This window comes from Humulus lupulus, chromosome 3 (assembly GCF_963169125.1).
Source record: "Humulus lupulus chromosome 3, drHumLupu1.1, whole genome shotgun sequence".
Classification (NCBI taxonomy): Eukaryota; Viridiplantae; Streptophyta; class Magnoliopsida; order Rosales; family Cannabaceae; genus Humulus; species Humulus lupulus.
Window position 1 is genome coordinate 28,742,181 of NC_084795.1, and position 144,179 is coordinate 28,886,359.

Here is a 144,179-nt window from a genome sequence, read left to right on the forward strand (position 1 = left end):
CCCAAAACGGGTATGTTTTTAAAATTTATAACTCGCAAGCGACGAATCGTATTTATAGAATAGTTTTAGTGTAAGCACGAGGTCGAACCCAAAGGAGTTGTCTAAAATCGAAAAGGAAACTATTTTAAATCAAAATTTATAAATTCTAACCTAGCTCCAAAGATTGATGCAAATTTGTAACAATAAAAATAAAATAAAAGACAATAATAAAGATATTAAAGACAATATATATAACATAAATTAATAATAGAAATGAAGATGGTAAAAGAAAGATTATTAAGATAATAGAATCCACAAAATGTAAGTTTAATAATTTTTATTAGTATATTGATTCCCAAGTTTTAGTGATAGTTAAAATAATTTAAACTATCATTTTCTAAATAGATTTATAACTTTAAGCACAAATTATTTCTAAAAAGATATGATTTTTCTTCACTTTTCAAAATTATAATTTCAAAGCATTTAATGTAAATCAATCTAATGAAATAACAAATAAATCAATGAATATTATTTATAAGGCAAAACATAATATTTTTGTTCTAAGCATGGATGTGTACAATTTAATGACACATCTTACACAAAGAATATTATGTATTTGCACTAATGAAGAACAAAGTTTAAATATGTGCTAACAATCCAAAATACATGATATTTAAGATGAAAGAAGATATTTGAAGAAGAAAATTCCATGAACTTTATTGCACAAAATGGGAAATCAACATACAAAATAAACACTATCTAGTTACAAATTATTTCATCATCACCTTAATAATCTTAAAAAGATTAGAAACTCATAACTAGAATATCAAATACACACTAAAAATTACAAACATAAATAGGAAAATTTGGAGGAGAAATCCCCAAATCTTTCCTATAAAAATACATAGAAAAAAAATAAAAAGAAGAAGAAGATGAAGAGAATGGAGAGGTTTTGAAATGTGTAGAGTTTTTGGTATGGTAACCTCCCTCTCAAATGGACACCCTAACTCCCTTATTTATAGCCAAAAAATGGGAATTAAAATAATCAATTTAAAATAATTAAATTGATTAAATTAATTTAATTAATTATAATATGGCAAATAGAGCTAAATTATAAGGTATAATTATGATGTTTTTGGGTAAATATGTAGAAAGTGCGGTAAAAAATTGGCATTTTGAGACAAAAGGGACAATGTTTGGCTCAAGAAAATTGGGCATGCATGGTGGCAGGCCTAGGGGCTGCTGGGGCGTGTTGGAGGCTCACGAGCCTATGGCTGGCAGGCGTGGGACTCTGAAGAGGCTGCTGATTGCTTCAGGTTGGTGCTGGATGTGGAGAGAAGTTGGGACATGGTTGATCTTGTGATGCCAGGCGGATTGGCACTTGGCTTCTGCGTGAGGGGCATGTGTAGGTGTGATTGATGAAGGAATGGGCATGGGCTTGCTACTTGGGCCTGGGCAGGTGGGCCTGAATTGCTTGGAAAAATGCCAATTCCCTTTGCTATTCTTCACAAAAATGCCATCTTTTTTCATCATTTTCATTGCTTTTCAAGAGCATAAATTCCCTACAAAATAAATATAAAATAAATCATAATACAATATTTTCAATTATAAAATAAATCAATTTAATTCTTTGAAAATATTAATTATAACTTAATTATATTTTACATTTAAGTTTAATAATACAACATTTTTTTACCACTAATAATTCAAATAATTAACTACAACATTTTACAACAAAATAATTGTAAAAACACACAAAAGTATATAAAATCATGATAAGACTAATAAATTCAAAATTACTTAAAAACTTAATAAATCAATTAAAAACTCAAGAATTAAGCAACAAATAGCAAATAAAAAGTGGTAAAATAACTCTATTTTGTAGAGTTATCACCTAGCTTTGAGTTCAACTATCGAGCCAAGTTAGTGGGCTTGACTAACCCTTACAACTGGGAATTTTTCACCAAGGTATTTCCAAACCTCTTACAATAGTTTTCCACCACCAAGGACTATCAACCTCTTTTTCGGATTGTTGAAGTGCCAATCTCACTCTAACCGGGTTGTTTACAAAACCGGTGCCAACCTCACCTCAATCTCAATATGGGAATGGGTTTGATATTACAAGCAAAAATCACTCTAGAAGTATGATAATACAATGAGAAACCTAGAGTGATTAGCAAGCACACTTAGAAGAAATAAATACAAATTTTGGCTCAAGTGTGTGAATATGTGTTTGTATGAGTTAAACTTTGAGAGCTCTTTGAAATCAATGGATTAGGTTTGGTATATGTAATAAATGCTCAGCTAACCTCCAACTTTGAGTGAAAAACGAGTTTATATAGAGTTTGGGAAAAAACTAGCCGTTAGGGGTTAATTTTCGAAGCCGTCTGCCGCGAACCGGAAGTCCGGATGGGGAACCGGAATTCCGGTCTGGAAGCAACCGGAATTCCGGTTGCCAATCCGGAATTCTGGATGGCAAACAGAGAGCAAAATCCGAATTATGCCTATTTTCCCGTTTTTCAATTCTTTATAACTTTTAGCTCGTTTATCCGATTTCAAAAATTCCAATTGCGTTACGACCGTATTGAGATGTATTTTCTTAAAAGTGAATTTAGGATATTTATTTCTCATTTTTAAAAAATCACCATTTTTAGTACGTGAGTGAGCCAAATTTTATACTTATGACTTAAAGTATACTTGCAATCACTTTACAAGACTAAGAAATGAAATTAAACCTTTATCTTGAGTTTCTTGAGTCTTGAAATCCATTTCGGGTCATTTCCGAAAAATTTGGTAAAATAACCATTTTGCCCTTGGTCATAAGTTTGACTTTGAAATGCTAATTCACTTTGGTTTTTGCTACTAAATCAACAAATCATTAGTAACAAATAATAATCAAATATTTGTTAATCATCAAAACAAGGAGACTTAAGAGTTTGGGTCAACAATCTCCCCTTTTTTGATGATATCAAATATTTGATTATTTTAAAAGGGAAAGGAAATATTTTTAAATATTAATATTAGATTAACTCCCCCTTAATGTATGCAAGGGTTTAAAACAAATTGAAACTTTACCTTTGATTTTTACCTTGCATGATTTTGTAAACTCCCCCTCAATTTATTACTCATAGTGAAATAAACGTTAGTCCAAAAATTGAGGTTTTTGCCAAAGTTAAAATAATCTTAATTAGTTCTCCCCCTTTTGATTCATCAAAAAGGGTGGCAAAGGAATTCACAAAATAAATCATAAACAAACATAGATTAAATTGTTTAAACATTCATACATAAGGCATAAATCCATGCAAATACACAAGTACACAAGAAGAAGAAAAATAAAATAAAATATGAAAGAATGCAAAACAAAAACATGCAAATGCCTAAGGTGGTGGCGCCCCAAAACGCCTCATGTAGGCCTTCATTTCCTCCATTTCGTTACGAACATTTTGGAAGCCTTGTTCCATGTCACTCCGCAAGTTGGTAAATTGAGTGTTCATGTCGGTGTGAAGACGAGCAAAGGCCTCCTCAAGGTTGAATTGAGATGCTTGAGGCATTGGAAGGCTTGAGGGTTGAGCTTCTTCTTCTTCATTTGCTTGCTCCACTTCTTCACTTTCATTAGCGGGTAACCCAAAGCTCTCCTCTTCCTCTTCTTCTTCTCCTACTTCAAGGTCCTCTTGCTTTCTTTGGCCTCTTTTGGGAGTGAAAACCCACTTATTGTTGATAAGGGCATACCCCAAGCTTGTGAAAGTTTTAGAACCTAGCTTATCTCCTTCAGTAGGTTCAACCTTCTTTTCATCCGAGATGGGAATTCCTAAGAGAGGTAGGATGTAGCTAAGGAGAAAGCCAAAAGGGAGTGACTTGACCATGTTCGGTTTATACACATCAACGATAAAGCGAAGAATAAGATGGCCTAGGTTGATTCGTGCCTTTTTGGTTAGGATAAGATATAAAATGAGTATATCTATGTTGTTCACCTCATCCTTATGACCACTTCTAGGAGCAAGGTTATTGATGATAAATAGTTGGAGAATTTTGGCTTCCAAAGTGAGATTGTGAAACTTTGGTTTTATGAAAATAGGGCCTTCTCCACAAAGGACTCTAGAACACTCATTCATGGCAAAATGTTCATCATTCTTAAGAGTGGTTTTTGGCTCTAGCAAAAGTCCCTCATTTGGTGCTCCTAGCAAGTTATTTAGAGATTCTACATCAAGTTCAAAGGGGACATCTCTAAGAGTGCCTCTAACTCCTAGGGGTGCATGGCTAGGTTTGATGCAAGCATAGAAAGCTATAACCAACCTAGGGTATATGGGTGTCTTAATATTGATAAAGGATTTCCACCCTAACATTTCAAAATGATAGCTGAATTTGACACAAGCTAGGCTTGGAAGGGCACAAAATTTACCTTTGATAATAGGCCTAGAGGAGATAGCATCATGGAAACGATTGAAGTCCTCTTGGTTGTAGAAAAGAGTAGGTTCATTTCTACCTTTAGCCCTCTTCTCCCTGATTTGTTCAGCAGTGGCAACCCTCTTGCTCTTCCTTGGGTTGGATGATGAAGCCATTGAAGTGAAAACAAGAAGAGAATGAGATTTTTGTAAAAAAAGTGAGGATGAAGTGAGGGTTTGAGGGAGTGATTTTTGAGAGGGAAGAGAGTGGTGGCTAGTATTTTAGGTTGTAGAGTTAGAATGGGGGAATGAAACTCGTGGGTAGGGTTTTTATGGGGAAAAATTGCATTTTAAAAGGCCAAAAAAAAACTTAAGTGGCTGCTGTCAAGCGCCAACCGGAATTCCGGTTGGTCTGTGCACAGCCAACCGGAATTCCGGTTGGTGCACCAGCCCAGCCCCTTTTTCAAAAACGTGCCAAAAATCTTCGTTTTTAACCCAATTGACCCCAAACTTTTTCTAACACCTAAAATATGAGAAAATGAATATGCTCAAACAAGAAAATCTGAAAAATGTTGAAAAATGACGATTTACGGTAAGCTTTTCAAAAAAGTTTAAGAAAGCTAAAAACTTACCAAAAATGAAATCTGTTCAACCAAATTGCAAAATTCTTTTTCCAGCAGTTCAAGAATATTAAATATGAGGTGTGTGAAGTGATGGAATCAAAAAATATTGAAAATTGAGAATTTAGGGTAGATTTTTCGAAAAATGCCTTAAAAGGCCTTGAAAAGTAGAAATCTACCCAAAATGAGTTTTATGCAACCAAATCAAAAAATTCTTTTTGCAATAGTTCAAATGTGTTAAATTTGAGGTGCTCAAACTGACGGAATTGAAAAATGTTAAAAATTGAGTAAGTTTGGCGAAAAACACTCATTTAGGCAAAAAACTAACAAATTTTCAATACTTAGCATACCTAAAACTTGTTCAAAGAGTAATTCAAGCATAGAAAACCTATAGGCATACTAGATAGACTTATTTAGACATGTTCAAACACATAAACACATATACTAAACACATATGCAAAAATTCACATATTTACTCAATCAAAAATGAGTTCAAAGTTCACCAAAAATTCATACCATGACCTATAATTTGTTATTCTCAAAGACATATATCTAATAGGTCAAGTATTAAAAGACTTTGCTTATTTATGCATTAGAATCATATTATAGTGAGAGTATACATGCATAAGTAAGTAAGGAGAGATATGATATTCAAGTAGCTAGTAAACCTTAAATTTCATTTATGTTGGTCATTCCTAGCTCTCTTCTAATAAAACTAAATCTCTCATCACTAAGAGGCTTGGTGAAAATATCCGCTAGTTGGAAATTGGTGCTCACAAAATCTAGCATAATGTCACCTCTTTGGATATGGTCTCTAAGGAAGTGGTGCCTTATATCAATATGCTTGGCTCTAGAATGCAAGATTGGATTCTTAGAGAGGTTAATGGCACTAGTATTGTCACACTTTATGGGTGTACATTCAAAATCAACATCAAAATCCTTAAGAGTTTGTTTCATCCAAAGTATTTGAGCACAACAACTACCGGCGGAAATGTATTCGGCTTTGGTTGTGGATAGGGCTACCGAGTTTTGTTTCTTGCTAAACCATGACACTAAAGAGTTTCCTAGAAAGTGACATGTTCCACTAGTACTTTTCCTATCCGACTTACAACCGGCAAAGTCGGCATCCGAGTAACTAATGATTTCAAAGTTTGAGTTCTTGGGATACCAAAGTCCTAGATTCATTGTGCCTATCAAGTATCTAAAGATTCTCTTAACGACACTTAAGTGGGATTCCTTAGGACATGATTGGTACCTAGCACATAGACCAACACTAAACAAAATATCGGGTCTACTAGCGGTTAAATATAATAATGAACCAATCATACCTCGATACTTGGTGATGTCAACATCATTACCACTTTCATCCTTGTCCATCTTTATGGAGGTGCTCATAGGAGTTTTCATGGACTTTGCATTGGCCAAGTCAAAATTTTGAAGTAGATCCTTGATGTACTTGGATTGACTTATGAATATTCCATTCTTTTGTTTCTTTATTTGAAGTCCAAGGAAAAAGTTGAGCTCTCCCATCATGCTCATCTCGAATTTACTATGCATACACTTTGAAAATTCTTCACAAAGAGCATCATTAGTAGCACCAAAAATAATATCATCAACATAGATTTGTACTATAATAATGTTTTTTGATTTTCTTTTAATAAAAAGTGTATTATCCGCTTTTCCCATTGAAAAACCATTTGAGATAAGAAAAGTGCTTAAACGATCATACCAAGCTCTAGGAGCTTGCTTTAAACCATTTAATGCTTTCTTTAATTTATAAACATGGTTAGGGTGTTTGTGATCTTGAAAACCGGGGGGTTGAGAGACATAAACCTCTTCCATAATGTATCCATTTAAGAAAGCACTTTTAACATCCATTTGATACAAGACAAAATTCTTGTGGCATGCAAAAGCTAATAACATTCTTATGGACTCAAGTCTTGCTACCGGGGCAAAGGTCTCCTCATAATCAATTCCTTCTTCTTGATTGTAACCTTGGGCCACTAATCTAGCCTTGTTACGCACAATGACCCCATGCTCATCTACCTTATTTCTATAGACCCATTTTGTTCCAATCACCGATTGGTGTGACGGTCTTGGAACTAACTCCCAAACATCATTTCTAATAAATTGATTTATTTATTCTTGCATAGCTAGAAGCCAAGATTCATCGAACTCGGCCTCTTTAAAATTCTTTGGTTCAATTTGAGAAATAAAAGCAATGAAATTACACAAGTTTCTAAGGGAGCTTCTAGTTGTGACTCCTTGTGCAGGATCACCTAGAATTTGGTCTATAGGATGAGCACTTTTGAACTTCCACTCATGAGGAAGGTTAGAATCCATACCTTTGCTTTCATTTACCTTTTCCTCGGGTGGTTCCTCTTTGGGAGTTTGTGATGGAGCGTTAGATGATTCTCCAATGTCAAGCTTTTGAACCTCTTCTCCCAAACCTACAACATCATCATCTACACTTTTGCTTGTAGGAGGGTTAGACTCATCAAATGCAACATGAATAGATTCTTCAACAACATTAGTTCTTTTGTTATAAATTCTATAAGCTTTACTATGTGTTGAATAACCTATAAAAATTCCAACATCGGATTTTGCATCAAATTTTCCAAGGTTGTCCTTGGTGTTCAAAATATAGCATTTACATTCAAAAACTCTAAAATATCCAATGTTGGGTTTTCTCCCTTTCCAAAGCTCATAAGGGGTTTTATTCATGTTAGGCCTAATGAAAACACAGTTCAAAATATAACAAGAAGTATTAACGGCCTCGGCCCAAAAATATTTAGGTAATGAGATTTCATTGAGCATTGACCTAGCCATTTCTTGAATTGTTCTATTCTTCCTTTCGACAACTCCATTTTGTTGTGGAGTTCTTGGAGCCGAAAAGTTATGGTTAAAACCATGTTCATCACAAAACAATTCTAAGGCATCATTGCCAAACTCTCCACCATGATCACTCCTAATGGAGGTGATTGAATACCCTTTTTCATTTTGCACACTCTTACAAAATTTAACTAGATTTTCTAAAACATCATTTTTTAGTTTCAAAAATATAACCCATGTAAATCTATAAAAATCATCAACAATCACAAATGCATAGTATTTACCACCTAGACTAGCAATTCTTGAAGGACCAAATAAATCGATATGAAGCAATTGTAAAGGTCTAGAGGTTGAAATCTCTTTCTTGGAATGAAAAGATGTTTTAATTTGTTTTCCAAATTGGCATGCATCACAAAGTTTATCTTTAACAAAAGGAATAGATGGCAAACCAACAACAAGATCTTTTCTAACCAACTTTGAAATAGAATCCATACTAGCATGTCCTAATCTTCTATGCCACAACCAAGAATTATCATTCATAATGGTTAAACATTTATTTTTGCTATCAAAGGAATCAACATCAATAACATAAACATTATCCTTCCTTTCTCCAACAAAAATAACTTCATTGGTTGAAGCATTTTCAATGGAGCATTTTGAGGATTAAAAAACAACACGAAAATCTTTATCACATAGTTGACTAATACTAAGTAAATTATGTTTAAGGTTATCAACAAGAAGCACATTTTTAATACATGGAGAGTATATGTTACCGATATCACCAATGCCCAAGATTTTTCCTTTTGAATTGACTCCAAAAGTGACAAAGCCACTTTCCTTGCTCTTAAAACTCGAAAATCTTGATGGGTCACCGGTCATATGCTTGGAACAACCACTATCTAAGAACCACAAGCTTTTGCTCTTCCTTGTTGATTCCTACAAAAATAAAATCATTTGTTGGCCTTTGGTACCCAAATAACTTTGGGTCCTTTCTTGTTAGTTTTGGAACCCTTTGGTACCCATTTGGTCTTGCCTAGATATGCATATCTCTTTACATGACAATATGAAATAGTATGACCATTTTGGTTACAATATGTGCATGTAAAGTGTGGTAGGCTAGTTGGTTTTACAAAGAAGTTTCTCAAAAAAATTTGTTTCCTACTAGGATCATATCCAATACCACTTTTTCCAAAACCACAAGATTGACTCCCTAGCATAAGTTCATAGCCTTCTTTAACTTTTGTAAAAGTATATATGTCATTCTTAAGGCTTTTTACATTAGCATGCAACTCAACAATTTCTTTCTTATATGAGGAACAAGTAGCACATTGAGATTTAGCCAAAAGTTTCTTTTCATTTAATTTCAAAATCTCAATTTCCTTTAATAGCATGTTGGTCTTTTCTCTAAGGGTTTGATTTTTAGCAAGCAATTTTCCAAAATCATCAAATAGTTCCTTAAATGAATTTGACAACTCATCATATGACATTTCTAAGTTATCATCATCATTTTCACTATCACAATCACTTTGGTTAGAAATGCTTACCCCATCATCAAGTGCCATCATGCAAATGTTAGCTACTTCATTCTTCTCCTCATTGTCGGAGTCCTCCTCATCACTATTGAGCCAATCCGCCAACATTGCCCTTCCTTTGTATTTATTCTTCTTCCTCATTGGGCAATCCATTTTCATGTGACCGGGCTTCTTGCATTCGAAGCAAATTGGTGGATCATCTTTGCTCTTTCTTTCTTTTTCTTTTGAGTCACTTCCTCTTTGTGGCTTCTTCCCAAAGTTCTTCTTGAATTTCATGAACTTTTTGTATTTCTTTGAGAAGAGTGCCAAGTCCTCCATGTCACTACATATGCTATCCTCATCATCTTCACTAATGGCACGGGAGGAGGAAGACTTGAATGCAATAGTCTTCTTTTTCTTCTCAACTTCCTCTTCATCTTGTGCGCTCATGAAAATTTCATGGTTCATGAGTGAACCAATTAGTTCTTCCAAGGGAAGTGTTGAGAGATCCTTGGCTTCTTGAATGGCTATCACTTTGCCTTGATAGGCTTTGGTGAGACTTCTCAAAATCTTGGTCACCATCTCCTTTTGTGAAAGTACCTTGCCAAGAGAATTCAAACCATTAGTGATAGTAGTGAAACGAGTATACATGTTAGCAATAGTTCCATTCGCTTTCATCTTAAAGTTCTCATATTGAGTAGAATAAATTTGAATTTTAGTTTCCTTCATAGCATTTGTTCCTTGATGAGTGACTTCAAGCATTTTCCACATATCATGAGCGGTAGAGGCTTGTTCAATATTTTTGAACACATCTCTATCCAAACCACATATAAGTGCATATTTAGCTTTAGCATTCTTAGAAAGCATTTTCTTATCTTCTTCGTCATATGCCCCATATGTCTTAATAACTTCTACACCATTAATGACATGTTTAGGAATGTAAGGACCATTAGACACTATATGCCACAAATCATAATCAATAGATTGAAGATAAATTTCCATCCTAATTTTCCAATAGGGAAAGTCTACACCATTGAAGAATGGTGCTATAGTTGTGCTTAAACCTTCTAACATGTTATTTTGTGAATTACTTGGAAACGCCATGCTCTAGATTGTGAAATCTAATCAAATAAATGAGCCCTTGCTCTGATACCAATTGTTAACCCAAGATATGTTTCCAAGAGGGGGGGTGAATTGGAAATTTAAACTAATTTCAGAAATTTAAAACTTAATATGCCAAATTATGCAATAAATTAAATTTATCAAGTAAAAGCAAATAATATGGCAATCAAATAGATATAGCAAATAATCAAACTTGTAATGTAAAGAGTTGAAGGTTAAGAAATTGCAAACTCTCGAATTTTACAAGGTTTGGTAGAACTAAGCCACCTACGTCCTTGGTCTTCAAAGCTATGGACCTAGCTTTGAGTTCAACTATCGAGCCAAGTTAACGGGCTTGACTAACCCTTACAACCGGGAATTTTTCACCAAGGTATTTCCAAACCTCTTACAATAGTTTTCCACCACCAAGGATTATCAACCTCTTTTTCGGATTGTTGAAGTGCCAATCTCACTCTAACCGGGTTGTTTACAAAACCGGTGCCAACCTCACCTCAATCTCAATATGGGAATGTGTTTGGTATTACAAGCAAAAAACACTTTAGAAGTATGATAATACAATGAGAAACCTAGAGTGATTAGCAAGCACACTTAGAAGAAATAAATACAAATTTTGGCTCAAGTGTGTGAATATGTGTTTGGATGAGTTAAACTTTGAGAGCTCTTTGAAATCAATGGATTAGGTTTGGTATATGTAATAAATGCTCAGCCAACCTCCAACTTTGAGTGAAAAACGAGTTTATATAGAGTTTGGGAAAAAAACTAGCCGTTTATAGCCGTTAGGGGTTAATTTTCGAAGCCGTCTGCCGCGAACCGGAAGTCCGGATGGGGAACCAGAATTCCGGTCTGGAAGCAACCGGAATTCCGGTTGCCAATCCGGAATTCTGGATGGCAAACAGAGAGCAAAATCCGAATTATGCCTATTTTCCCCTTTTTCAATTCTTTATAACTTTTAGCTCGTTTATCCGATTTCAAAAATTCCAATTGCGTTACGACCGTATTGAGATGTATTTTCTTAAAAGTGAATTTAGGATATTTATTTCTCATTTTAAAAAAATCACCATTTTTAGTACGTGAGTGAGCCAAATTTTATACTTATGACTTAAAGTATACTTGCAATCACTTTACAAGACTAAGAAATGAAATTAAACCTTTATCTTGAGTTTCTTGAGTCTTGAAATCCATTTCAGGTCATTTCCGGAAAATTTGGTAAAATAACCATTTTGCCCTTGGTCATAAGTTTGACTTTGAAATGCTAATTCACTTTGGTTTTTGCTACTAAATCAAAAAATCATTAGTAACAAATAATAATCAAATATTTGTTAATCATCAAAACAAGGAGACTTAAGAGTTTGGGTCAACATTAAGCACTAGAATGTTTCAGGGGAAAACAGAACACTGAGGAAAACACATTCTCAGCTTCTTCTTCTCTCTCTCTCTCTAACACTTGGGGGTTTTGCTAAATTTTGAGGAGGAGAGGCTCAAAACATGGAGGATTGAAGCTAGGGTTGAAGTGGAACAACATAAAGGTCGTGATTCTTCTTTAAGGCAAGGTATTGCTCTGTTTTCTTGGTAAATCGCAGCTGTGGTTTAAGTTTTTGCAGAGTTTTAAACAAATGATTGGGTTTTGATTTGGGTTAGAGATTGAGTTTGGTATTTTAGGTGTTTGTACTACTTATAATGTGTTGTTTGGGGTTTTAAACTCATTTGGGACTTTAAGGCAAGTTTGGGACGAGATTTGGGAGCTTTGGCTCGGGGAAAAATGGTGGAAAAACCCAGTTTTTCTGGGTTCACTTAGGGGCATCGCGACCCTGTTCTTCCGAGCTGCGGCGCTGGGATGATCCAGGGCAGGGGGCCTTGGCTGCGTGCCGCGGCGTCTGTAAGGTTGTGCCGCGGCGCTAGGCCATTTTCAGGGCCCATGATTTTTGTATTTTCAGGGCATAGGCCCAGGGTCTCGGGGGACGATTTCACCACCCCGTGTGGGGGAATTAGAGGTCCCGAGAGCACGGGATTGGTCCCGGGGTTCTATTATTGAATTGAATAGTAATTAGAATGCTATTTATGGGTTATGACTAGGTTACCGCTAGGGCTCGGGAGAGGATCATTCTCGGGGTTGTGCTTGCTTGCTTATTTACTTGTGCTTGGAACAAAGGTAAGAAAATTGCACCCGATGCGTGAGATATGTGATTAGGGATCGACCTTGTTATTGAATGTATTATGATTAGGGCTCGACCTTGTTGTTGAGTATATTATGATTAGGGCTTGGCCCCATTGTTGAATGTATTATGATTAGGGCTCGGCCCTGCTGTCAAATGTATTATGATTGGGGCTTTGCCCAACTATTAAATGTACTATGACTGAGGCTTGGCCTAAATATTAAATGTAATATGATTGGGTTTTGGCATAGCTGTTAAATGTGATATGAATGGGGCTTGGCCCAACTGTTAGATGTAAACATGATTAGGGCTCAAGTCTAGCTAATGAATATAATTATAATTATGCATGTGTATATTTGTGTAAGTACGTTGCAATGCATTGTATTTGTGCATGATAAAAGTAGTATATGTATGTCTGTTCCCGATTGGGAAGCTTGGTTGATAAGTCAGAGGCCTATCTATTGTACCTAACCAAAAGCTTGGCCTGCTAGTTGAGGGCATACTTGAATAAAAAAGGGCTTGGCTTATAAGCCGAAGGATTAAAAAGGGCTCGACTTATGAGTCGAGGGTTTACAAAGCTCGACTTATGGGTCAAGGGGTTTACAAGGCTCGACTTATAAGTCGAGGATTTACAAGGCCGACTTATAAGTCGAGGGATTACAAGGTCCGGCTTATAAGTCGAGGGTTTACAAGGTCGACTTATAAGTCAAAGGATTACAAGGCCCGACTTATAAGTCGAGGGTTTACAAGGCCGGCTTATAGTCGAGGGTCCACAAGGCTTCACAAGGATCGACTTATGAGTCGAGGGTTTGCAAGGCTCAGCTTATGAGTCGTGATCGGCATTATGCGCGTTGAGCGCAAGCCGTTATGGCTTGGGCACCCTGGGAGTGCATTATGCACTTGACTGGTTCGAATGCCATAGGAATGAACAGGAGTATGACACACACTTGCGTGACTCTATGGTCACTTACTTGTATAGTGTGTATGCACGGTTTCGGTTATTACTGTTAAGCATGCTGTTATATTCTGTGGACTATCTGGATTTGTTAATGTGTTTTCTTGCTGATTCTTTTGGCTCACGGCTGCTTTATGGTGTAGGTAAGGGTGAGGACAACCTTGGCTAACCATAAGATGGAGAGGGTTAAGGGTGATGTGGGCATATGCAATCTGCTCGACCGCCACGACCGAGGTACCACAGGGGAACCAGGGTTGGACACTATTTTGCCGCTTAGGTCGGCTTACTTTGTAATCCCTGAGTTGTAAACAAATTTTCAAACTTGTATTTTTGGGATCCCATGTAAAGACTAAAGTTTTCTTTTATTGGAAATATTTATTCGTTGACCAAGATTTTTAATACATGAACCCTTAGTGGCTTTATCACATGTTTTTGTCCAAAGGACTCGTTTAGCGAGTCCCGCACTAATTTAAACACACATAGTAAAGGACCCTAATTAGCAGGGCGTTACATAGATCATGGCCCCACCAAAGAAAAATGTTGCGAGCTCCTCCACCCAGAACACGAATAAAGATAAGCAGATCGCGTTTGAATCTCCAATTCCTCACTTCGGCCCAGTGGTGGAGAGGGAGATTGTTGTCGACCCTGACGCTTTTATCGAGACCAAGCACATTGTGTCCCAAATAGCGTTGTAGGGGAAAGTGAAAAAAATACTGCTGAGCCACAAGATCGAGATGGGATGGCCTCCTCGCCCGACCTCCGTTTGAAGGAGAGCGGAGCTACGCCCCCCTTCAGGATGACTTTGGGGCTTGGATTGATGAGCACCTGAAGATGTGTGCTTTCCTCCCATTAGACCAGTACTTCATGGATTTTATCAACATATGTCAGACTGGCTCCATTCTAGCTCCCCCCGAACTCGTATCGACTTTTGGCGGGGTTGAAATATCTGTTTCTGAGGCACGAGTGGGAGGTCCCCACCCCGATAGATATTTAGTACTTCTTTCGCCTCAAGGCCAATCCTGATAAGAAGGGGCGAGGTGACGGCTTTAACTACCTTACTCGCTTCCCAAACTTGGCATCCGTCATTGACCTCCCTAGCCACCCAAATGATTTAAATACCAGTTCATTATTGCAAATGGGTTCAAGAACTGCGATCACCAAAACTTTAACCACCCTTGTAAGTCTCTTAACTTTATGAATTCTGTACGCGAACTCTTTTATCATTTTCACAATTTTTTTTTGTTTAATCCTTCTAATTGAGTTCGTTCCTTGTCAGATATATTCATGAGGAAAAATGGTCTGAGACCCTTGGGTGTAACGCCCCAACTCCAGGGACCGTTACGGTGTGCCTTGTAAACAGTGCTAAACTCGCTAATCGAGTCATTTGGCCAAAATCGTGAACTAAGTATGATTAGCGGTTTAGGGATTAAACATTTTGGATAAGTTGTAACGTTTCACCAGAACGTTTAATATATATACATTGGGATCCCGAGAATAAAGTTTCAGAGTTTGTTACAGAAAATATATACAATAAGTCGTCCTAGGCGGCAAAACAGGGTTCAACCCTAGTTCCACTTTAAACCTCGGCCGTAGCGGACGAGCAGCTGCATATGTACACGTCATCACCTAAGCTCTCCAACTCAAGGACGGTCCAGCTTCCTCTTGCATTTACCTGCACCACGTAGCACCCGTGAGCCGAAGCCCAGCAAGAAAACCCAATAAAGTATGCTATAATGTCAACAACGATCATAGTAACCTTTCAAGACTATCAGTCCAAACAAATAGGTGACAATAGCCAAAAGTCACAATACTGAGCATCGCTCCTTCTAGCCATGTGACGATAGGGTCACCAGGGCTTAACTGACAAGTGATCCTTTCATAAGTTTGATTAGGACAGGTGCATGGTGAATGGTCACCAACATAACCTTCCTCCCGACCCTAGAGTCGTGCAATGGACAGCGTCCCTTGGCCATGTGACAAACAGTCACCGGGGTCATATACCTTGGCCATAAACATCTGGTCGTAGACCAGGCAAGCGCTTAATAGTTCTACGACCTTAGGGTCGGTCTGGCATTAATGCCATAGAGCCATTCAATGCATGATTCTCGACTTAAGCTTGATTAGGACAGGTGCAAGGTGATTAGTCACCAACATAACCTTCCTCACGACTCTAGAGTCGAAACTATGGACAACGTCCCTTAGCCATGTGACAAACGGTCACCGGGGTCATATACCTTGGCTATAGTCATCTGGTCGTAACCAGGCAAGCGCTTATAAGTTCTTCGACCTTAGGGTCGGTCCCGCATTAATGCTATAGAGCTATTCAATGCATGATCATCAACTTTAGAGTCGGTCCCTGACTAGTCAGTGTCGTTCACGAGTAAGACATGCCACCAATCATATATCACATGTTCAATATCCATAAACAAGGTATCTAGCATGCTCACTAACAGATACCAGTACAATTAGGACCATGCACAACCACAGAGGCTCAAGCTCTGAACAATCTCATACCCAGTATACAAAGCATGTCCTAATCACATGTTCCTCATGCACCGTATGCAATATATCCAACAATCCATCATGCACCTATAACAGCCATGCATGTCACGTTTAATAGTCAACCAACACACATCAAGAATAGCCATGCGTGTCATACATAATAATCAACTGACATGCATCAATGATAACCACACATGTCATACTCATTAATCAACTAACATGCATCATAATAGCCATGCATGTCACATATACACAGGGTGCAGTTTTCTTACCTCAAAGCCGAGCTAGAACGATTAAAAGAACGACCCTTGAGAACGATCAACTTTTAGTCCTTTAGCGGTCACCTTGAAACCTGTTTTGAATCCCCTTTAATGGTTGAAACAAGTCTCCTAGCTGCCACCTTTGATTTCCAAGCTTAACTTCTTGATTTGGGCTCTCAAAATTCAAAGAAAAGAGAAGGGAAAATCTTGTACGGGAGAGGAAGGAAGAGAGGATGAGGATGGCTCTGTTTTTACTCTGTTTTCCACAGCCCTTTATGCCATATATATCCTTAGGGCCAAAAGACCAAAATACCCCTAAGCCAAATAAACCCCTCTAAAGTCTTCCGAGGGTAAAACCGTCCTTTCTCGCCTAACTCGTTAATTATAATTAACGCTTCCCAATTCCCGCTAATCTCAAAATCCTCAAACACCAATAAATCATATCCCATTACCCTTTAATTCTCGGTAATGCTCTAATCATTAAATTCACCCCGAGACTCACTCCGAGCCCCGAACTTAAACCCGTTATGACTAGACTGAACACTTACACCTCATGATCGTCTCATGTCGATAGCTCGAGCCAATCCACCTTATAATGTGACTATACTAATTAATCACAATCACGCACCCAAAATAAACAAGTACGCCCACAATGGCCAAATTACCAAAATGCCCTTGCATTATAAATATGAGCCCATATGCATGCATTCACCATCATATAATAATATAATTCACATAAACATGCATATAATCATTAAATATCATAATAAATCATTTATGGCCCTCCCGGCCTCCTAATCAAGGTCTTAAACCTTATTAGGCAATTTGGGGCATTACATTGGGGGTCAATACGAGACGCTGTCTCGTCTTCCTTCGAAGGAGAAAGACTTTCGTCAGGTAGTGAATGATGCTACCATGGTGGCTTGCAACCTGATCAGTAAAGGCCAGACGCTGGCTATCAGGACCTGAGGTCCACCTCCTGTTCTTTTTGAGCTCCCCCTCCTCAAGAAGTCTTGCCCGCCATTGAAGACATTGAGGAAGAAGAAGATGTGGCATCGCTAGTGTGCAAGAGGAGAGTTCCTAAAGATGTGTAATGCCCAGACTAATTCTAAGACCTCGAGCCATTAAAAACTACTAACATAGCTACTAATTTGAAATACATACGTAAGAAATAACATATTTTTATTTAAAACCCAAAATATTGTGCAAAATACAAAGTAAAGTATGGGTACCCATTGTTATGAAACATAAAACATAACTTTAAATTAAATGTTTTAAATACTAAGAGCGGAAATACATAAGAACATAATTTAAAAGACTTTAAACAACGTCATCCTCGATCTTCCAGCAGTCCATTCATCCTCAACACACATGCCAAGCTGCCACGAATATTTCCCGCCTTCCATGTTCATTTTCCTACATCAAGCTAAAAAGAAAGGAATGAGCCTAATGCCCAGTAAGGAAAATCTACTAACAACATATATCATAAATCATAAACATAAGACTATATCATAAAAATATACTATAAAACATATGACTATAAAAATGTATATCATATAGGACTACAATGTTAATGGCCATTAACTCATTAACATGGTATGTGATAAAACCATTTAGGTCCTTTGTCTACTAATTGAGATAGGTTAGATCACAACTATAGTATATGATAACCCATCTAGGTCCTCTGTCTACTAATCGAGGTAGGGAAAATCATAACTCTAAACCATGAAAATGATAAAAATTCTTGGGGCTTGCTATCTAAGCAAGCCATATGCCCAAGCGACTACAAAACATATTTATACATATACATATCATAGCATAAAACATATCATAACATAAACATATAAACACATATAATCTAATCTATTTTCCTTACCAAAAATCGGGATATGGAGACAAGAACGGGATTTGGAACACTTCTAAAACCAACAGTAAGAATCATGAGTTTCTAAAGAAAGGAGAAAAAAGAGAACTAAACCATCAAAGAAGAAACTTACCGAAAACCTTAAGTTTCAAGAAACTTAAACACCTAACCAAGAATCATAAACAAGAGTTAGGATCTGAAAGAAAATAAAAGAAAATAAAGAGCTATGAAAAACTGAACTTAAGGATAAGAATACTTTGAATAACTATGACTTGACCTACACCTCGAAATAACACTATATCTCACTTTCCAAGTGTTTAGAAAAGCTTAGATTGGAAAAGCTTTTATCCCAAAACCCAAGTGTTTCTCCTATAGTAAACTTAGCAACTTGGATGCTCTGAACAATGCTTGAATGATGAATGAAATGGCTGAGTACTAGGTCCTATTTATAGAATTCAGGGAGTGAAACTAACCCCTTTTAATCCGAATAAGTAAATGAATATAAAATGAAAAAGATTTGAATTGTTGTTCAACAGATGCCCAGAACTCGGTCAAAATCGTTCAAGGGCAGGTCCGAGTGGTTAAGGCTATTTTTAAAATTAAATCCTCAAGTTTCAAAAATTCACTCCCAGGGGCGATATAGCCTACCCTGGGCGATATATCGCCTAGACCTATATCTTGAGCCCCGTTCGTTCGTTCATCCGAAGTCGACGTATTTTCTGTATCTCTTGTAGGTGATATATCGGCCCCTATAGCTGCAATATATCGGCATACGTTGATATATCAAACATGTATTTGCACTTTTTTGGCATATTTTTAATTGATTAAACAGGTTTGACTGAGTCAAAACGTAATCCTAACAGCTGCTAAAAGGTTCTAGAGCTTCTAGATCTTTCTTTTATTTAATCTATTCATAAAAAATACTTAAATCCTTAATTAACATTATTATGACAAGTGTCACATTCATAATAATTCTATCTAAACCTTTGGTTATAATAAATAATATTTCTAGGACCAACAATATTAATCAAACCTTATGTTATAATTAATATTTCTAAACTATAGGTTAAACTTATAAAATCCATAATTGTTGCTATGAGTTTCCAACTAAGTCCCGGCTTGAACCAAAATCCACGGAAACTAACATATTATAAACTACTACTAGCTACTACTACTACTATCTAGCTAAGTAAAATTATGAGACACTACAAGATGATCAGGGTCCTGATCCTGAGCGAGTTGCGTCCGGGGCAGCAGCCGACACTTCCGGCCAAGGTAACCCATATAGAGAAATAGATCGGGTTGCTGCCAGTTTTAGGTTAATTTGCTTCAACCCCCATCAGCTCGTTAGTCGACATCCTACTAACCCAGACCTGAACACAACACTCATCTAGTGTGTGGATCATCTGGTGTTACGCTATAGTCATAGCTACCCCAGATGCACCATTGTGGTTGACAACACCCTCCACTTTAGGTCCTCCATATTTTAGGAATATGGGTCAAATCGTATGACATGGCCTTCCTTACATCAGGGTGTATTCTCCCCCAGCTTTAGGCAGTATGTAGATGAGTCCGGCTTAGAAGAAGAGCCTGAAACCCTTAGGACCTAGGATGTAATAGTTCTAGACTCTCCCCCACCTCCGGTAGTCCAGAAGTTAGAGGTTATACCTAGCCCAGTTTATAACCCGAGCTGATCATAGTAGATTCCTCCCCTAACTTGGAGGCTAGGGTTCTTTCTCTTGTTCTTGTCTTTTGCATTACTTTGACTAACTATCCCTTGTATATGAATCTTCTGCTCATTCATTTTCAGGTGAAGAGATGGACTTGCCAGATGCCTCGGATTTAAGGGGTACCTTTAAGGCTGGCGAGGCTGGAGCTAGGCCCGTGGTGAAGAGGCCTAGATTGCCAAAGAAACACACCTCCAAGACTGGAACTTCCATTGAGTCTCCATTCAAAGACAAAGGTGCCAGGTCCAACCGAGAACAGCAACAATAGACTCAACCCCCAGATCTTGTGACAACAGTCATAGTTCTTGAGGCTCCTCCTCCTCTCCCTCAACATGTACCTCCTTCGGCTCCTCAAGTGATCCAAGGAGAAGCTCCCTCCGTTCAGATCCAGGTCCAGCCACTCGAGCTGGAAAGGATCCTCGAAGTGTTTTGGGGGACTGTATACGAGATGGCGAGCCATATGGGGGGCCACACTTATAGAGCCAATGTCAAGGATTTGAGGGCCATGGAGGAGCGCACTTCTGAAGAAGTTTTCGAGTCCGCTATGGGGATGAACCTCACTATGATCCCCTTTCATTCTTCTAGCATTTCTTTTTCTTTTCCTCTCTTTTTTTACTACCCTTGACTTGCCTCTCCCTTTTGCAGTCTGTCCTGGCTCAACTCCACAGCATTGCTCGGGTTCGTACTAGGAATGATGAGCTCCAAGCCGCCCTGAGCGCTGCCGAAGAGGGCGAGCATTCTGCAAAGATTGCATTAACTGCTTCCCAAGAAGGCAAGAGGATTGCTAAGAATAAGGTCATGGAAATGAGCCGTCGATTGGAGAAGTTGCAGGCTAAGAATGAGGGCCTCAAAAAGGAGCTTGCAGAGTCGTCAAACTCAATGGAGGAGATACTTTATAGGTGCTAGGTTTTTAATGAGGACATGAATTTTTCTTTCATGCAACCAAGGTTTTGGGAGCCTTTTCCTGCCAAATTCAAGATTCGATTCTCACAAGAACCCTCTGAAACCGTCGAGGCTTCCGATGTTACTGAAGGGGATGGCGAGGAAGTGACATCCTCCGAGCGAGTCTACGGACCTTAGTGATTTCTTTCATTTATTTTATATTTTGTAGCTAAGTCCCTAGGGACTAAAACAATCACCTTCGGGCTCAAATCGAGGTTTTTTCCTCCTCGAGATCACTATATGTTTTTTAATACATATTTAATTTATGATCTTTTCGTGTTCCCCTTTGTCTATTGTTTTCTCATGTTTTTGAATTCTTGGATTCTTGTACACTCGAAAACTTAGGGGTTGTCTTTGGATCGAGATAGATTTTTGATGGCTCGACTAACTAATTTTAGTTGATATCTTAGTTTTATCCAAGATTTTGCCTGCCTAATTACGTTATACCTGTTAGGATTCAAGCCTCGTACCTGGTCGTTTCCAGGGGTTTTAGTCTGCTTAATAACATTGTACATGTTAGGAATCAGGCCTCGAACTTGGTCGTATCCATGGGTTTTAGTTTGCTTAATAGCATTGTACCTGTTAGGAATCAGGCCTCAGACCTGGTCGTATCCAGGGGTTTTGTTTTAGAAAGTTCTCAATCTTAGTCTGTGTTTGGAATTTGAAAATCCGAGCTTTAAAAAGCCCTTGAATAATCAATTCTTCCAAACTCTAAGTTTCAGATTCCATCCAAATACGCTGAACTCTTTAAAAAGTTATAATCGGTTATGTTCCCCCCCAAGCAACGAGAACTTATAAATGTTATAGGTTGCTTTTACAAAGTGAGCCCGCGATAATAAACAAAAAAATTGAATACGTAATAATCCCATTATTATTAAAATGAAATGGCTTTTATAGATAAGCCTTACATAAACAATAATTCCAAAAAAGACAACAAAATCATTGATAATACTTTTTGAGGTGTAGGGCATTCTAGGTCCGTGGAACTATTTCTCCACTTAACCAAGCTAGCTAGATCGTCCCTTCACGCAAGACCTCCATAATCTGGTATGGTCCTTCCTAGTTCGGCCCTAACACACCGTCCTTGAGATCTTTACTAGACAAAAACACCCTTCGGAGAACCAAATCACATAATCTGAGTCTGCGTCCTTTTACCTTCGAGTTGAAGTAACGAGTGATTTTCTGCTGATAATGGGTGAGCTATAATTGTGAAGCTTTTCGTTTTTCCTCGATTAAATCAAGGGATGCACTTAGTAGCTCATGGTTTTGATCTTGACCAAAGGTCTTTTGTCTGTGGGTCGCCACCAGCACCTCAATCGGGAGCATAACCTCGCTTCCAAAGGTCACATAAAATGGGTATGTCCCGTGGAGGTTCGATGTGAGGTTCTATAGGCCCAGAGTACTTGCGGGAGATACTCGAGCTATAGTCCCTTGGCCTCATCTAATTGTTTCTTTATGCTCGCCTTTAGGGTCTTGTTTTACGACCTCAACCTGCCCATTAGCCTGAGGGTATGCTACCGACAAAAAACTCTTGGTTATGCCATATTTTTCACAAAAGTTTGTGATGAGATTGGTATCGAACTGAGCTTTGTTGTTAGACACGATCTTTTTAAGGAGCCCAAATCGACATATGATATTTTTTATGAAAAAATCCAGGACTCTCTTTGAGGTGATGGTTGCCAGAGGTTCGGCCTCCACCCACTTCGTGAAGTAATCGATGACGACAATAGCATAACAAACTACTCATTTTCCTATTGGCAAAGAACCAATCAAGTCGATTCCCCATACTGAAAATGGCAAGGGGATGAGATCATGGTTAGCTTGATGGGAGCAGCACGGGTAACTATGGCGAAGCATTGGCATTTGTCACATTTATACACATATGAGATTGAGTCCTTTGTCAGCGTGGGCCAAAAATTTCCCAATCTCAGTACCTTCAGAGCCAGGGTTTTCCCCCCAACATGGTCTCCGCAGAAGCCTTTGTGTATTTCTTGCAAGATAGTCTATGCTTCCTCAGGCAGAACACACCGTAAGAGAGGTAGCGAATGTCCTCTTTGATATAGAATCCCTCCAACCATAACAATCGCGGAGCATGATACAACAACTTTCTTGCACCCTTTTGATTGTCAGGTAACTTTTCAGTTGTGAGATACTCCACCATGGGGGTCATCCAGATCGATTTTATGTCAATCATTCCAACCTCAACCATTTCTGCTACTATGCTCGAGCTTTCCAAGAATTCCACCGGAACTACATTCAGTGTTTTCGCCTCTTTTGCGGTAGCAAGTCGAGCCAAAGAATCAACATTGGAATTCAGCTCGCGGGATACTTGTTCAACGAAGCTAAAATCGAATTCAAACAACTCACCCTGAACCTTGGCTAAGTAGGTCGCCATCTTGATACTGCGAGCTTGGTATTCTCCCAATATATGATTGACTACGAACTGGGAATCACTATAACATTGGATTGCCTTTGCTTTTAGCTTTTTCGCCCTACCAATAAGGCCTCATATTCGGCTTCATTATTAGAAGCTTTGAATCCGAACCTGAGAGCTGTATGGAATCGATGCCCTTCAGGTGAGATTAAAATTATCCCAGCCCCCAATTTGTTTTCATTAGAGGATCCATCAATGAAGATTTTCCACAATTCCTGCACTGGTTCTCTTGTCGGCTCGTTCTAAAAACCTGTGCAATCCACCACAAAGTCAGCGAGGACTTGACTCTTGATTGTTGCGTGTGGCATATATAATATTTCAAACTAGCTGAGTTTGATGGCCCGCTTTAGTAGACATCCCGATGTTTCAGGTTTTTGCAAAACCTGCCTTAAAGGTTGGTTTGTTAAAATGTAGATAGTGTGGGACTGAAGATATCGTCTGAGCTTCCTTGAAGCCAAAATAAGACAAAACGTGAGCTTTTCTATTAATGGATATCGGGACTCAGCTCTGAGAAGTCTCTTACTTACATAATATACTGGTTTTTGCTCCCGATTTTCCTCTAAAACTAGCACAGCACTGACAGCATTCCGTCACGGCCAGATACAGAAACAAACATTCCCCAGACGCTAGTTTTGATAGTACGGGTGGTTCAACCAGATGAACTTTCAGGTTGTGAAATGCGTGTTCGCATTCTTCGGTCCACTCGAACTTCTTGTTTCCTCTGAGCAAGTTGTAAAATGGGAGACACTTGTTAGTGGATTTTGAAACGAAGCGATTTATGGCCACCACCTTTCTAGTTAAACTTTGTACTTCCTTGTGCGACCTAGGCGATGGCATTTCCAACAACGATATGATTCTCTCTGGATTTTCCTTTATCCCTCTTGTGTTGACTATAAACCCTAGAAAATTTCCCGACGAAACTTCAAAAATGCACTTCTAGGGATTTAACTTCATGGCATACCTTCTTAGTACGCCAAAACATTCTTCCAGGTCAGATACATGGTTATTAGCAGTATTTGATTTAACGAGCATATCATCGACATACACCTCCATGTTTCTTGGCGAACATTTTGTTGACTAATCGTTGGTACGTAGCACCGGCATTCTTCAGCCCGAATGGCATAACTTTGTTGCAGTATACGTTATGCTCAGTCATGAAGCTGGTATGTATTGGTCTACAGAGTTCAGTGCGATCTGATTATCCAGAATACGCATCCATGAAATACATGAGCTCGTGACCGACTGTGGCGTCTACCAACTGATCAATACTAGGTAATGGGAAATAGTCTTTAGGACAGACATTGTTGAGATCAAAGAAATCAATGCAAGTTCTCCACTTCTTGTTCGGCTTCGGGACCAGAATGGGGTTTGCAACCCAGATCGGGTATTTTGCTTCACTGATAAATCCGCATTTAAGTAGGCAAGCTACTTATTCTTCCAATGCTTCCGCCGTACTTGCTCCAAAAGCCTTCGTTTTTGGGACTTCGTAGGCACATTCTTGTCCAAGTTCAATGCATGCATTATTATACTCAGACTGATTCCCACCATATCTTCATGCGACCAGGCAAAGATGTCCATGTTCTTCCTCAAGAATTCGACCAGCTCCTTCTTCCTTTCAGCTCCAAGATTTTTCCCAACTTTTACAACTCTTGAAGGCATTTTTGGATCAATACTGATTTCATCGAGCTTCTCTACAACTTTGAGCTTAGATCTATCTTCGCCTATTCGTGGGTCAATGTCTTCCTATTGGGCGACCTCGTTATCCCCTTCTCGAGGTTCTTCCGTCCCATGGGTAACTTCCATTACCCGGGACTCCTCACCTTCTTCGTCTATGACCATTGCCTGCTGCTCGGGTTATGATTATCCTTTCATGGCTACACTGCAGCATTCTCGGGTGGCGAGCTGGTCTCCATGTACCGCGCATATGGTATCAACAAAACTTTGCTCCTAATCATTCAGTTGTCAACAATCATCAGTATTATGACCGATGTCATTATGGTATCGACAAAACTTTGAGGGATCTCTCTTCTCCCTCTGATGCCTTAATGTCTCTGGTTTCTTCCATGGAAGGTGTTATCCAAAAAACTGGCATAGATGACGTGGCAAGTGATTCCTGGACACGTGGCTGACACTTGGAGGAACTCTGCTAAGATATCGACCAGAAGACACATTATAAGCAGTAGGCGGCCTAGTCTTACTTGCGACCAGTCTGGTCGATGGTTCCGCATGCAACATGGTGTTTCTATAAAGATCTTTGTAAATCCCAAAATTGACTCCCACAATCTCCTGAGTATCCGATTATTTAGGAGAGAATATCTGTAACAAATTCATGTAATCCCCCTTGAGCCTATAAATAGAGAAAGATAGCTCAAGGAAGGGACTTTTGGCTTTCGAATTATTTGAGACTAGAGTAATTCTATCTGAAATATTGTATTGTTCTTCAGAGGTTAGTGAAACTCATTGAACCCTAGTTCTTTGATCACTCCTTTGACTCTCACATCAATAACAATCTAAGTGGACGTAGGTTATTACCAGATCCTGGGGTCGAACCACTATAAAATATCGTGTTCTTATTATTTTCGTCATCACGTTCTTTTCAACGCATTCATCCACGTCAAGCGTATTTTGACAACGTGTCAGTTGACCAAAATCAGGGTCAACAGAAGGCGATTAGAGTTTGCCAGGAAAATATGTTCCTGTGTACCCATTAGGTCAGTGTAGGTGGCATAAATGGGTTTGAATTTTTCCCCAGACTTGTTTTTCTCTGAACCGTTCTAGTCGCCCTCACCATTCTCTTTCCTCTTATTGTTTCCCGCTTGGTTATTATGGGTAACAGGTTGAGCCGTAGCTGCGCCGCCTGCCACCGCTTCAGCGGGCTAAATAGGGACCTGGCTGGTTCCTGTGACAGCAGATTGCGCCTCTTCAAAGTTTATCCACTCCTGAGCTCGGGCCAAGAACTCATCTACACTTTTAACCTCTTTTCGCTGGAGCTCCTGCCATAGATCGCCTCCCACCAGGATTCTTGTTCTCATTGCCATGAGCTTGGAGCCATCATCAACGTCTTGGCGAATCTACTCAGATATGCTTTCAAGGACTTGACAAGTTGTTGTTTTATGTTGGCCAATGAGTCGACCTTTACGCAAGTTTCTACACTCTCTTGAACTCGGAAGACAACTTCTTCCAAGAGCTTATTAAATGTTTTTTGTACTTTTTGAACCACTTTCTGGGATAAATTGAGAGATTCCCGTGTATGCCAAGACTGATTCTTGTTGAAGTCATTTCTGGGAATCTTGGCGTAGTCCTCCTCTATCTGGTTGAACACACCTTCACTGGGCAGTCACGCACTTGGCTGGGCAGTCAGGCACTTGACTGGGCAGACATGCACTTAGCTGGGCAGACATGCACTTGACTGATCGGACATGGTCATGACCAATCGGCCAAGTTCACGTCGGACAAAGTCATGCCTGGGCAGGCAAGGTCATGCCTGGATAGGCAAGGTCATTCCAGGGTAAACAAGGTCATTCCTGGGCAGACAAGGTCATTCCTGGGCAAACAAGGTCATGCCTAGGCAGACAAGGTCATGTCTGGGCAGACAACCATATGACTGGTCGGACAAGGTCATGCCTGGTCGGTCATAACACTTGACTGGCCAGTCAAAATTCTTCATTGGTCCACCGGGCCACTCCTAAGCCAGATCACTTTATCACAACTCTAAGGAGCCAATATATTTATTGACTATTAATGTGCTGTTTACGGACTATGCACTGCCAATTGTCACCTCTATTGCCACGTCATCGATCTCCAATTTTTGGGGATAACAGGTAACATGTGCTTAAATATGGTATACATTTAATATAGATAATTCCCATTTACATAGGGATATGATTGCCTAACAGAATATACTCCTGTTATCTCAGACAATAAATGTGCAATACAGCCTGGGCATTAATGAGCGTATAGAGTGCCTCCGAGTCTCTTGGGATCCTTCAAAATGCATCATGACCAGGTTCATGAGCTGAACATATTCAGAACACCCAAAAGAGGATATGGCCGCTACATGTCTCAAGCTGGACCGTCATCATAAGAGGCGACCTGCTAATTATTTGCCTGTCGTGCTGCCAAGCCCTTAACTCAAGCTGCTCACATCATCATTAACTAGATGTTCTACTTGTCTGCTTTTTCCATATATTCATCTTCCAAATGTACCCCTAGCTAAGTGATTAAACTCGTGCTAATTTTTAGGGTACAACAGTAACCTATCTTAATACTAGTTACTTAACTAGTATTAGGTTCAATAGGTAATAACAAGTCAATCAAGTGAATATTAGAAGTGCTCAAATTATGTCTCATCTGAGAAATGAGGACAAGTCTGTTACTAAAACGAGGGTTAAAATTGAAAATGTTTTTTAATAGAATTCAGTCTTGAGAAGACAAATATTTTAGGGTAACAAAATATTGTAAGAGTTCCACCTATATAGACCTAGGGGTGGTGCCACCTCTCGTGAGAATTAGGAGTTTTTCTCAAGAAATTCTATGAATCATTAGTGCACATGGCCATTAACTGTGCAAAGCGAGACATTGAGGTCTCAAGTGAACATAGCAAAGGTGTGTGTGTTACCACCGGTTCGTTATTAAGGAAAGTTGATTCAATGGCTAGTGCAACCAAATTTTCAACAAACTTTGAGGTAATTACACTATGTTAAAGTTCAAGTTGAAAAATATTTTACTTTATGCACTAATACAATGGCGTAATATTGATTGATTAAATAAGTGTAACAAAATATTTGTTACTATGGAGAGAATATTTAATCAAGTGGAGGAGTGGAGGAATGTTATATTATTAAAATATAATGTTGATTAAATAAATGTGACAAATAAATTAAGGGTGTGACAAATCTATTTGTCAAATCTTGTAACATATATTTGGGTGTACAAAATCTGGTTACAATTTTGTAACTCCCAAAAAATCACCATATTTAAGTGTGTAAATTGGAGTTACACACTTTGAATTTGATTTATCATAATGCTATAACATTTTATAGCTGTTAAGGTGTGATTTGTACTACCATAAAAACTATATAAGTTACAAAAGCATATGTAACGTCTCAAATTTTCTAATAAGGCTTAGTGCCTTGATTAGCGTTTCCAGATGGCATAATTTAATTTATATGTGAATTTAGTTGAATACATATGTGTGATTGTGTGGAATATGTGAGTTATATTATGATATCACTGCTTATGCGTATAAAATGTTCTTGTGGGTCCGTTTTGGTTAAAAAAGACATTTTTGTAATTTTGGCATGTTGATGGTATAATTGTAATTATACGTGTTATGTGATTGAGAACATATTATTATGTGGATATATTTGCGATATTCGGCTTGAGCCGACCCTTTATGGAGAAATTTGGCGGAAAAGTCACAATGGGGATTTATACCCGGCTCGGGGTGAGCCAAGGGGTATTTTGGTAATTTTGTATATGTTAGAGAAATATTAGTAATTGGAGGATTAGTGTATTATTTTGGGACTTAGAGTGTTAATTGAGGTTTAGGGAAGTTTGGGGAAAATTGACTAATTTGCCCTTAGGGATGCCTTGAAGTGGGATCCTAGGGTGAGGATAAAATTGATGTGATTATAAATTATTTGAACCCCAATAATAATAATGAGACGCAAAAATCAATTTAGAACAAGGATGCCTTGGATCGTTCTAAAATCATATTCTCAAAAAAATAACAAAGAACATTGACCTGTTATCTAGAAAGAGATAAGAACCAAAGGTATAAGAAGGATAATTGATGCCACACTCAAGAAATGAGAAGGATTGTGAGTGATAATTCAAGAAACGAATGCCACAAGAAAGATGTTGATAAGTTCTAAGAAGTTCTTTGAAGAACCTAAATGAAAACACTCTCCAAAATATATTGATTCAAAAATCTACTTTGCAATCTCATTTCTCCCCCTATTTATACTTGAAACATCCCTCCAAGATTAGGAAAAAACCACATTTAAAGCATTAAATTGATACATGCATCAATATAGACCAAAAACCTTCAATTTTAGACTATTAGTCTTCTAGAAAGTAGCTAAATGGCTGAATACAAAAAGTCTAACTTTAACCAATCTAAATATAACTAAATGGCTTAAATAAAACATAAATATATGCCCATAAATACTCTAAACTCAAAGGCCACGTTTTTTGAAGTTAACTAGGCACTTTAAATTTCCTTAATAACATTGAATAGACATTAATCTCCATTTTGACTAATCTTGGACTTTATCTTTTCATAATCAGCTCATATTTCTTGGATTAGTCCATTAAGTGCTTCTTTTAACCTTCTAGCTCTTGCTCTTATAATTTCCCTAATTGGAACTTGCAATGGCACTTTTAGTATTGCTCCTTTATTCTCATCAAAATGGTCAATTGACCATTGATTTAGGCCAAGGCAACTGCAGCCCCTTCCCACGTTACCCATTCCCTCTCTCTCCCATTTTGCTTGTTCTCTCATTTTTCCAAGGAAAGACAATAGAATTAGAGATGAATTGGTGGAATTGAAGGCTAACTTTGAGGAATTGAATTGCAAAGTGAGAAGGTTAAGGGATTTGTAGTAGCAACCAGCTAGGAAATTCAAAATCTTAGCGAGGTAAGCACTTTGTTTTGGTGTTCTTGGTGTTTTTCAAAGTTTTGAGGATTACGGCAAATTCTAGTAATTTAGATGTTTCTAGAGGATTTCGTGGTGCTATTGAGGGTGGAAAATGAGTTGGGAGGGTGTATCAAGCTTGGAGTTTAAGTTTCAACTCATAATTCATACTTTATTTTCGAATTTGGGGTAAGTTCCTAAACTTAAGCTCCAAAATGTTGAATCTTTGAATTTTTGGGTTTTAGTGTGTTTTTAGGGTACTTTTTTTATTGGATGTTGTTTGCCTAAGCTATTAAAGGTTTTTGTGGTTGTAAATCTGCCAAAATACTGGTTTGGGTCGAGTTTTGGGTCTGGGAATGCAAGGGAATCGTGGTTCTTGAATTTGGGGAAGAACACTTGGGTTTCTAGGCATTTTTCAAGTTTTGGCGACCGCGCCAAGGTCCCAAAAACCAAGAAATTTGAATGTGGTTCGGGGTTTCGAGGCCTGGGGCACGACCACGCCAGTGCCCGAGAAACTCCAAAATTTATGTGTGCGTGACCGCGCCAGGTACTCTGAATAATGGTTTTGCTGATTTTTAGGATTAGGGTTTGGGGAGTTCGAAAATCCGTTTAGGGGCCACCTAGGGGCTCGGAGGACGTTTCTATCGTCCCAGCATCTGGGAATAGTAACTCTATAAGTAAGGGTTTGGAGTGAGCCTGAGGATTTGTATTAAATCCCTAATAAGAGTATGTTTATGTTGTGACTAGATTTTCTCAAGGCACATAATTAGAATTGCACTTGAGGTTGTATCTTCCTTCACACGGAACTTGAGGTAAGAAAAATTCACCCAAGCTGAAATTAAGGTTTGAGCCCCTGTGATCAATAGTCCTAGTGGGTTCGACCTGTATTTGCCATTATACTAAATAATTGGTAATACTAAAAAGAAAATCTTTAGTAAATTTGGTACGGTATACGACACACATCAATATGGAATTGATTTGGACTTTTTTTTTTTTTTGCAATGTTAGGTGCCAAAAAGAGTGAGCAAAACAAAGGGTCCTACATTGTGTCGCCCATTGTGAGGTGATGCATCGCCTGGTATGTAACAACTCAAAATGAGTTGTTTGAAACCTTTCCAAACGGTTGAAACAACTCATAAAACTCCAAAATCTTCCATTTAACACCATGAACGTCCAATTGATGTTTTTTAACACCCAAAGAGTTGGTGGAGTTTGAAAATCAAAAGGTGATCCAAAAATTCTATAAATAGGAGTCTTGTGTTCACTTGTAAGACACACCATTTCTATCCACTAGAGCACTTGACTAGAAATTCACCAAAAGACTTGATAATTCCATAAAGTTATTTCCATTTGAGAGGTCCATTAGTGCTTATAGAATAGAGGGAAATAAGATTTTGGACAAAGGTCTTGAACATTGTTCAAGTTGGTGATCCTCACTACTCTACACTTAAGGTGGTGTGAGTGTAAGAGTGTTCTTCTTATCTTTTGTTCTTATTTCTTTCTTCTAGTTTATTTATTTATTTGTATTGTTTATGCTTTGGGTTATTTTTCTATATATCTATCATCTTCCATTTTCATTTACTTGTAATATTTATGCTTTGAGTTGTATCTGTCTTCTACTTCATCATCATCATTTTCTAATTATTTGTAGCTTTTGCAATTGAGTTGTAACACTTATTTTATCTATCATCTTGTCTATTGTATTATTTTTGTCTAGAGTTGTATTTGGTTTCCATCATTTCCATTGGAACATATTATTTCTCTAACATTTCCTGGAATAGCACTGCTTATTGAAGTAGCTTGAGGTGGCTACCTCTATGTTGTGTTGTCACCTTCAAACAAGGCCATCTCAAATAATATGGAACTTTAGTTGTAACGATCCAAATTTACTAATAAGGCTTAAGGGCCTTGATTAGTGTGACGGGAGGGCATAACTGGATTATATGTGATTTAAATTATTAAAAGCATGTTTATATGATTATTTGGATATATGTGATGCATGACTATGTGTACTAGTATGCATGTAAGCCCTGATTAGGTTATAAGGGCATATTCGTAGTTTTGGCCCATTGAGGGGTGTTAATTGTTGAGACCACATTATTATGTGGATATATTTGCAGCTTGTGACTTGAGGCGATCCTAGTGAGCGGTCTAGCGAAAAAGTCACGGTGGGAATTTATACCCGGCTCGGGGCGAGCCTTGGGGTATTTCTGGGAATTTAGGAAATATATTGGAGTCTATTTGATATTGAGAAATATAATTGATGATTAGTTAGGTGTCGGGAAGCAAGCGGAAAAGATTAGAGACAATCAAGGAATTAGCGGTAATTGGGAGCAAATGACGAAAATGCCCCTAGATTGATTTAAAGGCTTAGGAATTATGGGAAGGAAAATTGGTCATTTTGTTTAAAAATCAGAGATAAGTATTATTTTTGCTTTATTGCTTTAGTGGAATGTGTAGAAAACTTTAGAAGTCTGAAGGAAGGAAAGAGACAAAAGGAAAAGAAAAGAAAAGAAGGAAAAACAGAAGTCTTGCTTTCTCTCTCACGGTTTAGGTTTCTCTCACCCTTTATGCTGGAATTTGAGGCTGAAATTATGAGGAACTTTAGGCTAATACTTCACACTTGGCCCCTTGATTTGGCTTAAGAAGTTAGCAAGAGTAATTCAGTCCATTTGAAGTAAGTTTCAAAGGGTTTTTCAGTTATGGTTTTTGGTGTTGAAATGGTTGTTGTAAGCTGAGTTTTGATGGGAATTCTAGGGAATTAAGCCTGTGGTTTTTAGGAGTGAAAGCTAAGAAGGTGTGGAAGATAAACTAGGTCGAAATCCTCCGTCAAAGGTAAGAAGTTCTAGCTTCAAAGTCCTGAATTTCTGTTGTTCTGCTGAGTGTTGAGCTTAAAGCTCAATCATGGTGAATTCTTTATCTTGGGGTGCATGTGGTTGATTTTCATATGGTTGGGTCTTATGCATGTTTTGGGATATGATTGAGGTTTGGAGAGGTTTGGCTCGGGGAAAATCGAAGAAAGAAAGTCTGGGTTTGGCTGTGCTGTGACTAGCGTTGTAGCGCTAGTCATTGGGCGCTACAGTGCTAGGCCCTATTGTTTCAGAGATTTTTGGCTCTGCTTGTAGCGCTATAGCGCCCTCTTTAAGGCGTTGTAGCGCTACCCTGTTTCCAGAAGGGGGTTTTTGGGTTATTTCTTAGGGTTTTTGCCCGGGGGCTCGGGGTTTGATTCCACCACCCCGTTTGGTGGAATTAGGGATTCCTGAGGGCTCGGGATTAGTCCCGAGGCTAGGTTTTGGAATTGAAGTTTGGTGATGATATTAATTTATGGCTGTGACTAGGTGTACGCTAGGGATCAGAAGGGATCGTGCTTGAGGGTTGTCATCATTGATCAAAGCTACCGAAATCCAAAGGTAAGAATACTGCACCCGGCTTTGTGATTATGTTGGGACTAAGAGCTTCCTATATCTGTATGATGTCATAGATGGTATTATGCCATGGGACATATGATAAACGACCTAAGAGTGTCTGAATCAATATTTGCGCACATGGCGCGGCTCGGCCACTGGTAGCTGAGGACAGCTTAATGTTCACTGATCTCGGTTTAAGCGGGCCGGAGTCAATGAGATAAATAGAGGGTGCGATCTAAGGGCGTCGACCCTGGTTATTATATGTGAATTGATTTTTAATGTCTATTGATGAGCTTGGTATGCTGAATGCCTGATTATGTAAATATTTTGGATTGTTGAGTATATGATCATACTATATGAGTTATCTGATCGTTTAATTGATGATTATGCTTTGTTGTTCTGTTTTCTTGCTGGGCCTTTGCTCACGAGTGCTATGTGGTGCAGGCAAAGGCAAGGGTAAAGTGGACCAATCCTCAGTAGGAAAGCTTTGAGGCTGAATGTACATAGTCAGCTGATTGGTCGCCACGGCCGAGGAGTGATATAGGACGGGGAAAGCCTAAATGTTTGTTTTGCCATTAGAGTGGCTAGTAGCTGTACTTTTATCCTGAAATTTTGTAAACTGTCTTTTAAACACTATTTCTTTTGGGATCCCATGTACTAAAATGTTTAATTATATGAAATGCAACTTTTGTGACCAAAATCTTTTAACCCTAGTTCAATTATAGCTCCGGTAACACGTTTCTAACTAAATGACTTGATTAGCAAGTCTTGCACTTTTATAAATACACAGTGTAGCGGTCCTGGCTATCCAAGGCGTTACATTAGCCATCATGTAAATGCAAGCTTTATTAATTAGGTTTTTTTATCATTCATAAAAATATAGGTTTTTTTTTGGTAAATGAGTCAATTATATAGCAAAACAAACAAAAAATACAGTAGCTGTACCAGTCTATACAGCAACTCAACAAAACTAATTACATCTCAAACATGTTATGAAACCAAGCTAACTCATCAACACTCACTCCTAATAAACCTGTGTAAATAATTCTATTACAAACATCCAATTTGATCATTTCGATCGTCTACTGAACATACCAAACTACACCATCCCAATAAGCTATATTTCTAACTCTCCATATATTATAGACAATGCTTGAAAGAATAGCCCAACTCACTAACTTCTTGAATCTACCCAACATGCTTCTTTTTATCCATTTAAAAATGCCTTCAAATGTACAATAATAGGTTCGAACTTTCAACCACACCAGAATGCTTTGAACACAATGAGCACTAAAAAAACAATTAAAGAAGATATGCTTATGAGTTTCCTCCTTCAAACCACAAATGCTACATCAAGGATCTATGCTCAAACCAAATTTTCTCATGCGATCCTTAGTTTTCAATCTCCGTAATAGATAAAGCCAAGTGAAGATTCTGTGTTTAGGAACACTTAATCTATTCCAAATATCAGCATAGGCAAACCTAGTTTGGTTGGCAGTGATTAAAACCTTATAGATTTCAGAGATGGAGTAGGAGTTTTGCTCAAACCTTTGCTTGGATAAACTGCTTTTGATTTTCCCTTTAATCCTCACAACCTGCTGCCAATACCAGCTACTATCACTAGGAGTTGTGTACTCCCACCAATCTTGGCCTTTTAGGTAAACCAAATGAACCCATTTCACCCAAAGGTTTTCCTTGTTCATTGAGATATGCCAAACATGTTTCCCAATAGCTGCAAAATTCTAGTAAGAAATATTTCTCAAGCCTAGACCTCCTCCAATCTTCTTTTTACACACATTTCCCCAAGATACATAACCGGGCCATTATACCCAGATGTACCATGCCAAAGGAAATCTCTACAGATTTGGTAAATTTTATCCAACAGGGCCTTCGGAAGGATCATAACTTGAGCCCAATAAAGGTGAATAGACATCAGAACTACATTCACAAGAGTTAGCTTGCCAGCAAATGACAAATGTCTTGTACTCCAAATTCTAATTCTATGAATCATATTCTCTGCTAAAACATTACACTCAGTCAACCTAATTCTTTTTTAGCATATCAAAATCCCAAGATAGCGAAAAGGAAGAAGGCTTTTGATAAACCCCGAGACCAAGAGGATTCAGTTCACTTCCTCTTCAATCATACCATGACAGTAAACCGCTGACTTACTCACATTAGTTTGTAAACCAAAAGTGTCAGAAAATCTTTTAAACCATTGCAGCAGAAGCACTATTGATTTGTAATCTCCTATACAAAACAGAAGAACATCATCTACGAAACACAGATGAGTTAATTTTAGATCCTTACACATGCAAAAATGGAAATCAGTCTTGCAAGCAACCTTAGCTAAGGTTCTTGATAAGTATTCCATACAGATGACAAAAAGAAGAGGAGATAAAGGGTCCCCTTGTCTTAAACCCCTCTTAGACTCAAAGAAACCATGAAGCGAGCCATCTAAAAGCAAAGAAACCGAGGAGTACGCACACAAATCATAATCAGCTTCAAAAACTTAATTGGAAAATTTAACGCCATAAGCATTTCCTCTAAAAAAAATCCCAATCAACGATATCATAAGCTTTTTTCAGGTCTAATTTGATCATGCAGCTGGGATGCACATTTTTCCTTCCATAGCGATGAACTATATCCTGACAAATCATGACATTATGAGCAATAAAACGCCCATGGATGAAACCCTCCTGATTTTGAGCAATTAGGCCTGGCAAAAATAATTCTGAGCCTCTCACAAATCAATTTTGTAGCCGCTTTATACAATACATTGCAACATGAACTTGGACGAAAATCACCAACAGTGGCAAGACATTGAGATTTTAGAATAAGGGTGATTGTAGTAGTATTTACCTCTTTGAGCAATTGCCCCGAATCGAGAAAGGATAAAACAGCCTTGCTAACTTCAGCTCCAATAAGAACCCAATTAGATTTATAGAAGCCGCTACCATAACCCTCCGGACTCGGAGCCTTCTGATTTGGAATGGAAATGATGGCTTGCTTAATTGCTTTTGGCATGTAATCTTGGAGGAGCAGCTGCTGATGCTCTTTAGAAACTAGAGGCCCCATGTTGATCACAGATCTTAGCATCTTTTTTCTGTTACACATTTGGGTACCTAAGAGGTCTTTATAAAAGGAGAGAAATGCCTCAGTTACCCCATCCTTAGGGTCCACCCAATTCCCATGCATATCCCGAATGGAGTAAATAGTATTGTGGGATTTTCTTTGTTTCAAGCTTTGATGAAAAAGCTTTGTATTGTCATCACCCTCCTTAAGCCAATTAGCCTTAGCCTTTTGTTTTAAAAAAGCCAAGTAATTTTCCTGGCATCCTCTATAATGATCACGGGCATCAAACTCTTCATTAATTTTCTCCACATTCAAAGGATCTGATTGAAGATAATGTTGAATCTCATGCATATGATGCATGGCTTGCAAAACTTGAGCAGGAAGATCCCCAAAATGCTCATTATTCAGCTCTTTAAAGGTCCATTTTAACCTTTTAAGCTTCTGGACCACTTGAACACATGGAAGTTCCTGAAACCTCATAGACCCAATTTCCTTAATTTTCTCTTGATAACTCGGAGCAGAACTCCTCATATCAAAATAGCGAAATGAATTTTTCCCCTATCAACTCCGGATAGGCTGACCAAAGAGCAGGGTTGTGATCAAACTCTCCTTCTGGTAAGAAAACAACTTCAGCAGTAGTGTATAGGGACATCTAATCAGAATTAGACACCACTCTATCTAATTTTGCATAAACCCTATCTTCTCCACTTTGCTTGTTATTCCAGGTATAGTAATTACTGGTGCATTTAATATCACTAAGTTCACAAAAATCCATGCAATCTTTGAAATCCAAGCAACTCGATTTGTGACCCCTCACAGTAATTCTTTCCTCGCCATACAAAGTTGCATTGAAATCACCCACCATAATCCAAGGATCAGCCGTATTCCTTTTGAGATTTTTCAAAGTATCCCATAAGCTCATTCTCTCACTAGGTTTGTTGAAGGAATACACAAAAGTAGCATGAAAGCCTGGCTTTCTCTTCGGTTGAACATAGCAGTGAATACATTGTTCGGTGCACAATAGAACATTAACATCAAACGACTCTTGCTTCCAAGTGAAAATAATTCGGCCCCTAGGATGCCTAGCTAAATTAGTTGTGAAACACCAACCCTGAAACAACTTCAAGTATAATTGCCCCAACCATGGACCTTTAATCTTTGTCTCAAGTAAACAAACCAAACCTGACTTCTTATTATAGAGGAAATTCTAAACCTCCTGCTGCTTCTGCAACTTATTAATACCCCTCACATTCCAACTTAAAAGTCTATCCATGGGGTTCTGGAGGTACTCCCCCTCTCACCATATTAGCACTCATGTCTCAAAGAATTGGATCAAACTGTAACTCTTCCTCATTATCATTCAGAATTCCAAAAGTATTCTCAACATTTACAGGAATCACCTTCTTTTAAGTAACTTTCCTAGCTGTATGCACCATCTGGACGCCTTCCTTATCTATGTCTTGTTTCCCTGTTCCGAAGGAAATAACATTCTCCATAATTGTGTTTTTTGAAACTCCCAGTCCGGTTGCATTTTCTTTGCTCTGTTCGAACTTCCCATAAGCCTCAGATGTTGTGACTATGTTCTTAGGCTGCCAAACTGCTTTATGCTTCATCTGAGTCTTAGCCTGCTATGTTTTCGACATTCAGATTCTTCATGCCCCATCCCTTTACATGTCAAACAAATTGTCGACTTCCATTCATAGTGAATGTCCAGGCGTATCACTTCATCTTTTTCATTCACAAAGCTAATGAAATTTGTAAAAATCTGAGTCAAATTTACCTCCATCATCACTCTAGCAAACTACAGTCGGTCCCTATTCTTCGTAGCCGAGTCTTCTCTGATTGGCTTGCCCACCTGACCAACAATCTTGAATAAAGAACGGGTGCCCCAATATTTTAATTCCAGATTATGAACTTGAACCTAAATTGGCACTGATTGGATATTGTCCTTCAAGAAACAGACATTAGGATCCCAAGCTTTGAGCATCAATGGCTTTTTGTCAAAGAAATGATAACCTTCTGCAAGTACCCTATCTCTGTTTTCCATGGAGGTGAACTGAATTAGAAAGAGGCCATGCTTCAATAATCCTATTTTATCAACCCTTGAATTCCTCCAAATTCGCCTAAAGTAACCCTCCATTACCTGGATTGGAGGATTTGCACCTAAAACCCAGCAAACCACTGATGAATTCCATAAATTTACCTCATCTTCTATGTCTTCTTCCTCAATTTTCACATAACCACCGCTAGGCCCAAACTCCAGAGAAACCTCCAGAACAGGTTCCTTTGAATCCACCATAACTTCATCTAAATTCTTATGAAAGATAGGAGGGGAAATATGTTTTCCAATGGTACCTTTTGATTTCGCAACTCTGGTCATCAACGTGAAGAAATTTCGACGAATCTCCAAATGCCTCTGCAACAAACTTTCAGTCTCCTGAGGAGTGAGAATATTTCCTTCATGAATCTCATATGGTTCACTATCAGAGAAATCAATCACCTCGATTCCCAGCAACTCATCCATAGATTTCTTTTTTTTGCCCACATTAAATGATGTCGGCCCTTTCTTCCTCACCGAATCATCCTTCGTCTTCATTGGAGTGCTCTTCTTCCTCACCAAAATTCACTTTCTCCTCCTCCTTGCCATAGCCGCAGCTCAAGCTGCAAGAGAGAGAAAAAAACTTCTACAAATATTATTTGCAAGTGGCTGTGATGAAGGTTATAAAATATAAGTTTTTTCTTAATTATAAAAATATATATAAATTTTCTACTGAAATTTTTGTGGATGGACAATTTTAGTTACAACAAAACTACACAAAATTATAATAAAGTTAATATTAAAAATAACACAATAATTACAATTAAAAAAACCTTAAACTATTGCATATGAACAATAATAAAATAATAAAATATGAAAAAAATATTTAACTAAGACAAACTTATAAAAATAATATTAATATGTTTCTTTATGTAAAACCCTAATTTGGTTATCTTAAATAGACAATATATTTTTTAACTCAAAAGTATTTTTTGACAAGTTTGAAGCAATTGTTCTCGTAGGTTTATGATCTGACGTGACAACTTGTTTTTTCCAGATTTGTTTTCTGAAGTCTTAATTCTCTAGCAATCATCATATTTGTTTATGGTAATTTTGTACTTGAAATTTCGTCCATATATATTGATATTCACTGAGAAAATATTATTTTATTTATAAGAAGACTTTCTTTAAATAAAATATACCTTTCATTTTTAGACTTTGAGACTTTTAGTCAATTGATTAAATAATATTTTGTGATATTTTTTATTGAAAAATTCCGTGGTAATGGTTGGCTGTGAAAAGAAAGATTAAAAAAAATGTAGTTTCATTATTTGAAAAATGAAACTTTGTGTAATAAAGAAATGAATTTCAAATTTCAAATTTAAATAATTTTCTAATCATTTACTGCAGATCATGTGCTAAACTAGGAAATGATTTGAAATTCAATTGATCAATGTATTCGCTGGAATGAATTTGGACTGTCAGTCTGTTCAGATACATTATTTGTTGAGTCAGTTTCCCAATCTGTATCAACAGAATCTCACAGACTTGTGAAATTTTCTAAATAAAGAATTTGTGCAATTCTCTCTTTGATTTTTGTAGATTTCGTGAACTTCTTTTAAAGACCATTTCAACTATAAATAAAAGACCAAGCAGCCACAAATCCTTAGCTCTTTCACTTCTCATTTTTTAATATCATTTGTATTTTTGACAGAGCTCTTTTTGTGAGATGAAGAATGAATACCTTAATCTAGTATCTATGAGTTGTGTAGTTTCCTTTTGTATTCATCTATTTCGTGAAGAAACAAGTGTCATCCATTGATCACGAGTTCAACAATCTTCGGGAGAAAATTTTGCTAAGAATTTCTTCGTGAGAAGAAATCATTCATCAACCTTTGAAGGGAGTTCAAGAGCGTTGGTGTCTCATCAAGAAACTGGATTTTTGAAGGGTATACAAAAACTTACAGCGTAAGTATAGAGGGAGTATATCTATGTATAAGCCAATTGTGATTTTGTACTTTGTGATACCTTACTAATCAGTTTCATCTTTGGGCATGGCCCCGTGAACTAGGTTTTCCAAACCACATAAAAAATCTCTGGTGCTGATTTTTTTTATACTCGCTTTTTTATTTCTATAATAATCTGCTCAAACAACTGGCTTAGTCGTTAAATCAGATTTAGATTCTATCAATACAACTTAATCACTATTCTGCAATCTATTAAGTTGTTTAATTTAATCACTTAGTAAACATTAAAATATGAAATTTCACTTTCCTTTGAAGGTTTCTTCTTTTTTGAAGAAAACTTTTTTTTTTATACAATAAGAAATTGAACTTCTATCCTTTCTCCATACACTCCAAAATTCAACTAACTGAGCTAGCCTCAAGTGGCATTATTATTTCAACATTAGTTGCACATAAGTATGAAAACAATATTAAAATTCATCACATAAAATACAAAAAGAAGAGTTGAATGTGTGCCTTCATATTTTCATTTTTGTTGTCTTATTTTTTATTGGAAAGTTGGTGATGAAAATATCAAATCTTTTAGAAGAGTTGCACTTATATACCAAATTAAAAAATTTGGCTGCAAGAATACCAAACATTATATTTTGGGTGTGGACGTTAGTAACAAAGTGTTAAGTGAACTTTAATTTAAGGGAAATTAGCGGCCAAAACACTAAATTTTTCGTAAAAGCTACACTTACATACCAACTTAATTTATTTATTTTTTTAAAAATAGGGCTTCTTTAAAAAAATTATTTAATTAAAAGGAATTTGGAATTTTTTTTATTAATGAATACTTTTTAGTTTTATTTTTTTATTAAATAAAAAACCTAAAATAAAACTTAAAAATATTCAATAATCTAAAAGTTCTAAGGTTCTTTTAATAAAATAAAGTATGAAATGTTTTTTAAACAAAAATTAAAAGATTTTTAAATTTATTAAAATTGATTTTTTTTCAAAAATTATTAATGTTAAAAAATCTAAAAATAATCATTAATTAAAAAGTTTCAAGGTCCTTTTAATAAAATGAAGTTTGAAATATTTAAAAGAAAAACTATTTTTTTTTTTATAAATTGAGATTTGGTATATAAGTGAATCTCTTTTGAATGATTTGATATTTTTACTGCCAATTTTTCATAAATTAAAGTCCAGTTAACAAATTGTACCAAAATCCCACCCAAAATGTAAAATTTAGTATTTTCTCCACCAAATTTTTTGTGTTTGATATATAAGTGCAACTCTTTTGAAATATTATGTAATTTTTTCCCACTAATTTTTCTTTCTTATATGCAAAATTAATATCACAATAAACAATACGAGACTTTAGAGTGTAAAAAATACAAAAAACATAAAAGTGAAATGTGTAAAAAAATAAGAAAGAAAGGAAGTTATATATACATACACAACGCACAACAACTTTCATTTATTATGTATTAAAAAAATATCGATATACAACGAGAAAAAGATATGATTATATAACTACTAGGATTGTTCAAGTCCCAGCCACTTAGTGCATCACCCATTTTACTTTTATTAAAAAAAAAAGTACAAATCTTTAAGTCCCAACAATATAATGATGAAGGCACTTGGTCCTTGACAGGCTTTTAGCTTTTTTTTTTTTTTTTTTTAAATAATAATAGATCTTTAAATTTGGAGGGACCTTGGATAATGCCCCAAATTTGGGTTGGCCCCGTCTTGACCTTTCTAACTCGTCACTCATGACTCATCGCCTTCAAATTAAGGTAGTTATTAGAAAAGGTTTCTCTTGCACAGTGAAATATGAGATATAGTCCTATTAATTACCAAAAAATTATATATAAAACTATTTTATATATACTATTTTTTTATTTATATATATTAATCTTAATTAAAGATTTACATTTTGAAGTGATATTGCTATCTTCTAGTATAATAAACGATCATATCATCCAAGCATTTATGCAATACTCATACCAAAGTCTTCCAGATCATAATCTCAGCACAACCGGACGTATGTGGTCATGTGGAGATTCGGTAGGATAATTTAGGACTTCAGTACTTTTCTCAACCCATGAGATCAATATAGTTTGGGTAAAGAGTATGGTTAAAACAATTTATTTTCTCTCTTAAAAAAACTATCTTTTAGTCCAAAACTAAATATTTCGTTATGTGTGTTGTTTTTATATTAGTCATTTGGGTTGCATTAAGTAAAACAACTTTAATTAATAATAATAAAATAAAACATAAAAAATACCACAGGTACTATGGCACTTGGTATGCGCTAATCATATTTCAGGGACAATAACAAGCGTGTAACTTGGGATGCACATTTTACCCATGGGGGCATGAATAATTTTCAATATTTTAATGTTAAATGGGGCGGGGACGAGAATGGCGCTTGGGCCCCGTTTAAATTATTATATATTTTTGTAATATTTTATATGTATTTTATATCTTTCTTTATGTGTTATTGTAGTATATTAGTAATGTTTTTAATATTTTGAATTTTATTTGGGAACATGTTTAGTATTTTAAATCATAAATATTGTGCAATATTTTAATTTACATATAAGTTACTATTTTTATTTTAAAATCTTTATCTAAAATTGATTTTTTAAATAAATGGTTTCCCCTGAAGATTCCCCGCCCCAATAGGGGATTCCCCACCCCTTCCCCAACGGAGAATAAGCGGGGATGGGGCAGGACAAGGATTAAAATTATAAATAGGGACAGAGATGGGGATGGGGACGAGGGAGCACTCCCTGTCAATTTCCCGCCTCGTGTTTATCACTACGTGTAACTGTTGTACAGTTACAATAGATAATTTTCCAATTTATTTTATTTAATTAATTCAATTAAAATAGATATTATCTATTACTATATTTAAAATATATTTAATTAATGCAAAACTAAATCCTTTATTTAATTAATTAATAATTACAAAATTACAATTAATTAAATAATAAATATATTTTTCATAATTATCTCATAATTACGTATTTGTTTGGAAACTAATTTTCTTAACAAGTATACACATACTTGTTCTATTGCTACTCTTACCATGTAAGGGTGCTCATCCGATCCGATCCAAGCATTTTTACCCCTAACCAATTAAAGGTTGGATGTTGGAAATCATCATCCAATCCAATCCAATTTGGCCTCAAAATCCAATCCAATTGTAATTGGATATCCAATTTTTTGTAATTAGATTAGTTTAGGGTAATTGGATTGGTTTGGATCCTGAGCACCCCTACCATGTAAATTGTTTACAGAGCCGATCCGAGGACTTATAAACCTATAATTCAAATCTCCAATAAATTTAGATTATTAATTAAACTCTTTAATATAATAACTTTATTTAATAATCTCAATATTATTCTACTAAAAATATGAAATTGCACTCTTATAATTTTAGACTATATTTACTGAGTATTTTATTAAGTATCTATTGATATAATCACTCCATGCAATTTATTCATAATTAGAACTAAGTTAAATTATCATTTTACCACTATAATTACCTCTTTATCCTTAAGTATCATTAATTCACTAGCGAACAATTAATTTATAAATCTTTTATAAATTAGAGGCCTCAAACTGTTCAGTTCCATAATTAACACTTAAGGGAACTATTATTCAATTTTCTTATGAAGAAGACTTGGATTTCATATCGGTAAATCATGTCCCCAACCATCTACATCAATGAGCCCTCAAAACAAAAGTTTCTAGCCTGATCATTCTAACAGACCCTAACGAGTGAATCAAATGACCCTGTTATCCAAAAAATTGGCATTGATGACGTGGCAAGTGGTCCCTGGACACGTGGCTGACACCTGGGAAAGTTCTGCTAGAGTATCGACCAGAAGACGCGTTCGGAGCAGTAAGCAGCCTAGTCTTACCTGCGACCAGTCTGGTCGATAGTTCCGCATACAAAGCAACATTAATGAGAAGATCTTTGTATATCCCGAATTTAACTCACACAATCTCCTGAGTATCCGATTATTCAGGAGAGAATATCTGTAACAATCTTTTGTAATCCCCCTTGAGCCTATAAATAGCAAGAGATAGCTCAAGGAAGGGACTTTTGGCTTTTGAATCATTTGAGACTATAGTAATTCTCCTAGTAATATGGTATTGTTCTTGAAAGGTTAGTGGAACTCATTGAACCCTTGTTCTTTGATCACTCCTTTGATTCTCATATCAATAACAATCTAAGTGGACGTAGGTTATTACCAGATCCTGGGGCCGAACCACTATAAAAACATCATGTTGTTATTACTTTTTGTCATTGCGTTTCTCTCTACACATTCATTCATATCAAGCATATTCTGACTCCGTGTCAGTTGGCCAAATCCTGGGTCAACAAACCCAAATAACGTAAATTGGAGTTCATGATAACTTTATAATTTAGATCAATTTGCATATGATCATCAAGTGATATGATTATAACTATTTATGGTAAATGATATTTTAATAAAGTGTTAAATACATATCGGGTCTAGTCCCATATAATCTTATTATATAAAGTACATCTACTAAGATGTCTATCTACATCAGTGATCCAAATCTAGATCACATGTATTCATAATACCAGCGGACTATAATAGCAATGTTTGATTAAAAATTCCATAACTTTAACATAAACTACAGACTACTTAATTCATTATCTATAATATTAATCCTTTTGTATGCATACAAAATTATAGACATTAATGAATTAGGAATTTTCTAATATTTATCTAAAAATTATTCAACAATAATAAATGTTAATTATATAAAAATATTTCTTTTATAAATTTCATAAGTAATGAACTACTTTCATTCATTTAAGGGCACCATACCCAACACTAGCAAGGAGTAGGTCGAGCTCATAGCCCTACTTGATGGTCATATGCAGGTCAAAGGTCCAAAGTCATGTCAAAGTAGCACACTCTTCCTCGTGATTTTGTGAGGTCATAAGTGTGTAATGAGCTTCATTCATGTTGCGAGTTACATACTAGTTAACCTTATTGCGTGGTGAGGTTGATCTTTTAATCTATAAGGCATATGCTAGTTGACTTCAAGAATTAACACCATCTCCAATATAATATGTAAATTTTGTGTTATATTTGGCACAAAAAATGATTCAGTGCTATTTTTAGTTCAATATTTGCAATTGTACTGCAATGCTTATTAAGTCTACGCTATAGTCTACGCTGCTAGAAAGGATTAAAGAGGGTCAGTTGGGTGATCCACAGCTGGTCAAGATTAGAGAGGATGTCTTGGCTGGAGCATCCAGGGATTATACAGTGTCTGATTTGGGGTTGTTGAGATATAAGGGACGGATATGTGTTCCGTTAGACACTGCGTTGAGGCGGGAGATTCTTGATGAATTTCATACTACACCTTACTCTTTGCATCCAGGCACCACAAAGATGTACCAGGATGTGAGATCATTGTATTGGTGGCCAGGGATGAAGAGAGATGTAGTAGAATATGTGGCTAAGTGCTTGACATGTCAACAGGTCAAGGCTGAGCATCAGAGGCCGGCAGGGTTACTGCAGCCTCTGGATATTCCAGAGTGGAAGTGGGAAGACATCACAATGGACTTTGTGGTGGGCTTGCCCAGGACTGTTGGTCAGCACGATTCCATTTGGGTGATAGTGGATCGCTATACCAAGTCAGCTCACTTTCTGCCAGTGAGGACTACTTATACTGTTGACCAGTATGCAGATCTCTATGTGAGAGAGATCGTGCGCCTCCATGGAGCTCCTAGGTCGATCGTGTCAGATCGGGACCCTACATTCACTTCCAAGTTTTGGAAGAGTTTACAGACAGCCATGGGTACACAGCTGAAGTTCAGTACAGCTTATCATCCTCAGACAGATGGGCAGTCTGAGAGGACGATCCAGATATTAGAAGACATGCTGCGGGCAAGTGTACTGGACTTTGGTGGATCATGGAGTAAGTATCTGCCTTTGATAGAGTTCTCCTATAATAACAGTTATCAGTCTACCATTGGTGTTGCACCTTATGAGATGCTATATGGTAGGAAGTGTAGATCACCCATTCATTGGGATGAAACAAGTGAAAGGAGATACTTAGGTCCTGAGGCAGTTCAGAGGACCAGTGAGGCTATTGATAAGATTAGAGCTCGGATGCTTACTTCTCAGAGTAGACAAAAGAGCTATGCAGATCCCAAACGCAGGAACGTGGAGTTCCAGGTAGGAGACTATGTCTTCCTTAGAGTCTCGCCATGGAAAGGGGTGAGAAGGTTTGGGAAGAAAGGCAAGCTGAGTCCCAGGTTTGTAGGTCCATTTGAGATCCTGGAGAGGATTGGTCAAGTGGCTTACAGGCTAGCTTTGCCTCCGGCGTTGTCGGCCGTGCATAATGTATTTCATGTTTCCGCTCTTCGGAGGTATGTATTTGATGAGAGTCGTGTTTTAAGTTATGAGGATCTGGAGCTTGAGCCAGATCTCTCCTTTGAGGAGCAGCCTGTTCAGATACTTGATCAGAAGGATAAAGTCCTCAGGAACAAGACAATACCTCTGGTTAAGGTATTGTGGAGGAACAGTAAGGTCGAGGAGGCGAACTGGGAGCTGGAGTCAGATATCCGGAGTCAGTATCCCGAGCTATTCAGGTAAATTTCGAGGACGAAATTTCCGTAAGGAGGGGATAGTTGTAAAGCCCCGGATTCCCTATTATGGTTAATGGCTGGATTAGTATGCCAAGAGGGCCATAACCATTTAATTATGCCATTAAATGTGTTTATGCATGTTTATGTGAATTATATTATGATATGATGTTATATGCGTGCATGTGGGTCCACATGTAAATGGTTATGCTATTCTAATAATTTGGCCCATTGAGGGTGAATTTGTGTATTTGGGTGCATAACTTGATTTGTGAATGAGATCCCATTATTATGAAGATATATTCGAGCTATTCGGCATGAGACGGTCATATATGATGGATTAGCGGTTTTGTCGTAACGGGGTCAATTTTGGGGTAATAGAAATGCCTATTTGATGAAAAATTGGGAATATTTGAGATCAGGGTGAAATTTCGGAGGTTTTGACTACAATGTCCCCGGGGGTGTTTTTGGGACCCCGAGCACTAGGTTTTATTTGAGGTTACTTAAGCTTGAGGTAGCTGTCAGATAGATCGTACGATAAGAAAACCTCTCGTTCTTCCTTTTGATAGCCCGTTTTACCGTTTGAGCATTTTCGGAGATATCTCGAGTTCTAGGAGTCGGAATCAAGCAAGGGTTGAGGCGTAGCGATCCTAGGAAAGATTAGAAGCTTCTTAACCAAAGGATTTGACGGAAAACAACCCAATTGAAGGTAATCGAGGTTTAAGTTTTGAGTTTTCCGAGTTTCTAAGCTTTGAATTGATTTTGTGAATTGTTGAGTTTCCAATTCGTTTGAACCTTGGGTTTTGAGGGTTTTGGTGCATGGGGAAGCTTGGGAACTTTGCTTTGATGATTGGGGAATGTTTAGGTATGATTTTGGAGGCTTTGGAGTGATAAAATCACGTTTGGGAATGGCCCAGGGTGGAGAGCCGCGGCCCTGTTCTTGAGGCGCCGCGACCTTTCTTTGAAGAAGCAGGTGGAGGCTTTGTGCTTGCTGGGCGCCGCGGCCCTTGATGGAGGGCGTCGCGGCCCTTACCTCTGGGAACCCTGGGGGCCGCGGCCCAAGGTGCTAGGGCCGCAGCCCTTGCCCTGTTTTCGCCCCGGTTGCTCGTTTTGACCCCGGGAACTTAGTTATAGGCCTCGGGAGTGTTCCTACCACTTTGTTTAGTTGGGATTGATCTTTCGGAGGCTAGATTTTGGTGTGGGAACCTATGTTGATCATTATTATTAATGATGTCTCATGTTTGGTTTAATTAGGTGACTGCTAAAGGACTAAAGGTTGATCGTTCTCACGGGTCGTTCTTTTAATCTTTCTAGCTCGACTCTGAGGTAAGAAAACAGTGTATGATTACAGTTGCACCCTGTATAGATATATGACATGCATGGTTTGATATTAAGGCATGTTGGTTGATATAAGTGGACGTGGGTTGCATATTAAATGCTGATTACCTGTTTAAGACACTGACTAGTCAGGGACCGACTCGAAAGTCGATGATCACGCGTTGAATGGCTCTATGGCATTAATGCGGGACCGACCCTAAGGTCGAAGAACTTATAAGCGCTTGCCTGGTCTATGACCAAATGTCTATAGCCAAGGTATATGACCCCAGTGACCGTTTATCACATGGCTGAGGGACGTTGTCCATAGCTTTGACTCTAGAGTCGTGGGGAGGGTTATGTTGGTGACTATTCACCTTGCACCTGTCCTAATTGAACTTATGAAAGAATCTCTTATCAGTTAGGCCTGGTGACCCTATCGTCGCATGGCTAGAGGGAGCGATGCTCATTATTGTGACTTTTGGCTATTGCCACCTATTTGTTGGAGTGATAGTCCTGAATGGTTATTATGATCGTTGTTGACATTATATCATGCTATATTGTGTTTTCTTGCTGGGCCTTGGCTCATGGGTGCTATGTGGTGCAGGTAAAGGGAAGGAAAAGCTTAACCAACCCTGAGTGGAGAGTGTAACGCCCCAACTCCTGGGACCGTTACGGTGTGCCTTGTAAATAGTGCTAAACTCGCTAATCGAGTCATTTGGCCAAAATCGTGATCTAAGTATGATTAGCGGTTTAGGGATTAAACATTTTGGTTAAGATATAACGTTTCACTAGAACGTTTAACATATACATTGGGATCCCAAAAATACAATTCAGAGTTTATTACAGAAAATATTTACAACAGGTCGTTCTAAGCGGCAAAACAGGGTTCAACCCTAGTTCCACTTCAAACCTCGGTCGTGACGGACGAGCAGCTGCATATGTACACGTCATCACCTAAGCCCTCCAACTCAAGGATGGTCTAGCTTTCTCTTGCTTTTACCTGCACCGCATAGCACCCGTGAGCCGAAGCCCAGCAAGAAAACATAATGCTTTTCATAAATATTATCAAATGATTATCATTATAACCACACTGAACATAAAGCTTTCAAACCAATGGGTGCACATCACATGATTCTAGCGGGAGAGTGGCTGTTAAGTAAGCCACCAGCCTCCAAGCTCTGTTTTGTAGCGGGAGAGTGGCTGTTAAGTAAGCCACCAGCCTCCAAGCTCTGTCTTTTAGCGGGAGAGTGGCTGTTAAGTAAGCCACTAGCCTCCAAGCTCTGGTTTCTAGCAAGAGAGTGGCTGATAGGTAAGCCACTGGCCTTCAAGCTCTGTTTTCTAGCAGGAGAGTGGCTGATAGGTAAGCCACTGGCCTTCAAGCTCTGTTTTCTAGCAAGAGAGTGGCTGATAGGTAAGCCACTGGCCTTCAAGCTCTGTTTATTCATCGACCCTCAGGGTCGGTCAGGCATTAATGCTCCTTGAGTCATTCAATGCTAGTAATCGATTAGATCTAATCTCTGTTGGCTTGCGTGATTCACGCTAAGGCCGTTCTGACAAGTAAGACAGCGCTTCCTGACCTGTGTCCAGTAACACTTCCGAGCCTGACAAGTAAGTCACAGCCTCACAGCTGATACTAACACTTTTGTCGATTCTGTATTCAGTCCATACACAATTAAGCAATGCTATCAATATGTATCATATGCCAGTTATCCAAGAATAGGGCATTCAGCATGCTTACTAAACAGTTTCTAGCACAGTCATGATCATGCACAAACGCAGAGACTCAAGCTCTGACCAATCTCATATTCATCGTTCATGGCATTCCCTATCACATGTTTCTCGTGCATTACATGCATCACACTTAATTATCCAGCATGCCTCAATAACAGTCATATGCAAATGGGCAAGATTTGCCAAGCATTCATTATGCTAACAATGTTTACATTTAAACATCCAACATGCATCAATCATAGCCATGCATGTCATACTCAATAGCCAATCAACATGCATCATAATAGCCATGCATGTCATGCTCAATAATCAACCAACATGCATCCATAATAGCCATGCATGTCATATATACACAGGGTGCAGTTTTCTTACCTCAGATTCGAGCTAGTACCAATATAAGAACGATCCTTGAGAACGATCAACCTTTAAGTCCTTAGCGGTCACCTAATCATAACCATATATGGAATACCATTAATAACATGATAATCAAAGGTCCCACACCAATATCTAGCCCCCAAGAGATCAATCCAAACTAATCCAAGTAGTAGGGACACTCCCGAGGCCCATAGCTAAGTTCCCGGGGTCAAAACGAGCAAACGGGGCGAAAACAGGGCAAGGGCTGCGGCCCTAGTACCTTGGGCCGCGGCCCCCAGGGTTCTCTGAGGCAAGGGCCACGGCGCCCAGCGAAGACAAATTCCTGACACCTGCTTCTTCGAACTAGGGCCGCGGCGCACAAGAACAGGGTCGCGGCCCCCAACCCTGGGCCATTCCCAAACGTGTTTCAAGCACTCCAAATCCTCCAAAAACATACCCAAACATTCCCCAATCATCAAATCAAAGTTCCCAAGCTTCCCAATACTCCAAAACCCTCAAAACCCAAAGCTCAAACCAACCAAAAACTCAACAATTCACAAAGTCCAATTCTAAGCTTTAAAACTTTAAAAACTTCAAACTTCAAACTTAAATTACCTTCGATTGGGTTGTTTCTCGTCAAATCCTTCGATTAAGAAGCTTTTAATCTTTCCTAGGATCGCTACGCCTCGACCCTCGCTTGATTCCGACTCCTAGAACTCAAGATTTCCTCAAAAAGGTTCAAACAGTAAAACGGACTGTTTCAAGAGAGAACGAGAAGTTTCTAACGTACGTTCTTATCTGTCAAGCTACTTCAAGCTTAAGTAACCTAAAATAAAACCTAGTGCTCGGGGTCCCGAAAACACCCCCGGGGACACAATAGTCAAAACTTCCAGAATTTCACCCTGATCTCAAATATTCCCAATCTATCACCAAATAAACATTTCTATTACCCCAAAATTGACCCCGTTATGACAAAACCGCTAACTCATAATCTAAGATCGTCTCATGCCACATAGCTCGAATATATCTCCAAAATAATGAAATCTCATTCACATATTACAATACGCACCCAATAGGCCAAATTACCAAAATGCCCTTATCATTTTAAATACTCCCATACGCACGCATTTATCATCATATAATAATATAGTTCACATTAACATGCATATATTCATTTTATAACATATTAAATCAATTATGGCCCTCCCGGCCTCCTAATCAAGGTCCTAAACCTTATTAGGAAATTTGGGGCATTACAGAGAGCTTGGGCGATGTTGTGTACATACAGGGCCGCTTGACCGCCACGGTCAAGGAGTTCTCAGAGGGACTAGGGGTTTACCCTATTTTTGCCACTTAGGCCGGCGGGGATTGTAAATTTGGAACTGTAGCAACTCTCTTTTGTATTACGAACTACTTGTAAACTTTTTGAAAGGCTCATGAGCAGTTTGTTTACTTAATGAAATGTACCCTTTCCTTTTTGCTGGTTTTTCACCTTAACCTGATATTAACACTTAGATCACGTTTTTAACCAAAGGACTCGGGTAGCGGGTTAAATTTCCGGTTCACCGTAACTGTTCTGGGGTAACCAGGGCGTTACACAAGTCTTGGCCGACCTTATTGCGGAGTTCACCGAACTCCCAGACAGCGAGCAGTGCGAACATCCTGAAGCGCCTAAGCCTCAAGACAAAGCTCCTTCGTGGAAGCTATTCACGAATGGTTCATCCAACGAATCCCACGCTGGAGCGGGAGTGATATTGATAACGCCGGAAGGGCATCGATTTCACTGCGCCATCAGGTTCGACTTTACCGCGTCAAATAATGAAGTAGAATACGAAGCACTCCTCGCTGGTTTGAGAATGGCAAAGGATATGAGCATAAAGACGCTTGATATCTACAGTGATTCACAGCTGGTGGTGAACCAGATCCTGGGAGAATATCAAGCGCGAGGCTTGAAAATGGTGGCCTACTTAAATAAATCAAAAGATCTGCTAGCCCAGTTCACGAAGTACACCCTACAACAAATCCCGCGAGATCAGAATTCAAACGCAGACGCCTTAGCCAAATTCGCGAGCGCGAAGGATGCTGACACTTTGAACATCGTGCCAGTAGAGAGACTGAGTGAGCCAAGCATTCAAACAATCGAATCCAGCATGGAGATACGGATGGAAGATACATGGATGGCACCTTATTTGGAGTATCTAACAAATGGTACGCTACCAACAAATAGAAACAAAGCCAGAACTCTACAAAGGCGAGCCGCTAGGTACATACTGGTCGGAGGTGTTATGTACCGAAGAGGATATTCAATGCCACTACTTAGGTGCATTACACCAGAAAAAGCTAAGGAACTCATGAAAGAGGTGCATGAAGGCTTCTGTGGGGATCACGCTGGGGGGCAGAGTTTGGCAAAGAAGATTCTAAGGCAAGGCTACTTCTGGCCAACTATGAACGAGGATTCGATGGAGTTTGTACGAAGATGCGATAAATGTCAAAGATTCTCCAAGATTCCACGAGCAGCTCCAAACAAATTAAAACAGATGCAAAGTTCGTGGCCTTTTGCAGTATGGGGAATAGATTTGATTGGATCCCTACCTACAGGGAAAGGCGGAGTAAAGTACGCAGTCGTAGCAGTCGATTACTTCACCAAATGGGCTGAAGCTGAACCGCTCGATACCATCACGACCAAGAAAGTCCTTGACTTCGTTATCAAAAACATTGTCTGTCGATATGGTTTTCCTAGAAAGATAGTTTCAGACAACGGGACTCAATTCGACAGCGACTTATTCACCGATTTCTGCGAAAGACATGGAGTCATTAAAAGCTTTTCTTCAGTTGCACACCCCCAGGCGAATGGGCAGGTCGAAGCCGTGAATAAAACTCTTAAAGACACCCTGAAGAAGAGACTCGAAGAAGCTAAGGGAGCATGGCAGAGCAATTGCCTGAAGTCCTCTGGTCGTATAGAACGTCTCACCGAACAACGACAGGACATACTCCATTTTCCTTGGCCTACGGATATGAGGCGATGTTGCCTGTCGAATTAGATCCCCCCTCACATTGACATCTAACATACGACCAGGACCAGAACATGCAACTGATGATGGAATCCCTAGACTCGATTGACGAAATACGGGAGAAGGCCCAACTCCGAGTTGCCGCATACCAACAAAAAGTCGCCCGGTACTTTAACTCCAAAGTTAAAGAAAGAAAATTCAACGTCAGAGACTTGGTGCTACGATGAGTTTTCTTAAATACCCGCGACCCCACTGCTGGAGTGCTCGGACCTAATTGGGAAGGGCCTTACCAAATTGAAGAAGTCCTTCATCCGGGCACCTACAAACTTGCACGCTTAAACGGAGATCTCGTTCCACGCTATTGGAATGGAGAACACCTGCGCAAGTATTATCAGTAAACAGTCCTTTTTAAAGGACTGGCTTGTATTAATTTTTCTTTTTACAAGTTTAGCAAAGAGGGTTAGCCACGCTATATGGATAATCGCTCGTACATGTAAGATTCTATTTCAGAATCACTCGTAAAGACATGTTTAGTCCATTTTTAATACAAGATTATAAGGGACTGTGCGCAGCCAGTCATTCTTGCCAACCTTTGTGAATTTATATTTACAAGTATTTGTTCATTACGTGTGTTGTTTTGCTGTATTACAAGTATTATTTTACGCATGAATAGGAATGTTCGAACAGGTCATGGTCAAGGCAAGTGACCAAGGACCTAAAGCTCCTCGATCACTTGGGGGGCATATAAGGCACATCGATAGCAAAGCATACCATGAGGTATGTAAACACATGAATAAAATAAGTGAAAGCATGCTAAGGTACTTAGAGTATTTTTCAAAATTTATATTTTGTTAAATCATGCCAAAGTACTATGCTAAGTTCGGTCATACGGACAAATGTTATAATAAATGAAAATATTATAGCATCATGCAACATTTTACACCGCAAGCATCACTGCTTGGATGTAATTGTTCAAGTAAAAGAAAAAGATTTACTGTCCGTGCAGCAAAGTTTAAAATAAATATATTGTCTTTACATCACGACCCGTGGGTCGTGTAATCAAAAAGAAAGAAAAAATAATGGAAAGGATCAAGAGGCATTTGGGGCCGGAGGGTCATTAGCAGTATTCTGGTTGACAGCATTCTCAACATCCCCTTCTTCTTCAGCACCAGCCAGGCTTGGGGAAGCAGGGATCCTCGCTCTTGCCTCCTCTTCGGCCAGTTGGGCAGCACAGCGGGCCAACTCGGCAGCCCTGATATCCTCTGAAAGAAAGCTAAAGTCGGCTCCCTGATTGTGTTTCCAGAAGTTGTAGAAACATCGGAGCGTCGTCCTCTTATACTTTTCCAGATTTTTGGAGTTGTCGAGCTCTAGCTGCTTTACTTTGCCCTCAAGAGTGGCGATGGCCTCGTCCTTAGGCTTGAGCACCTCTTCCAACCTTCTGATTTCGCGAAGGTGAGTGCGGCTGGCATCTTGATAATCCTACCTCGACTTTATTTCAGCTTCCTTTACAGCTTCAGCCTCCGACAACTTTGTCACCGCAGTGTCCCTCTGTTGGACCATCGCCTCCAACTCCTTGGCGTGCCTGGCCTCTACAGCCGAAAGCTCCTCAGCTGCCTTCACTTGGTACCCCTCAATGGCCTTAGCCCTAGCCTGCTCGATGGTGGCTTGGGTGCGGGTGCGAGCAGTGGTGGCGGACAGCAAAGCCTAAAGACAAAGGATAAGAGTTAGAACCTGTGGCAAAGACTAAAAGACTAAGGCCAAAAGGATTAAAGAAGTACTTACGTTGGCTATCTCGTTCAGGGTCCTGTTCAGGATCAGGTCGACCGTCATGTTTTCTGCCTCAACCATTGCATCCTTGACACGGTCATTTTTCCCGATGTACGCGTGCGGTCTTTTGCTACTCGTACGGTACGGCTCGAGAGTTTGGCCCCAAGGGTCTCTTCCCGCCTATCTTGTTCCCTGCTAGGTGCAGCCGGAGGAGGGTTCTTTGGGGCCGGAGGAGGGATCTTTGAAGCGGGAGGAGTCTCTTTCTCGGCAGGAGCCGGAGGATGAATAGTAGTTTGCCCAGCTGGCACGTCCCTGGGAGGGTCCTCTGTTCGACCTTTCTTGGCCGGTCTCTGGCTTGTTTCGCCAGTTTGTCTCCGCGACGACTTCCTTCGGAGCTGAGGAACTTCTTCTTCCTCCTCAGCATTGTATAGATCGAAGACGTTGGGAGTGGCCATATCTGCACACAAGAAAAAACATGTAATGGGTAAAGATAAAAACAGATGAAGACTATCGATCAAAACGAAGAAGAAGGTCACAAAGTTAGTACCCGAGCTACAACTACTGGTTGGTATACTATTGACTCTATTAGTCACACACTCATTATCTGGCATGAAGAACTCTGGCCCTAAATTTGGAGTATATGTAAAGTTGCCTTCCTCGTCAAACAAATGATAGGGAATTGGCAAGCTACTTAAAAGCAAAATAACTTTACCATTTTCATCAGAGGATTCCCCCAAGTCCACAACTGGCTCTTTAGCCTTTTGTTTCCCCTTGCCTTGGGGAGCAGAAGGCCTTTCTGCGGAAGGATTGCCCGTGGGCTCCCTGATTGTAACCCCCATTGGCCTCCTTCGGGGAGGGGACGCGGGAGGTTGCTGCTCGGGAACCCCCTCGGCAGTGGCATCGTCTACCACAGACCCTCTTGTTTCATGGCGAGGAGCCAGGAGGCTAGACAGCCTCAAGTTTTCATCGGTGACCAGGGACTTGACGCTCTTTTCTGCGTCTGTCATCCTGGCCAGTCTGTTGGACCTCAAGACCATGTCTGGTGTTGGGGTCGGACGTAACCATGGGCCTGAAAGACAAAGTGCAATTTGAGAAAAATGAAAGGAAACTCTTTGATTAAAGGTATCGACCAGTCAAAGACAAGCAATTACCTCCTCGAGCGAAGGCCAGGTTGTTGCTGGTTATGTCCGGTGTAAGGAAGTACTCCTTACTGTACTGCCCCACGTTCGATATATGCGTGGTGTCACTCAGGAACGTCCGGTTGGTCTCCTGGTGACAGAAGTGGAAGAAACCTGTTCCATATTGTTGCGGGTTGGATTTAAGGTCAAAAAGATAGCTGACCTCGTGAGGGGTAGGTTCTGGCCATTTCTTGAGTTTGTATAGGATATAGAGTGCGGCCAGCATTCTATATCCGTTTGGAGTAATTTGGAAGGGGGCGACACCGAAATAATTGGCCACCCCCTCGTAAAAAGGATGTAAAGGGAGGAAAGCCCCCACCTCTAAGTGATACCGAGACCAGGCGCTGTATATGCCCCCAGGGAGGTTAGCCCTTTGGTCTGCGGCAGGAATTATAAAGGAAACCCCTGTAAGAGGGTATTTCCTGAAGTAGTTAGCAACCATCCGCACGGTCACTGAGCTGGTCGGAGAAGTATACCACTCGACATCAGGCAGATTCTGATGGCGAGGGTGGGCCCTGGTTTGGATATTAGGGTCAGGAATAGGATTTTCTCGACCACTGGTCGAGGGAGCCCTAGCCTGCGAATCAGGCTAGGGAGAAAGGTTTGGACTATTTTCAGACTCAAGTCTTTTCTTGCCTACGGATTTGGAACGGGCCATTTGAGGAGGAGAAGGACGGGGTCTAGTAGAAGATCGTGAGAAGGGAATCTCGTGAACTCGGTCGGCCGGTTGTTCTTCACCCTCGAGCAGCTTAGCGAAAAGGTCGTCGTCGATGGGCCGTTCACCTCCCCACAAATCTGGCATCAATGTCTGCAAACAGAAGAATGGGGAGGTGAGGATAAAGAATTTTTAAAAGCTTTTTAGAATAGCGCTAGTCAAGTATGAAAGCCAAGCTTTTATACAACAGCATTCTAACAAAAATCTAAGTGTTCCATACGAACAGTTTGAAAGACGGATCAAAGGGTGAAAGTAAAAAGTTTTTCAAAAAAGCTTTTTCAACTCCCCTTAGGGCGGGAAAAACCTATTTTCCAACTAGCCAAAAAATTGGCATTGATGACGTGGCAAGTGGTCCCTGGACACGTGGCTGACACCTGGGAAAGTTCTGCTAGAGTATCGACCAGAAGACACGTTCGGAGCAGTAAGCAGCCTAGTCTTACTTGCGACCAGTCTGGTCGATAGTTCCGCATACAAAGCAACATTAATGAGAAGATCTTTGTATATCCCGAATTTAACTCACACAATCTCCTGAGTATCCGATTATTCAGGAGAGAATATCTGTAACAATCTTTTGTAATCCCCCTTGAGCCTATAAATAGCAAGAGATAGCTCAAGGAAGGGACTTTTGGCTTTTGAATCATTTGAGACTATAGTAATTCTCCTAGTAATATGGTATTGTTCTTGAAAGGTTAGTGGAACTCATTTAACCCTTGTTCTTTGATCACTCCTTTGATTCTCATATCAATAACAATCTAAGTGGACGTAGGTTATTACCAGATCCTGGGGCCGAACCACTATAAAAACATCGTGTTGTTATTACTTTTTGTCATTGCGTTTCTCTCTACACATTCATTCATATCAAGCATATTCTGATTCCGTGTCAGTTGGCCAAATCCTGGGTCAACAAACCCAAATAACGTAAATTGGAGTTCATGATAACTTTATAATTTAGATCAATTTGCATATGATCATCAAGTGATATGATTATAACTATTTATGGTAAATGATATTTTAATAAAGTGTTAAATACATATCGGGTCTAGTCCCATATAATCTTATTATATAAAGTACATCCACTAAGATGTCTATCTACATCAGTGATCCAAATCTAGATTACATGTATTCATAATACCAGAGGACTATAATAGCAGTGTTTGATTAAAGATTCCATAACTTTAACATAAACTACAGACTACTTAATTCCTTATCTATAATATTAATCCTTTTGTATGCATACAAAATTATAGACATTAATGAATTAGGAATTTTCTAATATTTATCTAAAAATTATTCAACAATAATAAATGTTAATTATATAAAAATATTTCTTTTATAAATTTCATAAGTAATGAACTACTTTCATTCATTTAAGGGCACCATACCCAACACTAGCAAGGAGTAGGTCGAGCTCATAGCCCTACTTGATGGTCATATGCAGGTCAAAGGTCCAAAGTCATGTCAAAGTAGCACACTCTTCCTCATGATTTTGTGAGGTCATAAGTGTGTAATGAGCTTCATTCATGTTGCGAGTTACATACTAGTTAACCTTATTGTGTGGTGAGGTTGATCTTTTAATCTATAAGGCATATGCTAGTTGACTTCAAGAATTAACACCATCTCCAATATAATATGTAAATTTTGTGTTATATTTGGCACAAAAAATGATTCAATGTTATTTTTAGTTCAATATTTGCAATTGTACTACAATGCTTATTAAGTCTAGTTTAGGTGTATTTTTAGAGTTGTTTTAGGTTTTATTTTTAAGGTTTATTATTATTTTGTGCGGAATTACATTTGGTTTGTGTTGTTTTAGGTACTTCGGACTTGACAGGTGAATTGGATGATAACTGAGGAAATTTGAGTAAGAAACGGTGATTTTAGGGGAGTTTTTGAAGTTGGATTAGCACAGCCGTGCTATTGGATTTTTAAGGATTTTTCGCTCCAATCATTAGCACCCCTACGCTACATCTAGTGCAGCTGCGCTATCAGAAAATCAAGCCTAGCGTCCCTACACCATTAATAGTCAGAGAAGCCCAAAAACCCAGTTCAAAGTGCGCCCTTGCGCCACTTCGAAGAAAATTTATATTTTGAGCGCTTTAGCGAGGGTTTTTTTTGGTATTTTCACTTGTAATCATTAGGGCTCTATTTTAAACACATTAAGTACGTCTTTTATCAGTTTCTGAACCCTGGGGGAATTGTGAGAGCCTCCACGGAGTTTGGCATAAGCACTTCAATCGTCTTCAATTCTTCTTCTTTGTTTCTCACTATTTTCTGGTTTTTTTTTTTTTTTTTTTTATGTTTTTCCTTTTTATTTGGATGTTGATTATTAAGATGTTGAACATCTAAGTTATTTTTCTAGAGTGTTAATGGATTCTCCTGAACCTTTATTTTAAATTAATGCAAATTTTATAATTTCAATTTTATCTTGTGATTTATTCAATTTGAATCTAATGTTTGTGAATGATTGATCACCATTGACATGAAATATATGGTTTTGATTCGAAATCTAAGAAATGAGAATTGAATATGATGTAATTGAATGAACATAGATTTCATATTAGGATAAGAGTGCCTATGTGGTCTGTGTAGTTTTAGGGTTGTTAATCTTAATGTCTATCTTATGTTTATTTATCACAGAGATGTAGAAAATTTACATAGAATTAAGACTTATGTATCCTAGTACAAATATAAGTTATCATTGTTGACCTGCTATCACAAGAGAAAAATTGAATAGTAAGATTTGTGTTAATGAGAAATAAATGGGATGGTTGATGAAATTGATTGCCCTAGTTATTAATCCATTAAATTTTCTTAACGTTGTTAATTTTCAGTTCTTGAAGTTAATTTCAATTTTTGTTTTAGAATTTTAGTTAATTTTTGTGACTTGATTATCGTTAGCCAAATAGAAATATGAGTTAATTCTTGGTACTTAATATATAATTCTCGTAGGAACGATCTCACTTACTCTTTATTACTTGTTACAATTAAGTGCACTTGCGTATCGATTTTACCCAACAATACCTAATATGCAAATTAACTAAAAAAATTCAACAATTCATTTAATATTTATTGATAATATGTAATTCTTTTTTTTTTTTCATTTTTTTTGAAAAATAATATTTGAGTCTCACATTTTGTTTTATTTTTTTCTTCTCTAAATTTGCTTATTGATATATAAATGAATCATGTATTCTAATTTTTTTTACTAAAAATCATTTATTCGAATTTATATTAAGTATATTGTGATATAAGTTTGTTTAATATATTCTAATTTTGATCCTAGTTTCCCTCGAGACGTTTTTTTACGCTCATTACAGATTCATTTTTATTTCACAATATTTTTCAAACTTCATTGTTGCCAGCCAAGTAGTATGATTCTAACGATCTGAGTTATAATCTTTACGACGAATAAATTCCCCATAAAAAAGTACAAAATATTACCCCAAAAAAAGGGAATATATTCTTTGCTTTGCATCTGCGTGCAAGTGAGGGGACTCCTCAGTTTTTAAATATTTAAAAATTTATAATCAATTTGGTTAATTTTTTCTAATATTACAAAAAAAAAAAGCATTAAATTCCTCATAAAAAAAAAGTACATATAGCTCTTCTAGAATGAATCTCTGGTCTGGTTCCTTCCATCTATGTAGATAAAGTATTTTTTTTCATCTCATATAAGTATATTATTTTCATCCTCTTTTTGACTTTTTTTTATTTAAAATTTCCTTTTAAATTCTTATTATTATTTTTTTATTCTTTTCCCTTATCTTTCCTAAAAAATTATGATCAATTTGTAAGTATAAAATTAATCATATGTTTCTTGTTTTTTTAAGAGAAAATTATGAGAGATGATTTTACTAGAATTTTGTATCGTTTATTCGTGTTGTGATATATGTTGTTTGACAAATCTAGTTTAAAATTAGCTACAAAATATGAGATAGTGGTAGCCCAATAAGCACATAAAAAGTCATAAATACCCTTACCCCTTAGAAACATTAGGGCTTCCTCCACATTCATGTCTAAAATTAGTTTGAACTAAATCCGAACAAAATCCAAATTTAGCTCGTTAAGTCTGAACTTAGTCCAAACAAAATCCAAATTTGGTCCGAATCAAAGGAATGGCTGCCGTGCCCATGAGTGAAGTGATGAGAAAGAAATGCGAAAGAAGAATAAGAGAAATTGGTAAGAGTATTTCAGACTTTTTATATGGATATAGAGTTATATTTGTGAGAAACTTTTTTGAGGGTATATGGGAATAATTATATTAAATGGTTAAGGGAGGTCAATAAGAGCAACTCCAATGGGGAGTTGCTCAAAAGAATGCTTAAATGGTCAAATCAATATTTTTTTATTAAGTTTAACCAATCAAAAAAAAGAGAAAAAAAATGAAAGCAACGTTGCCCCTCAATGGCAATGTTGCTAGTTTTCTTCTAAATTAAACTCTTCCACATCATCACCCTACCCCACCATTTTCCCCATGATTGAGAGGCATTCTTTTGAGCAACTCCTATTGGAGTTGCTCTAAGTGGAGTTTCCCTAGTGGCATTGTTGTAAAAATTAAGTAAAATAACGTATTTTTAAAAATATAAACTTTTGCCCATAAGAAAATTTTGGGCCGACAACCAAAATGGGCTAATCAGATTTTGACCCAATTTGTGTGATTGAAGTGGGATTCGAGACTGGTCCATACATGCCATAAGGGTACTTGCACCCAATAAATATGCCATTAGAGAGAGAACCAGCGAACGAGGAGGAGGAGAGAGAGAGATGGCGGGTGCATTCTGGGGAACACGATTGATGGAGATAGTGAAGAAGCACGACTCGGGTGGTCTGGTTTGGAAGAGAATAAAGCTCACACCCACTCGTAAGGCCAATGCCAAGAAGCGTCTCCTTCGCGTTTGGCAGGTCTTTCTTCACACTCTCTTTTTCGTTTTCGGCTTTGTTATGTTTATGATTAGGGTTTTGTAGGGTCTAAGCTAATTAGTACATTCTCTTTGTTTTAGATTTCTATAGCTTTAATTATTTGTCGAGCTTACTTGAATATGTATACAAATGCAAAAACTATGAACTTTTACTGTGAACTTAACTATGAAAATGGAAGGACTTTATATTACTTTATCTGGGTAACCACTATCTCATGTTATAATTCATCTATTGAATTGGTATTCGAGGAATAAGAAATCATCTTATATAATTGGAGATATTTTTTTTTGCTTTTTTGAATTTATTAGAGGATTAACTGTTCTTTTGGCGTATCACCACTGGTTTAATCCTTGTTACAAGTTATGCATTCATATAGTTGCGTATACTAGGAAAAGGATATCAGTTTGTTAGCTCAGTCATGTCATTTTAGAGGCCTGTTATTATTATTTTCATTATTAAAGAGGGAAAAAATAACTCTTTCTTCTGTACTTTTGTTGTGGCGTGTAAAAGAAATGTATGATTTTGATGATATAGTAAAAGACAGTGTTTGAACTTTATAATTATGCAATTGCTTATGTAGTTTAGTTTAGTGTAAGTTATAAGTCCTCATCTCTAACTTTATGGTGTGGAATTTTCTTTCAGTAGGACTATGAGTATATCATTAAATACAAAATCGGAATGTACTATTGCTTCTTTTTTGTTTTTGGGCTAAAATCTTTTCTCCATATTGTCCTTGTTTTCATTGTAGATGTCCCTTGTTCTTGGAAGGGATAATAAGTTTAAACATACAATGTGAAGAACAGAAGATTGCTGAAAATTTGGGCATTTTTACAGACTTGAATTCATGGAACGTGCATATAGCAAACTTATAATTTTTTTTGAATTTATTCGGTGAATCTTTGTCATCTTGTAGATGTTATAATCACTGTTAGCTGACAGTTATTTAGGAGATGTCGACATTGTAGTATCAAGGTTTAGGTTTTTCTAAAGAACAAAAAAATTGATTCTGTCTCAGGCCTCGGGATCTAGTGCAACCATTTATCTTAATTTCTAGAAAAGGCTGTTATGCTATTTACTTGATATTTGAATTTTAACAGTTTAATTGAGCAATTTGTTTCAGTAAGATAAGCACGAAACTGACATAATCACATAATATGGTGTATTTCATTCTTAATATACTGATTGAAGTCAGATTCTGCTGCATCTCTAATAGCAATGCATTGAGATGCATCTCTGCTTGCAGACTGTTGCATACAGGCATTTATGTAGCAATGTTCATATGAAGCATGATTGCTTTCATATCTCTTACTCCAAAACCAATATCAGAATCAGAATAGACTACTCTTTGTTTCCTTCGAAAAAGAATTAAGTCTCCGTTTTATAATTTTGAAGACAGTGACATTTTTCCTTGCAGAATGAGGCTGTCTTGAGGGCGTGTTCTGAAGGACCTCCTTCAAAAGCTGCTGAAGTTTGTGAAAAAGCAAAGGGAGTAGCCAAGAGTGAGTGAGAACTTGGAAGGAGTAATTTGACTTTTGCTCACTTGGTTTCTCTTTTCAACTGTTTTGTATAAACATAATGTTTAGTTTTGTTTGATGTTTGAGGATAAACTTAACTCAAACATTAACAATTCTCCATTTTGATATCTACTACATATGCAGAATCCACTAGATTAATATGTTAAAATCATTTTTTGGGCTCTGAACTGTGTGGCAGTTACTGGTATGGACATATTTTCACAACGTAGTTAATGAATACAAATATCCCAGTGTTTTTGGCTAATTTTTGTGTGTCTCAAACTTGGAGCTATATATATTGGCAAAAAAGAAAAAGAAAAAGAATAACTCCTTGTCAAAGTGTAAGACTCGTGAAGATCATAATATATATTTTTGATGGAACATAATATAATGTCAGATTGTCGTTTTACCTTGTTTGGTGCAACACTTGCTGTCCTTCTGGCACTTGAAGCGCTTGTGGTGATGTCTACTTCATTGTCTATTTCTCATTTTTCCATTTTACATTATTGTTTATTTGTATTATGGGTTTGGTGACCCATTTACATTACAGGTGAAGTTAGAAAAATTACATCAGCCATATGAGGAAAAGGGCACTTGTGGTTTTGAAGGGTTAGAAGGGTTCATGAGGAGGAATCTTTGCTTTGCCCCCCAAAAATCTTTCAAACCAAAGATAATACTGAATCTTGTCACACAATTTTGTGGTCCATTGTTGATTTTTTAAGAAGAAGAAAAAAAAACTGATGCTTTGATTGTGATGTGCACATACAAAATAAACCACCGAAAGAATGGTTGAAATTCCATCCCAGTCCCTAGGTAGAAGGCTGATTTTGACATTGAAGAAATTTAAAAGAAAAAATCATTCATTTGTGTAAATATTACTGTTGGAGCTATGATGAAGATGATGAGAAGAGAGAATAGAATAAAGAAATACTTCTGGCCTTTGATTGAGCGAACAGTTTCATAAGTTTTCACGCAACCCCTTTTGGTTAAATGATCTTACATTACATGTGCTCTCATCAGGAAAATTCATATGCATTGAGCTAAACATGTACTTTTATTTTTTGTCTTTTAATGGGATTTATTTTTGCTATAAATCTATGATTGTGACATGTAATGTTTGTTGTGCATTTGCAGTTGTCGAAATGTTTCACTTTCTACTACTATTAATTAAAATAGATAATTACAAACAAAACAGCTAGTCTTTTTTTCTTCACCTTTCTCTGCATAATGAATATTTTAGACTGGCATTAAGAAATGCCTGTCGTTATAAACAGGGCACAAATTAAAGAAAAACTCTTAGCTCTTCATATCTGTCACTGAGCTCATCACTGCCCATACTTGAATGCATTTTTGGCCAACACTGAAATCTCATTGACCACATTGAATTTCAACTGCAAGTAAATTAATATCTCCTGCACTAGCTGTTACTAGTTATTTTTTCAAAATTAAAACTGTTGGGTCACACCTACCGACTTAATGTTATTAGTTTCTTAATTAGTTCATCCATAAAACATTAAAAAATAATAAAAAAAACAGCTTTTAAATCTCTTTTAGTATTAAGATTATTAGGCTTTGGATACCCCTTTTCAAGTTTTTACCGAGTGATAATATTGGATGATCTATAGATTGGTTGGTGCATTAATTTACGAGTTGGGCTCCACTCTAGATTTTGATAATTTTCTTTCTTTTTATTTTTCTCAAAAGAATAATAAATAATGATGTTCACTATTTTGATTAATTAATATCAGACCAAATTATTGGAATATGGTTAAAAATAATTTGGAGACGTCTCTGTTGCAGAGATACTAAGCAACCCTTTTAACTTAATATTATTATTTGCCCAAACAAACAAGCAGCATGGAAAGTATAGTACTACTAGTAGTAGTGGTTGGTTTTAGAAGAAGTATCAACTAAACTTACATACACATTACACAACACAACATTTGATAAATTCATTCATTCCCTATCTACAAGGTAAGCTTTAGAAAATGTCAATTTAGTTTTTTATTTATTGTGAGATGAAAAGGCAAATAATACACCATTTATGCTATGAATGACAGAGACCCATATTGCCCTTATATGTATGTGTGTTTGAATTCAAGGACAGGTAGTATAGAGAGAGAGAGAGAGAGAAGAGGTAAGGTTTCTTTCTTTATGTGATTGACCTAATCAGGTGATCTTATTGCTATTGTAGCTGTGAATGTGTGGTCTACCATGACGGGCTACCCACGTGATTGACAATATTTTTGAGAACCCAAGTCAGCATTCCACAAACCAATCCAAACCCTTCTCTCTCTTTCTCTCATCCTTTTTCATTGTCATGAAAATGAAATATTATATGTATATAAGAACAAGTGACGTGAAGAACTCCAACAGCCCAAGAGGCAATTCTAATTCTAAACCATTGTCACAAGAAAACTCATAGTGGTCGGCATATATAAATGTTTTTGGCTTTAACCTTCCTATTATGGCATGGCAAATTATGTGTTATGTACATATTTTTATATAATCAAAGAAAGAAAGAAGGGTTTACATTTACTTAGCTTATATAGATATATATAAATATATTATATGTATATGTGCCGCCCTTTGTCCAGCCAATGCACACATGGCAGTGCCGTATAGGTCTCAAAATGAAGGCCCCACACTTTCACCTATATAAGCATATGATATCACTATCCATGTCTACATAGGGAGACAACCTACCTTGCAGGTTTTGCTCTTCCTTATTTTACTAATGGAACAAATGGAATTGGATTAACAAGTATTATTATATTTTTTTATATATATATATATATCGATCATTATCATTAGCTAACACAATACAAAGCAATGTTCTTCTTGGCTTTGTTGATTAATCATTATTAATAATAATAATTATTATTATTATTATTGTTAATTGAGGAGGAGTCAACCGTAGCCGGCTTCTTGGCCTTTCATGTACGACACGTGTACCTTTTCGCATGACACAACCGGAAGAAGATTAGTTCGTATTGATTATGATGTGTTACAAGTTGCAAGTTAATTTCTCTCCTTTCTTGAAAGTGTTATAATTAGTTTCCTAAAAAAAAAAGTGTTATAATTAGTTTCTTTAGTGCATACCATAGCATAAATATAAAAGTATAAGCAATCGCTCATATGTGTTTGTCACTTACATATCTTATATTTATGGCTTAGTTTTAACTTTTCAAGTCAATCTTGGAGGTAGTTGGAATATAGTGGGTATATGTTTATAGGATTTTTAATTTAATTTAATTTTTTTTGCATGGCATTGGCGCTTCTTATAGTTATAAGAGACATTCTGCCAATTTTTCAAGAAATTTCGAATAATTTATAGTGTCGAAATTAGAATTCTTAAAGTCAATTATACGCGTTCTTTATTTTTTTTTATACGCGTAGAAAATAGACTATTTGAACTCTGATTTCGGCACTGTAAATTTATTGAAATTGCTTAAAAATTAGCAGGATACTTGTTATAACTATAATGTACGTCATCGTATAAAAAAAATTAGCTTACAATTTCTCCAAGTGCCAAAAATAAAAAACGATCTTATAACAAGGACAAAAATGATGTCCTTACCTAAGAAGCTCCCAATATACTCACAATTACACATAATCATCCAGCAATTAGATTATTTAATATTAATAATTATAGAATTAAATCTAAAGTACATAACTAGAATTATTCTCAACGAAGAACAAAACGAATAAGCAAAATCTTATATATATATATACATATAATACTTTTCTGTCTCTAGTTACGTTAATATGGCCTATTTGCTGTACAACACAACAAATTCAAACTATATGGTATACAATACAATATATTTTCTGAGAAGTAGGTCAACATTTTTGTGTCTCTAAAGGAACTTATAAATTTATAAATAAATATATATATATACATATTATGTATTCGAATATGATATGAACAATTAATACAATATTTGACGTTAAGTGCATAATTTTCTTATTAAATTCCTGGATTATGAGGTGTCGTTTGCGTAAACTTGCTGGAAGCCGCAAGAAATCATTATATAAATATACATATACTATTTTTTTTTCCTTGAGAAACAATAGAATTTAAGGTAATGGGATGAGTTTTCAAAACTTGGGACCCCTCATCTCACTTTCTTATCAGATTCAACTTTCTCATCAGATTCAATTTTCTCAGCTCAGAAAATTGGAGTGTGTTCTTCTTGTTGTTGTATTTTAAGTCCTCCTTCACCAAACTTAGTCATCCAGGTTCAAATTTTACTCAATCCTGTCTCCAAACAAAATACCTACTCTTCCACTGATTGTTGAAAAAGATTAAAAAAAAATTAATAAATTATTCTACTTGGGATGACAATTATAACAAATGTTTGTAGAAATAATGTTGAGAATGTCTGCTATCCCACCATTTCTTTAGACTTTTCTTTGGAGTATATTTCAAGATATCGAATTGGATCAAAATTCATGGAGATTCGATCCATTTGAAACAGAAATAAAGAACCAGGTTCCTTTAATAATATTATCAACTACATACATATTCTTATTCTTACTATGAAAAAAAATAACCATTGACCCCTTGATAAAGTTGACATATGCCTTCTATTTTCTCATTGGTGCTTCTCTTTCAAGTTTTCAACTTTGATTCCCCTTTAAAATAGTTTGCCTTTTCAATTGGTGCTATCATTAAAAATCTTTTTTTTTTTTAATTTAAATTTTCTTTCTAAGGGGTTCTTAGAGGAAGAAAAGAGAAGAGAAGATTGTTTTGAAATAATGCAGATTATTTAAAAATACAAACCAGACTTTTTGTTGTTGTTGCTGTTGATGATGATGATGATGATGATGTGTATTAATAAAACGACTCACCATATATGTTAACATCATTCATTGCTCTTCACATTACCGAGTACAAGTTAATGCCGATTGCTTTTTTTTCTTTTTCGTTTTTTGTCTACTTGATTGATAAAGTGACAATCACAAACACGAGAACCTGAAATTTTTTAGAAAGACCAAAGACTGGATTTCCATTAGATGGGTTATTTCTAATCGAGAAAAACCAGAAGCTTGATTTGAGATTTAACTGGTACAGATGAGGCTGCTAATCTTGGATAATTTCGTTGACTACTACTGCTGCTGCTGCTTTCTTCTAAAATAAGGCAAACTATTGCAACTACTGCTTTCTTCATGCTCCTCTGATTCATTAGAAGACACTTGAGTCACTCCACTCGAACCAGAAGATGATGAAGTTGGGGCAAGATTCAAGTCAGCCCTTTTCTTCTCCTTTGTCATGAAATCATAAAAAACAGGCCTAGTAGTAGATTTGGGCTTTCGAACAACTGTATGGTCCACCCCAGTCTGCAAGTTTTCATCATCATTTTTACTCCCTCTTTTCTTCAAAAATATCCGGCAAAGAACCCAACTATCGATTGGTGCTACAATCACATGATTCTGCAACAAAGAAAAAGAAAAATATGTAAGAAAAGGCATAGTTTTTTATGGTTTTTGAAATGGTGGAATTGGATTGAGCTGTGCTGTGCTCACCTGGGGCAAGCTCTTGTTCTCTGGTGTGGCTTTGGTTTGAGGATTGGTAGGAGCAACAAGGCGATACTCATGCATAATCCAGTCAGTTCTAGTGCCCTGCGGAGGCTTTCCTCTGTAAAAAACTAGAGTCTTTTTCATCCCCACAACATGGTTACCCCTAGAAGTTACAATTTGCTTGTCTATCCCAGTTGCTTTCCAATAGCCAGAACCTGTTGCCCTGTTCGATCTGTTCCCATTAGGGTACTTAGCTTCTCTTGTGCTGAAGAAGTACCTCTCTTGCTCCAAATCACCTAAACCCCACCAAAATTCTCAACCATTATTAGACACTAAAAACTTATTACATTATCAAAATTTGATCTTTCTTTTAAAGATTGCAACTTTAAGAGAAAAGAAGAAGAAGAAGAAGAACCAACCTGGTAAATCCCAGGGATCAGACTTGCAAACTTCAACTTCAGGGATGATAGAAGCAGGCAAAGGGTAAGAGTGGACCTTGCGCTTTAAGTACTGAACAACAAGCTCTTCATCAGTTGGGTGGAACCGAAAGCCAGGAGGTAGTCTAAGAACACCATTTTTAACAAAGTTAAGCTTCTCCATATACAAATATTATATTATATGATGTCTTTGTGTTTGTTTTTTTTACTATGAGAGAGAGAGAGAGGGGGGGAGAGGTCTAATGAGAAAACTCAGCCCTATATGTCCCAAAGCTGAACTCAACCCAATTGAGCTACCATAGAACCAAACCCATTGGGAGCTTTTATAGTCCAATGAAAAGTATATGGGAATATGACAAAGCTAATTAACAAGAACAAGAGAGGGAACAAGAACAAGAAGGAAAAAAGGTAATTAATAGATATAAATAAAAAGGGTGTGTTAAGAGAGAGAGAGAGAGAGAGAGAGAGCGAGGGTGTGGGTGTGGGTGTGGGTGTGGGTGTGTGTATATGAAAGAGAGAAAGTGTGACTTCTTTTATAGTAATGGGTGAGAGAGAAAGAAATATCAAATTGCAAATAGGACGACCCATTTGGCGTAAATGAGACTCAATCTCCTTTGCTTTGACACTATTTTCTTAAAAACGTTTGAGCCTTTCTTTCTTTCTCTCTCTTGTGTGCCAAAAGGTTAAAACTTTTTTAAACCAAGTGCCTAAAAATTCCATTTTTTTCTTAAAGGCCAAAGCTTTCGTATTTATTTAGTAACAACATTAAGAATTCAATAGTCATAAGTTGGGTTCAAAGTTCGACCTTTGTGTTTGTGTGTGGGAATAATCGATGCTGTTAAAGTTGTTTTTTTTTTCCCTCCTTTTGGTTGTCAAAATATATTGTTTTTTTTCTTATGCTCTGATATTCCTTACTACCCTTAACCTTCAATGCTCATTTCGGAAAGTGTAAGGGGTATTTTGGTATTTGTAATAGCAGATGGCCACTTTGGACTTTTCATCTTTGTTTCATCCTCGTAATGGTGAAGTCACCTTATGTCATGATGACAGCTGGACTTCACCAATGGCTTAAAGGGAATGCTACGAAAATACCTTTATACCCTTTTCTTCAGAAAAAATTGAAGAAAAAAAGAAATTATTAAAACAAAATAGTTAGTTGCTATTGCAAGGGGAACAAAATCGTTGAGTGCTCACCAACGCCTTTTATTGAACAGAAATTGTGTACGGACTCTATTAATACATTATATTTATAGGTGTGTGTGATTTTACTTTTTTATTTTTCATAAACAGGCCTCAATAAATTTAATGTACCAAACTCCCAACTTGAAAGTTTGGAATCATTATTAACTACTTTCTTTTGTTTTTTTTCACTGTTAGTTAGTAAGTAGTTAGTACATATGAACTTAGTGATTAGTTAAAATTGAAGAAGATGATATGTACTCATGTGTACATATTTATTTTATTTTTATGAAAAAAGAAAGAAAGAAAATATTTATTAATTAAGAGGCAAGCCCCAACTACTTTGAAATACATAAAACTAGTAATCTCAATATGCAAATAAGATAAACTCATCGCATAATCTAAAACATCTCGACTTTTAATAATATCACCGTGTTGGGCCACTAGAATATATTTACAGGAAACAGTAACAATGACCAAACATGACAGAGTGAAAGAAACCCCACCACAAAAGTTAACTACAATACTACCATAAAAAAAATAGACTACAACCTCCCACGCAGGAGATGTTATTAAGGAAATTGAAATAAAACTAAACAAATAACCAATTGACAAAACTAAAAGAAAACACAAGAACAACACCCGACATTGAAGAATCGATACAAAACAGACTAGACTAGACTATACCGCCTCGATCCCACAACAGAAGGCAACCCGCCAAAGAAATGGAACCGCGAATCTAGTTGCACCCCAAGCAAATTTGGCACTGGCAACTCATGACTCGACAAACTTATGGATCCTCCACACCCACCACCCTTCAACCACTCCCCATTCCGCCGAGAAAACAGACTATGCCCACCAAGCAAGCCCCATCCTGTCAGATCCCACACACCCCAATCAACAAAAGACCACAGGCCCATCAGATCCTCCACCGTCTGTCCACACCCCTTTCCATCTTTCGTCAGAACTAAATTCAGACCCAACCTCCGATCACTACTATAGAAACCCCCAAGGGAACACAAGAAATAGTAAGAATCTCCCACACCGACCCCCAATACCGAGAACCAACACTTTATGGAAATCAAAACTCAACCAAAACCTCTCCCTCGAATAGAGAACCACAAGCCACCCACCATGTCAGGCGACGACCACCCTAACTTGGGAATAAGACATAACCAAATATGAGGAAAACCTAGGCGGTGCTAGGGTTAGGAAGAAGAGAATAGAGAGACTATTACTTGTGTATCCTCATGTGTACATATTTAATAAAATAGTTTTTTTTTCAAAATATAAAATTTGGGTTGTTGACCCACAATATGGTCAACGACACAAAGTCAGATAAAACGATAGAAAATAAGATCAAAATGAGATGAAATCAAGACAAAAAGATAAACGACACAAACAATTTATAGTGGTTCGGCCCCAATCAAATGGTAATGACTTACGTCCACTTAGTGTTCTTATTAATATAGAATTCCAAGAAAAGTGATCAATGAACTAGGGTTCACGAGTTTCACCAGATCTCAGACGAATACAATTGTAGTGGATAACAACATTCTCTTTCTCTCTTAGAATTCCCCAGCTCCAAAAAAAAGAAGTAGATCCCTCTCTTGAGCCTTTTGATTTGTATTTATAGGCTCAAGGAGTTCTACATGGGCCAATGGGCATTCATTACATTTAATACGGGCGTATCTAAATAATAATAAAAATTATAATTAATACGTAATTACAAGATTGTATATCTGAAGGAAATAAATGAATATATGCGACCAGGCTGGTCGCCAATAATTATGATGCCTGATAAGCCAATGATCTTCTGGTCGAGGGTCGAGTAGATTATACTCACTTAAAACTACCACGTGCATCCCACGTGTAGACCAATCCTTCCACGTCATTAGGTGGTCTGTTTTTGGGTAAACATTTGCCCCCCAAGTTTATTTTACTGCGACAAGCATAAAATAAACTTAACCGATCTCTCCGTGTGACCTGTCAGACCTATCAGACTATCAGTGCCTTTTCAAAAAAGGTAATCAATCATGTCGTTGCATTTTCCCCAAAAGCACTTTGACGGCTAACACATTTTCCCACGTTTCGAAAACTCATCCCCCATCATTACCTTATTAACCGTGCCTCAATCAATATAAATAATCCCTCATTTTCACTTTTTACTTTTACTCTTCATCTTTTCCTCAAGAACACTGAAAAATGAAGCACGAAGAACCCAGAAAATTCAGACAACTTTGGTGATCCGAGGAGTATCTGTCCAGCCGCTCGAATCAACACTTGTGTCTTCACTTCAACCTTTTATATGTCATGCAATAGTTATCCCTTGAGTTTAGAGATGTTTTAGTATCTCAGTTTCCAAATGTTCTTGAAAAAATGATTTGGGGTAATCGGGCTTGTAGGTAGTAGCATGATAGGATAGGGAGAAACACTAAATGAGGCTTAGGAATTGGTTTGGGAGTTAGGATTACTGATTTAGAGCGCAAAATCGAAGTAAAATTTTGATTTTTAGGCACTCGAAAAAAACTGAGTTTTTCCGCCCTTTCTCAGAGTCGAAAAGTTTCCCTGAAAATTTTTTCACTTATACTTTTTAATCCGTTTTTCAAATTGTTCGCGTGTTTTTTAGTGTTTACGTTAGAATGCTGCTGGTCGTATAAAAGCTTAACTTTTATACACGAGCAATGTTATCCCAACGTTTCCACTTCTTCTGTCTATTGGCTGTAGATTCTCATCTCCCCTTTTCTGCTCGCAGATTTTCATGCACGACCCGTGGGGAGGTAAGAGGCCGATTGACGATGACTTGCTCGCACTATTGTTCGAAGATCAAGAACAGCCATCGTTGCCATTTTCAGAAGTTCCTCTTTCCCAACACAACTCAACAAACAAACCTCCGACCAGCCCAACAAATATGGGTCGCGTAAAGTCCATTGCTCAAAGAAAGAAGAAATCAGACAATCCTCATGCTAATCAGCCTGCCCCTCACACTGAGACTCCTTCTACCAACCCCCAGCCTATAAACACTTCACCACCAGAATCTCAACTAGTATGTAGCGCCTTCTAGCATTATTACAACTAGGATGGTAACCACTATCTCAATAAGTATGACCTTCCTGGGATAACTCTCATCAAGCCTTCCTCCGACCAGCGGGCAAATGTGCTTGGGGGCGCCTTCAAAGCCTGGTCGAGGTATCACATCAAGGTAGGGGCAAACTTGCCTCTGCATCCATTCTTCCAGGGGGTGGCCAATTATTTCGAAGTCGCTCCTTTTCAAATCACCCCAAACGAATATAGAGTACTTTCTGCACTCTATATCTTCTACAACCACAAGAAGTGGCCCATTCCTACGCCACATGAGATCAACTACTTGTTTGATCTCAAGTCTAACCCCAACCACAACAACACAAGGTTCTTCAATTTCTACCTCCGGGAGTCTGCTCGCACCTTCCTGAGTGACATCACCCACAAGTCCAACGTATTGAAGTACTTCCAGGAGTACTTTCTAACAACAGACCTAGTAGCCAATAATCTGGCCTTCACTAAAGGAGGTAAATCTTTTACTCACTGGTCATTTGATTTCTTTCAGGTTTTCCATACATTCTTTAGAACTTTGGTCTCGTTCAGGTCCATGGCATCGACCAGACCCCACTCCAGAAATGGAGATAAGGGCAGCAACCCTGGGCAGCATGAAAAACATTGAAAAGAGTGTCAAAGAGCTGCTCACAAAGAACAACCTAAGGCTGGTCGACCTTCTTGCACCTCACCAAGATGTGAGGGAGTCAACATCGGGGAGTGCTACAGGGGGAGAAATTCCCGAGCAGCACCAGGCTGTGTCACAACCCCCGAGGACGCGGGCTACATGAGTGACCATCAGAGAACCTTCCAGCACTCTGCGAGCAGCTGCTATCCCCGCTCAACATGGAAAGGGAAAGCAGAAGCTTCCTGACCACCCCGAGCCCATACTTGAATCCTCGGATGAGACCGGTACTGACTTCTCACTCTTAGACAGTTTGCCCATTCCCTGTCATTTATTTGACGGGGACAACAACTTTAAATACGCGACTAGTTTAAATTCAGACTTTTTCAAGGCAGAGAGTAAGTGTAGCAGTAGTACAATAGATAATGTATCGACCAATAATAAGGGCTCGGGTATATTACTTAGAATTTTCCTTACTCTTATTTCCTTGCTTTAGTGAGTACCTCAATTTATATTGCCTGATTGTTTGTTTCTATTTTGCAGTCATGTCTGCCGAAGACCCATTCAACCTGTACAGCCTGCCCAAAACTACTGCTTCTGAGAGCAGGAAAAAGGAGAGCAGGCAACATCCGGGGGAAAGCAGCAGCAATCCCTCAAGGAAAAGGATTTGGACTGAGGATCCTCCTCTACCTGTTCCTTCCAAGGAAACGACACCTCCTCCAGCTCCCGTCGACCAGACTTCTCCACCAGCACCCGTCGACCAGACTCCTCCCCCAGTTCCCGCCGACTAGACTCTTCCTGATCAGACAGGAGAGACCCTTATGAACATAGCTTTCAACTCAGCCAACGATAAGCTGAAGAAGCTATCAAGGCACCGGCGCAGCCGAGAAGCGATCAGCAACACTGGCTCCCTGAAAGTCGACCAGATCTTCAGTTGGGCGCTGAACGAAGTACTCAGCGTAAGTTGACATTTTAGTTGTGCTTTATTTGTTTACCTTGTCCTTTTATTTCTACTAACAACTTTATCTTTTTTCTGATCGCAAGGAGTTCTAACCATGAGTACTGGTTGGCACCGCTCGAAGGCGATGGCTGCTGAATATGCCAAAGAGTTTGAGGGGAAACTAGGTGAGAAACTCAAAGCAGCCGAGGCCAAATACGTCGAGCAGCTCAAGGCAACGGAGGAGAAAAATGCCGAACAACTAAGAGCTGCTGAGGAGAAGATTGCCAAGATGGGCGAGGAGCTGAAACGACATAAGGAGACCCTGGTCAAAGTCACGGAGTCTAAAGAGAGGTACAAGGAGTCTTCATTGTTGAACCACAAAGAGGCCTCCAAACTCCAAGACGAGTTGGTTATCAGCAGGAAAGAAACTGCTGAGTTGGAGGAGCGAGTTAAATAACTCGAAGAAACCAACGCCAGTGACTTGGAGAGGTTCAGGGGAGCAACATTTAACTGCTTTTATATGTTCTGGAAACACAACTGCGAGGCTAACTTTGACTATTTACCAAAGCGTATGAAACAGTTTGTGCTGACCAGGTGCGTTGCTCGCCTTGAAGAGGAGGAGAAAGCTCAAGCATCCCCCGAAATCTCTTTGGCGGCGGGTATTGATGGTGTTGAAGAGGAAGCTGGGGTCTCCATCGACCAGCAGATCCAACAAGATCCTCCGGCTGCCCCATAATTTTAATTATTTTATTTTGTAACTTAGGACACATGAACCACGGTTCGTGATGTCAAGACAATTTTTTGCTGCGTGGGCAGCTTTTCATTTTAATCAACAATTACATCCGAGCAGCAACTGCTCACAGTGTAAAACAATTTTCTTTTGATATTATAATTTTTTCAATTTATTATAACATCTGTTCGCATGACCGAACTTAGCATAGTACTTTGTTTTGATTTAACAAAATTTTGAAAAATACTCTAAGTACCGTAGTATGCTTTCCCTTATTTTTCTCATGTGTTTACATATGCTTGTTAATGTGCTTTGCTTGCTTAGTACTTTATATGCCCCCCAAGTGATTGAGGAGCTTAAGGTCCTCGGTCACTTGCCTTGACCAAGACCTGTTCGAACATTACTGTTCGTAGAAATACTTATAAAAAGTGATTATATAACAAAACATCACACGTAATGAACAAATACTTGCAATAAATACAATAATTAGCAAGAATAACTGGCTGCGCACAATTCCTTTTATTTATCACAATAAATGGACAATTGTGTTTGTACAAGTGATCAAAAATTTGATCTTACACTTATAAACGATTATTCATATGACTGACTAACCTTGTTCATAAACTTGTAAAAAGTAAAATTAATACAAGCCAATTCTTTAAAAAGAACTGTTTATTGATAATACTTGCGCATGTGTTCTCCATTCCAATAACGAGGAATGAGATCTCCGTTTAAGCGAGCAACTTTATAAGTGCCTGGTTGAAGAACTTCTTCGATTTGATACGGACCTTCCTAGTTAGGTCCGAGCACTCTAGCAGCTTGATCGCGGGTGTTGAGAAAAACTCTTCTAAGTACCAAATCTCCCACATTAAATTTTCTTTTGCGTACTTTAGAGTTGAAATACCGAGCGACCTTTTGCTGATACGCTGCTACTCGGAGTTGAGCTTGCTCGCCCTTTCATCGATCAAATCTAGAGACTCCATCAATAACTGACTATTAATACTTTGATCGTAAGCCAACCTTCGATGCGATAGTGGATCTAATTCAACAAGCAACATGACCTCATATCCATAAGCCAAAGAAAATGGAGTATGGTCTGTTGTTGTTCGATGGGATGTTCTATACGACCAAAGGACTTTAGGTAACTGTTCTGGCCATGCCCCATTTGCTTCTTCAAGCCTTTTCTTCAGGGTATCCTTCAATGCCTTGTTGACAGCTTCAACCTGTCCGTTCGCCTGTGGATGAGCTACTGAAAAAAAGCTCTTGAAAATCCTGTGCCTTTCGCGAAAATCTGTGAACAGATAGCTGTCAAACTGTGTGCCATTATCCGAGACAATCTTCCTTGGCAACCCATAGCAACACACGATGTTCTTGGCCACAAAATCCAGCACCTTCTTGGTCGTTATTGTTGCAAGCGGCTCAGCTTCGGCCCACTTCGTGAAGTAGTCAACAACAACCACAACATACTTGACGTTGCCTTTTCCCGTGGGCAAAGACCCGATATAATCTATCCCCCATACTGCGAATGACTAGGGCTTTGCATTTTTTTTAGCTCATTAGGGGCTGCTCGTGGTATCTTGGAGAATCTTTGGCACTTGTCACACTTTCGAACAAAATCCACAGAGTCTTCATTCATTGTTGCCCAGAAGTATCCTTGCCTTAGGATCTTTTTTGATAAACTCTGACCCCCAGCATGATCCCTGCAGAAACCTTCATGGACTTCTTGCATTAATTCTTTGGCCTTTTCCTTTGAAACACACCTCAGGAGTAGCATTGAGTACCCTCTTCTGTATAAAACTTCGTCGACCAGGATGAACCGAGCCGATTGCCTTTGGAGGGCTCTTGCTTTGTTTCTGTCCGTCAGTAGTACTCCATGCTCTAAGTATTCAATGAAAGGTGTCATCCACGTATCTGTTGCTTGAATTACCAGAGATGAATCTTCTGTTTGGATGCTCGGTGCGGACAAACGTTCAACAAGCACTATATTTAAGGTGTCAGCATCCTTCGCACTTGCTAACTTGGCCAAAGCGTCATCGTTTGAGTTCTGGTCGCGAGGTACTTGCTGGAGAGTATATTTTTCAAATTGTGCCAATAAGTCCTTTGTTTTGTTCAAATAAGCAACCATCTTCATACCTCGAGCTTGATATTCTCCAGTAATTTGATTAACCACTAGCTGGGAGTCACTATAGATTTTGAGTGACTTTATGTTCATATCCTTGGCTAATCTTAATCCTGGGAGTAGCAAAGCTTCGTATTCAGCTTCGTTATTAGACGCTGTGAAGTCAAATCTAATTGCGCAATGGAATCGATGTCCTTCAGGCGTGAATAAAATCACACCTACTCCAGCATTATGCTCGTTTGAAGAGCCATCTACGAACAACTTCCATGAAGGAATTTGGCTTTGGAGTTCAGGCTGTTCTATCGGCTCGGTATCCTGGAGCCCAGTGAGTTCTGTGACAAAGTGGGCTAGAGCCTGTCCCTTCACAGCTGCTCGTGATGAGTAAGAAATATCGAACTGTCCAAGTTTAACTGCCTATTTCAACAATCGTCCGGTGACTTCTGGTTTCTGCAGGACTTTTCGTAGTGGTTGGTCGGCGAGTACTACGATGGGGTGAGCTTGGAAGTACAGTCGCAGCTTTCTGGAGGCTAAAATCTAGCAATAGGCTAATTTCTCGATGGGCGGATATCACAGTTCCGCTCATACTAGCCTCTTGCTTATATAATACACAGCCTTTTGCACATGTTCCTCTTCTCTGATCAGGACAACGCTAGCAGCATACTCGGTGACTGCCAGATAGATGAACAAAGTTTCTTTCATGACCGGTTTGGACAAAATCGGTGGTTACGACATATGAGACTTTAGAGCCTGGAAGGCCCGCTCGCATTCTTCCGTCCACTTGAATTTCTTATTGCCCCTAAGTAAATTAAAAAATGGGATGCACTTGTCAGTTGATTTGGAAATGAATCTACTCAAAGCGGCAATCCTCCCGGTTAGACATTGAACATCTTTAATTTTAGGTGGCGACTTCATCTCGATCAGGGCTTTGATCTTTTCGGGATTAGCTTCGATACCTCTTGAATTCACTAGGAATCCCAAAATTTTTCCCGATCCAACTCCGAAGGAACACTTAAGGGGATTTAACTTCATCTGATATTTGTTCAAGATGTTGAAGCACTCTTGCAGGTCCCTAATGTGTTCTTCTGCCTTCTTCGACTTAACCAGCATGTCATCAACATACACTTCCCTTTTTACACTGATCAGCTCTTTGAACATGTGATTTACTAGTCACTGGTAAGTCGCACCAGCGTTTTTCAAACCGAAACGCATTACCTTGTAACAGTAAAGCCCTGTATCGGTCCGAAATCTAGTGTGATCCTCATCAAGTGGGTGTATGCTGATCTGGTTGTATCCAGAGTATGCATCCATGAATGATAGGATCTCGTGCCCTGAAGTGGCATCGACCAACTGGTCAATCCTTGGGAGTGGGAAACAATCCTTTGGGCAAGCTTTATTGAGGTATGTGAAATCCACGCATGTTCTCCATTTTCCATTCGGCTTGGGAACCAGTACGGGATTAGAGACCCACGATGGATAAAACGCTACCCTGATGAATCTGTTCTCCTTTAGCTTCTCAACTTTTTCTTTTAATTCTTTTGATCTATCTTTGTCGAGCAACCTCCTTTTCTATTGTACTGGCAAATTTTTTTTATCTATGTTCAAGACATGGCTGATAACTGCTGGGTCAATCCCAACCATATCTTTATGCGACCAGGCAAATACCTCTTGGTTCCTCTTAAAAAATTCCACCATTTTTGTTTTGTAGTTGTCTCTAAGTTTTTACCGACTTTCACAACCCTGATCGGATCTACCTCCTCGAGGTCCTTGACTGGTCCTACATCTTCCTCAAAATCCCCAAAGCGAGGATCTAAATCCCTATCCTTATTTTGGGCAACACCCTATTTGGTGACCTCCTCACCTGATTGGACTTGTACTTCATTGGCCAATATCAACCCTTTCTCGGCTCCTTCCCTCGATCCACCCCTTTTCGCCTTAGTAATCGAGGAATTATAGCATTCCCGCACTTCTCGTTGGTTTCCCAACACGCATCCTATCCCTGCGTTGGTTGGAAACTTCATGGCAAGGTGTCAGACCGAGGTCACGACTCGCAGGTCGACTAGAATAGGCCTTCCAATCACAGCATTATATGCAGAAGGACAATCAACTACTATAAAAGTAGTTAGTAATGTCTTGTTCGCAGGTGCAGTTCCTGCTATGACCGGGAGCCTGATCGACCCCGTTGGCGCGAGCCCTTCGCTAGAAAAACCATAAATGGTTTGGTCGCATTGCTCCAAATCCTTCACTGACAACTTCATCATTTCCAGCGAAGACTTGTACAAAATATTTACTGAGCTCCCTTTGTCCACTAACACCTGCTTAACCATCACATTGGCGATCTGGACGTCCACGATCAAAGGGTCCGAATGGGGAAACCGGACATGCTGAGCGTCAAGCTCAGAGAAAGTTATCAGCTCTTCCTTTGTTTGAGCTTTCTTGGGAGTTCGCTCCTCTACATTCAGCATTTCAATGTCTTGGTCGTGGTGTAAGGTTCGGGTGTATCACTCCATTGCCTTCCCACTATCTCCTGCTAGGTGTGGGCCGCCACAAGAGTTGGATGTATAGGGGGCGAGCGTTGGCGTACAGGTGCCTACTTGTTTCCTCCTTGAGCCTCTCACTGAGAACCTCCAATGGCTCATACATATCTCTTCAGGTGTCCTTGTCTGATAAGGAACTCAATTTCATCTTTCAGATGGTTGCACTCATTGGTGTCATGGCCATAGTCGTTGTGAAAACGACAAAACTTGGTTGTATCTCTCTTGGAGATATCTTTCCTTATTGGCGTTGGTCGCTTGTAAGGGACATTGGTGCTGGTCGCCTGGTACACTTCTGCTCTGTTGTCAACTAGGGCTGTGTAGTTGGTGAACCTTGGCTTGTACCAATTACTTTTTGGGCGTTTATTCTCAGACGTTGATGGTTCGTGGTTCACCATTTTTCCCATTGTTTTTACCGTTGCCATTGGGTTTATCCGATCCATTGGTGGATTTGGCGGGATCTTCCTTCGGCCCCTTGTCTTCTGCAGGCGTCTTCCCTTCGTTAGAAATTTCCTCTTCGAGCTTGATGTACCGGTCTACTCGGTCCAGAAATTCTTGAGTACTCTTCACCCCATTCTTCCTTAAACTGTTCCAGAGAGGTGAGTGGCGCCGTACTCCAGTAATAAGTGCCATAATTTTCCCCTCATCACCAACTGTCTTAGCTCTAGCTGCGGCTCACATAAAACGTTGGACATATTCCTTCAAAGATTCGCCTTCTTTTTGGCGTATCTCGACTAGTTGGTTGGCTTCGGTCGAATGTACTCGACCAGCGTAAAACTGCCCGTAGAATTCTTTCACGAACATTTCCCATGACACTATGCTAGCAGGAGGGAATTTGAAAAGCCACTCCAAAGCTGTATCAGATAAGGTGGCCAGAAAGATTCTGCAGCGAGCATCATCTAACTCATTCTGGATATCCATTTGTATCTCGAATTTATTCACATGAGATACTGGGTCTCCAAATCCGTCGAAGTTGGGCAAGACCGACATCTTAAATTTGCTTGGGGTTTCAGCCACCGCTATTCTTTGTATGAATGGAGTGCCTCTTCTATGATCATATTCAATGTGGGATGTTCGACTCCCCACTAACTGCTGGACAGCCTGATTCAGTGCATTGATTTGGGCCTGTACAGCATCTGGTACTATTGGGGCGACTGGTGCTGGAGGGGCATACTCGTCGTGCCTTTCTCGCCTATCATTGAGCACGTCCCTCAAGTTATCATCCCCACGCCTTTGCTCGATAGCACCCATTCGATCAAAGACGTTGGGTTACCTAGGCTACCCCTAGCATTCTGGCTTGTCGGCCTATTTTCCCTTGGTGGGGGATTCCGTTCTCCACCCCTCTCTCCTTGCCTTCGACCAACATTTCTTTTGCTGGAATCAGCTTCATTGTAGTCATGGTCATACCTAAAATGCGACCGGCTATGGTGTGACCTGCTGATCGCACTACAACCTCCTCTTGCTGGCATGTCTCGAGCGTCAGGGGGCGACCTGCATTGTTCGGTGGGTCCTCTGGCATTATTTTGTCGTGGGGGGCCCCTAACTGCAGAGCCTGACTCGACTTGTCTTCTGCTAGTAGAAGGACGCTGTCCCTTGTTCGGTGGATTTGGCTTCTCAGCAGTTTGGCGTCTAGGGCTTCGGGGAGGCTGCCCGACCCTATTATGCCTTTGATGCTGGGGGTTATCTCGACCAGAACGAGAAGGTGACTGCTGCTCAGGATCTTGAAATGGAATATCCTGTTGATTAGCAGGAGGTTGCTCTAGCCTCTGAGGGCTTGTCGGCTGAGGTGGAGTGTTGTGATGTTGTGGATGACTTGGATGTTGACCTTGTTGTGGTGGTACACTTGGTGGCTGATCTGGTTGAGAGGTTGGCGTAGGTTGTCCCCGAGCCAACTAAATGGCTGCCTCCAAGGTGACAGTGGCGTCTCTCTGCTGGCGGTCCATGTCGTCCTGCCGCTCATTCAACTCTTGACGTTGTCGGTCAATTTCCCTCTGCTGCAACGCCATCGTTTCAACCACATTCTCTTGATTAGCCTTCAGATTGGCTAACTCCTCCTGTAACACAATCAGTGTTGTCCTCAAGGTCTCAGAATCTATTTCCTCCTCTTCAAACTCCACTTGTGGCTCATCCTTAGCCACGTTTGGTGGAAGAGGCTGGGTTGGCGCGGCACCAGAAGTTTGTCCCGTCATTCTGGATGTTTTCGCCATTTGATCTTGTTGGAAGTCTTGAGTTCAACTCTATACAAGAGCACCAAAATGTTGACCCACGATATGGTCAACGACACAGAGTCAGATAAAGCGATAGAAAATAAGATCAAAATGAGATGAAATCAGGACAAAAAGATAAATGACACAAAAAATTTATAATTATTCGGCCCCAATCAAATGGTAATGACCTACGTCCACTTAGTGTTCTTATTAATGTAGAATTCCAAAAACAGTGATCAATGAACTAGGGTTCACGAGTTTCACCAGATTTCAGACGAATACAATTGTAGTGGATAACAACACTCTCTTTCTCTCTTAGAATTCCCCAGCTCCAAAAAAAGAAGCAGATCCCTCTCTTGAGCCTTTTGATTCGTATTTATAAGTTCAAGGAGTTCTACATGGGCCAATGGGCTTTCATGACATTAAATACGGGCGTATCTAAATAATAATAGAAATTATAATTAATGTGTAATTACAAGATTGTATATCTGAAGGAAATAAATGAATATATGCGACCAGGCTGGTCGCCGATAATTATGATGCCTAGTAAGCCAATGATCTTCTAGTCGAAGGTCAAGCAATTTATATTTACTTAAAACTGTCACGTGCATCCCATATGTAATCCAATTCTACCACGTCATTAGGTAGTCTGTTTTTTTGGTAAACATGGCCATGTTTAAAAACTTATATAAATTAATAAGTTTATTATATAATTTGGGAGAAATTCAAGATAATTTTATCATATATCTAAATCTCAAGATTCATATATTTTATTATCAGTAAGTGATCAACTTAACTGTGAACTAGTTTATTTTCACTTAATAGTGTATTATATTTTATATAGTAGTAATTAAATAAGCGAAGATAGTAGAAATATATAATATACGTTTTTTTTTTTTTTTTTTGGAAAAAGGATATAGTTAACTTAAATAGCATTGAATGTCACAAGGAATGCATAAGAGTATATAGATGGATCTATTTTCCTCTTGAATTAAATTATAGCAAATGGTCCAATAGAACCTAAATTGTTAAATTGTGTATCAACATTTATTATAAATAATACAATCATTCTTACAAGAGTTAAAAGTTAATAATTAAGCACATGTTAAAATAAACTAATAATAAAGGATTGACTTTTGAGATTTCCACGAAATGATTTCATTATTTGAACAAGTTGCATTTTACCCCACTGGACAAAAAGCCTAAGTAACTTGTTCTCGTGGCATAAAATAATGAGATTAATGACTTTAGGGAAAGAAAACTCACTAGATTAAGTTAGTTAACATATTCAAATTGCATTAAACTTATTACAAAACGTGATTATTTATGTGTTTTCTTGTATGATACTCTTATTTTTATTTTGGTATCTATCTAATGGAGTGTCAAAAAAGTAGTGCAGTGTTATATTAAACACATTTTAGCAAAAATATCACTTTAATAGTGTTATAAAAAGTAGGCTAAATTTAGCATATATTAAAAATTGTATCAAATTTAGCACAAAATATAACATGAGTTAAATTTAGTACATCAATAAATATTACTTTTTTTATTTATCATATTGCTACTAATTATTAATTAACAATTAATAACTATTTATATTATTATTTTTATTCATTTTTTACAATATAAAATGAAAAAAGATTAATTTTTGTAATTTATTAATAAATATTAAATGAATTGTTTGCCCATTAGAGTATGATTATAACAAGTGAGCCAAATATTAATATAGTAATTTGACGCAAAATTTAAATCATGGGAGATGGTATAATGTTACTTGTTCAAATAGACAATGGTGAAAAATATATATAATTATATAAAATTTATTTTTCAGGTGACACTCGAGGACTAGTTCCAACTATAACACATTAAATATGTGCCTCTTGGCCTCCTAAATCCAATATTTCAAAATTGTTAAAAAATATTATACTCAAAATTCAAATAAAAATTTCATGTACATATATTTTGTTTTTGAAACTTTATAAATTGATACAAATATTGTGATGTGTTATTTATAAATAAGTAGACAGAACATGTAAGAGACAAGAATTATAATTTTAAAGTAATTTTGCAACTAAACAAAATCTAATTAATAAATAAACCAAGGAGAAGAATCCATTGAAAATTTTGAAATAATTAAACTTAAAAAGAGGAATAAATTTTCATGAAAATAATTTGAGTAATTAAAAAAAATAAATAAAAGGGGGACCAATATACTTAATGGAGCTCATAATAGGGTGCACGCATTGGGATGCGTGTTTAAGTGAATTTTGGATTATTTTTTGTACAAACGAAACGATGCACTTAAGAGTTGGAGAATAGAAAACTTGATTGAATATATGAAGTTGACAAAAAAGCATTTTTTTTGTGTGTGAATATTTCAATTAATAATAATAATAATGTAGAAAAATAACATATTTGGTAGAAGTACTAGTGAGAGAAGGGCATTTAAGTAATTGTGTACATAGTCTCGTGGGAGGGTGGGTAAAGAGAATAAAGGAATAGGGACCTACTTGCTCCCAAAACGACGGGCACCCACGTCGGATTTAGGCTAACTGACAAAAATGCCACCTTCACTCCAAGATTGAGCAAATCTTCTTGTCTCATTTTTCTGGATCAGATTGCAAACTTTTTTTTTTCTTTCACAAAACGATTCTCATCTCTTTCTATTCACACATTTGCCCTTCCCTTCTTATTTATTTTCTATTATTCTGTAATTATAAAAAAATTAAAGAAATTCTAAGAAAGAAAAATGGTCCAAACTTATTTTTCAAGTATTTTTTATTAATTACTTTTACATTTTTGCATAAAAACTGTAAAAAAAAAAAATTTACTTTTATCATAAAAATGAAGTAACCCATTAAATCTATTGGCATAATATGTGTGACTCCCTCTGCTAACTTGTGTGATTTATTTAAGTATAAAAAATAGAAATTAATTAGTTAAAAAAATGAATGGCATAATTGTAAATAAAAGTGAAAATAGGGGTATTTTGGGAATGTCAAAGTAGAAAGTTGGGGTAGGGTAACGTGGGACGGTTGAGATTTAGTTAAACTGGAGCCTCAAACATTGACAATTGCTTGATTCCGTGGGCTTTTGGGAAACTCTTATTTTCCACAAAATTTCTTTTTCTTTAATTCATAAAAATGCGTAATAATTTTGGAGGGTATAATTGGAAAAATACACATTATGATATGATATCAAATGAGAGAGTATGGAAAGAAAAATTTGGGTTTCGTAAACCAAATTGCGGCTGTGATTTTTCGCTTTTGTTTTTTTGAGGGTCAAAGGAGTTTGCGTGTGGGTGTTAAAGAGGGTTTCAAGGAAGAGAAAATTATTAATTTTATTTTTAAATAATTAAATTTAATAAAATATAATAAAAGAAAAGAAAAGAAAAGGAAGAAACGTCAAAGGCTGCAATTATTGTGTTTTGAGTAATATGTGTTGTTCAGTGGAAATTGTCTTTGCACTTTGTTGTAATTATAATCTTATAATGTAGAGCTTTTTGTTTTATCTAATAAAAACATCTCCTTTTATATAATATATAATATATAATTTTATTTTATTTTTATGGGAGTTGGTCTTTTTTGGGGTTGCTTTCTTTAGAAGCAACTTTTGTTTGTGTTTACCCTATACAATATGGAATATTAACACTTTAATGTTCACATGTGTGTGAGTGTAAAGGAGATTACTTTTCTATTTATACAACGCACCCATATATATATTTGTGTGCAAAATATTTTTATATATAAAGGTCTATGCATATTTGAATTGGGAGAAAAACAATGATAAGTGTTGCTTTGAAGGAGAAGAAAACCTTGAATATATATTATAAAAATAATTTATATATAAATATATATGAATTGAAGGTTCTCTTCTCTTATCATGAGAACCAACATTGACTTGAAACTTTTTCTTTTTTCTTATTTGGTTTGGAGGGTGCTTCCTTTGTCCTTCTAATAAAATAGTGCTTTCTACCGTATATTTATGTATAAAATAGTGATAGTGCTCTTCTTCTTTTTTTTAATTATTAACAAAAAAGAAAATAATAATAATAATTAACATGTTCGTAGTGGATTAATATAGTCGAGAGAGTTGAAATGGAGCATTATTAGCTAATGTATCTATTTCATTATTAATAATTGAAAGCAATGAGTAGCATCAAGTGATAGAGAAAATGATGTAAAGGGAGAAATAGTGCTTAACCTTTATGTCAATCATTTATGTATTATATATGTACTTATTATTTAAAATATTTAATAATAATAAGATTATTATGGTAGAATTTGGTAAAATTATTGTTTTTGAATTTTTTAAACACAAAAATAGAAATATTATTTTTATTTTTAAAAAATAAAAATATATTTGGTAGTTATTTTTACTTTTTATTTTTAAAAATAAAAAATAATAAATTTTTTTGATAATTTTTATTTTTATTTAACAATATAAAATACAGTGTTAATTTAAAAAAGAGAATAAAAAAACAAAAAAATAGTTTTAAAAAATTTTATTTTCAAAATTTAATACATTTTAAAAATAATAAATAAAAATAAAGTTATCACCAAATTTTTAATTAATTAAATAAAAAATTACTTTTTGAAGTGTTACCAAGACAAATATTAATCATTATTTTTTATTGTCATCATTTGCCATGCTCAAAAGTGGTGTCTTCGTTAAGATGACTGAGTTTTATATATAGAATTTTTGTCATTACACAATTGGAGTTTCGAAGGTTTTTTTTTAAAATATAAGAATGACAAATATAAAAAAAGCAAGTGCTCACGACTTTATCTATTTATAATATATTTATTTATAAATAATAAGCTTAAGCAAGCAATCACATCTTGTATAGACAAAACATTTACATATGTGTTTTCATATATATAAATAAATACTATCTACTTATGTAGGCATATATATACGTTCTCGCATCTATGTATTTTTTTTACCTATAAATAATTCATATAAAAACTGTGTGTGTTTGTGTGTATATATGTATAGATACAATTACATGTGATGCATGAACAAGTAAACGGCTATATCCTATTAAAAAAAAAAGAATTTCTAGAACAAGAGTTTAAAGAAAATTCAAAAGTCACCATAGATTTCAAAGTTGACCCAGCTTTTCCTTTTATTTATTTTTTAATTTTTTTTTATGGTAGTGCAATTGTCTTCCACAATCCACAGTGTTGTTTGATCAGCTCATTTTCTTCAATTTAAAGCTAAACCCTTTTTCTTTTCCTTATTTTTTGTCAACTCATTCTAATGAAGGAATGTGCGACACATGTATAATGACATATATATATATAAATAAAAATCAAAGGATGATTTGAATTGCAGGAGGGCGCTGTCTATCTTCATTTGCAGGCAACCAATTAATTAAAGGGGTTTTAGGGACATTTCTTAGAGCTGATTTTATTGACGACTATGCTATATTTAGTCTTGTATATCATCACTCAATATCTTGAATAATTTGATCCTAATAATAATGATAATCTTTCTCTATTGATTGTCTTGAGCCAAGTTTCACTTCACCACGCTATCTCTAACCACAGTACTACGTACTCACTACGAATCAATGCAACTTTTATTATTATTTTAAACCCCTTTTAATTTTCTTATTAGTAGTACCATTCGATTAATTAATCTCTATATGTTGTTTACGTTACTATACGTACGTACCACGTACCAAGTAGCTAGTAATATATATATATTGATGGAAGTTTCTATCAACATGATTAAAAAAATTGGACTATAGTAATTTTAAAAAATATAAGACAAATATCAACACGAGCCAAGTTCGAGGCTTTTTAAAGTTCTTTTTACATGGTTTTTGTTCGATTTCTTTTTCTATTTATAGATAAAGTAAGTTCTTATAAATATCAATCTTTGCTGTTGTACAGTCAAGTATTGTTTGTCATAATATGTTCGAGTGTTGCTAGTGCTCGTGTACATGACACCCGAGTCTCGTGTGCTCCTTGCGATGACACATCCAACACGTGTACGGACACGTGGAATGGTCTCATTTGCTGATGGCATATCCCATAAAATATACTATATAGGATTTGTAGTTCAATTCAAAGAGTTAAATTAATTACGCCTATATTTAATACAAGAATATCTCTATATTGATAATATTTTTTTATTTTAACGATTTATTTTATTAACTTTATTAGAATATTCTAAATATTTAATGAAATATACTTTTAACATAAATTAAAAATAAATATTTATTAATTATATTAATATAAATTTAAATTCAAATATTTTAAAATATCATTATTATAATAATATATAATACAAAAATTAATATTTAATAATTATATTAATATAAATTCAAATCTTATAAGTATTATTATGATAATAATATATAATATATAATCTCAATTTTTTACTAATTATATTAATATGAATTCAAATATTATAAAAATATTATTATAATAATATTTAATGCAAGACTAGATGTTTAACAATTAAATTAATATAAGTTTAAATATTATGAAATATTATTATAATAATAATATATAATACACATTCTTGATTTTTATTAAATTATCATTTATATTTAAAACGAAAATATATTATTTTTTATTTGATCTAACTTCTATAAATATATATTTATATTGAATAAAAATAAATATTATAAATATATTATATAGAGATATTATGTGTAAATAAATAGTATGACTATGTAACTACATCAGCCATTAGAATAACATTATCTTTTATCAAGAACAAACAACTTTATTTTCCAATAATTGAAGTGTAATTTGAATAATGTCATGAATGTTTTGTACCTTAAATATGGTAGTTTGTAATCTAAAATGTTATCGTATTATTATTTAAAAAAAAAAAATATAAACAATATTTTTATTTAATTTTTCTTTTAATATGTTTATGTCATTCTTTCATATATATATATATAATATAATTTATTTATTTAAAATTTATATAACAATTATAAAAATTTAATAAAAATAATTAGTAAATTTTTTAAATAAAATATATCTATATATATATATATAAGAATTGAAGGTAAAATTTATGGTTCTAACTTGTATGAATGATCGATCAATATGGATAAATATAATTATGTCAGATTGTGAAGTTTTCCCTTACGCTTCCCCGGTAAAATAGTGCCTGAAAATCGTACACGAAAACGTACTTGTGTAAGTTGGAGTATAAATAAATATATAAGTATCTATAAGTTATAAGATTTATATTATATATGAGTGTATGTAGACTATATCAGATGATATGTTTTTAACTGCCAAATCAGAAAAGTTGCTTTCATAGCTTTGTTTGAGAATCTTTAAAAGGTTTTGGCTTTACAGTTTTGCACACTTCATCCTCATATTCATATATCATCAAAGAAACTTCCTCAAAAGGGCCATTAAAGACCAATGTCTTTGGCCATGTGAATGTGATTCGAACCAACCCAACCCAACCCAATCCACAGTATTACACATATATTTCGGTTTATTACTATATACTATACTTAGGGGTGGCAATTTGGGTCACGGCACGATGACACGACACGACACGACACGACACGACACGATTAAGGTAAACACGAACACGACACGTTTAATAATCGTGTCGTGTTCGTGTTTACCTTAATTGTGTCGTGTCATAATCGTGTTAACCAATTTAATAATCATGTCATGTCAGACACGATAACACGAATACTTTATATATGTTTTATGATTTTTTTTTGTATAATTATGATTAATCGTGTCATAATCGTGTTATCGTGTTCGTGTCGTGTTGACCCGTTTAATAACTGTGTCGTGTTCGTATTTTTGACACGTTTAATAATCGTATCATGTTCGTGTTTACCTTAATCGTATCGTGTGATAATCGTGTCGACACGAATCTGACACGTTTACACGAATTGCAACCCCTAACTATACTCTATGTCTATATTCATTAATTAGGGTTTTAATTTTTTTTTTATAGTGTCTTGTGTAAAGTTACCACTTTATCCCCTTATTCTACGAAGCTTGCAAGTTACATATTCCCCCAATCTCACTCTTTCAACCAAAATATACATATATACTTTTCTTTGTTTTCAATAACTTTATTCCAGTTTTTATGGGGTTCTATACGATATGCCTTTTTTTTGGTTCTATTACAGTATCCGAGGTAGAAGAGAAAGAAAAAGTAGATAGATCTGCATCGTGCACTATAAATATTAAAATAAATATTTAAAAGTCTTCTCTTACTATGTCACATTACATATATTATACTTAATATTTTTAAACATGTGAGATTATTCAGTTCTCATAATGACTTGATAGAAAACATTGTGTATTATTATTGGTTCAGTTAAGGAAATGGGATTTGAGGTTTAGATTTCCAGTGTTAAAAAAAGAAGAAATGATAATGTGAGTAATATGATTTATTTGCATTATGGCCAACTTTGGTATTTATTAGATTTGTTGCTACTTTTTATGGCCAGTTAATTAATGATTTATATCATAATTACTTAAAAAGTTAATTATAACACTTTCGATATGACTTAACATGTTGTAGCTGAAAGGTTAGCTTTGAAATTACTTTTATATAAACAAGTGTACGAATATTTAATTTAAAGCTTGTGGTAAGGTTTTAACTTGAAGTTTGGTATCAATTATCGAGTTTTAGATGCAAGGGCCAATGTAAAATTCGAATTCTGGGCTTCTAAAAAAATCAAATTCTGGGCCGGGCTTGGTTATGAAGGCTTAGATCCTACAAGAAAGTCAACCCAAAATAATGGTCGGATTTAGGAGTTTTGGGTTGAAATGATACGTTGAGAAGTAATTTTCAGATTCTGTTTTGTTTCAAAAATTAATAATCATTGCGAATATGTTAACATCCATATTAAGAACTAGTCATACTATATTATTCAACACTGATTTGGATGGTGAGATTGGATTGGATATCATTATAAATTATAAATTTGTTATCATATTAGAGAGATTGTTGAAAAAAGTAATTCAATATTCTATCCCTTTAATTTGGGAAAGCTTAATCCATTGAAAAATTTGGGATACTTTTATTATCTTCAGTCCCCTCCTTCATGTAGTATCCACACTATTTTCTTCTAATTTAGTGTTAGTAAATGAGCACAAAATTAATTCTTCTGTATTTTTAATCCAATCTAATATTTTCTAATTTTAATATCCAAACGTGACCTAAGAGTATTAGTAAGGAGCATGAATAGTATTCAACACTTTTTGATATGACACACTATTATTGGTGCAATTTAGTATCAAATCTCACAATTTTAGTTGAATATTTATTACTTAGGAAGTTGTTGACACTGTTTTTCGTCAACTTAAATTGTAAAACAATTAAACAATGAAGCGAATGAATAGTGAAGAAAAGCAAGAGGATTTTTACATGGTTCAGCAGTTAATTTTGCCTAGTCCACGAGTCTATGTTATTAAGACTTAGGAGTTTTCTGGAAATTCTTCAGAGATGAATTACCCAGAGTTTTTTCTCCCGAAATAAAAAATCGGTCATTTTACAAGTGGTGATTCATTCTCTATTTATATAGAAGGTTGTAGAATTCATTCCCACATATTTCGGGAAAATATTCTGTAAATCAATTGAAATAGTGATATTAATGCATTATCTCCTATATACACGGAAACGTCCCATGAAGATCGGGAACGGATAACAGATTAAATGATATCCCTTAAATATTGAGATTACACAACAGTAGCATGTTCAGCTATCTCGTCTGAAGACAATCAGTAAAAAATATTATAAGTGTCGTGCCTTTACCCCTTGCGAGCTCGGAGAATATTCGAGGTTACACATCCTCGAGGTTGTTGTTTTACTTCAGAAAGGTTTAACGGTTGAACCATATAATGTCTGCATATATTTCGAGCTCACACCTGACGAGCCCAATTTTCGGGGTCATAACTTCTTATCTCGAAATCTGGGTGTAACAGAAGATAGTCTTGTAGATTATGGTGACCTATAACTACACTCTTACATAAAACTTGTAAAATTCTTGATCAAATATGACTATTAACACCCCTTGAAAATCAATACTTATTTCCCAGTCATGTATGACTCTTATAATCTTCAGTCTTCTCTGTCGGGTCTTTGCTCTTGTTTTTATGAGAAAAAAGTTCATTTGATTCATAATGAAGTGACCCATTATTCTTATAAGTTTATCTTTGACATTTTCAAAGCAATCAAATTGGCATAAATATTCTATTTAGTACAATATTTGTGATTGCACTCCTATCTATAATAATATTTTAAAATGTAAATTGATATAAAAAATAAATTATTATTAATGATAATTAACAATAAAATATTTAAAAAATGATTAATAACAATATTGTAATTAAAAAATGTGTATTAAAATCTCTCATTAATATTTAATGACAATATTATAATTAAAAATATATATTTCTTGTAGCGCTACATTTGACACAACTCACACCATTAAAGAAAACACAAAAAATGTAAATATATAACAATGGATCACAAATTTGATACTCCATTCAGAATGTCCTAAAATCAGCGAAAAATTACAACTATTGTGATTAGACTTAAAAAAAAAATATACATATAAATAAGAATAGTCATGTCTGAACAAATTGTAATTATAGTGATTAGTTCGTATTTGGATCAGTTTTCCAAAAATAAAACACTATCATTGCAACAAATATATATTTTTTGAAATAGTGAACACAATCATAATTGAGATAGGTGGAGGATGTCTTTCATCCAAGTTAGCTTATTATCTAGCCTAAATATATGTTTAATTAATCCATGGATCGCTTTATTATTAATGCGACCGACAATTAATAAAGCTTTTATATGAGAAAACAAAACACCTAATTCAATACACTTGTTTACGTATTATTAAACCACATTAATCCACCATCAAAAGTGCAAAAATAAGCTCATTAGTGACCTAAGCAGGTCATGAAAACGACCATTATTTTCCAAAGCTCCTCACATATGCATTGGACTTCATATGTCATCTCACACTGTTTCACGAAGGACTGAAAAACACCATATTAATATATTTCAACATACTCCACTCATGTTTTTATTAAGCTACTTAAATGGCAATCACTGGTAGGTATTGAGATTAACAAACTTTGATTCTTCCTTATGCATGGTCAAAGTTTTAGTTTGTTAAAACATCAGTTTGAGCTCATCAGGCAACATACTTCTCATGCTGAATTTAGAAGACTGCATTTGACATGATCTTTGCTTTCTGTAATAATAACATGATTAAGATCACAGATACAAGTTATAATAAACCTTTAGATGTTCCTATAACTGTCACATAACTCTGGCCTATATGCTTTCCCAGTAAAGCAACTATGGGTTTATACAAGTGTATGATATATAATATTTAGGGATAGCATTCAACAGTGTTAGGTTTTTTAGTACCGAATGATATCAATGTCTTTGTATCTTTCTAGACTAAATAGGAAATCATTTTTTTTTTCAATGCTGTATCAACTCTGGTATGAGCTTCAGGAGAAAAGAAAGTTCAGGTTGTGAAAATTGAGGCTTGTTTCTGACTACTTGTGTTCTTCTCTCTGTCTCCTCTTCAAAAAAGTCAATGCCATTAACCTCCTTGGCTGCACTTGGATGAATAATATATTCCGAAACAGCCTCTGTGATCTCTTCAACAAGGTCCACAATAACTCCCTCAATACCCAATAGGTGTTGCATGTGTACTACCTCTGGCACATTACTAAAAAAACACAGAAGAAAAAAGTATACTTCTAGATCAATTTATGAACATTCCAAGTAAGGTAGCAGTTATTATTAGCTTACTTTAACTGGCCATAGGTAATGAGCCTCAAGTTAGACTCTTTGATTTTACTTATCATCCCAGGATTTCTAAAGATAGCTTTGACTTCTGATACAATTCCTTGCAAACCAGATTCCAAGCACAGTTTAAGAGCTTCATCCAATGAGTTCCTTCGTTTGTCTGTATAAACCTCAGACCCTCCATTTGTGAGAAAGAATACCTATAATTTTTACAATGCAGCTTCATTTTGGAGGTTTTCATAAGGTTAAAAAGGACCAAAATAGACAATGAGAGTTAGTAAGTGAACTTACAGGGTAAGTGTTCTGCATTTTTCTAATCAACTGAGCAGCATCAGGATGAAAGCTTGAAAATATTATTGGTCTATCTTTAGCATACTCATTCACCTCCTATTACCAATAAATAGAACATTGAACAAAAACAAAAATTTTGGAAAATAATTTAAGTTCGCTACATATGTGATTAAATGTATAATTACTATTATATAGATAATCCAATTCAAAATGATCTAAGGTTAAATAATGGGTTAATGCATATAATAAATTATGATATCATATGTGTAGAAACCGGATAATAATTTTCTTATTTTATGATAGGTAAAATTAGATATCACTAATTATGTTTTAGGTAAGCATCATTTTATTTTGTATGCAATCCTTACTAAAAAGAGACTCTTATAAGAGATATGTATTATGGAACTTCGGATCTTATTGTATTTATTAATATTATTGGTGTTACTATAACACGAGTGGTCTTGGGATTTATTATGTAGGAATAAAATTAATTTAAATTTTCATTTTTTTCAAAAGGCTCATCAATATTTCATAAATGTTTTATGGATGAATTCAGAATTTTAATACTATTTTAGGAGGGCAATGAGACAGTATTTTCAACTTACATTTAAGATTACATGAAGAGCATGAGTGAGTTCTTCTTCCTTGTAGACCACATGATCATTGAACTTCAACTCAATATTAAATCCAACCGAATGATCAACTCTTTGAAACACCTCTTGTAATGTGCATAGTGGATCATCCTTCTCCACTTTCCACTCAAAAATTCTCCCATCTTTTGTTTTTCTAAACACAGGCTTCCCCACCTGAAATATATAAATATAACATTATAACTCTTATCAACTTCAAACTATCATCATGACATAAAACATATTAATAGTAATAGTTACCATTCCAGGCTCTTTCTGGGGTCCGTACGAAAGAAACTCTTGCAGAGTAATATCTGAAATTCTCTTCTCAACAATGACATCCTAGTAAACCCAATCATGAAAATGATTAAACTAAGCTGTTATTAATCATAGTATAATTAGAAGGAGTAAACAAGCTTAGTTGTACTAACCTTATCTTGAGTGAGGATGAAGTTATCATGGAAAATGACAGGACAGTCATCCTTGGTAACCTACAAAAATAGGTTGTTGGTTTTTTTGGTTCACAGTTTCGTCTAAAGGGTTCTTCGCTTAACAGGGAACAAACCCACAAGGATACTAATTAGTACGCTTCATTTGAGAAATTATTCACTTATTTTTTACAAATCACAATTTGAGATTCTACAACGATTCCCAGGCCTAATTTTTTTCACAGACCACCTGATTATTAAACTATAACTTAAAATATTAATAATATTCAACAATGAAAAGGGTTGTTGTAAACTGTAATGTTGGATAAACCAATTTTTTTTCCTCTTTTGTAATGTTGGATATTATTATAATTATTACTATTTTTACAGCTACACACCGTAACTTAAATAATAATAATGTTAAAAAATTAAAGAAAAGGGGTGTTATAAATTGCAATGTTGAATAAACCAAGAAAAAAAGGGGGGTCTTTGTAAATTGTAATGTTGAATAAACTAAGAAAAAATTACCTAAAAAAAAGGGTTTTTACAGATTGGAAAAAAAAATGATGTTTTTTTTTTTTATGAAACACGGTGTCGTATTACAGTGACTAGAAAACCCGCCAAAATAAACGGAAATAAATAATAAAGGACACTTGCCACGTAGATAAAGCTAATTCTGAAACTCTGTCAATCGGCCGGTGAAGAAGCCTAGACACGCAACCACCGAACCACTAATCGCGGCGGTGAGATCCGACCGGAGACCCGAATCCCGAGTAACAGTCTTTTTATTTTCTATTAATAATAATGATTAAGAAATGAAAGAGAGAAAATGACCTGAACGTCGAACTCGACGAATTGAATGGGGAATTTGGCAGCGGAATTGAAAGAGAGAATGGAGTTTTCTTTGATGAATTTGAACCTCGAATCGTTCGACTGCATCATGTTCATGCCGCTTCCTCTGTGCCCGATCACCACCATTTTTCCCAATTCCATTTCTTCTTCACGATCACGATCATCATCATCGGCCTCCTCAAACACCAAGCAAGCAGCTGCATTTTCGGAGACTTGAAGCTCGAAGACACGGACGGCTTTCAAAGTCATTACGGATTGGTTTGAATCGGAGAAGATGTTGATTCTCTTGAAATCTGGATGAGATTGAGCTTGTTGGTTAAGGAAGAAGAATAACGAAGGTTTCGGTTTTGGATAATATACCAAAGAATGGAGCCCGAATGACATGCTCACCATCTTTATTTGTATTCTAATTTTTTTTTTAATTTTTCAAGAAAGAATATTCGAGTTCTTCTTCTATAGAATATCCAATTTTTTAATGGAGTAGACTCATCTAGATTGTTCTTCCTTCGACAAAACAATTAGAAACATGTGTATATATATATATATATATACTAGGATTAGATATGTGCCTACGGCACATCACCGTGAGATACAAATTTCAAATTAATATTAACATACTTTTACATAATGTAGCAATAAAAACATAAATTCAAACCATATATATAAAATAACATATGTATAAGTGGGGTTGGAAGGTCAGAACTAAATATTTTTGTAATTAAATATTACTATTAATTACAGATAGTTTGAAAAGATATAAACATATTACTATTAATTACAGTCAGTTTTAAGAAATTTTTTGTCTTATATGGGTATAATGAAATTTTTTGTCTTTATTATGACTACCCAAATATCCATCTTTCTATTAAGTTATCTAGATATATTCGTTAGTTAATTATTTATGTTATTAATGAGTGCTTCAAACTTCTAACACTTAAATGTATTAATTATGACTATTTTATTAGTAATTTTAATTTCAACTATTACAGACAGATTATTAATAGATTTTGCATGTTTATGTAATAATTATAGCTTTTAAGAAAATCTATATAAGGTGGTTGGTTGGTTTTTAGCTACCAGTCACAAGATCAGGTGATATAATCATATATTTAGTTGAACAACCCTATTTATAAAATACCATTTATCTTATATTAGCTTTTTCAAACCAAAAATAATATTCTGACTTATTATAGACCTTGACCAAGTTGATTTAATTATTGTGGTATTTAAAACTTAAAAATTGTTGCTAATTGAGTTATTAAGATGCAAAAGTATGCTCCTTTCATAAAAAAAATCGCAAAAGTATAGCTTTGCTTAATTAGTAGTGGGGTTTCTCAAAACGCACAATTGAAAATCTTGTAAATAGTAGAATAATAATGTAGCATGTGTAGCATGGTGTGGTGTTATGTCTAACCCTAAAGGAAACAAGAATGGAAATATATTAAAGAGTAAATAGTATTTTTGCCTTCTAAACTTTTGACACCAGCCATCGGTCATGAGAGGTCGGTTCTGCTTAAACCGACTTAACACACATTCATAAAGCAGTTTATACAGAACCGACTTATCATGTATGTCAAAGGTAAGCATGGGACATCGGTTGCGTGCGAACTGACCTACCATGTCCATATGGTAGGCCAGTTCTGTGTGAACCGACCTCCCATGCTTGTAGAAGACATAATAGGTCGGTTCATACAAAACTGACTTACCATGTTGTCATGGTACGTCAATTCTATGTGGACCGACCTACCTTGATGACATGGTAGGTCGATACTATGTGAACCGACTTATCATATCACATTATAAGAATTTTAAAATATATTAATTTATTTAAACTATAGATATATATATATATATATGTGTAAGCTATTAGTGTATGAAATAAATGTAATAAATTTATATTTATTAATATTACATTATAATGTTTTGAAGTATACATAAATAAATGAATTAAATTAAAATAATATATTTTAAAATTTTAATAATGTAAAAACAAATTAGACCATCTTTATTAATATATTTGTATAATGACACATAATCGAACTAACATGTCTTTTAAAAAGTCATTTAAGACACTACTCTTTTATCAACTTTTTATTTATTTATTTTAAATTGTAATTGTTATTAAATTAAAATATTTTTTTATTTATAAAATATAATTATAATGTAATATTAACAAATATAAATTTTACATTATTTGAATTTTAAATATATTAATTTATTTAAATACTCTAATTTGTTTTTAGATTATTGGAATTTTAAAATATATTAATTTATTTAAACAATACATATATATATAATTTATTTAGGTGTGGAATAAGTATTAAAAAAATATATACTTATTAATATTATATATATTATAATTTTTAAAATATAAATAAATAAATTATTAATAATTAAAAAAATAATTTAATTTTTATAAATAAGAAAATAATTTGATTTAATGGTATTTGTGATTTAAAATAAAAAAACTTATTAAACAATTTTAGAGTATCTCTTTAATAATTTTTTAAATAACATGGCATGTCGGTTGTGTGAGAAATGACTTCTTATGTGACATAGTAGGTCGGTTGTGTGGGAAATGACTTCTCATGTGACATGGTAGGTCAGTTGTGTAGGAACAGACATATCATGTCATTATAAAAATATATTATCAAAGATACTCTAATTTGTTTTTAGATTATTGGAATTTTAAAATATATTAATTTATTTAAACAATATATATATAATTTATTTGGGTGTGGAATAAGTATTAAAAAATATATACTTATTAATATTATATATATTATAATTTTTGAAATATAAATAAATATATTATTAATAATTAAATTTTTTTAATTTAATTTTTATAAGTAAGAATATAATTTGATTTAATGGTATTTGTGATTTAAAATAAAAAAACTTATTAAACAATTTTAGAGTCTTACACCAGAGGTCGGTTTGGTGCCAATTGACCTACCGTGTTTTTACATCATAAGTCACTGGATGGGAAGTCGGTTCCTAACCGACTTATGAACATTCAGAAGTCAGTTTTTAACCGATTAATCATGTAATTTTTGTAGTAGTACTACCAAATTGTATCATCTAAAATATACTGTTGACGTCGTTTTTCGTCAACAGTGAAAGAAGAGCACGTAAACAATTACTAGTAATGACCAATTAAAAAATAACAACACAAAACACGATTTCTATGTGGTTCAGCAGTTAAATCTACCTAGTCCACGAGTCTCTGTTATTAAACTCAAGATTATCTCTGAAAATTCTTAAGCATGAATTTTTCAGAGTTTTCTCTCCAGGTTCAGAATTTCGGTCATTTACAATGGTGCATGACCTCTCCATTTATAGAGAAGGTTGCAGAATACTATCCCACATATTTTGGGTAGTTACTCTTTTTGTGTAAATAAAATAAATGGCTTTAAATGCCTATAATCAGATATAAAAGGAAACGTCCCCTGAAGACCAGGGGCGTATAACTAACCAAATAATAACCCACGACTTTAGGGGATTTACAGTAATAAATGAAGATTACATCTCTTATGGATAACACTTATAGATATTCACGGTTTTGATCATATATCTCCAAGGCCTTAGCCTCCCAGATTTCTCGTCAGCTTTCGAGCTAATGACATCTCCCGAGGTCACACGGCTTTCGAGATCGTATGTGCGTCGAGATCGGAACCCCTGATCCGAGGTCATCCCTGAGGATAGATGCGTCTCCGGAGCTACCTTTCGAGATCGTGAACACTTCGAGGTCACCATATTCGAGGTCGTCTCAGTCTTGCAGGCTCGATATTTAGTTCTGGAGCATACTCTAAACCTTACGAGTCCATTCGTTTGTGAATCCTACTTTCGAGGTTACATTTAACATAGCTCGAAATCTGGGTATAACATCTTGCCCCCTCAAAAGTATTTGTTCGAATCCTAAGAGAAGGAAACTTTTGAACTACTTTCTTCAGGAACCGTACCGTCATACACTTTTGAAAATGGACACGCGTCAGCTGGGTATTACTCATTTTTGGTACTTGAGTACCTTGGAAACATGCCCACGATCATCCGTCTGCCACCTTTTCAGCGCCATCTTGTCATTGATCCCCATCCGTTGGATCTAGCAAGGATTTCATTCAACGCCCCAGATTAATCCCCCTTTTTCCATCTATATATACGAGACCCCACTCATCATCTTCTTTTTTATTTTCGTTCACCAGAAGCAAGAAAAGAGAGAAAAAAAAAATGAAACCAAAGACCTTCCTATAAAGCTTCTATCCCGTGCATGTTTTCTCAGCTAAAGAAACAAAGAAACCCTGGTTTGTTCGAGTCCGTGAGTTCTTATTTGCAACCTCTCCTTCATTCAACGATCTCTCTGCAATCGCCATTATTGTGTAAGTATGCAATCTTTGTTTTCCATTTTGTCAGTTTTTGTTCATGCTGTTCTTGCTGTGTCTTTGTATGTACTAGTTTACATTCTTAGCATAATACGATAGGAGATTTCTATCCGATAGGCTCTTATGCTTTTTAGATTTCCAACACAGAATTTACATCACTGGTTCATACCCAGTTTTGATGTTTGAGCAAGATTCCTGTTTCCTGGGTTTTAAAATTTTAAGAGACGTTTCTTGTACACCAAGATTTCGGGTAAAAAACTTTGGCTTTGGCTAATGCACGAAACCCAAGGCTGCCTTTTCTGGTTAACCGCCAATCTTTTTTCCCCTGATTTTTGGGATTTTCAAAAAATTATCCACTCTCCTTCCTTTCTCGTGGAACGACGTCCTGACTCTTTAATAAGGGTCTTAGTATATAGCTTGTTTTGTTCCTAAACCCCGAGCTCGTCTTTTCAAACTCGTAATTCTTGCATGCATGGCCCTCACCATTTTTTCTTTCTCGCTAGATGTCACAGAATCTGGAAAGATGGTGGGGGTCGTTGCTGGTAGTCCCTTACGAGCCAAAAACCCCGAGCCCAGAATCGCTGTTCGCCCGGAATCAACGTCAGATAAGGGAGTACGAGCTTGCACGCGAGCAGGAGGATATTCGAGCTCATTATCGTCGTCAGATAGTCGAGGTTATTGAGAAGAAGAGGAGAATTCTTCGGGAGGCCCTTTATCCGAAATCCAATTCAGGACCTAGGCCGATTCCCCTCGACCCTGCACTAAAGGTCACTGTCGCATACCATCCAGGAGAGCTCCAATTTTCACTAATGGGGGAACCTTCTTCCTCACAGCCGAGGAAAGAAATGTTCGAGGCCGAGCACTATTGGAGCTCGGTTACCTCGACTAGTCAGATAACTGACATCTTGGCCCTCCATGGCCTCAGCTTGTCAGGTTCTTTAAAGTGTCGAGCTCCGACCGACCACGAACGAAGCTGCTTCGCCCCTGGGGGCCGCGACGCCAAGGTGAAATACGCGGCATGGAGCCAGGAACACATGAGGGCGGGAGCACTGTTGCCCTTGAAGTCTTTTTTCAAGGACTTCACGGATTTCGTTGGGTTGGCTCCGTTCCAACTTAACACCAATTCTTACAGGGTGCTGTCTGCCCTGAGGTCGCTATACCACGAGCTGACGTGGGAAGGACCTTCGCCTCAAGAGATTTTATATCTCTTTTGTCTGAAAAGCAACCCCTCCCGAGCTCGGGGAGGAGATGGCTTTTATTAACTTTTGAGCTATCCCAAAGAGAAGAAGGTCTTTGAAGATCTTCCCAATCATCCGTCTGATTTCAAAAGGGCCTTCTTCTGGACAGACGGTCTGTCCCCGTCTCGACACTACTCGTTCAGGCGGATTCGTAAGTATTCTCGTTATTTTTGTTTCTGTGCTCGGGACTTTAGCTCTTATATCCGTACTTAGTTGAAATATGTTTTGTCTTTCAGCCAATTTTCAGCGTCCCACTCCTGACGAGACAATGAAGGGGCATAGAGAGACCCTGCTCCAACTCCCCCATGGCAGGAGGTCTCTCTTATACCTTTTACACGAGGACAGGCTCCGAAAATGCGGACTTTTGGGGGAGGGCTAGTCCACCTCTGACTGGTCCAATAAAAAGTATGAACACTGGGAGCAGGTGCCTTTGCCCACAGGTGCCCTCCCTCCGAGGAGAGAAGCAGGGCCGCCACTTCCAGTTCGCACAAGGAGTCCGCTATCGGGGAATGAGGCTAATGACGAAGCCTCGAGCTCAGATTTGGATGAAGGTAAAGCCCTTCCTACCTCGAGAATGTGGTCCCCCATCTTACTAAAACATAAACCCAATAGGTTAGTCTCATGCCCACATGATAGATACCACTTCTACATATGGAGTTGGGTAGACGACTGTGTCCATAGGTTTGATGCTAGGCTCGGGAAGTACGACACCATGTATACTACGGACGAGGTGTGGAACGGGATAGCTGTTCAATACGGGACCAACGATTATAGGGACCTTTCGAGGTTATCACCCACATATAGGGAAGGCACTCCCCCCGCCTCCTCTGAAGACGGGGGAATTTCATGGTCCCCAATCTCGAGCTCGGGAGAGAGTTCCAGTTAGGTTTCCTCTATCATCAATTTATATGTCTGTGTGATACTGAAACAACTTATATGCTTTTCTCTTTTACTGACTCACACTGTGTTGTGACTTGTGCAGGCAAGATTGATTCCGACCTTGACAACATCATCGAAAGTGGTGGCGCCAAGAGGAGCAAGCGTCCCAAAGCGGGGTCGCTGAAGACTGACCGGCCGGGCAAGGGCCCCAAGAGGTCCAAGAAAACCCCTCCTCCTGCTCCGCCGGTTTCAAGCTCCATCGCTGCGGTGACTTCCCAGGTCGGTGCTTCCACAGTGGCGCCGTCCTCGCAGGTCGTCGCCTCTGCAGTGGCGCCGACGACGCTGGTCGGTCCCTCCATTATGGTTGAGCCCCAACCTCCTGTGGTGGTTCAGTCATCCTTGGGTCCGCCTTCTAGAAAGCCTTCTGCTTCTCGAGCTCAGAAGCTATCAGTTTCCACCCACATGGATGCATATGTGGTCGACAATGCCGCTGTGTCCCATCTACGCTGGTCTCAGATGTTATGTCCCAGATCGGCCAGAGCTTTGGCAGTCTCGAAGCTCCCCAATGGCAATGCTTGAACGATACCCAAGACTGCACTGTCCTCTATGAGAAGAGTATCGAGCTCGCTGCCGCGGTAAGTGTCTTTCTACAGTCCTTCTTCTTGGTTATAATCACACTGATCTGGTGTTAATGATGATTTTTTCCTTTTTCAGTCTCTTGCCTTTACTGCCCAGCTCAATTATAAGTTGAACAACGAGATTCATTCGAGCAGGTCTCATGCTCAAGAGGCGAAGGATCTCCACCTCAAAGCGAGCGATGATCTGAAGGCAGCGAATGCAAAGCTTGAGGCAGGAGCAAAGGAGCGTGAAGGCATGGCCACCGAGCTCGGGAAGCTGAAAGCTAAGCTCGAGGAGCTTAAGAAGGAGAATGCCAAGCTCGAGGGTCTTAAGAAGGAGATCACCCAGCTCCAGGAGACCAACAAGAAGCTTGAAGAGGAAAAGGCTGCCACCTTTGATATCATGGAGGATGAAAAAGCTTGTCTCCTTGCTGAGTACAAAGAGAAGAAGGATCAGGCGGTTGACTCAGCCATGTACCGAATGTGGGCCAACAATGAAGATCTGGATACCAGCTTCTTAGGTCCTCACGAGGCGACACTTCTTGACAGGTGGAATGCTCGGCTCGAGAAGGAAGAGGCTGCTCGGCTCGAGAAGGAAGAGGCTGCTCGGGAGGCCGTTTCGGAGGGAGCTCAGGAGGATAGCCATGCTATTCGTCTTGAGGAGTCCGGTGCTGCTGATGCTGAGAAGGCCAAGGAGACTCCTCTTTCTTAAATCTGATCTCGGGGAAACCATCTATTGGGGCTGCGTCCCCTTATTTTTGTAATTATTTTAATTTATGCCCACGGGGCTGATACAATTTCTTTAAATATTGACTTATATATGCTTTACATTTTTTGGCTCGAAATATTTTGCACACTTTATATGGATGAATCATTTATGTTTATTTATTCATACAAACATATTGTGGATTTAGGCTCGAAGCTCAATGCATTCATGCAAAGTTTGTTCAAATTATCCGCTTCCGACCTCGTTATTTTTCAAAGTCGGATATTACTTTAACCATGAACCCGAAAGTACTTATATGGTATGTAATGTGCATGATTTGGTTATATCTTTTTTGCTTAGTCACTTTTCCTCATCCTCGGTCTTTGCTCCAAGGTTAAGAGTTCGAAACTATTTTTCTTTAAGACATTCCAGCCTTTATCTCGAAGTAGGTTTAGGTTCCTACTTATCGTCGATTAGTTTTTTGGCTGGTTTGTTCTAAACCTGTTAAGTTTGCACATCTGGTTAACTCCAAACGTTTTCTGTTTTTGATAATTCGGTTATGTCCGAACTATCTAAGCTCGCGTATCTGGTTATATCCAAATACTTTATGTTTTTGATAATTCGGTTACGTCCGAACTATCTAAGCTCGCGTATTTGGTTATATCCAAATACTTTATGTTTTTGATGATTCGGTTACGTCCGAACTATCTAAGCTCGCGTATCTGGTTATATCCAAATACTTCATATTTTATTTTATTTTATTTTATGTTTTAAGCTGATGGTATATATACCAATGATGCCCCCTTAATATCCTATGAGTACGACCATAGGTTATTAAATTAAGAGAGATTGCAAAAATAAAAAATAAAAAGAGATAATATATTGATCGAAATAAATCTTTATTTGATGGAATTCAAAAAGCAAACAAACTAATACAGATAGACACTCATGGTTATAGGCAACACTTTTCCTATACTACTGATAGTAAGGTCTAAGGTGTTCGCCATTCCATGCTCGTGGTACCATGCTCCCGTCCAATCTCGTAAGTTTGTACACACCGGGACGGATGATTGACTCTATCTGGTACGGTCCTTCCCAATTCAGCCCGAGCACCCCAGCTGCTGGATCTCGCGTTGCCAAGAATACGCGTCTCAACACTAGATCTCCCATTCTGAACTTTCAATCTCGAACCCTCTTGTTAAAATACCTGATAGTTCGTTGCTGGTAAGCAGCGTTTCTCAGCTGAGCCTCTTCTCTCTTTTCTTCAATCAAGTCTAGGGTTTCTTCGAGCTGAGTGTGGTTTGAACTTTGATCGTAAATCTGAGTTCGGATCGTTGGAATTTCGACCTCGATGGGCAACATTGCCTCGTAGCCGTATGCTAGAGAGAACGGGGTATGTCCTGTGGAGGTTCGAGCTGTGGTCCTGTATCCCCAAAGGACTTGGGGAAATTCTTCGGGCCACCGTCCCTTTGCTTCCTCCAACTTTTTCTTTAAAGAACTTTTGAGAGTTTTGTTCACGGCTTCGACCTGGCCATTCGCTTGAGGGTGAGCTACTGATGAAAAATTCTTTATTATGCTGTTCTTTTCACAAAAGTTGGTGAACAAGTCGCAATCGAACTGGGTTCCATTGTCGGATACGATCTTCCTTGGTACCCCATAGCGGCACACGATGCTTTTTACCACGAAATCAAGGATCTTTTTTGAAGTTATAGTTGCCAACAGTTCAGCCTCCGTCCACTTTGTGAAGTAATCCACGGCGACCACAACATATTTTACTCCGTCCTTACCAGTCGGGAGAGAGCCTATGAGGTCGATGCCCCATACCGCGAAAGGCCATGGGGAAGTCAACATGGTCAGTTCGGATGGTGGTGCTCGGGGTATTGTGGTGAATCTCTGGCATTTATCGCATTTTTTCATGTATTCGAAAGAATCCGTTTTGATGGTTGGCCAGAAGTATCCTTGGCGTATGATCTTTTTGGACAGGCTATGCCCCCCGGTGTGATCTCCGCAAAATCCTTCATGAATTTCTTCAATGATCTTCTTAGCTTCGGGAGGGGTTACGCACCTAAGTAACGGCATGGAATATCCCCTTCTGTATAGTTTCCCATCCAAAATGGTGTAACGGGGAAGTTGGTACATCAACTTTCGAGCCTGGTTCCGATCTTTTGGAAGGACTCCCATTTCGAGGTAATCAACTATTGGGGTCATCCAGGTCGGCTCTGTTTCGATCATACACACATCTTCCTCTTCTGGCTCGTTAATGCTAGGCACTAATAGGTGTTCTATGGGCACAACATTCAGCTCTTCATTTTCGGCGGATGTGGCGAGCTGGGCTAAGGCATCTGCATTTGAGTTCCGTTCTCGGGGAACCTGTTCAATTGCGTAAAACTCGAAATACTCCAATGCAGATTTTGCCTTCTCCAGATAAGCTGCCATTCTTGTGCCACGAGCTTGGAGTCACTATAGCAATGTATAGCTTTAGCTTTGAGCTCCTTTGCTATACGAAGTCCCGCGAGTAGAGCCTCGTACTCGGCCTCATTATTCGATGCTTTAAAGCCAAATCTTAAGGCAGAATGGAATCTACTCCCTGCGGGGGTAACCAGAATGACCCCTGCCCCCGCTCCATTTTCATTTGATGAGCCGTCGACGTAAAGTTTCCGCAGCTCGTGGGCCGTGGTTATTACCTCGTCGTCGGCTATACCAGCCCATTCCACTATGAAGTCCACCAATGCCTGTGCCTTAATGGTCGTTCTCGGGTGGTAGGTGATCTCGAACTGTCCCAGCTCAACAGTCCATTTAAGAAGTCGACCTGAAGCTTCTGGTTTAGACAGGACTTGCCTAAGCGGTTGATCAGTCAGTACATGGATGGGATGCGCCTGAAAGTAGGGGCGGAGTTTACGAGATGAATGAATTAAACTGAGCGCGAGTTTCTCCATCAATGGGTATCTTGACTCTACCCCCAGTAATCTTTTACTGATGTAGTAGACGGGTCTTTGCACCTTCTCTTCTTCTCGAAGGAGCACAGCGCTTATCGCGTGTTCGGTGGTTGAAAGGTATAGGTACAGTATTTCTCCTGTTTCAGGTTTCGACAGGATGGGTGGCTCTGCAAGGTGCTTTTTGAGCTCCTGAAAGGCCAGCTCGCATTCCTCCATCCATTCAAATTTCTTACCTCCCCTTAATAAATTAAAAAATGGGAGGCCGCGGTCCGTAGATTTCGAGATGAATCTGCTTAGGGCTGCCATCCTGCCAGTCAAGCTTTGGACATCTTTGTGCCTCCGAGGCAAAGGCATGCCAATCAGGGCCTTGATCTTGTCGGGATTAGCCTCGATTCCACGAGAGTTTACAATAAAGCCCAGAAACTTTCCTGAAGATACCCCAAAAGTGCACTTCTGAGGATTTAGCTTCATGTTATACTTCCTGAGCACACCGAAGCACTCTTCGAGGTCATCAACATGGTTCTTGTTAAGTCGAGACTTGACAAGCATGTCATCAACATAAACCTCCATGTTGTTCCCTATTTTTTCTGAAAACATCATGTTTATGAGCCGCTGGTATGTGGCTCCAGCATTCTTGAGCCCGAACGACATGACATTATAGCAGTAGCCCTTTATTCGTGATGAAGCTCGTATGTTCTTGGTCGGGAGCATGCATGGGAATCTAGTTATATCCAGAATAAGCATCCATGAACGACATCAGGCCATGCCCCGCCGTGGCATCCATGAGCTGGTCAATCCTCGGTAACGGAAAACAGTCTTTTGGGCAAGCTTTGTTGAGATCTGAATAGTCAATACAGGTTCTCCACGTCCCATTGGGCTTTGGGACCAACACCGGATTGGCTACCCAGTCAGGATAAAAGGCATCCCTAATGAATCAGTTTGCCTTTAACCTGTCAACCTCCTCCTTCAGTGCTTTCTTTCTGTCTTCGTCCAGCTGTCTTCGCTTTTGTTGCTTCGGGGGAAAGCTTTTGTCTATGTTCAGTGCGTGGCTTGCTATATTCGGGCTTATCCCCACCATGTCTGAGTGTGACCACGCGAAGACATCCTGGTTTTTCTTCAAAAAGCAAATTAATTGCTATTTTGTCTCATCTGGGAGGTGTTTTCCGACCTTCATCTTTTTCGAAGGATCAACTTCCTCGAGCTGAACTTCTTCGAGCTCCTCTAAAGGTTCGAGGTCAGCTTTCTCCTCAATTCTTGGATCAATCTCTTCGTCAATCTCTAAGACCGTTCCGTCTCTGTTTTGTATGATGAAGAGTGCTTGTGCGCTCGTCTGTTTCTTTCCTTTCAAGGAGATGTTGTAGCACTCCCTTCCTGCTAACTGGTCTCCTTTCAATGTCCCGACTCTGCTAGGGGTTGGGAACTTAAGGGCCAGATGCCTCACTGATGAAACTGCCCCCAGCCCGACCAGGGCGGGTCTCCCGAGCAGCACATTGTAGGCAGATGGTAAGTCTACATCCACGAACTCCATTATCTTGGTTACCGAGACTGGATAATCTCCCAAGGTCACAGGGAGTTCGATGGATCCCATGCAGGCGGTTCCTTCTCCTGAAAAACCGTACAACATAGTTGCACACACTTTCAGGTCGCGAAGGGAGAGTCCCATCTTCTCGAGGGTTGTTTTGTAAAGTATGTTGACTGAGCTCCCATTATCTATGAAAACTCAGTGGACCCTTTTGTTGGCCAGCTGAAGAGTAATGACCAGCGGGTCATGGTGAGGAAACTGGACATGGGATGCGTCTTCCTCAGTGAATGTTATTGGTTGTGTCTCAATCCTCTCACTTTTGGGAGCCCTAGGTTCGGGTTCATAAGGAGATCCATCCCCAGTCTTCAGTTCGTTAACATATCTCTTTTGGGCGTTCCTGCCCACTCCTGCGAGATGAGGCCCTCCCGAGATGGTTATTACATCCTCTCCATCTATCGGCGGGGGCCTGTCTTCTTCCCGAGATCGGGAATTATTGTTTTGCGTCATCGGAGGTGCGGCTACTCTCTGGCTCGCGGCCGTCTGACCCGTACTCTAGTTTTTGACATACTGTCGGAAGTAACCTCTCGAGATCAACCCTTCGATCTCGTCCTTCAATTGTCGACATTCATCGGTTGTATGTCCGGTGTCTCTGTGGAACCGGCAATACTTACTGGAATCCCTCTTGGATTTTTGATTTCTCATCGGGTCCGGACGCCTAAAGGGGACCTGGTTTTCATTAGCCAGGTATATGTTCTCCCGAGACTCATTGAGCTCGGTGTATATTCTATACACGGAGAAATACCTCTCCCCTTTCTTCTTCTTTCCTCCCTCGGCTTCGGGGTTACTTCCTTCGTTCTTTTTCCTCTTGGAGGGGTTTTCCGCGGCAGGCTTTGGAGCTGCTGGGTCCGCTGAGGTTGAGGCAGAGTTGATGTTTATCGTTGTAGTTTCGGGCTGGGAAGTCGCATTGAGCGTCGACCTCGCTTCCTCTACATTGACAAATATCTGCGCTCGTCTGTTAAACTCGGTTATTGACCTTACCGGTTTCCCTTGCATGTCGTCCCAAAGGGCACTTCCCGGTAATACACCATCTCGGATAGCCATCAGGTGTCCACTGTCATCCACGTCCCGAGTCCGGGTGACTTCCATATTAAATCTTGTTAGGTAAATTTTTAGTGTTTCGCCCGGCTGTTGTCGGACGTTAGTTAAGGTGGATGCCTCTGGTCTGACCCCCATCATTGCTCTGAACTGCTTCTTAAAGTCTTTAGACAACTGCTCCCAAGAAGTTATTGAGTGTCTCTTATATTTTTCGAACCAGCTTTTGGCAGGTCCTGCCAATGATGTTGGAAACAACATGCACCTGAGCTCGTAACCCACGTTACTAGCTCTCATGATAGTGTTGAACGTGCTCAAGTGACTACACGGGTCGGTCTTTCCTTCAAACGTTGGGACGTGAGGGATCCGAAACCCTTGAGGAAATGGAGTGTTGGAAATATGGGGAGCAAACGGCTCGAGCTCCTCGTCAGAGTCCACATATCGATCATTTCCTTGTTCATTCTTCAAAAGCCTAAAGGCTTTTTCGAGCTGATCGATTCTTTCTTGGACTGGGTATGTAGGAGGTACCGTCTGGAATTGATTGTCATTGATCGTGATTCCAGGCTCGCGTCTCCGCAAGGGATCTCTACGCCCATTCAAGCGATCTCTCAGGTCCGGATTTGTTTGATCTCCATTACCCCGACTCTGATTCAGATGGTTTCGCAGGCCGGGACGATTCTTGCGGCTTCCAGGATTCTTACGACCTCGGTCATGTTTACTGATGGACCTGGTATCTCCGGACTCATCACTGGTGAAACTCATTGCTCGGTTATTTCGTGATGGATTCTTCCCACGTCGCCTCGTCTCCGCCGTGTGATACCGAGACTTTTGAATTTTCTCTGATGGGGCGCCTCTCCGCTCCTGAAAAGTCTCCCTGTCTCCTTGTCTTCCCCCCGCACGCCCTTCATCCTGATCTCGAACGGACTGAGCGTTCCTGCGGGGGGGGGGGGGGGGGGCGAAGGATATCTTATGGGTGACGGAGGGAACCGTATAGGCGACGGTGGCTGCCACCCTTGTCGCGGCCTAGAGGGTCCAGAATTTGCCCGAGATGGGTCGGTCGCATTTGGTGCGCTCCCAGGTACCTGAGTCCGAGCCTTTGCAGGGGTTCGGTTATTCTCAGTTCCTGCAGGCACTTCCACAGGCGGGTTAGCCGGGGCCCGAGCTCGATTACTCCTCTGGGGCCTAGGCGGAGCGGATGGCTCTGCTGGTGCCGGAGGTTGAGTCGGCCTCCTTGTGGCAGCATCTTTTCGTGGACGCCCACGGGGTCTCCGGGGAGGAACATGCACGTCCCTTGGAGGAGGGACTTGGTTTTCGCGCGGAGGCGGGGCTGAGCCACCTGCGCCTCTACGGCTATCCTTGTCAACTCCTCATTCCGTTTGTTGGCCTCTGCCAATAGCTGCTTCAATTGCTGGTTTTCAAGTTCTACAATAGGAACGTACCGCTCCAGATTGTAGTACATATCCTCATCCCTTGGTGGAGGAGGTGGTCCCCGGGAATCAGAAGACCCACTTCTTTCTTCAACATCCGGGTTCTCCATTAGTTGTTTTCCAGGACGTCTTGGGTAATTTTCCTCAGGTGTGTTCTGATTGCTTGTGGCCATGACTTTCTCAGGGATGAATGCTTAAGGCTCTCAATGAAAGCACCAAATTGTTGACGCCGTTTTTCGTCAACAGTGAAAGAAGAGCACGTAAACAATTACTAGTAATGACCAATTGAAAAATAACAACACAAAACACGATTTTTACGTGGTTCAGCAGTTAAATCTGCCTAGTCCACGAGTCTCTGTTATTAAACTCAAGATTATCTCTGAAAATTCTTAAGCATGAATTCTTCAGAGTTTTCTCTCCAGGTTAAGAATTTCGGTCCTTTACAATGGTGCATGACCTCTCCATTTATAGAGAAGGTTGCAGAATACTATCCCACATATTTTGGGTAATTACTCTTTTTGTGTAAATAAAATAAATGGCTTTAAATGCCTATAATCAGATATAAAAGGAAACGTCCCCTGAAGACCAGGGGGCGTATAACTAACCAAATAATATCCCACGACTTTAGGGGATTTACAATAATAAATGAAGATTACATCTCTTATGGATAACACTTATAGATATTCACGGTTTTGATCATATATCTCCAAGGCCTTAGCCTCCCAGATTTCTCGTCAGCTTTCGAGCTAATGACATCTCCCGAGGTCACACGGCTTTCGAGATCGTATGTGCGTCGAGATCGAAACCCCTGATCTGAGGTCATCCCTGAGGATAGATGCGTCTTCAGAGCTACCTTTCGAGATCGTGAACACTTCGAGGTCACCATATTCGAGGTCGTCTCAGTCTTGCAGGCTCGATATTTAGTCCTGGAGCATACTCTAAACCTTACGAGTCCATTCGTTTGTGAATCCAACTTTCGAGGTTACATTTAACATAGCTCGAAATCTGGGTATAACATATACGTTATGTTAAAATTTCCCCATGAACTATTGAAATTATCAGATTGTGCTCCCTGTTAAGATTTACATAAAATAATTAGCATTTTCACTTCTCAAACTTTGACAATTACCACATTATGCCCCTTTTAATTATAAAATTTTTAAATTATATTTTTCTATTAGCTCTTAAAAAATTTAAGAAAAATTATTAAAAAAATTCAATAAAATACTAAAATTATTTAAAAGTCCTTTTAAATACATTTAAGTTTAAAAATATTTTTTAAACTTAAAGGTATAAAAAAAAATAAAAAAATTTAAATATAATGTAAAACAATAATTTTCGTTAAATACATATTTATAATTAAAACTAATAGTTAATATACTAATAATTAAAACTAATTAAAGTGTTCACTACAAGAAAAAATGTATTTTTCGGCAAAACTATTTGCGGCGACCTTTTTTTGCTACAACTAGTGACATTATTTGCGGCGAAACTGGAATTTCGCCGCTAATAATCTTCAGAAATATTTTTATAGATTTATGGAACTATTTGCGACGAAAGAGAATAATTTGTGGCGAGTAGATCACCGCAAAAATGGTCCAGATTTGGTAGGAAAAACTCCCGCCAATTTAATTCATTGGCAGGGGTATTTGCATTATTTGCAGTGAAATTTAGGGTTATTTGCGGCAAAATTGGTCGCCGCTAATGAGGTCAAAAAATTGGTCAACCATTTCGGAGGGAAATGTTCGTGGTTATTTTCATGAGGTTATTTGCGGCGACATGTTCGACGCAAATACTTATGAATTTTTATTAATTTTTTTAACTTTTTTAATTTTTAATTTTTCCATTATTTAACTACAAAATAAAATTTATTTGTTTCAAGAAGTTAATAATTTTAAAGAAAAATATAACTTTTGTTTTACTCTTTTAAAAAATAAAATTACTTTAAGAAAATAATTAACCTTGGTGTTAACAGTAAATTTTTCTGGGTTTTTTGTCTAACTTTTCTTTCAATTTTTAATTCTTTCATTTTTCTCTTTGCCTTTCTTGTAAACTCTTAAATTTTTTTTTTTGAAAAATAAAATTAAACGGGGTTCGATTGGCAGCAATTGAGACCGACCCATGCATTTTGAACACTAAAGTAAACAAAAACACTATTGATTAGTATCGATTATTATTCTTAGAACACCTAGAATAGCGATCCGACCGTTGATTAGGTCCGGAATAGTCCATAATCACTCAATGATGCCTGAGAGTACCACATATGGCTAAGAACGACGAAGATCGAGAACGATCTCTGCATTTTGAACACTAAAGTCAACAAGAATACTCTTGATTATTGCGATTATTATTCATAGAACACCCCGAATAGCGATCTAACTGTTGATTAGGTCCAGAATAGTACATAATCACTCAAAGATGCCTTAGAATACCACATATAGGTGAGATTGACAGCGACCGAGACCGATCTTTGCATTTTGAACACTAAAGTCAGCAAAAACACTCTTAATTAGTGCGATTATTATTCTTAGAACACCCGAATAGCGATCTAATCGTTGATTAAGTCCTGAATACTCCATAAGCACTCAAGGATGCCTTAGAATACCACCTATAGGTGAGATCGACGGCGATCGAGACTGATTTGTGCATTTTAAACACTAAAGTCAACAAGAACAATCTTGATTAGTGCAATTATTATTCTTAGAACATCACGAATAACAATACGGCCATTGATTAGGTCTGGAATAGTCCATAATCACTCAAAGATGCCTTAGACTACCAGATATGGGTGAGATCGACGACGATCGAGACCGGTCCGTGCATTTTTAATACTAAAGTCACCAAGAACACTCTTGATTAGTGCGATTATTATTCTTAGAACACCCCGAATAGCGATCCAACTATTGATTAGGTCCGGAATAGTACATAATCACTCAAGGATGCCTTATAATACCACATATAGGTGTGATCGACGGCAATCGAGACAGATTTGTGCATTTTGAACACTAAAGTCAACAAGAACACTCTTGATTAATGCGATTATTATTCATAGAACACCCTGAATAGCAATATAACCGTTGATTAGGTCCGGAATACTCCATAAGAACTCAAGGATACCTTAGAATGCCACATATAGGTGAGATCGACGGCGATCGAGACCGGTCCGTGCGTTTTCAATACTAAAGTCACCAAGAACACTCTTGATTAGTGCGATTATTATTCTTAGAATACACTGAATAGCAATCCAACTATTGATTAGGTCAGGAATAGTACATAATCACTCAAGGATGCCTTAGAATACCACATATATGTGAGATCGACGGTGATTGAGACCGATCTGTGCATTTTGAACACTAAAGTCAACAAGAAAACTGTTGATTAGTGCAATTATTATTCTTAGAACACTCTGCATAGCGATCTATCTGTTGATTAGGTCCAGAATAGTCCATAATCACTTAAGGATGCCTTAGAATACCACATATAGGTGAGATCGACGACGATCAAGACCGATCTGTGCATTTATACACTAAAGTCAACAAGAACACTCTTGATTAGTGCGATTATTATTCTTAGAACACTCCGAATAGCGATCCGACCGTTGAATAGGCCTGAAATAGTCCATAATCATTCAATGATGCCTTAGAATACTACATATGGGTGACCAGCAATGATTGAGATCGATTTGTACATTTTAAACACTAAAGTCAACTTTTTTATGTAGGGATTTTTGCGGCGATTTTGAAAGTCGCAAATAGTTCTGCAAAGAAATTCTCACGAAAAAATTGGTGGGAAAATTTCTCACCTAATTTTTCACTAAATTATTTGCGGCGCATTGTGTAGTATTTGCAACGAAATTTTTTGCCGCAAATAATATAAGGGTTTTAATAGAATGACGCCGTTTTGCTGATTGCTTATCACAACCCCACATTTGCGGCGAAGTCCTAGGGTGTTTGCGGCGAAATTTTCGCTGCAAATACAAGGCTCGATATTTGTTCCAGAAGCCTTTGTTCTTCCTCATTTCTGTGCCACTCTCTCTCTCCTCTTCGATCGTCTTTGCAAATCCGAGTTCTCCACCATCCGCCCCACCCTAGTCCCCATCCGACCCCTTTCTTCTTGAAAAATCTGAAAAAAAATCCCTCTCTCCAAAAAATTTTCAAAACCCATTTTTTTTTCAAAACCACCATCGCTGTCGGAAATAGTTCATCATCACGCCCAAGCCGTTTCCAACACAGGTATTGTCCCTCTAACTCTCTCATTTTTTTTATCCATTTAAGTTTTTATTTTTTTTTTATGTATAATCCCTCTAACTCTCATTGTATTGTGTTGCCGCCACCACCACTGCGCTATGCCGGAGCAGTGCCACAACTACTCACTGCTGAGAAGTCATCGATGCTTAGATTGCCCACTGCCGAGAGATATATATTTTCGTTATGTTAATATTTTTATAAGAAAATTAATTAAGTTAATAACAGGAAAAAAATGTTATTGTGTTTGGATTATTGATTTCATATTAATATATATTTATTTAATTAGTTAAAACTAATTTTGACAGTTTGATGTAAAATAATTTCTAAGTTTGATTTGTTAGGATAAAAATTTGTTGTTTATTTAATTTAAAAGTTTGATGTTAGTAATATGTGAGTTAAAAAATATGTTGGTTTGAATTATTTTACTGATTTATTGTATTAAATATTTTGTATGTTCTAGGACTGGATTTAAGTGTTATTTGCAGGGTTTTAAATTTTAGGATAAGTAGAAGTATGGCCGTTATGTTGCCGAAATTTGAGTAGATTTTTATTTAATTAAATTATTGGATAAATTAATTTTTTTAATAATAAAATTATGAAATAACTATGATAAAATGAAAGTTTAAATTAATGTAAGATTAAATTAATTAAATAAATTATTAAAATTAAACTTTAACAATAAAATTAGATTTTAACATTTAAAGAAATAAAATAAAATTTTAATAATTAGAAAACTTATAAAAATTAATGTTTAATAAAATTAAGAATGATTATAAAATGAAGATTTAAATTAATCAATTCAGATAAATCAACTTAATAATTAATTCAAATCAAATGTTAGCAAATAAAATAAATAATAAAATTATATTTTAGTAATTATAGAAGTTAAAAAAAATAATAAGTAAAATACTAAAAAAATAATAATTAATCAATTTTATCTATAATTAATTTAAAAATGAAATAAACTTTTTAGTTTAGAAATTAATATCGATCATTATAAAATTAATATAAGGCTTAATTAGTTTGGAAATAATACATTGACTTATAGTTAAGTTGCTAAGATAATACAAAGCAAACACTGAGTTCCTGTCTAGCTGCAGCACCACCTCCATATATGTTCGGAGATGACGCGCCTACACATGTTCCCCTGCAGTCCTACCTTAATCTACATTTAGAGATGACGCGCATTCGTCAACACTTCTGCCACGATTTCTACCGCCCCCAGTTATTCAGTTTCCAGATGACAGTGACGATGATGATGCGATCAACTTAGGATAAATTATAGAGTTATATAAATAGTAGTGTTTATTTGTTTTAATACTATTAAGATAATTATTAATATTAGATTGTATGGTCTATTTTCTTATCAATTAATTGAGACTACAATTCTGATTTTAAATTTTGTTATATATTAAACTTAATTTTTTTAAATTTTTGTTACACTATTTGCGGCGAAAATATATTGTATTTGCGACGAATTATTCGCCGCAAATAAGAGTCAGACATGACAAATCAACCATTATTTGCGGCAAATAATAGGACTATTTGCAGTGAATTAGATTAAATTTTCACCGCAAATAATGGTCAATTACGACAAAATCCCGAGTTATTTGCGGCGGATTTATTAATATTAGCAGTGGTTTTTTCACCGCAAATAATGAGATTATTTTAATTATTTTATTTTATTTTAGATAACTTTCTAAAATTTAAGGCCTTAGAGCACTCTTACTCTATTTTTTAAAATACATCACTAAAACTCTACTTTCTTTATTTTACATCAAAATTTTATAGTATACCATATATTATTTTCTCTATATATTTTTTTATATCATTTAAATATTATATCCTTAAATATTTTTATTAATTAGAATAATAAAAAATAAATAAAAAACCTAATAGATTTGGAGAGAGAAAGAAAGAAAAGTGAATAAAAAAATAGGAAAAATATTTAAAAAGAGCTCTAAAAATTCTACTAGCGTAGAGAAGGAAAAATAAAATAAAATAGAAGAGCTCCAAAATAAAAAATAAGTTTAAAGAAGCTGATGGAGATGAATTTAATCAAATTTCTTCAAAAGAAATTTTTGAAGTAGTAGCTCCTTTGTGAGTACTCTTTGCCGTGAGAGCCCTAAACAGTTTCTAGCCTAATGAATAATTTAACTTTAAACAAATTCAAGGCTTAAAAAAAATTAATGACAAAATACACGACTTTTTATTTCTATATTCCTTTCATTATCAAAATAGAATTAGCCCTTAATAGAATATTAGTTAACAAATATAAATACGGTTTTCAAAATTTTATAAATATATATTGATATAATTTTATATATATTAATTTCATCATCAGATTAATTTATGAAAGAGTAATCGGAGCTTAAATTTCATATAATATTAGGTGGGACGCAAGTGTTTGTAATTATTGATTTATTTATTCTCTTAAAATTCAATTTTAAAAACAAAAAATATAATATTCATTTTCCTTAATAAAATATATCTTATACTTCCAACATCACTCCCAAAAAGATATAAACACTCATTCGAATTTAAATGTATCTCTTATAAAATTAACTCGAAACAGGTATTTTATTCAACAAAAATATCCAAACAGATATTTACTTTCTAATAAAAATATAATAACATAAATCCTATTCCTATAAGATCTACTAGACTTATGATTTCATAATATATAAATCCTGAAGCCAGCATCAGACGAAGTAGCTTTTCCTTCAACATCAAACAAGAAAACCTATAGTGATTCGACTAGTATGGCAACACAATCTATTGATAGAGTTCAATCTGATAGGTAGACTTATTTCTCACTATTCCTACATCTCTATAGACACTGAGTTTCCTGGTTGTGTTATTCGCCAAATAAACAGTCCTAATCATCACAAAGTCCACCCAATCCATTACTACGCAATTATGAAACACAATTATGAAACAGAATATAGACATTCTCAACCTCAATCAACTCGGCCTCATACTCACTGATTCCATTGAACTGTTAAGGAGGCAAGGCATCCATTTCGAACGAAACCGATGGGAGGAATCGACTCTGCTCACTTCTCCCAGCTTATGATACAGTACAGACTGGTATTCAACAATACTATAACATGGGTTAGCTTCCATGGCACTTATGATTTTGGTTACCTTGTCAAGATTCTTACACACAGATATCTTCCAAACTCTTTACCAGAATTTATGAATGTTATTAAAATATGGTTAGAAATGATATTTATGAGTTGAAGCATCTCATGCGGCTTTGTATGGAGGACTGGAACGACTGGACAATACACTTGCGAGGTTGGATTGAGTCATCAAGCCGGTTCTGATAGCCTTCTCATCTGGCGAGCATTCAATAAAATTAAGTGTAGATATTTTGATTCTACCCATAAAGAATTAGAAAAACATGTCTTAGTTTTGTATATGGGTTAGAAATATGGACTTTTTAAAAAAAGTTATTTTATTTATTTTTAGATTAAAAATAAAAATCACATCCTCAAATTTATTGTTTAGTAGGAATATGACCAGTCTTACTTTTCTCCTATATAATATAATAAGTTAATATGTGGGATCTTATCTATATCATTATTAAAAAGTTTATCGCTAAAAATATTAGCTCGCCGTAATTGTGGCCTCTCGGGCGAATCGATGTCTGCATCTTTGATGCACTTGCTAGTACTAGTACATCTGAGAATTCTTAATTGGATAGTTGTAAATAGCCCCAGACTGGGGAACAAAGGATTATCCCGGACCTACGCCGAGGGATTGACGGCGATTCTCAAATATCGCAGAACAGAATGTGATACGATGAGATAGAATGCAATAGAAACAAAGACACAGGGAATGAGTTACCTACTCTCTTAACGGTCAAAGTGAATCATTTCATTCCGAATTAAAGAATTCGGAAGTTTATGGCTAAAAATATTAGCGTCATATCTGATCATTACTCATTGTTAATGAGATTAAGTGTATAAAAGAATAATTTGCGGCGAAACTATCCAAATTTTTTGATTTTTTACTAAAACTACCTAGTTTTTTTTTTTGCGGCAAAACTACCAAATGTTACAAAAACACAGTTTTGGTAGCTACTCACTTAACACCGTTAACTACATAAAAGGAAAATTTACGGCAAAACTACTTACCTTTTTTATATTTACGGAAAAACTACCTAACTTTTGTTTTTATTTATAAAAAACTACAAATTTTAAATGTTTAGACATAAAAAAAATTTAAACAAAAAGAAAGAAAATATATAAAAATTAAAAAAATTATTCATTATTATAAAAAAATGATTAAAATTAACACAAAAAAGAAAGTAAAAAATATCAATAAATTATTTATTATTTTTTAGAAAATTATGAAGACAAGATAAAAAAATTACTAAAATTAACACAAAAAGAAAGTACAGAATATAAAAAATTATGAAGAAAAGATAAAAAAAAAAGTGATTAAAATTAACATAAAAAAGTAAAAAATGTCAAAAAAAATTAATTTATTTATAAAAAATTAAAATATTATTCATTATTTTTTAGAAAATTATGGAGACAAGATAAAAAATGATTAAAATTAAAATGAAGACAAATTTTCACATATATATATATATTTTATGTCTAAACATTTAAATGGGTAATTTTGCCACAATTTTTTTTTGGGTAGTTTTGTTGTAAAGAAAAAAAAAATTAGGTAGTTTTGCCATGAAATTTTCATTTTATGTAGTTAACAGTGTTAAGTGGGTAGCTACATAAAATGTGCTTTTATAACCTTGGCTAATTTTGGCGCAAAAAAAAACTTGGGTAGTTAATTGTAAAAAAAATTAAAAAAGTAGTTAATACTTTTGGTTGTTGGGAAATTATTTTATACTCAATATCTATATTTAGTTATATCATCTCAATTAGAATACTATTAATTTGTTCTCAAAGCTGTTCATATCCAAAATCACCGTGATCTTTGTAAGAAAAATATAACGTATATAATACTTGAATAAACGCAATATAATAAATACAATATTTATATCTACTAAATTAAAGATACCTAAATATTATATTATAAATAATACAATATAAATAACTATAATATATATAACAATATTATAATTTTAAATAACAATATAAATAACTATAATATATATAACAATATTATAATTATAAATAACAATATAAATAACTATAATATATATAACAATATTATAATTATAAATAACTATAATATAAATGACAATATTATAATTATAAATAACACAATATAAATAATTATAATATAAATAGCAATTATAATTAATTTACACAATAATTATAAAGAACAAAATTAATAGTCGAGCCTGTGTAACACACAGTTTCCTTAAAACAGATTCGCCGCCTCTATGAGGTTTCAACGTCTATCTCCTAGGATACAATGATGAACGACAAGTAAATCAATTACTTCGCCGAACCAAATCTGTCCGAATTCTATCACACTACAACAGATCTAAGAACTCTAAAGAGTAAAAAGAATAAAATAATATTGAAAATATATATCTTAATCTTCAATGGAAGACAAATATATATATATGTGTGTATATGTTTTTGGTGTAAAAGAAACTAAGACCTCTAATCTCTATATATAGGCCAAAAAATGAGAGGCATAACCTCTTATTACCAATGTGGGACAAAACCCAATTGGTTTTTTTCATTCAAAAATTCTAACAATCCCCCGCATGAATGAAAATTGACATAAGAATAACCAATAGATGGTTTAGACCTAGGTGATAGAGTTTAACGTTTAGAAACCCGCATAGGATAGGTAGGTGTTACCCTTTGAACCTTCCCTTGTGTAAGTATATTTACTTTACTGGCTGATCAGTAGACGCGGTGTCTTTGAACTGTTCTGCCGTTCGTGTAAATAATGATATATCACACACATGAATCTTTCCTTACTTATATTGGTTCTCAAGATTATGTCCGTTTTGGCCCTGAACATTTCCCTAGTTCTGCAAGAGATATTCTAGGAATTGAGCCCTTATTCAATCCCTATAGAAGCGGCCCATCTTCTCTCTCACATAGGTGATTTTCTTAATTAAGAGTAACCCGTATTACTCTGCTCGACATTTCGACGCATAAGAAATCATTAAAAGCATAGCTTAACCTTTTCCTTACGGTTATCACTATTTCATCATAGGAATGGACAATGAGGATAACCCCCACAGTGATCCAACATAGTCTTTACAGTTTTAATTGTCCCTTTGAACCTAGATCTTGGGATCTCCAGTCAACTAGGTGGGGTGTCTACTGTATTGACTTTATTCATTCATGGGCTTTAGACCCATTCCCCTCGATGATTTTTCATCCAACTCTCTCTTTAACCCTTTGGTTAGCGGATCCGCAATATTATCCTTTGACTTCACATAGTCAATAGAGATAACTCCAGTTGAGAGTAGTTGTCTAATGGTATTGTGTCTACGACGTACATGTCTAGACTTACCATTATACATATTATTATGTGCCCTACTAATTGCAGATTGACTATCGCAATGTATGCCAATGGCTAGCACTGGTTTAGGCCATTTTGGAATATCTTCTAAAAATTGACGAAGCCATTCAGCTTCTTCGCCACACTTGTCTAAGGCAATAAACTCAGATTCCATCATGGATCTAGCTATTACCGTTTGTTTAGAAGATTTCCATGATACAGCTGCACCACCGAGTGTAAACACATATCCACTCGTAGACTTTGAGTCTTTCATATCAGATATCCAATTAGCATCACAATACCCTTCAAGTATTGCTGGATATTTAGTATAGTGCAGCCCATAGCTACGAGTAAATCGTAAGTACCTAAGTACTCTTGTTATTCCTTTCCAGTGGTCAGACCCTGGATTACTCGTGTATCTACTCAGTTTACTAACTGCGTAGGCTATATCAGGTCTTGTACAACTCATTAAGTACATTAGACTTCCAATAATTCTAGAGTACCCTACCTGAGAGACACTCTACCCTTTGTTCTTGAACAAATGTAGACTCGAATCTATAGGGGTTCTGGATACACCAGAATCTTCTTTGTTGAATTTCTCAAGAATTTTGTCCACATAATGTGACTGACTTAGAATGATCTTATCAGATGTCCTTGAGATTTGAATCCCCAAAATGACATCTGCAAGACCCATATCTTTCATGTCAAATTTCGAGTTCAACATACTCTTGATAGATTTGATCATCTTATCACTGCTTCCAACAATGAGCATGTCATCTACGTAAAGACACAAAATGACATAGTCATTATCTGTTTCTTTAACATAAATACATTTATCGCATTCATTGATTTTGAAGCCATTTGCCAACATAGTTTGGTCAAATTCCTCATATCATTGTTTTGGTGCTTGCATTAAACCATATAAAGATTTCATCAATTTACATACTTTTCTTTATTTTCCTGGGGAGGAAAAACCCTCGGGTTGTTCCATATAAATTTCTTCATTTAAATCCCCATTTAGAAAAGCAGTTTTCACATCCATTTGATGTACTTCAAGATTGCGTAACGCAGCAATAGCAAGTATCATCCTAATGGAATTTATTCTCGTCACAGGAGAATAAGTGTCAAAGTAATCAAGGCCTTCACGCTGCTTATAACCTTTAATTACAAGCCGTGCCTTATACTTATCAATTGAACCATCAGATTTCATTTTCCTTTTGAAAATCCATTTGGCCCCTAAAGGCTTACATCCTGGAGGAATATCTACTAACTCCCAGGTGTGATTTTGAAGTATGGATTCAATCTCACTATTAATAGCATCTTTCCATAAAGAGCCTTCAGTGGAGTTCACAGCTTCATCAAAGCTTTGATGTTCACCTTCTAGCAAATAGATCAGAAAATCTGGACCAAAAGATTTTTCTGTTCTAATTCTTTTTCTACGTCTAGGTTCATCCTCACACTCTTGATTTTGATCTTGACTATTTTCAGCAATAGTCTCATGTGTTCGTTTTAACGAATTTGAATCCTCTTTTGATCTACAAGGAAATACGTGTTCAAAGAACGACGCATTTCTGGATTCTATTATCGTGTTTTTGTGCATGTTAGATATTTTAGACTCATACACCAAAAACCGATATGCATTACTATTATGTGCATAACCTATGAAAATGCAAACAATAGTTTTTGGACCTATTTTTACCATTTTTGGTAAAGGTACAACCACTTTGGCAAGACACCCCCACACTCTTAAGTATTTGAAGGAAGGTTTCGTTCCTTTCCATAACTCGTAAGGGGTCTTATCTTCTTTCTTTTTGGGTATCTTATTTAAAAGATAATTAGCTGATAAGATAGCTTCTCCCCACATGTTCTGAGGCAATCCAGAACTAATCAACATCGCATTCATCATCTCTTTCAATGTACGATTTTTCCGTTCAGCAACACCATTTTGCTGAGGTGAATAAGGTGCAGTGGTTTCATGGATGATTCCATTTCTTGCACAGAATTCACGAAATGGTGATTCATACTCACCACCTCGATCACTTTTCAACACCTTAATCTTTTTGTTAAGTTGATTATCAACTTCGGTCTTATAGAGAACAAATTTCTCTATAGCCTCATCTTTGCTTTTTAACAAATACACATAGCAATATTTCGTGCTATCATCGACAAAAGTAATAAAATACTTATTGCCTCCCCTTGTTTGAACAAATTTTAAATCACATACATCGCTATGTATTAAATTTAGGGGCTCATTATTCCTTTCAATAGTTTTGAAGGAAGACCTTGTTAGTATTGCCTCAACACATGTTTCACACTTATGATTTGAATCAATGTGGAATTTTGGTATGTGATTCAAGTTAATTAATCTCTGTAGAGTATCATAATTAACATTTCCTAGTCTACCATGCCAAACATTAGAAGACTCAAGCAAGTAAGTAGAAGAGTTATTAACTTTATTGATAATTGGTTTAACAACCATTACACTGAGTTTAAACAACCTATCAGTTACATAACCCCTTCCTACATACATTCCACTTTTGGACAGAACAACTTTGTCTGACTCAAATACAATTCAGAATCCGTGTTTGTTCAACAGTGAACCAAACACTAGGTTTTTCCGGATCTCTGGTACGTATAGTACGTTGTTTAGAGTCAGCTCCTTTCCAGAAGTCATTTTTAGGATCACACTTCCTTGACCCGCAATTTTAGATGTGGCAGAATTTCCCATGAAAATCTTCTCACCATTATCTACCTGTTCAAAAGATTTGAACAGACTCTTGTCTGAGCATACATGCTGAGTGGCACCAGTATCAATCCACCACTCCATTGGGTTGGAATTGACTAGGTTTATCTCAGACACCATGGATGATAGATTTATTAGATCAAACTTAAAGAAAATTCTTAGGTTAGCCTGGAAGGGTTAAAAACCCAACCATTTGTGGTCTAGCCTCTCGTAAAATATTTCTATTAAGTATTTATCCAGCCTCAAATATCTCTACTAGATAATTTCCAAAGAACACTAGAAGGGTCTAGCCCTTGCCTCAACAGTCTAGTTTCTTTGAAAATATTTAGTCCCCAAAACTTCTCTAGTGAGATTTAAGTTCAAACGAACTTTTCGCAATAACAATATCTTTCAATATATAGATATAGAAATATCACTAATAGATATATTAAACATTATAATAATATAAAATATATCTAACATTCAAATATTATATTTAAACAATAATTTGTAAACGCAATATGATAAATATAATATTTATATTTACTAAATTAAAGATACATAAATATTATAATTATAAATAATACAATATAAATAACTATAATATATATAATAATATTATAATTATAAATAACAATATAAATAACTATAATATATATAACAATATTATAATTATAAATAACAATATATAAATAACTATAATATAAATGATAATATTATAATTATAAATAACACAATATAAATAATTATAATATAAATAGCAATACAAAATTAAAAGCCAGCCTCTACGAGGTTTCAACGTCTATCTCCTATGATACAACGATGAACGACAAATAACTCAATTACTTTGCTGAACCAAATATGCCCAAACTCTATCACACTACAACAGATCTAAGAACTCTAAAGAGTAAAAAGAATAAAACAATATTGAAAATATATATCTTATTCTTCAATGGAAGACAAATATATATGTATATGTTTTTGGTGTAAAAGAAACTAAGACCTCTAATATCTATATATATGCGAAAAAATGAGAGGCATAACCTCTTATTACCAATGTGGGACAAAACCCAATTGTTTTTTTTCATTAAAAAATTCTAAGAATCTTTAGAAAATTATTGACTCAATCTAGTCAAAAAAGAAAAAAAAAAAAAAGGAGGCGGTTGAGTTTTTACACTATCCTAAGTCGATTGCTCTGCATAGGACTCCAAATCCCTCGTAGCAACGCTTTTCACTTGTGACTTTGGCTAACCGAACAAAAAATTCCATTTGATAAACCAGATATCCAAACAAAATTCTAAAAACTCATTTGATGAGAAGATCCCAACGAAACTGAAAACAGAGAGAATGAGCGAAAAATGACAAACCAAAAAATACACACTAAACAATATTATATCATAGTATGTATTTCAAAAAAGAACACAAGTAGTTTCATATGCAGAGTACCAATTGAATGATTAATGCATAAATTGAAGTGAAAATACATTAAAACACTTACATCAATTGAGTGATTCTTCGATTCGTTTCAACTTTTGAAGTTGAAATATAAGAAGGGAACATAATACTAATGTAGAAGAAGCAATAACTACTCACCATTAATTGAATTCACAAATAAATAGCAGCCCAAGTTAGATAAACACATACCCATTTTCAAAACAATAGGAACATAAAGCCAAAAGAAAAAAAAATCTCAGTGATGAAACTATGAAGCCATGTGAAAACTCACCAAGATAAGCCACTTAGCTCATGAAACTCATCAAGCATTGAACATGCTACACGAGTTGGAACATAGATGCAATGAGTCGACGAGCACAAACAAATAGAGAGGAGTCGACTTTTGTTGGGACAAAGCCATTGATTAGTGGTGAGAAATGTCATTTTAATAGGCTTAAAGTTGAAAATAAATTAAGTTTTAATTAATATTTTCATGAATTTATTGTACAATATTTTATAATTGAAAATATTAATTTTAATTTTATTCATGTTTAATTTTTAAGAAATAAAATGCATTTTGGGTATTAGCAAAAAGAAAGAGGTAGAAAGAATTAAAATTGAAAAAAAGAATGATAAGTTGGCAATTTGCAACTTGAGCCCAAATCCATCCGGCCTAGCTCCCTCTCTCCTTTTCTCTCATGCGAGTCCCACCGCCATGTGGCAGCCTTCAGTTGCACGATGCATCCTCCAGTAGCCCCAGCAACTCGAACCCGGCCCGCGCCTGCACCCACCCGTGCCAACCCAACCCCCGAGCTTCCCCTGCCCAGCCCAAGCTCGCTTTACCTCCTACCAACTCCCTGCCAGCCAGATGCGTGCGCAAAGTGGCGCAGTCCCATTTGTCCGTTCCTGCTTAGCTGCCAGCCACCTACCATACGCCAGTCAACTCATCAGCAACTGCTCTCTCTCCTCCATGAAGAGTACCTGTTGTTGTGATAATTTTATGTATGGAAGTGTACGTATCATTTACCACTAATGTAAAGTATCGTTCCCACGAAAATTGAATATTAATTACCGATAAATTAGTTTTTTAGTATTTGGTCAATAAAATTCTGATTGGAAAATAATACAATAAAAAGAATAAAAACAACTTAAATTAAAATAACAAATATTGAAGAATTTAATTAATGGATGAAAATTAGGGTATGCAATTTCATCATTTATCTACTATTTATCTTATTAACACAATTTCTACTATTCTTCTTCCTATGATAGCAGATAAAAAAAGGTAATCTATATTATTCTTACTAAGACATATAGATTTCAATTATGTGCAAACTTTCTACATCTCTGAGATAAATTAAGCATATAATAGACATTAAGCAAAACATTCCTAAAGTTACACAAACTATACATGTACTCTCGTCCAATATCGCAATTCATGTTTATTTAACTATAACATATTTAACTCTCACTTCTTAGATTTTGAATTACAATCATAAATCATGTAAATGGTGATCAAGTACTCACAAAAATTAAGCAAAAATTGAATAAATCACAATAGAGAGGAATAATTCATAGAAATTGCATTAAATCATTAAATAGTTTCAAAAGACTCCATTACAAACCCTAGAAAGTGAAATTAGTTCATAACTAAAACACTAATAATACCCATTAAACTAATTGAAAGCATTAAAATTCAAAAAGTAAAAGAAAGAGGAAGAAAAATTCTATAGGATCTCCATTTGTCGTCTTCTCCAATCGTCAATTGCTTTTATGAGTTTAACACATTCTCCATTCTCTGAAGTTTTACTAAATGGTGTTTACATAGCAGCCCTAGCTATTTGGGATGAAAAGACCATTTTACCCACGTTTAAATGCTAACTTATGATTCCAGTACGGACGCAAGTGCCGCGGCTCAGAAACAAGCGTCGTGGCGCCTCTACGATATGTCCCAAATTTCATAGTCTCTGACTTCGACAGTGCTGCGACTTAAAATGGGTTGAACTTCTATAGCGTTGCGACACACATACATCGTTGCGACTCCCAAGACTCCAAAATCTTGGGTTTCTTGACTTCACCTGGGCCGCGGCTCTATTAATACGCGTCGCGACTCAAATTCATTTTTCTTATAAAATTGACTTATTTCCTCCCAACATGAAACCTGAGTAACCCACAATTCCCATAAAGTTCCAATATCACATTCGCGTCAAACTTGACATTTTTATACTCACATACAAACTTCTCTCCTCAATCCACTCCATTACCATAACTAAATGCTCATATGCAAATAAACATTAAACCAAAGCATAGTACCGCCAAAGAAACATAATCAACTAAATTCTAACCCAAAACACACTGTAAAATGACACTAAAATCAACCTAACACCTACAGTGCAAAAACATCAAAACAAACAACATCCAAACAATGATAGTAATAATAACATATAGATAATGACATTAATAATAATGATATTTTTACAATTAGATTTATTATAAATATTATTGTTTCTTTTGTCAACCCCCAAACTTTATTTCCTTTTGCATCTAAGTCCTTTTTGAGGCTCTATAAATATGAGCTTAATTTCATAGTTCAAGAATGTAATTTTTAGGTAGCAAAACTCTACCAAATTTTAGTCTCATTTCTCATATTTTCTCTCTATATTTGTTATGAGAATGTATATCATAATAAGCTAACCTTCTTATGAAGGTTAGAATGATCATATATGCACTATGACTTTATTTGATATTTTTGATTCACCACGTGCTTCAAGTTTATATATTTGAGTGATTTATTTTTTTTCAACTCTTTTTCTTCATATTATTATCTTTATTTATGTTTAATAATAGTATTTAGATTTTGTCAAGCACTTTCTATGTACTATCAAATTAGTAAAAATAATATGGATAATATCTTTATCATTTTATCCATCTCATTCATATATATTTACTTTTGCTAAATCTTTATAGAATTAGTCACACTCTTTCTATGTATTTTATAAATAGTAAAAGTAATATTTATGTTAGGTTTTATTTCCAATATTTTATTGCATTATTGTCAATGGTATAGTATCATTTTTGGATTTCTCATAAGACTTCTTTCATCTTTCCATTGTAAAGAATATTAATCACTAAACTACCTTTTTGTGAAATATATTTGTGCTTCAATGTTAAATCTTCCAAATGAATAGTTGGGATGTGACCTTTTTATTTGTGTAATTTTTGTGAATCAAAAATCAAAATAAATAAGTATGCATATATGTGACTCTTCCTCCTTCCTACTTGTTACCTTTTGTTACATCACATATTTATTTTCTCTTTATTTGTAATGTTTAAATCTAAAATACTATAAAAATATAACTTGTTCTAATTTTCTCATATTATTTATCTCTTAACTCTATTTATTGTTAACTTTGTTTCTTTGCCTCATTGTGAAATCAACCGCCCATCTATACTACGACTACATGTAACGTCCCAATTTTCCAAATAAGGCTGAGCGCCTTGATTAGGGGCCAGGAGGGCAATAATTGAATTAATTATGTGATTATATGCATGATTATGTGAATTATGTGAGTTATATTATAATATGACTATGTTTGCATGTTTAGGTGTATTAAGCATGAATGTGGGCCCGTTTCTTATTATAAGGGCATTTTTATAAATTTTGATCTGTTGATGGCATATTTGTAAATGTAACACCATGGTTACTCCAAGACCGTTACTGTGGACTTTAAACAGCGATTAACTCGCTAAACGAGTCATTTGGTTCTAAACGTGCATATAGGTATCATTAATAGGCTAATGTGAAAAATCTCGATCAAAAGGAATGAATATATTTTATTTAAAACATAAAACTGTACATGAGCCCATAAAAGTGTTTACAAAGTTATTTACAATCCAAAATGGTCATTACAGTATAAAAATTACAACTCGCCGACCTAAGCGACAAAAATAGGGTTAACCCCTAGTTCCTTTGAGAAACACATTGGCTGTGGTGGTCAAGCGGCCGCATATGTACACATCGCCACCTAAGCTCTCCACTTAAGGCTGGGTGAGCTTTTCTTTCCCATTACCTACACCACATAGCACCTGCGAGCCAAGGCTCAGCAAGAAAACTTATTAATGCATGTATGTAATATCAATAATTGATTTTGGTAATCATTCTTGGGCTTGCAACCCTAATCAGATAGTGAGTCACACTTTGGGTTCCACACCCTAATCTGATAAGTGACTATTAAGTCATACTTTGAATAGATGACTAATAAGTCTATCTCTGGATAGATGACTAATAAGTCTATCTCTAGGGCTCTGCACCCTAAGCCATGTGACATTCAGTCACCTGAGCCTTTTTGCCCTGGCTCTACGTAACTAGCCTTTAGACTAGACAAGCGCTTTTAGTTTTCATCAAACTTGGGGTCGGTCAAGCATTTCATGCTCATGTTGATTAGTTCTAATCATTTCAGCCTATGTGATAAATGAGTTTTAGACTCATTTATCTATGTGTTTTTCAGGAAAAGTATTAGGTGTTTGTTTTGTTTTGTTCTGTTTTACGTTTGTTTTTGTATGTTTTCAGGTGTCGAAGGGCTTAGGTGACTTAGGTGTGGAAACATGGTGGAAAAATCTACAAAATGACAAAAATTGGTGGAAAACGTGTTTCGGAGCACTTCCTGCGACCGCAGGAAGGGTGTCTTGCGGCCGCAACTCCAGAGAAGTTCTTGCATTTCTAGAGCATTCCTGCGACCGCAGGATATGTCTACAAAAGAGAAAAACGCAGATTTTTAATTAAGGGTGATTTAGTAATTTCATGTTTAACAAAACACTAATTAGGTTTAAATTACGATAAAAGAGAGGGGATGAGGCACTTTTTGATATCTGGACTGGGAGAGGAGGCTGAGGAGTGCTTTGGAGGAAGATTGGATTGATCATCTAGAGTTCTTTTCTTTTCTTTTTACTTTTAGTTTATGTTAATTTCATGTTTATGGATTTCTTAATGATAAACATGAACTAAATTCTATTTAGGGTTTTTAATTGAATCTCTTGAATCTTTATTATGAATTAATGCAAGTTTTTAATTTATTCTTCATTTAAGATCTATTCAATTTGTGTTGATTATGTATGTGATTGATTGTGCACCTTTTACATGCTATTTATGAATTCAAATCAAAATATGAGATTTGGATATGCTAAAATTGAATAGACATAGATTTCAATTTAGACCGAGAGTATCAAATTGGTCTATGTGATTTAGGGCTGAGTTCATTGCTTCCTATTGTTTAGATTTCTCATAGAAATATAGAGAATTTGCATTAGGTCGAGTTTTATATTTCTTAACCTGAATATTTAACACTTTTGCATGTCTTTCATCTTAATGAGAAGAATTATCTCTGTGATTGCATTAATGAATAATAAAGTGGATAGTAGAGGAGATTAGAATCCCTAATTTCTTATATATATATTTGAATCAAGTTTGCTGCAAGATTATTGTTCTTTGTTGTTTTTCAATTAATTATGTTATTTATTTATTTTAGAATTAAAAATTCCAATTTTTGATTACCAAATAGAAAATAAAATAAACTATTGGTATTTGATAATCAGTCTCCGTGGGAACGATATTGGTCTTACCGAAATAAACTACAAAAGCGATTACGCATACTTGCGTAGCTTTAATTTTCGCAACAAGTTTTTGGCGCCGTTGCCGGGGACTGAAAAATTATCAATATTAAAACAGTTAATTTTATTTCTAATTTGGTTGTCTTTTACATAATTTCTAATTTGTTTGGCTGCGGTTGTTCTTTATCTTAGGTATTTTCCTTGTATGCGCAGTAGAAGGGGAGTTGACAGTCCAATTCCAACTAATCTTGAGATCGAGTAAGAGTGCAAGCGAAACAGAAGAAACAAGAGGGTTGAAAGTTCCACTGTTGTTACAGCAGATATTAATAACAACAGTGTGGAAAACATGAGCGGGGGAGCACCACAAAATCATAATCCTGCCCGTCAAAGAGCTCTACGGGACTATGTACTCCCTACTGTCACAGGGGTACACTCATACATCCGTCCTCCAGCAGTAGAGGCAAATAATTTTGAGATCAAGCCTGCTATCTTGCAGATGGTCCAAACTGCTGTTCAATTTAGTGGCCTCCCCACTGAAGACCCCAATATGCACATAGCCAATTTCCTGGAGTTGTGTGCCACTTCAAGATGAATGGGGTGAGTGATGATGCCATTAGATTGCGCTTGTTCCCATTCTCACTACGGGAGCGAGCAAAAAGTTGGCTGAATTCACTTGAGGCCAATACTATCACCACTTGGGATGCTCTAGCTCAGAAGTTTTTAGCGAAGTTCTTTCCACCTGCTAAGGCTGCTAAACTGAGAGGGGAGATTAATAACTTCTCTCAATTTGAGGGAGAATCCTTGTATGATGCTTGGGAGAGGTTCAAGGGCTTGATCAGAAAATGTCCCCACCACGGTATTGAGAAGTGGATGTTGGTCCACAACTTTTACAATGGTTTGTGCGGTACCACTCGCACAATCATTGATGCAGCAGCGGGAGGAGCATTTATGAGCAAAAGTGCTAATGAAGCTTATGAAATATTAGAGGAAATGACCACTAATAATTACCAATGGCCAAGTGAACAAGCGGGCAGTAATAAAAAGGTTGCAGGGGTTCACGAATTAGATGCAATCACAGCCTTAACTGCTCAAGTTATGTCTCTAACTAAGCAGTTGCAACAAAATACCATGTCTGCCCAGGTTGTGCAAGCCCAAGTAATGTGTGAATTGTGTGGGGGGTCTCATCCTTTTGACCAGTGCCAAGCTGCTTTAGATCCCAACAATGTCCCATTAGATCATAGCTCAAGTTCAGGCAGTGGATAATTTTCAGAGGCCCTACAACAACCCCTACTCTAACTCGTATAATCCAGGGTGGAGAAACCATCCTAACTTTTCCTGGAGAAATAATCAAGGCCAACAATAACCATTTCAACCACAGTATCAGCGGCCTATAACTCAAGCTCCACCACAAGCATCAACCTCTCAGCAACCTAGGCCACCAACTCCTACAGAACAGCCTAGTGAATTACAGGCTGCCCTATTGACTCTCACCAACACTCAAACTCAGTTTATGACTGAGACTAGATCCTCCATCAAAAATTTGGAGATGCAAGTGGGGCAGTTGGCCAATATGTTGAATACTAGGCCTCAAGGGAATTTGCCTAGCAATACTATCGTAAATCCTAAGGAGCAATGTCAAGCTATCATCTTGAGGAGTGGGAAAGAAATTGAGGGTCCTTTTCTTAAGGGGACTCAAGAAAAAAAGGCTGTAGAAGAGGAGAGTTGTGAAAAATTTGAGCCCCAAGTGGAGGAAAAGGTTACTGAAGGCCTTGCAACCAAGGAGAAGATTTAACCGGTAGTTGTTGATTCTAATGTCAAAATCTCGTATCCACAACGACTCCGGAAGAATTCCCTTGACAAACAATTCTCAAAGTTTCTTGTACTGAGGAGTGCAGTGCAATTTTACAAAGGAAGCTTCCACAAAAGCTTCAAGATCTGGGGAGTTTTACTATCCCTTGTACTATAGGGAAATTTGAATGCAAACATGCTCTTTGTGATCTTGGAGCAAGTATCAATCTCATGCCTCTATCTGTTTTTTGGAAGCTTGGTCTTGGTGAGGCAAAGCCTACCGCTACTACTCTTCAACTCACGGATCGATCAATCAAGCACCCAAGGGGAGTTATTGAAGATGTGTTAGTCAAGGTTGACAAGTTTATTTTTCCAGTGGATTTCATTGTTCTAGATATGGAGGAGGATACAACGGTTCCCATTATTCTTGGGAGACAATTCTTTGCTACCGGGCAAGCCCTTATTGATGTGCAAAAGGGTGAGTTGAGGTTGAGAGTTCAAGGGGAAGAAGTGGTCTTTAATGTATTTAAGGCTATGTCTTATCCAAGAGCAAGTGATAGTTGCTTTAATGTTGATGTGATTGATGAGGTGGTTTCAAAAAAGAGGATTACTAATGTACGCCCTAAATATCCACGTGCTATTAGTGAGCTGAGAGATGGCATAATTATATCAGCCACGTGGATGTCACGTACTCGAAGCTGCTGTTACCAGGTCCTGCCTCTTTAGCTCGAGGTAGCCAAAGGCTTAATGAGATTACTAAGTCGGGTTCGAAGTATGGACATTGCGAGCTGAAGAGTACATCCAGCCCGAGATGTGAGCCTGAGTTGGCACCTCTAACCCCTTATAAAGTCAACCACGCAATGTAAACGTGCATATATCGGACATCACATGTCTGATCTATCCCTAAATTCTCGGACATGCAGCATCAACGTGTGTGTTCAGGCACCCACGAATGGGTTGGGCCGTGCGGCCCATTATCCCCTTACCTATTGATTAGACCACACTTCCATGTCAAGTTTTAGGAATTAATCATGAATGTCACAGAGGTGACATGATGGGTAAGAAGGTCACGGGATGACACCCCTTGCCAACCCCCAGGTTCCCTCTCCCTATAAATATGGAGACCCTGGGAGTTGGAAGGGGTTGGATTTTATTTTGTAAAGAAATACCCTGTAAAAGAATATCAGAAAGATAGCAATAATATTGGCCGGTGGACTAGAAGGATTTTAACCTTTGAACCACCTAAAAAAGTATTTGTGTCATCATTTTACTTTGAGATCATTTATCTATTACGGTTCATTATTTAGCACTAATCACACTCTTTATTCTATTAATTATCTGTTGCTAAAGAACCGCGTCAACAGTTTGGTGCTTTCATTGAGAGGCTGTCAGATTGGTGTTATTGCAAATACCCAACCATGGTAATCACTCGTTCAAGACATGGTAATGAGGCGGACCAATGTGGTGGGCAGGAGGCCCATCATGCCGCCATTTCCGATGATCAGAACCTTGAGGTTCAGCAGCGGCCGGGCAAGCACCCAATAGGCCAAGATGACACTGGAAGTTCGGCTCCCCTGCCACCTAATCCGAACCCAGATTTCTACACGACGGTAGAAATGGAAAATGCTCAGCTGAGAAGTCAACTGGCGAAAGCTAACCAGCATATTCAAGAGGTTTTGCTCCGATTACCCTCTCTTACAACTGACGCTAATGTCGGAAAGAGGCAAGGCAAGACTCATAAGTCCCGCCGGGGTAATCGGTCCAAGCCCAGTCGGTCGGTCAGAACCCCGGCATCAAACTCTACTCCCACATCGCACCACCGGGAAACCACTTTTGAGGAACAATAAAATTAAGTAAGATTATCAAAAATTAGGCAAGAGTAGGGAAGCGTAGCTTATGTTGAAAGAACAATATTTTTTTTTTAGTTTTTTTTTTCAAGTATTTTCTTAAACAATAAAATTACAACTAACTAAATGCGATAATTAAGAAAAAAAAATGACAATAGCAATAGTAAATAGTTATATAAAATTAGGAGGCGCTAATGCCATCAACTAAATGATCAACAAAAAAATAAAAATTAGGAGGCACTAATGCCATCAACCAACACTAATAATAATAATGATAATAATAAGAAAACTTAGGAGGCACTAATGCCATCAACTAAGATAAAAAATATAAATAAAAGCTAGGAGGCACTAATGCCATCACTAGAAATGATAGATTGCTCAAGTATGTAGGAGGCAAAAAATGCACTCAACTATCAAGTAGTTAGGAGGCACAAATGCACTCAATTAAAAAAACATAAAAAGTAAAAGAAAAAGAAAAATGGTTAGGAGGCACTAATGCACTCATCTAATAAGTAAGTAGGAGGCACTAAATGCCATCAACTACCAAGATATATATATATATAATATAATATATAACAATATAAATAAATATATGTATAACTTTCTTTTTTTTTCTTTTTCGATTTTTACTCTTTTTTTTTTATTTTTTTTATAGATATATATATATTTTTTACTTTTTTTTTAAAGATGATAGTGCAAATAAAATAACTAGTAGAATAATTTTACTTACCTTGTAGAAAGATCGTTTCTTTCTTACAACTCCCCGGCAACGACACCAAAAACTTGGTGATCCCAAAAGAGGGTGTTTTAATATTTAAACTCGCAAGTGCATGAATCGTTTCGGAATATAATGTTCATGTAAGTACGAGGTCGAACCTATGGGAGATGACTAACATCAAAAGAAACTATTTCAAACAAAGCAATAATATTCTAACCTAGTTCCAAATATTTGATGAGATTTTGTTTTAGAAAAATAAAAGACAAGTAATAAAAAGATTTAAGACTAAATAGAAAAATGGTTTTCAAATGATATATGTAAAATAAGATTATTAAGATTTTAGAATCCACAAAATGCAAGTTCAATAGTATTTATAAGTATATTGATTCCCAAGTTTTGATATAGTTGAAATAAATCACACTATATATTTTTTCAAAATATATTTTCTATTCAAGCACAAGTTACTCTTTAAAAAAGGTAGGATTTTCTTCACTTATATAAGATATAATTTCTAAGCATTAGTTGTGTTACAACCTAATGAAACTACAAAAAATCAAAGAGATTATGTTTAGGCAAAATATGATACTTATGCTCTAAATATTAGATGTGAACAATTTAATGAAAAACATTTAATAAAAGAATATCATATTTTTTCATAATGAAGAACTAAGTGTAATATGCTTTAACACTCAATAATAGATGAAAAATGCATATCTTTGATAGAAAAATCCATAAACAATGTTACACAAATGAGAAATCAACATACAATAAAAAATACTATCTAGTTACATTTTGCTTCATCATCATCTTAATAACCTTTGAAAAAGATTAGAAGCTCATAACTAGATAAAAATTACAAAATAACATACTTGACATCCTCTTCAAAAGATGAAAATGGTAGATAGAAGAGAGAAAAATATGTGTAGAAGATGATGAAAGATGAAGAAGAAGAGCTCCCCAAATGGTCTTACAAGACTCTATTTATAGGCAAAATATGGAGATTAAACTAATCAAATTAAAATAAATAAATTGATTAATTTAATTGTGTTGGAAAGTGGTAGGATAAATAGAGTAAGTGTAAGAGTATTGGAAAGATGAAATGTTTGGTTGGGTAAAATATTAGTGAAAAGCTAGGGTAAAAAAATGAATTAGGAATGTTTATTTAGGTAAGAAAAAATAGGGAAAAGTGAATTGATATTTGAGTGAAAGATATTGGGAATGAAAATGTGATTTTTGGGTCTTAGTGAAAATGTGAAAATGTGATATTGGGAATGAATTGATATTAGTGAAAATGTTGTTGCTGGGCCGTGGGTGATTGGGCCAGATAGAGAGGCAGGCCCACGTTGAAGGTTGAAGGCTGAATGAAGGTTGAGGCAAAGCTTTGGAGCGAATTGGGCCTTGGGCCTGGCTTTGTGTGCAGCTGCCTGGAGATTGATTATTGGCAGGAGCCAAGGTGATGCTATATATATATATGCTGAAGGTGTGCTACACGTGAATGGCTGTGGGCATTGATGCTTCAAGAGGCAAATGGTGAAGTGTGACCTGGAGGCAGCTTGTGTGGGGTTGGAAGCTTGGGCTTCACGTGATGGGCCTTGGGCCTTGTGGCTGAAAGTTTTCAAAAATGCCAACTTTTCTATATTTTCTTCCAAAAATATCACTTTTCTCTCATTTTTCTTGCTTTTCAAGAGCATAAATTCCCTACAAAATAAATATAAAATAAATTATAATACAATATTTTCAACTATAAAATAAATCAATTTAATTCTTTGAAAATATTAATTATAACTTAATTTATATTTTACATTTAAGTTCAATAATACAACATTTTTTTACCACTAACTTAACAATAATAATTCAAATAATTAACTACAATATTTTACAACAAAATACTTATAAAAACACACAAAATTATATAAAATCATGATAGGACTACTAAATTCAAAATTACTTAAAAACTTAATAAATCAATTAAAAACTCAAGAATTAAGCAACAATTAGCACATAAAAAGTGGTAAAATAACTCTATTTTGTAGAGTTATCAATTACCCCCTCTTACAACTGACGCTAATGTCGGAAAGAGGCAAGGCGAGACTCATAAGTCCCGCCGGGGTAATCGGTCCAAGCCCAGTCGGTCGGTCAGAACCCCGACATCAAACTCTACTCCCACATCGCACCACCGTGAAACCACTTTTGAGGAACCACCTAGGGCCGAGCAACAGTACTGCCGATCGGTCCGGACCTCAACTCCCAGCTCACTTCCGCCCTCGAGCGTGCCTAGGAGGGCTCGAGGGAGTTTGCGAAGGAGATCCGGGGAGGGCTCACAACGACAGCCCGCCCCGGCCAGCCGTCCTGCACCCCGCTCAGATCGCCGAGCACAGGACCCGGAGGATGGTAGAGCGGAGTGGCCGCGACCTAGTTTGATCCGCCTTGACGGGACTTGGATCGCATCCCCGGTCAGGCATCCTCCTTCACCGATAAGATACCCGTCTCCTCCCCCGCCAGTCTAAGACATTCCGCCTCATGGGAGCAGCAGGAGGAATCCTCCTTCTGTCGGGCCTTCCCATCGTAGCCGGGCGCCAAGAGAAGTCCCGGATCCTCGTCCTCAGCGGCTGGCCCCGAGCTTCTCAAATGGAAGCTATTGGACCGGGAGCCGCCGAAGTGATTTGTCCGGCAGAGACCTGCGCCAGCGCTTGAGCTCGGTGCAAAGTCCTCAGGCCGCCCCTAGGGACGACCTCCGAGATTGCCTAAACTGTTGAAGGGAAGACCTGTACGAAGTGCGCGATAGCAGAAACGTCCTATATAACCTATCTTAAGATATGAGGGACAATAACCCGTCAAACGCGTACAATGGATCTGGAGCTGTTGACCAGGCCCGAAACAACCAAGGAAGTTAGGACAAAACCCTTGAGAGTCTGGCGCAGATGGAGGAGCTGATGAGGAAAGTCTTATCAGAAAAAGAAAAAGATGAATATGATTTAGGGGACGAACTCGAGCTCTTCTCCCCCAGCATAGCAGCAACGGCGTATCCACTTGGTTTCCGTATGCCTCACCTGTCCAAGTTCAACGGAGACGGGGACCCGTCAGATCATCTGGACATGTTCAATACCTTGATGATGGCCCATAACATTGGTCCCGACCTGAGGTGTCTAATATTTCCTTCCACCTTGACTGGGCCAGCTAGACAATGGTTCAAAAAAAATATGAAGCAGTCAATTAGCTCGTGGAAAACTTTCTTTGCTGACTTCAAGAGAGCATTCCGAGCTTCCCAGGCTGCCCGCGTCAAGGCCGACACCCTGGCAAACGTAAGGCAGCAACCCGACGAGCCTCTGAAGGCTTACCTGAGCAGATTCACGAACGTCACTCCAAGCTCATGGCCTTGAGAACTGGGATCCTCGTCGGAGGGGGACTCTGGAAAGTGATACAAAGGAAGGGAGTCAGCACCGTAAATGTTTTCCTAAATAGGGCCCAGAGGTGGATCAACCTGGAGGAGGCGCAAGCCTCAGCCGCAGGAACCACCCAGGCCCCTGAACAGCCCGCTGGAGTGGGAACAAAGGTCGTAACAGCGACCCAGACCGTTACACAGAATGACCAGTTTGGTGGAGGAAACAGAAAGGGGAGCAGCGAGGGCAACCAGCACGGCCCAAAGAAGAACAAGTCCGTAGAAAAATTTAAGCCGGTCTACGCGACTTATACCGAGCTCACCCACTCTAGGGAGAACATCTTCCTAGCAAATTCTGCTCGCCTCCCCTGGCAGAAGCTGGAACCATTAAAGAACCAGAAGGGTAAGCGAGACCCTTCCAAGTTTTGTCGGTTCGACAACGACATTGGCCACAATACCGATGATTGTAGACATCTGAAGGATGAGATTGAAACTCTCATTAGAGCCGGAACCTTGGCTCAGTATGCGCGGAATAGAGTTCCCGCAGGCCATCCAGCTCCGGAAGTCCTGGTCAGTCAGCTCGGGTCTCGGGTGGATCAGGACCTCTCTCCTCCCGTGACAGGAGGAGAGATCTCCACGATCTCTGGAGGTCCCCATCTGGCTGGCACAAGCAGAGGTGCCTAAAAGAGATACGTCAATGAACTTAAGGCTCATAATGGGATGGAGTTCGTCCCTGAGCAACATCTACCAAAGCAGCAACGATTGGAGAGGCAACCAATCATATTTACTGAAGAAGATGCCAGCCACATCCAATTCCCTCACAACGACCCTCTGGTCGTAGCCGTGCAACTCGCTAATCGGAGGGTTAGGAGAGTGCTGGTCAAAAATGGGAGTTCGGTAAACCTACTGTTCCGGTCCACGCTGGAAAAGATGGGTTTGTCTGTCACCGAGCTGAAAGCCACCTCCATGATGCTTTACAGATTCTCTGGAGAAGGATCGGCGGCAATAGGAACGATCGAGCTGGTGATCACCTTGGGAGAGGGACCTCGGACAGTCTCGAAACTCCTCGAGTTTGTGGTCATCGATTGTCCCGCCGCATACAATGCCATTTTGGGTCGACCTACACTAATAGTATTTGAAGCCATTACCTCCATCCGCCACCTCGCGCTAAAATTTCCCTCTTCCACGGGAATATGCACGGTCTGTGGCGATCAACTTGCTGCCAGGGAATGCTACAACATTTCTATGAAGGGAAAATTAAAACCCGGGCAGTTAACGATGACCGTCCAAGGTGGAAATGAGGAATCTCAGGAACTCGTGCCTAATCCTGAGATTGAAAAACTTTAGAATGCCGAAAGGTAAAACATCATCTTAAGTGATGATATTGACCCCAGAATAGGAGAGAATAAATTCGAGCTCCAGGCTATCGAAGAGCTCGAGGAGGTAAATATCGATCCACAGAATCCCTCGCGGATGGTAAAGCTCAGGAAAAATCTATGTGGCAAGAGGAAGGCGGAGCTAATTAAGTTCATGCAGGAGAACCTGGACATGTTCGCATGGTCTCATGAGGACATAGTGGGGATCAGTCCGAGTGTCATCATGCACACCCTCCATTTGGATAAAAGCGTGCCTGCGAAATCCCAGAAACAGAGGTGCCTAGGAACAACCCGAGCTGAAGCCCTAGAGGAGGAAGTAGCCCAGCTATTAAAGTGCGGCTTTATCCGCGAAGCTAAGTTCCCGGTCTGGGTCGCCAATCCTATGTTGGTCCCGAAGCCCAACGGGAAATGGCGGACCTGCATCGACTTCTCCGATCTGAACAAAGCTTGCCCCAAAGACTGTTTCCCTTTGCCAAGGATCGACCAATTGGTAGACGCCATGGCGGGGCACGAGCTCATGTCCTTTATGGATGCATACTTGGGCTATAATCAGATCGCCATGAATCCAGCGGACCAGGAGCACACTAGCTTCATGACCCCAACTAACTTTTATTGTTACAAGGTCATGCCATTCGGGCTGAAGAACGCCAGAGCTACATACCAAAGATTGGTAAACAGGATATTTGCCAACCAGATCGGGAGGAACATGAAAGTGTACGTTGACGACATGCTGGTCAAGTCAAGAACTACCGATAACCATGTTTCCGACCTGGAGGAATGCTTTAAGATACTGAGAGAATACGGCATGAGGCTTAACCCACAGAAGTGCACTTTTGGGGTTGCATCAGGGATATTCCTTGGTTTCATTGTCAATACCAGAGGAATCGAGGCAAACCCTGATAAGATCAGGTCATTGCTCGAGCTGCCCTCGCCTCGGTTGCGAAAGGACGTTCAAGGCCTGACAAGAAGGGTGGCAGCCCTCAATCGATTTATCTCTAAATCTACCGACAAGTGTCTGCCATTCTAAAACCTGCTCCGGGGGAATAAAAAGTTCGAATGGACCGAGGAGTGCGAGCATGCCTTCCTCAACCTGAAAGCACATTTAGCCGAGCCACCCGTATTGTCCAAACCAACGGCAGGAGAGCTTCTTTTCCTGTGCCTAGCCGTCAGAGAAGATGCAGCTAGTGTCGTATTAGTCCGAGAAGAAGATCGGTCTCAGAAGCCAGTCTATTACATCAGCAAGAGGCTTCTCGGAGCTGAGTCCCGGTATCCGTTGATGGAAAAAATGGCTTTCTGTCTCATTACGGCCTCCCGAAAGCTCAGGCCGTATTTCCAGTCCCACTCAATACATGTCATAACCGATCAACCTTTAAGGCAGGTTTTGCAAAAACCTGAAGCATCGGGACGTCTGTTGAAGTGGGCTATTGAGCTCAGCCAGTTTGAGATTTTGTACACTTCGCGAACTGCGATAAAAAGCCAGGCCCTGGCTGATTTTGTGGCAGAATGCACAGGATTCCGAGAAGATCCTGTGGAAGGTTCACCCCAGGCCTCCTTAGTCCAGGCCTCATGGAGGGTCTTCGTAGATGGCTCATCTGACGAGAATGGCTCTGGGGCTGGAATCATTTTGATATCCCCAGAAGGACATAGATTCCACTCGGCGTTGAGATTCGGATTCAAGGTGTCCAACAACAAGGCTGAATACAAAGCTTTACTGGCCGGGCTAAGGGTGGCCCAGGAGCTGAAGGCCAGCTCCATTCAGTGTTACATTGATTCCCAGCTCGTGGTAAACCAAGTGCTGGGTGAATACCGGGCACGTGGGACCAAGATGGCTGCTTACCTGGCCAAGGTAAAATTCGAGCTGTCGGCATTTCAACGGGGCTCAATCGAGCAAATACCTCAAGAGCAGAATGCGAACGCAGACGCCCTCGCAAAGCTCGCTACCTCCAGGGAGACGGAGACTTTGGGGTTAGTACCGGTAGAGTTCTTAGAGAAACCAAGCATAGAAGAAGTCGGGGCGGAGGTCGAGATTATCAACGCCAGATCGACCTGGATGACCCCTATCCTCGAATATCTCACAACAGGAAAATTACCTGAAGAGCGTAATGACGCAGGGCAGGTACTTTACCAGGCTCCAAGGTATACAGTGGTAGATGGGGTATTATACCGGCGTGGACACTCTCTGCCCCTTCTACGATGTGTTGTGCCAGGCGAAGCGAAGACCATTTTGTAGGAAGTGCACGAAGGATTTTGCGGAGATCACACTGGGGGGCAAAGATTGGCCCTAAAGATCTTAAGGCAAGGATATTACTGGCCCACTCTATCAAAGGACTCGATCTCCTACGTTAAAAAATGTGACAAGTGGCAGCGATTCGCCACTGTTGCCCGAGCTCCCCCAGTCGAGCTGAAAATGATCTCGTCCCCGTGGCCATTCGCGGTCTGGGGAATCGACTTGGTTGGCTCCCTCCCTACTGGAAAGGGAGGAGTCCATTATGCGATGGTGGTTATTGAATACTTCACCAAGTGGGCAGAAGCAGAGCCCCTGGCAACAATCACTTCAAAAAGAGTCCTCGACTTCGTGGTCAAAAGAATTATATGCCGATTCGGGCTGCCAAAGAAGATCGTATCAGACAATGGAACGCAGTTCGACATTGACCTCTTCACCGAGTTCTGTGAGAAACACGGCATTGTAAAAAGCTTATCCTCCGTGGCCTATCCCCAGGCGAATGGGCAGGTCGAGGCCGTCAATAAAACGCTTAAGGAGAGCCTTAAGAAAAGACTGGACGAAGCCAAGGGAGTCTGGCCAGAACAGCTCCCCCAGGTGTTGTGGGCATACCGGACCTCACATCGAACGCCGACAGGTCATACTCCTTTCTCCCTAGCTTTCGGGAGTGAGGCAGTCCTTCCTGTCGAAGTAAAG

At 37.3% G+C, this 144,179-nt stretch overlaps 4 protein-coding genes and 1 non-coding gene across 5 annotated transcripts; 1 reads left to right on the top strand and 4 right to left on the bottom strand.

Moving 5' to 3' along the window:
• Positions 1 to 35,949: 35,949 nt before the first annotated feature.
• LOC133822422 (uncharacterized) lies at positions 35,950 to 36,933 on the bottom strand. Its single transcript, XM_062254756.1, has 2 exons — positions 36,190 to 36,933; positions 35,950 to 36,046 (listed from the first exon to the last, which is right to left on the bottom strand). Exons 1-2 carry the CDS (start codon positions 36,931 to 36,933, stop codon positions 36,041 to 36,043), a joined length of 750 nt encoding a protein of 249 aa, XP_062110740.1. The 3' UTR covers positions 35,950 to 36,040.
• Positions 36,934 to 61,810: 24,877 nt separating this feature from the next.
• Positions 61,811 to 63,810, top strand: LOC133822424 (uncharacterized). The gene is made up of 2 exons (XM_062254758.1): positions 61,811 to 62,013; positions 63,446 to 63,810. Exons 1-2 carry the CDS (start codon positions 61,876 to 61,878, stop codon positions 63,536 to 63,538), a joined length of 231 nt encoding a protein of 76 aa, XP_062110742.1. The 5' UTR covers positions 61,811 to 61,875; the 3' UTR covers positions 63,539 to 63,810.
• Positions 63,811 to 68,403: 4,593 nt separating this feature from the next.
• Positions 68,404 to 70,006, bottom strand: LOC133822423 (NAC domain-containing protein 83-like). The gene is made up of 3 exons (XM_062254757.1): positions 69,488 to 70,006; positions 69,075 to 69,364; positions 68,404 to 68,981 (listed from the first exon to the last, which is right to left on the bottom strand). Exons 1-3 carry the CDS (start codon positions 69,666 to 69,668, stop codon positions 68,658 to 68,660), a joined length of 795 nt encoding a protein of 264 aa, XP_062110741.1. The 5' UTR covers positions 69,669 to 70,006; the 3' UTR covers positions 68,404 to 68,657.
• Positions 70,007 to 94,084: 24,078 nt separating this feature from the next.
• LOC133822425 (glycerophosphodiester phosphodiesterase GDPD1, chloroplastic-like) lies at positions 94,085 to 97,406 on the bottom strand. The gene is made up of 7 exons (XM_062254759.1): positions 96,887 to 97,406; positions 96,056 to 96,115; positions 95,886 to 95,966; positions 95,601 to 95,801; positions 94,996 to 95,091; positions 94,708 to 94,904; positions 94,085 to 94,624 (listed from the first exon to the last, which is right to left on the bottom strand). The coding sequence occupies exons 1-7, from the start codon at positions 97,295 to 97,297 to the stop codon at positions 94,372 to 94,374; spliced, it is 1,299 nt and encodes a 432-aa protein (XP_062110743.1). The 5' UTR covers positions 97,298 to 97,406; the 3' UTR covers positions 94,085 to 94,371.
• Positions 97,407 to 132,907: 35,501 nt separating this feature from the next.
• Positions 132,908 to 133,014, bottom strand: LOC133827703 (small nucleolar RNA R71). The gene has a single exon (XR_009890354.1). It is a non-coding gene; the product is annotated as a small nucleolar RNA R71 (small nucleolar RNA).
• Positions 133,015 to 144,179: the final 11,165 nt, after the last annotated feature.

Bases quoted from the DNA above. Each gene is read 5' to 3' on its own strand.
- LOC133822422 (XM_062254756.1), bottom strand. From the start codon at position 36,933: ATGAGGAGTTCTGCTCCGAGTTATCAAGAGAAAATTAAGGAAATTGGG.
- LOC133822424 (XM_062254758.1), top strand. From the start codon at position 61,876: ATGGCGGGTGCATTCTGGGGAACACGATTGATGGAGATAGTGAAGAAG. The intron at 62,014-63,445 runs GTCTTTCTTCAC...TTTTCCTTGCAG, and splicing joins GTCTCCTTCGCGTTTGGCAG to AATGAGGCTGTCTTGAGGGC.
- LOC133822423 (XM_062254757.1), bottom strand. From the start codon at position 69,668: ATGGAGAAGCTTAACTTTGTTAAAAATGGTGTTCTTAGACTACCTCCT. The intron at 69,365-69,487 runs GTTGGTTCTTCT...GGTGGGGTTTAG, and splicing joins TGATCCCTGGGATTTACCAG to GTGATTTGGAGCAAGAGAGG. The intron at 68,982-69,074 runs GTGAGCACAGCA...TCTTTGTTGCAG, and splicing joins AGAACAAGAGCTTGCCCCAG to AATCATGTGATTGTAGCACC.
- LOC133822425 (XM_062254759.1), bottom strand. From the start codon at position 97,297: ATGGTGAGCATGTCATTCGGGCTCCATTCTTTGGTATATTATCCAAAA. The intron at 96,116-96,886 runs GTCATTTTCTCT...CTATTTTTGTAG, and splicing joins TCGTCGAGTTCGACGTTCAG to GTTACCAAGGATGACTGTCC. The intron at 95,092-95,600 runs GTAAGTTGAAAA...TATTGGTAATAG, and splicing joins CTCTTCATGTAATCTTAAAT to GAGGTGAATGAGTATGCTAA.